Genomic DNA, 144,179 nt, shown 5'->3' with positions numbered 1-144,179 from the left:
ATGAATTTTGGACCCAATACACAAGCCTGGACATGATTTTGACTTCTGCAGCCTGCCAACTGGCACATAATATTTTAATAGCATTTTCATTATGATCTATTTAGCAAAGTATTTTTAATGGACCTGCCTTGATTTCCACAACACTGAATGCTCTTATATGACAGAAACTTTATTCACAAAAGGAAATGACATTTTAAAATAAGTTTAAAACCAACAACAAAAAACTCTCACCTTGAACTTAAATTCTTCACTCGTTTAACTAGCCCCTTATAGAGAAAAAGCTCTCAGTGAATGGACTTTCAATTCCATTTTGAAAAATAAATCAGAAAAGTGAAAGCAAACAATAATCTTCCTTTTGGCATAGAAATTGCTTGCTTTAAAACTGCATTACTTTCTCCTGCTTCGTTTTATAATTTTTTCCTCCTCTTTGCACCAACAGATAAACTCTTCATCTTTGTAAAAGAAAAGCAAATAATTTCTCTTTCACTTTCCAATTAGATTGTTCTATTTTCTTGTAACATATTTTCCAAGCCTGTTCAAACCTGACCACACATGTTTTTGTAATGTATTTTCAGTTATTATATAAAAACTTAGAAATTAGACCTGTCGCATTAAAATTAAATTAAAATTAATTATTTTTTCTATAGCACAAGAGCCAATTGAAGTATTCTAATAATGAACAAGACTATGGCTTTCTTATAACAACAATTCATTGATTTAGGTGTCCTGGTTTTGACACGTTGAAGGCTGAGCTACTTCAAAGACGTTCCCTGGGCATTATTATATTTTTATTCGTAGTGAATGGTATATTCATCCTAGTTCAACAAATTGTTTCCCAAATGCTCTTTTTTTTTTTTTCTTTTTTGCTGTAAATAACCTAGTGATGTCATTGTTGCTCTGTATGGCAAGGAGCAAGTATGGGACAAAAGCCACAAGTGTTATCTACTTTGGATATGCATCTAAGAATCTGGTCTGGACGCAATTATTTCTAGACCTCAGACTGGCCCGATGTCTTATGGGAAGAGTGTTTAGGATCTAAATCAGTGCATACATCCCATACTAATGGAAGCTGATAACATGCAGGAGGGAGAAAACACCTTGAATTGTTCGCAAGTAACTGCATAGTCTCTGCTGAAGCGAAGGTCACAGCAGCAACACGTGAACCCAGGAGTCACTTAGGAAGAGGGGGGACGCGGGCAGAGAGAGCACAGCGAAGCTTTGCCTGGGTACCAGCAGCTGTGCAACTCACAAACGGGGGTGGATTGGTGAGTGCCAGGGGGATCCCTAGGTGTGCTTCATTCCCAGTGTTCTTGAGCACTGCTGTGCACGTACCGAAACCCTGAGCTTGAAATAGGCACCTCTGGGCTCCACTGTAATTCCTGTTACGTACATGATTTGGACCTTTTTTTCCCCCCGTTGCTTTGCACTTCAATTTCTTTTATAAAAATGAACTTCAAATTTTGCCAGTCTTCTAGTTCAGATTACATATTTTTGGGTGCAGCAAGTGTCTCTCCCTGCATTTACAAGATGGCCTTTCACAGCACGCTCCTGCGATTTCAGCCTGCTTCTTCAGAGCCAGCAATGCAGGACATGTTGCCAAGGAGCAGCATCATTTCAGTGCCATCCCTGTGATCTTTTGTACTTGCTATTTCACAGAGGGGTTGCAGGAGAATCTCAGTCTCCTCTCTCGAAGACTATTCTAGTTTGTATTGCCACAGCGGAATAGTCAAAGGCTCAGAAGACTAATAAAATGGTTGAATATTGACAATTTTTTTCATGTAATAATTTGTAAGTCAACCCATAGGTGTTTAGCAGTTAGACATTACTGTAACCACCATCTTTATCTTCTCTCCTAGACCACCAAGTGAGATAAGAAGCAAATACAATTGTGGATCTTCAAGGCGCTCTCTACCCCTTTTCATGCATTGCCCCCACAGCCTTAAGGTCACGCTGATCTGCTCATAAAACACCCTTAATTGCCCTTAGGCGATTTGTTCTGTTGAAAATAATTGAGATAAGAATAACAGGAAATTGCTAGATATTGGCAATAAAGTCATTTATTGTAATTGATTGTATAGCATGCCTTATGTTATTATAAGGTTTAATAATCAGAAGCACGTAACTAAGTCATCTCTAGCTGTGGAGAACCATGAACAATATGCGCCATAAAAATTGGAGCAGCTGTAGTCATTGATGTTCTCTGATCTTCTAAATGCACACTGGAAATTGTATTATCCAAGATAACAGAAAGGGAAATGTCTTGTTTCAGAAATAGTATGAACATAATCAGATTTGTGAAACCAAATGATTTTAGTAATATGGGGTACTGTGCACTGAGAGCAGAGAAATGGTTTTATGAATTGTAATTCACTAGTCAGTAAATGGCAGAAAATAAACCACAGGGACTTTATCCTTCACTGTTAGTGTGATTGCTATTCTTGACAATTCAATATAAATTTAGATTTCTCAGGTGCCACATGTATGAAATATAAAATGAGGAGAATGCTTAACAGAGTAACTTCAGAGTAGCCAGTTGCTCTCAAGTTACATTGGAGGGAAGAACTGCATGGAAATAAATCAAGTCAGTGAAAGTCTGCTCTAAGCATCATGCCTTCCTTAATCAAGTCATTATATTCCCACACTGTTCATATGCGACTCCTTTTTTCTGAATCCTGATTTTGCCCTCAACCCTGGGCCAAGGGTGAAAACAGGTTAGATATTTTTCCTGCTTGAAAAAAAAAATAAAATAAAAATTTGCTGCATGTTAAGTTGAAAAGTTGCTCCTTTAAATCAAAGTATGCCCCTTACAGATGCTGCTGGGCTGTGCTGAGTCATACTACTCCAAACTATTTGTCTATCAACTATTTGTTCATTACAGAGGACCATAATAAATATGTCTGAAGTTATGGCTTTAAGGCATATCTAACATGCATTTTATGGGCTGAGCTGCCCAACGGGGACATTGATTTTGCCAAACCAGCAGGTTGCAAATTAGCTACCAGTTGGTGTGACAACGTACTTGGAGGTACAGAAGCAAACATCGGAGGTAACTTAATTTTGCCAACATAATTTCTGTTTGGAGTGTTTGTCTCTGCATTTTTGCTTCTAACTATTATTAAACTGTAAGTGCCCCCTCTCTCCAAGCACCACTTAATGCTGTTCCACATCACCAGTCCTCTCACATCTTTTTCCCATAACTTCCAGTCTGTCAGTACAGATAAGTTATCTCCTCTATTCCCTCCTCCTCTTTCTGTTGCGATACAGTTCCTTGCTTTCACCCGTGCCGCCCCTTGTGCTGAAAAGGAATTCCTCATCGATGCCCACAAAGTTACCTCAGTCATCTTCCTTCAGTTACCTTGCTGCTCCTTAAAACTCAAACTACAATCTGCAATACACTTGGTAGAAGTTACGCCTCAGATATGTTGGTGTGACTCCATATCACGCAAATAAAACGTGTCTCATTACTGCCTCTATTCCATGACTTTCTGGGGCACAGAAAATCTCTTTGTTCTACGTTTACAAAGCTCCTAACACAGTAAAGAGCTGGTCCTAACTGGTTTAAGTAGGCATTGTGGCAATTCAGATAATTAATAATAGAAATATGTTTACACAAATACTACATCTGTGATACAGTTGTACTAGAAAGAATCAGCTGCGTCTACCTAAAGTTACACCAGTCAGCCACAAAACCTTGGAACCCCACGCCTCGGGGTGGCTACAGATTATAACTTTAAAGATCAGGGGAAAAGACTAATACAGGAGAAAAAATCTCTCCTATATTGGAATACTCTCCTTCAAAGTAAGAGCTGATGGCTGATCGTAGGGGCAGGATGCAGGACAACGTAGGCTGTGAGGCTGCTCCCTGTATAATTGCATTCATGAGGAAAAAAAGCAAAAAAAAAAAAAGCAATGTGGACACTATTGAAGAGATGGCCCAGATATGCTCAGCTATGTTAAAAATATACCACTTAGCTCCTTATGTCAGTCTAGTTTTGTGACTATAGTTCTCATTTATTCCTTTTCAAACAAATACTAACTTTAATAAAACAGTGAGCTAAGGTTCATGCCATTGAACACCGTATTTTCCTTTCCCAAGGACACTCTTTATTTATAAGCCTTTGTTTGGATCCTTAAGTGCTTGGAAGATTAACAAGAAAAAAGTAGCAAAGCAACTCCTCCCCTGTATATTATTTATAAATATGTTAAAATACTTGCCATATTAGAAGATCTGAATTAATCTGAAGGTTTATATAGCAATAATTTTACATTAGGCTGTTAAAACATACTGTAAAAGACCTTTCAGATATAAAGATGCTAAAAGGATTTTTTTTTTTTTTTTAATTAAAGGATATTTAAAGATACTTTTGTATCATTCACAGGTAGAGAGACAATAAGTCTATTATTTATAACCTTGATATTCAATCAGACTCCCTCCAAGTTAGATGAGGTGAACAGACATAAAAAAATCAGATTCTGGAGTTTGAGCCAGAAATTGTAGCATATTTGTTTGTGCTCATGGCATTAAAAAAAAAAAAAAAAAAAAAAAAAAAGGAGGCATTTCTGCTGTGGCTAGCTGCTCCAGTCAAAACATTTACAAGGCTATTTAGCAAAGAACTTCTTGACTAAGGTGAAGTCTAATTTAGCGTATTTTACATTCCCATACCACCCTTCACAAATTTTCCCAATTCAGTAAGACTTCCTACTGAAGGATTTAACACAATTAATCCAGGGATTTGTGTTTCTGTCTAGGCAAATATTTTTAGCTACTTCTTACAAAGTTACTTTTGTGTTTAAAACTTAACTCCTATGAAAAATTGTCTTTGAGAAGATTATCTACTGGCTGAGAGACTCTTACCCTCCAGGTGCCAATGTTTCACTGGGCAAGCTTCCAAAGCAAGTTTTAAATTACATATTCCTCAACAAGTTCATTTATATGAAAGAACAGCTGGTGAGTAAAGAAGAGAGAGTTTAACAGAAGCAATGTGAAAATGTGTAAAAACTGGAAGCACACAAAACTGGAAACGCTTTGGTAAATGCCCCCACACCTCAAAGGGCCCTCTGTTTGGTAAAGAAACGAGTAGCTCCTCTCTTTAAGGTTTATCCATCAAAATGGAGTTTCTCTAGGCCCTACTCAAAAGTCAGTTCAGCTCACAATTTCAGCAGAAAAATGACCAGGCAGAAGCAGCAGGTGGTTTTCTGCTGAATTTGTCAGCTGGTTAAGCTGGGGCTAGCAGCTCAAGGGAAGGCTCAGGTCCACACAAAAGCATCTGGGTCTGTGCACGGGGAGAAGAGATCCTAGGGCACTTTGTGAAACCTCAGTCCAATCCAAACCCTGCTGAAGCTGACGCCACAGTCACAAAAAGCAGGTGCGGTAAATAGTGTGAATGCTTTTCAGCTACCCTTTATTAGTATTCTTAATCAAACACTTCTGTCAGTTGTGTTAGCAAATACATACCAATATGCCATGAAAACATTGGCCAAAAATGATACCTTACAACTACTAAGAAAGCCAAGTATTAACTTAAGTGTGAACAGTAAAAATTCACGCTCCTTTAGACGCAATGCAAAGTCTCCCTTTATTATGGTCTGTGGAAGTACTTTCACTTCTTACCATCATAAGAATTACCCGTAACGCGGCTTAGCGCGCTAAGGGTGCAATTACATGAAATAGCTGGTGCAAGTGGATCCAGCTGAAGAAGTTACCACATTAATTCTGCTATTGTAAGTGCGCAGACTGAGCAGCCCCGCCTCTGCTTTCTCCTGGAGCTGTGAAGCAATCAGTTTCTAAAGGCTGAGAGGATGGAGAAAGCAATTCTAGTCCAAAAGGGGATACTCTTTGGGTTTTTTCTTTTTTTTTTTTTTCAATTCTGGCTCAGCTCAGAGATTTTCTATCACTAGACAAAACTACAGGACAGTGAAATCCAGTGGAGAAGACTAGCTGCATGACTGAACAGTTCGTATCACCATGCCCCAATTACCTTCAGAGCAACCTGACTTTTCCCGTCACGGGATAACCGAGCAAGTCCCATCTAACGTTTAAGGAACAGCAGCCATCTCTAGAGACGGGTCAAAAACACACTTCAGACCTCCTCCCCCCAAAGCCCATTTGCTTCTCGGGCCACGTAAGACTTTCGGTGCCAGAAGCCCGTTCTGGGAGAACTGCGCCATCCTCACGCAGCTGGGAAGGTCCCGTCTCCAGCCGTGCCCTGCCCTGGTGCCCCCTGTTCGAGGGGCAGGTCACCCTTTGGGAAGGGACATTAAAAGCCAATCAGCATTCCTGGCTCGTTACTAACTTCATGGCAAGGGAAGAGGGCGGAGGTTGTCAACCTTAATTAAGGCCTGTTTTAAAAGCACTTTGCGTTCCTTCCCTGACATGCGCTTCACAAAAGCCAAGAGCTGTTGTTATTAACAACTCGCGATGTAAACACACTTGGCCTGATTTTCCTCCCGCTCACAATAGGCTTCACGCTTGTTTAAGTCTCGGTTGGGATGGAAGAAAGCAGGCTTTCTGCGGTCAGTGCACTGGGAGGCTCTGAGAGGTGGCGTACAAGAACCACCAGAAGAAAAGGCAGCAGGAATAAAATAAAAAATAAACATAAAAAAATTACATATCTTGGTTGAGTGCTCCCCTCCTTGAAGGCTGAGCATGGAATCAAAACACCACTGATTGTATAAAGCCTTTGCCCTGTGTGCTTCTTAGTCACTTGAGTGAAAAATCATCTTGTTCGGAAAATTATTTTTTCCACAAATGCTTTTTTTCCTTTTTAGTGTGTCAAACTGCTTATGATACAGCTAGAGCTACATCAAAGAGATTCTGCTGAGATGCTTTGATCAGAAAAAAAGCCAAAAAAAAAAAAAAGGACATGGCTCATCAGCTTGGGTCCTGAAACACTTTTCTGTAAAGCATTAAGATATTTGGAGAGAAAAAACACCACCACCAAACTCTATCAAATTCTAAAATCAGTCCCAGAGGTTATGAGCTTTAATGTTCTGCAAGTCACAGGAGGCCCTTTAGTTTGTCCTTGATCCTTTCAAGTAGCTGGAAATGAAAACATGGTGCAGAAGCTACGGCTTCAATTAGACATAATATCAAAAAAAAAAAAAAAAAGGTTGATAGCTCTTCCTTGCTAATGAGAAAACAACACAAGTGCTCTGGAAGAATGCCATCCCGCCCTGCTAGCTGACATCAATAGAGCAATCACACACATCTAAATATTATAAAAGTCAGGGTAACTCACAAACATATTTTGCACCTTTTTCCTCTCCTGACTGGCTCCTTCAGAGTTGAAGCTAGATATCTCCCTTTTGTTAGTTAAAGAAGTTTTTGATGTTCTCCTCTCATTTTTTTTAGCACATCAGAAAAATCAGTTAGGAAAGAACATGCTGGATTATTTTTTCTCTCTCTCTCCCCACCCACCCCCACCCCCTCTAATTTACAAATTACACCAAGGAACCAAACCAACTAATTCTGAAATCACTGTTATCCTGACTGGTAACATTGACATAATAGCAGAGAAAATGTGTCTCAACTTACACTGGACAGATAATATTTAGGAAAGGAGACATGTGAGGGAGCTTAAATATCGGTTTCAATCCTCATTCTGCTTAACATGGCTTGTTGTGTGTGTGCAGATATTTAGGACTGCATAAAGCTCCTGTGCCTTCACTTTTATGCTTTTCCATTTAAGTCAGTTTATTATTTGAAGAGCAGAGAAAGATAATGATAAAAAACCCAACCAAACAAACAACGAAAACCACCACAAAACAAAACACCACACAAAACAGACAAAACATAGAAGTGGAAAGGAAGATCCCAGGGTCCTTATTCAGATGGACCAGATTTGTCCTAGCAGTAAGCACTAATAGCTGGGAAGAAATAGTGTATTTGTCTGGAAGTAACTTTGCTTTAAGTTACTTTTAATTTAAATAATATATCAGTTACTGTGATATATTATTATTATTATTTGAAATATAATGTAAAATACATGGGATGCAATGATGCTTTCAAAGAGTAGCTCACCACCAGCATTTCCCACATCATTGTAGGGTCGAGTGCAATTTGATACAAGGTGGGAACCTGAGCTCAGCTCTTCATCATCGTCTTACATGTTGCTCAAAGATGAGATATGCCCTGAACGAGTCAGGTAGCACAGCCCAGCAGCAAGGCTTTGCTCCCGCAGCACCAGCTGACTTCTCTGGTGAGCAGAGAAGGAAGGGGGACAGCACAAAATGATCACCCTGAGGTCACCCAGTGACATCCCATTGACTTGTCACCTCCTCTGCCAGGCAGAGTGACCACTGTCATCATTAATCCCACTCAACTTGCTTCTGTGCTCTATTTTTTCCTTTTTTTTTTTTTTCATTGTGCTGAATTCAGAACTGAGATATTCTTCATTTTGTGGCATTGTGCAGCAAAACATTCAGCATCCTTCATGGCTTGCTATTTTAAAGGAGAATTTACCAGTGAGACAAAATACTGGCCATTTCCTCAAGTGAGGCTTAACTAAAATAAATAATCAAACACCTTTTCAGAACATTATATATTTCAACTCCTTCAAATGATTTGTTTTCAGAGTCTTTAGCACCATACACATTTTTTACAAGACGCCTAGCCGAGGTTGTTCACAGAATTGCATAGCTCTAGCTGCTGTAATGGAAAGTGTCAGGGAATTTTCCTAAACCCCTATTTTCAGTTTAGTTATGACTTTGCAAAACCCTAATCACTTTATGGATTTTGTGCCAAGGATGCAGGCTCCCTAGACCCTGTTAAAAATACCTTTGACAATTATTTGTTTGCAGGTAATTAGTAGTGCCTTGGCGGACCTTGACAGCTAAGATGTCTAAAAATCTTACTGAGTGTGTGGAGACCAGGCATAGTTCTTCCTGTTGAATAGCTTGTGCATGTAGTAAACAAAAAACAAACAAACAAAACCCCCCAAACAATCAAGCAGAGCATGCTTTAGCCCTTCACAACCCCTTAATCACAGAATGGTTTGGGTTGGAAGGAATCTTAAAGATCATCTAGTTCCAACCCCCCTGCCATGGGCAGGGACACCCTCCACTAGACCAGGTTGCCCAAAGCCCCATCCAGCCTGGCCTTGAACACTTCCTGGAAAGGGGGCATCCACAGCTTCTCTGGGCAACCTGTACCGCACCACCCTCATAATGAAGAATTTCTTCTGAATATCTAATCTAAATCTATCCTCCTTCAGCTTAAAGCCATTACCCCTTGTCATCTACACACCCTTGTAAAGAGTCCTGCTCCAGCTTTCTTGTAGGTGCCCTTGGAAGGCTGCAATAAGGTGGTCTCCCTAGAGCCTTCTCTTCTCCAGGCTGAACAACCCCAACTCTCTCAGCCTGTCTTCATAGGTGCTCCAGCCCTCTGATCACCTTTGTGGCCCTTCTCTGGACTGGCTCCAACAGCTCCATAATCTTCCTATGTTGGGGCCCCCAGACCTGGGTGCAGTACTCCAGGTGGGGTCTCACAAGAGCAGAGTAGATGTGGAGAATCACACCTGCCTCAGCCTGCTGGTCACACTTCTTTTGGTGCGGCCCAGGATATGGTTGGTCATGTTGAGCTTATCATCCACCAGCACCCCCAGTCCTCCTCAGGGCTGCTGCCAATCCATTCTCCACCCAGCCTGTAGTTGTGCTTGGGAATTCCCTGACCCACATGCAGGACCTTGCACCTGGCCTTGTTGAAACTTCATGAGGTTCACATGGGCCCACCTGTCAAGCCTGTCAAGGTCCCTCTGGACAACATCCTTTCCCTCCAGTGAGTTGACTTCACCACACAGCTTGGCGGCATCAGCAAACTTGCTGAGGGTGCACTCAATCCCACTGTCCATGTCGCTGACAAAGATGTTAAACAGCACCAGTCCCAATACCAACCCCTGAGGAACGCCACTCATCACTGGTCTCCAGTGAGGACCAGGGCTTATGAACTTGAGGCTGCTCCTGTCTGTCTACAGAGCGCCTCATCTGCTCAATCTTCCTGATGAAGCAGCCTGTAGCAGACCTCCACTGTAGTGTCTTCTGTCCCTGCCCTCCCTTTAATCCTGATCCATAAACTCTCAGTCAGTTCCTCATCCATCCCCAGGTGGAGCTCCATGCACTCCAGCTGGTCATTGACCTAGAGGGTGACACCCACTCCTCATCTCCCCAGCCTGTCCTTCCTAAAGAGCCTGTACCCTTCCATCCCAACACTCCAGCCCCAGGAGCCATCCCACCGCATCTCTGTGATGCCGATAAGATCACAGCCCTGCAGGCGCGTGCACATCTCTAACTCCCCTTGCTTATTCCCCATGCTACCTTTTGTAGGTGTGGGGTGGCTCTGGCAGGTCTCTCTGCCCCCCTGGCATTTCCTGGCCTCAGGAAAACCCCCTGTGCACCAAGACCTGCCGCTCGGCTGGGGGCCAGGCCGGCTCCAGAGCTGCTCCCCTTGGCAAGTGACCAATTAACGCGATTCCCAGAGTAGCGACGTTCCTGTGCAATTTGCAGACTTCTCTTTTTTCATACACAATGAAAAAGAAAGATAGGAAAACTGGTTCTGTGGAAACGTCTGCCCAGTTTGTAGCTTTCCAAGCACATTTATTCATCTTCATACCCTCCCCTGCTGCACCCCGTAGCGTAAGTGTAGCTCAGACTCAGAAACTCCACATTTTATAGCTAGAATAGCTGAAAACAGCATTTTCAGATGCTGAGACTTTGAAGAGGATGTCTTTTGCCTACAAAACTCAGGCCCTTATTTTGTACCAGCAAAACCAATTTAAATATTATTGGCATTTTCACCAACAAAGACCTAGCTTGCAGGTAGCCACCATAAACTTCTAGCGCTACAGATGTGCAGATCCGCTGAGCATTGCCACAATGAAGCTGCACGGAGAAAACGGGATACTTCCAAGCTTCCATCACTTCCAAAGTGTTGCTTATTTTAATTAAAAATAAAAAAAAAAATTATACTCCCCCAAACACATATCCCTTGTTTCTTATTCTTGTGCATCAAAACATTGTTTCCAATCAGTTATTTCAAAGTGTGTGGCCACCGTCGCTCTGATTCTGCTTGTTGGGAGGAACAATAACTGCGCAGCTATAGCGACTACTGGCAATGCTCTTTAGCTTATAAAAAGAAATGGAAACTAAATGGTAAGAAATCTTCTCTTATGGATAGCTGCTCTTTGAGGAGGGAACAGTTAATTTCAGATAGAATAACTGGAGCACCTCTGCTACGGGGGACCTTCCTTTTCATCACTGTATATGGCAGAAAAAGGGGACAAAAATTTGGGATTCTTTCCTAGGAAAAATGTTTAGAAAGCTTGCTTGAAATTGCACATTAACTTTTTACCCTTAAGGATAATATCACTACCATCTGTAAAATCTCTTCAGATATGCAGGTGAAAAATTCTGTAAATCAGTTTTATAAATACATCAGCTTTCAAAAGTAATTAACCCTCCTCCATCATTCTTTCTTTTCAGGGTTAGAAAAGTAATAAGATGTTTTAGTTACCCTCAAGCAAAGGTGTGGGGTTATGCTAGTGATATTCTCATGTTTTAATCTTGACCGCATCTTAGCAAACCTCAAAAAAATTTTAAAAAAGACTGAAAAGTAGGGAAGATGGCAGTCCCATGAAACCCTGGAGAGCTGCACATTCACAGCTCATACAGTATAAAAGGTAAGCTCAGAATGCCTTTGATTGAGTCTGCCCTTAATTATTGAAGAGCAAGGCAGTATGAATAAGGGAGAGGGAAGATGTGCTCAGATCTGCAGCGGTATTTATACCTCTCATATCTAAACAGGTCACAGTATGTTTAGTTTTTCAGGTCATTAATTAGATGGCAGAACTTACGGTTGACTCTGCAAAAGGCTTACTAGCAAAAGAGCTGGGCACACTAGTTTGCAAATGAGTTGTCAGCAGCTAAGCTAGCAAACTGTTTGGGGGGTTTTTTTGGCAATTCCACAGGGGAACTAACTGACTGACTTGATTAGGTGGTCTTCACTGCAGGATCGTAAGAAACACTAACGTAGCAAGAAACGATCAGCAACAACACAGGCACCCTCATCAAAAATGCTTTAATTAGAAGCAGTCACATAGTCTTTGAAAATTGTTCTGGATTTCGAAGAAAGCTCTAGAGCTAGATCGGAAACAAAATTTGATATTTATATACTTTTAAAGTTCAGGGAATTCAGATTTGAAGCCAGACACAGTCAGGTAGGTTAAGTATTTAAATGAAGCATGACCTTTTTTCTTCCCACAGTGCAACAGTGAAGAATAGGAGTTTTAACTGAACGAAGGGGAGACAATTCTCCTCCTCTTGAGTGAAATAGATGATATCGCATTTTATTTATATGTACATTACATTAGCATTTCATTTAATATTATCATTATGTAATGCACTGTATGTTTTTTATATATACTGCACTGTAAAAAAACCCAAAACTATTATAACATAGAAGGATTTAGCTAAAGTTTGCACCAAGTCAATTCGATGCGTAGTTCAAAATAAGCCTCCCTCCAGCAGATAAAAAGAAAACCCAAATAACTAACTGGAGTCCAGCTAAGAGAGATTAACCCTACCTGATAGGATAACTACAGGCCCAACAACCAGCAGTGTCTTTCCGAGAACTTTTCTCCCCTGCTTTCTTTCAGACTCTCTTATTTCTATGAAGAGCATCACAAGACTTATTTTTAATTCCTTACTCCAAAATACAGAGCAAGGCTTAAAAAAATTTCACTTTTTAGTAGGACTTCCATTTAAGATTATTGTTATTTTAGTCTCATTCACCGTTAGGTAAGCCTTGATCTAATTTTAGTAAATTGCTGCAAAACTGCTATCTCCAGACACATGCCTGGAAGGAAAGCCCCATGTTATGTCACAGATTCTTCTATGAGGTCCACAGCACATTAATGACCTTAGCTATCTTAACATACACAGTTTACTGCTACCAGAAACTTGCTCTTCATTTACAGTGCAACCTGCAGAAGTCCTTAGGGAACCCCATGAAACAGCAGTTGATTTACGTGACTTCCCCCACATCATTACAACATGCAACTGGTGAGGACATCTGCAGAAACACAAGTCACAGCTTATGATTTTGTAATGTACGCTGAGTTTTAGGGCAGGCTAAGTGAAATATTGCAACTGTGACAAAGATTTTTTTTTTTTATTAATTATTACTCAGATCTCAAAAGAACTCTAATTTCTAACACAGTGGGACGCTTGCATCTTGGGCAGTTTTTCATCTTCCTCTGAAATCTCACATGGACGGATTGTTGGACTTTTCGTATCTGTTTTCTAATTTTGTATCACAAACAGTGATCCAGAATACAATTTCCAAGACATGCAACTTTCACTAAGTAAACTTAAATTTTCAGAAATAAGCAGCTAAAAGTATACTTGCTTAAAATGATTTCTATCAAGAACTAAATCCTGTATCCAGGCTCCGTAGCACTGATTTAACAGGTTTTGATCATCTACCACTCCAAAAATGACTGCAATAATTTGATTTCTTTGCAAGGTGAAGAGACTGTTTCCTTATTTGAAGGGGGGAGGGCAGGGGGAAAGAGGGGATACTTATGAAATGTATCTCCAGGGCACACTGCTAGAACTCAAAATAATTTTTTAACAAATATAAAATATTATACTGGCTACTTGCAAAAGCCGACAGAAAAAACAAGTCATTCTTATCAAATTGTCGATAGTCATTCAAGAGTTATGTGCACAGTAATTAAATTTAAACTTCAAAGCTTGGAAAAAAAAACCCAAACCAACCCTGCATATCCTTGGAGAGTCCAGCTCTTAAGATTACCAACTATAAATATAAAAATAAAAACCAGAAGTTAAATTGTACTGCTTGTCCCTACAGCTAAATTAAAAGCAGAATCAAACGATGAATTAGTAAATCCCATGACATCAACATAAAGTCTCTGAGTTTAGTCAGAGATAATCATTAGGAGGCAGCAAATTAATTCACATCTCAATAGAAAGAGAAATATGTTTTTCAAACCTTTCCTTTTTTTTTTTTTAAATTGGTAGGGAAAATACCCCAAATCAACAAAAAGGAAAAAAAAAAAAAATCCATGCATAAAAACTCTCTTAACCTTTCTATAGAACCGTGTACGTTCTGGGTTTTATCCTTGATTAAAACAGACATGCCATACGTGCTCCAGAGAAAAGTACAAACACTCAGCTGAACTTCTAACTCTTTGGTTCAAAGGATAATATCTTGACATTAATCACTGAAATATAAAAGCAAAACCAGTCAACACTGAAAACCTATTGCCACTTTAGCATGATTTTCAGCTAAGACAAGTTTAGCTGGCTGAGACCAAACTACAGAAAGACACCTCTTTTTGCAGCTCCAGGTCAGTGTTGATGACTGAGATTCTTCAATGCTACAAGAGTAAACTAAATCCTGCTACCAATGACTGGGACACTGCCAGTTTGACGATAGGACTGTGAAAGCACCTTAAGGAGTAACGATCATTAAAACAGAAACAAAAATATTTCTAATGTTGTGTTGTTTGAAAACAGAATTTATTTTCTATTGTAAGATCTTTTATGTTGTTTCATATAAACTCAGGTTTTGCAGAGAGGGGCTTTAAGCATACTCTTAGCCTGGTTACATCCAGAAGCACTGGAAACATGATTCCACCACTACCGGACATCCAGGCTACCTTCCAGATCAAACAAGTGCTTACATATTTACATTATCATCCCCTGGTAGAGCGAGTTGAAGACTCAAAAAAGAAAAAGCAGGTTTGAACAACAGCTGTAGTTTTAGTGCCCTGACAGACAATTGGCAGTCAGAGAGATGAAAAGCCTCATTTTGTCCAGAGGGCAAGAACAGCACAGACAGAGGTGCTGGAAGCTTTCCGTGTTGTCCTACCCCTCAGAAAATAAAAAAATAAAATAAAATAAATAAATAAAAACCCCACAACCCACAAAACAATTTTGAACAAATCTGCATTGCTTATTAATTCCAATGGCTTCCAACTCCACCTTCTCCCCTCACCAATAGATCTTGAGCACCCAATACAACATCCCAAATAATAATAAACAATAATAATAATAAACTATCTTCCCTTTCCAAAGCACCACAGACAGTATTACATGAGGGAACAGTACTGCCCCTGAACACCAATGTCTTCGTCTTTTCTGTCTCGAGGATCTCCTCTTAGTTAAAAGTGACTGACTGAGCAAGGTAGACACAGGATTTACTGTTAATCACACCATTAAGAGAAATGGTGATGACTGTTTCAGAGGTATAAAATCTTTGCCTGAAACGTCTGGCATCTTCAAAATCACTGTACTATAAGACTCCCTTTTCCTGCACAACCCTTTGTTTTTAAAAATGGGCAAGCAAAGCTTTGATAAAAATAGCACAACAGTTAAATTTCTGTAATCGGTGTGCTGTATTTCAGTATTTCTGTATTCAGAAATATTTCATTGTTTCTAGAAACTGGCTCCAAGCAAGCTAAGGAGCACAGTAAGGTTTAACTGGCTATTTAGTCACTTGATTTGCCTGAGGATGTCATGTGAACAGAGTTGTTCTCTTTTCTAGCTCTAAGTAAAGCAGCTATAAATGAGATCTGGAGGCCAACCAAATTTAGAGGAGCCCAGATTTCACCCCGTAAAATATGACCAGGGTATCTATATTTTCACATCATTCAGGAACAACAGAATCAAGATTAGGTGAAAAGACAAGCAACCATTTTTAACCTTAGTTTAGGCTTCATTTTATCTCATCTGCAGCGGTAGGATGAAACGATCAGATACTTCTCCAGTTTGCGTGCCGCTCAAGCGTTCACACGCCGTTTCATTTTGAGGAAAGTGGGCGAATAAAGGTATGACTCACATACAAATGGACTGCCTCTTTTCAAGAGAGTCCCCTTCTGGTACTGGTTAACCTAAAGGTAGCTCCGAAGGAAGGTATAGATTTCTCAAAGGCATTGCCAGAAGCCCGATGTAAAGCTCAGAGATGTGAAAGATGTCTGGCACCTAATGACATTCGATCCACACAATCCATAAGGGATTTTATCAGCACTTTTGAATACCCAGAAATGTAGTATGTAACTGATCTCACGTTTAATTCCTACCAACTTGCCTGCCTAAGCTAATAAAAACAAAACTTGGAAGCCAGACTCAGCATTCCAGGACAGCAGCAAGCTGAGTAGGTTTGCAGGTTTTGTTTTCACTTGCAGTGAGTTTAACAGGATAATTACTCCAGAGTTTGAGAGAGTCACTGAGGTTTGGATGAAATTTTGCCAAGCTTTAGGTTATCCAAATAAAGAATAATTTGGTTATAGTTTAAAGAGTGAACAGACCAAAGAGGATGTTGTTTACTGGAAGCTTCAATAATTTCATTCTTTAATACCCGCTCTGCTATTGGTACAAACAGAACTACATAAAGCTACACTTACGGAGTCTGGCTGTTTGCTGCAAATCTAATGGTTCCTTCAAACCCTGGCCTGTTATCATATTGTTGCATTTTTCATATTAAACTACAATTACCCTCCTTCCGTGGTTCAGTTACATTAATTTCTAGTTAACATTAGTGTTTGTCTACAGCAGATACGCTTAGAACAGCCGTAGTTCCTTTCGGAGCTGTACTATTATTGAGACCATATGGCCATTATGCTGGTGTTGTTTCCTCTTTTGTCCTCTCCTCTTGACAAAATAATTTATCTTTAATGTGCTAACACTCTTCAGAGCTGGCCTGAACACTGGTTTATTTTTATCCCCCAAGATGCTAACGACCTCACAAATAATCGAAAGTCAAGGGAAAAGAGCGTGGGTGTTACAAAGGTAAAACTTTAACAACGTTCTCCACCCATCCCTCTCTCTTTCCTTCATTAATATCAAGATTACAGTACAGTTTGAAAATAAACAATGCAAACATGTTATATGTCTTACATGTTTGTCTGCTGCTATACTTCCACTTTTTAGTGCTATCGCATCGCCTGCTGCTTGGAATCACTAAGCAAGCCATTATCTCTCAGAGTTACCGATATCCAAAATTCAGTTTTTGTTGTTTAACCTGACCCTGTTGAAGGATTTGCCAAAAGGGTATGCAAATAATACGCAGGACTTAAATTCACTGAACTCCACAACTAAGCTCTATATGACCACAGTCTAAAAAATTTCACTGTCTGGTATGGGGGGGGTGGTATCAGCCCTGTGGATATCAGAGAGTTGAGGGTGGGGGTTTCCTCGGGTCTTCACTGCAGGAGGACAGGGTTAACCTACAGTTCCATTTCTTTACAGAGTGCAACTCTGCATCTCCTTTTTTAAACAGCCTTGGTTTAATTTTAAAGTCCTGTCTGCCAGTAGTTTGACTATGTATTATGGCTCATATATAAGTAATATATATTATATAAGAATAAGGAATTTGCATGAAGGAGGATTGTAGAACAAGACCAGCTGTCCAAAGTCTACAACAGGAAAAAACTCTCTGATCTTCTGAAATTAACAGGACAAGCATATACACAACTGTTAAAGTTCTAAATATTTTAAAAAGAATTTTATATTGCTGATAAAAAGCCTAGTTTAAGTCATCCTTGATGACATGCAGAAGAGATTTGGCATGTGATAGTGGCTCAGTGGTGCAGCCAAGCATCTTACATCTGCCCTGGAACAGTCCTCTCTGGAATGAGAGCACAGCACTGTGCCACAAGAAAAGCAAGGTGATGTTCATTGATTTTCCTGGTAAGAAAGAAGGGAGGAAAAGAGAACTAAAGAAAGAAGGGGGGGGGGGGGGGAAAGGCTTGTTTTATTGTTCAGCTAACATGATAAAGAATGTCATATGCCTCCTGCTGTTAGGATGCAGGGTCTTCCATCAAGGAGTTATCTGTGCTGTGGTCTTGCCAGAGTGATCTTGACATAAACCCCCCACTTCTCAGTTTTACTTCTGGGAAGAGCGACCTGGCAGCACAGACCATTCTTTCAACCCTTGGTCTGGTGCTTCTTCCAGTGCTTTCATAGACACATTTCAGTTCATATTTCATTCATACCAAATTTAATATTTCTTACAAATCTCTACAGCTAGAGATAAGAACGTGGTCAGACAATCAGCAAAGAGTGACCCCAGGAATATTTTGCACGTTGACCTAAGTTTGAAATGAACCAGTTGACAACACAGGCAAGCAATTCACAGCCTCTCCCAGTGCCGTCCCACAACTCACAGCTACCTCAGCTTGTGCCAGGGATGAAGGTGGATAAACTCAGTCACCCGTATGCCCAAGCAGACTATTTTGCACAGGGTAAGAGTCTGGTGGAGAGCTCTGCCTTGGGCTAGAGAGGGGCATTTGAAGCTCCCAAAGCAAAAGCAAACTACCGTGTAGTTGGCACAAGGAGAGCACGAGAGTGGAAGCAGGCTGAGGCAGGCTACAATAAAGAGAGGAAGGAGTGTCTATTCCTCTTGAACACAAAGAGGAAGATACTATAATCAAGCACACAAGCATCTGGCAGATGCAAACCAGAACCTAGCGATGCTTGCTTTTTAATCTATTTCTCTGCAGGAAGAGTAAATGAAACTTTTTAACTCTGTTTGCCCTCAGTACCTCAGCTGAGATCTCTGGGTGGCTGTTCAAAAGCCCTCAATTCCAGACACTAGGGTCTCCTGCACCCGGCTTTGTGGCCTATTACCATAGCGTGGCGACATCATCGTTAGGCAATCAGTTCAAAGCCAGGACAAGAGCCTTCGTGCAAACATGAATGGTGAGAATCTGAATGCTCAGAGTGAGAAGAGGAGGGAGAACAGCCTCTCCCAGAGTCATGCAAGACTGAACCAAGTGACTAAGTCAAACGCGGAAGAATGAAGCGATAAACAACAGTTGTTTGAGGGGAGGTTTTAAACACTAAACCTACACATTTGTTAATTAGGACTGAAAAGGCAGGCTTTCAGTGTTGGGTTTTTGGGGGGTTTTTTTTGTTTATTTGTTTTAAGAGCCAGAGTCACAAAACCACTTAATTTTTTAATTCTTTATGGTGATCTTCCCTGGATTGTTTCAGTAATGTTCCTATGTACACCCAAACCTAGTGCCACTTTTTTCAAAACCGTATTTAGCAATTCCCAATTAGACAAATTCACCTGACAGCCCTAAGTTTTGCTTTATTTAAAAAACAACCAATCAACTAAACACACACCAAAAAACCCACCACCCCCACCCCCAAATCCACAAAACAAAGCACACAAACAGAAACGCACAAATCAGACTGGGAATAATGAAATATTTTTAGGTATCATTCTTCATGCTGCATCAGTACAGATGAACTTGGATCAAAGACAAAAGAGAATAAAAAAGTAAGGGCCAAAAAGGGAACTTAAAGAAAAGCTAATTTACATGCGACTTCTCTTCCTTCTGTACTAAAATGTGAACTTATTTGACTCCTCTCCTGAAAGCCAGTTGCACACACTGATAATTGCTTTGTCCTTTAGTTTTATCTGGCAAAACCCCACATTCATTAAGTGACCTTCAGCTATAAACTTAACAAAGCATTTTTTCAGTGAATTATCAACATAAAAAACTTGAAGCTGTGTAATAGGCAACTCATCTGATGTTGCACAGCACATTTTCTTTCCTCCTATGCATTTGATTAACATCCTGCTCCTGCTTGATTTCTCTCTCTGCAGCATGGTTGCTGCTGGATTCCTTATCATCCTGATTACTTAATGACATTGGGACATTTCCTACAGCTCTCCAGGAATGCCACAACTGTAGGATGAATATTAACTTGGCATCATCAGTCATAATATTTTCTACAACAGGCATTGCTATCTTGACTCAAGTACAAGACACCCGCAGACCTAACAAAATCCTCACTTCTAGGTTGAGAGAACAGAAACAACGTGGTGTCTCAGAAAATACTATTTTCTTTAACTATGGAACAGTATAACTCCCTTCCTTGATTCCCCGTCTGGATTGGGTCCACTTCTGGACAAGCACCCTTCTGCTTGGCAGCCACAAGCAGGGACCTACAATCCCTCCAGTCCCAGACAGTCTTGATGGGAAGAAAAACAACAGCAAAACTCTCACCCATCATTTTTAAAGAAAAAAAAGAAAAGGGGAGAGGGGGGGAGGAGGGGACAGGGAATCAAAATAAAACACCAATAGTCAAGACAGCCCTTCAACCCTTTTCCAACATGGCCTGAACGCAATGCCCCTCTCAAGTAACCATGCTACCCTCCTCCCTTGTTTTAACTCACTCACCAGGCTTTGTCTGGATGCATCAGTCACCCTCTAAGGGAGTCACAAGTCCTCAGCCCACAACCATAGCTCACTACCCCTCCACAAGCCCTCCATGCAGCTTATTGACCCGAAAGACCTTACCAGCACAATCATATCCACCACCTGATATCATCTCCACCACCACAGCTGCCAAGCACAGAGAACAATAAGACCTCAACCACACCCTGCTGCAGGTGACAAAACCACTGTGTTTTACTAGAAGACTTAGATTAATCCTTTCAGTCTCAGAGCACTGGATTTTTGGAACTAGGCTATTTTTCAGAAGTAGCCTTACTCCTTAGGCTAGTACCCAGGGACCTCTCCCAGACTGGAGACTCTGGCTGCCAATCTCTGCTCCTAGAGTTGGTTTCCTCTCTATTGCCTTGGTTTACTTGGGCAGTGGGTTAGCAATAGGGCTCAGTTGTGTAGGACTAACTAGCTTGCACAAGAGATGCAGGGCTTTTGTCTTCTCAACTCCATAATTTGCCACGCACCACTTCAGTTTCAAGCAAAAGTAAAAGTCCTACCTTGATAGCCTGACCTGTTGCCCCGCAGTTCAGCTGCCCTTCAGGGATGCATGCACTCATCCTCTCCATCTAAAGAAATTCAGTCTCCCAGAGAGCTGCTGGGTAAGAGCTATTGAGTAAAAAGGAGCAGTAGCAAAACCCACTTCAGCCTTCTCTGCGCGTTAAAAGGTCCTGCTAAGTGCTTTGGGAGGAAAAAGCCTCAGTAGCACATTAGACCAAAGACTGGGAAGCAGCATGTCTCAGCATCCTCCGATAAATCTTGAACATAACGCTTGTCTTTATTTTCAGCATTTCCATTTCTTAAACTGCATCTAGACATGACGATTCAACGGGGACCTGAAGGAAACTGCAACTTAACTGTTAGCAAATTCTGGTGCTTTCTATCAGATAGAAAAAGAGAGCTCAATTGCTCCTCAGCCCCCCTGCCACATCCTTTGCATCATCAGCAGAGTCACATCCAGCCTAGCTAATTGTGGTCAAGCTGAGGGCACTAAACTTAGCCCCCCTCTGATGAGCTGAGAAATTTCCTTGGCCGCTTTGTTGCTCTAGGACCTCAATAATATGCATAGGGTTCTGGGTCCCTATCTGGGGACCGAATGCTGGAAAATTAGGTTCTGTATTGACTATTTTTAGGTACATAAATTCTTTATTGGACCTAAATCTCAGAGCTATACTGAATGAAGGCATCAATTATTAAGTATCACCTCAGTAATTAGGCTTTCATGTTAGCTGAAAAGCTTAGCATTCCCTCATTTGATCAGAGGTCTCTGTCTCTTCTTCTCATTTGCTGTCATTTCAGACATTTTTATGTCAAGCCTGATCTTTTAAACTTGAGGGCTTATGAATCAGAAGGAAAATGTTCTGTAATATAATAAAAGTGAGGGCTAGAAGTTATTCTAATGCATGTTAATTAACTCTGTACTTTATTCAAAAAAAAAGCCCAAACCAACAGTTGGTAGGCACTTTTACACATAGTAAGAATTCAGCTGCGTGTAGGTCACTCAAAAATGGGGTGAGACAAAATGGATCAATCCCATCACATAATGTTCCAGCCTTATCTCTTGTGCTTATGTCATCTCCATGTGATTTGCAAAGCAAAATTTAGACATATTGTGCCCTTTCCTTTATGGATCTTAGATGCGTAAGATTGCCTCAGAAAGTGTTCTTTTGGTATGGGTTTGGTTTTTGTGGGGTTTTTTTTCCTTTTAGGCAAGCAATACCATGACCTTTGTTTTCCTCTAGTGGCTTGAAGGCCATGACAAGATCTTCAGACAACCTGAGTAGTGACGGTGCAGAAGGATGAAGATGAAGCTGAGTTCCTCATCTTCATCCACTTCTTTTTCCTAGCTTGATTTATTAAAAAAACCCAAAAACCAACAACAAAAATCCAGTTGTACCTCATCTGTCAGCCCATCTTTCCTCCTCCATATGGAATAAACCAAGACTGATAAAAATGGGACAGGCACACCCTTGGGTGGAAAAAGCCTCTTCAGAAGGTTTGGCGGCTCTGCAGAATGGGGAGCATCCAAGGCACCATTGAGGTAGCTCTTCCCTCAGCTCCATGCAGCTCAGGACACATGCTGTCAAGCACACACACTAGCACTGGTTCAGAAAGCAAAATTGCTGAGCTGGCAAGTTACTGAACTCCAAGAAAATCTCCCAAAAGTTTAGATGACTTGAAGAGCCACAGCGATGTGACTAGTCTGCTTCCAGCATGAGTCCGTGTTTGTCACTCCAATACATAGGACGCATCTTTCCAGCGAAGGGCCAGCAGACGAGGTCTGAAGGGAACGCAGGTTGCACAGCTTAGGGCAGCCATAAGCAGCTCCAGCTCAGTGCACCTTGTCACCACAGGATCAGCTGTAAGATGCCCACAGCAGCTTGTTCCCCTTCTGCCACTCAGCTACACTGACAGCGAGCGGAGGTGGCTGCAGACCCCAACAGACCTGAAAGTGACTTGATTTTGTAGCTTCAAGTACTAAGATGAATGAACATTCAGGCATATTAGCAACATCATTACAGTTAATTGCACTTGTATTAAGCTCCCACTCACTGCATAAATTGCGCTTTTGCAAATACTAAGACTTCTGGTTGATGTAAAGCAAACCCTTTCCTGCAATGTCCTCGCTCTCTCACTAAAGACAGTGTTACCTTGTGGGTTATTGGAACAGAAGCAGTTGTGATATTTATATGCAAGGTTCAACTGTACAGGGAAATGAGAAGAAACTACAAGAAAATACTTCTGTTGTTTTTGTTGTTGTCCCTATTCAGAAACTAGACAAAAGCATAATTTCAAGAACAGGGTCAAAAAATGGTTGGAACGGCACTTTAACAACACACTTCATCCAAACTTTAGGTCTCCAGAGAGGGACACAGCGTTGCAATCATCTCTGCAAACATTGTATTCCTATTTTCTTGCCCAATCCTTCAGTTCCTTTGCGTAGAAACTACCCTCTTTTCCTCTGCTCCAGGAGGAGTTAGTCAAAGAGAGACAGAAATGAGACTATGGCCTGATATTCTGCCCAGATAGAAGGACATCCCTTTAATAGCCTTCTCATAGGAAGCAGAGTTATTTATGCTGCCTCTAGCGACAGTTAATTTGACATAAAAACCAGGACTCTGCCTCCTGGGCTTTTGATTCTTGGTAGCAGTACTCAAAGCAAAGCTCTCCTTTTATATTTTCTCTTGTGTATTTTTCATTTCATGTACCTGCCAGTGGACTCAGATTTTTCATGAGTCGCACCTCTGAAGCACTCCAGCAATCTGGCTACCTCATTTATCAAAGCAGCTTCACGTCTAGTGTTTTACTGTGATATGGCAACATAGCTTTTAGTAAATTAATAATTGCTGTCATCTCCCATGAAAGGGAATATGGAGGTAACCATTGTTGCAGCTTAAAGCGTAGGTCCAAAGTCTATTGCCCTTTATATGCTTTCCAAGAGTCTGTACTCTAAGGACTGCCTATTTTTTAGAAAAAATGTGACATTTAATGAGTACTGCTTTACAGCCCAAGACGATGAAGTTTCAGTGAGCCAGCAGTTCTTTTCTCTGCAGAAGGCCAGACCCCAAGTGGCTTTGATTTTACGTGCCTGTCACTGTAGTGTCCTGGTTTTCAGCTGGGATAGAGTTAATTTTCACCAGAAGCTGGGAGGGGACGCAGCCAGGACAGCTGACCCAACCTAGCCAAAGGGGTATTCCATACCATGTCATGCTCCGTATATAACGGGGGTGGCTGGGGACGAGGGGTGGCTTGTCAGGGACTGGTTGGGCATTGGGGGGCAAGCAATTGCATTGTGTATCACCTGCTTTGTATATTCTTTTGAGTTTTGTTGTTGTTTTCTTCTTCCTTTGCTGTCCCAGTAAACTGTCCTTATCCCAACCCGTGACTTTTACCTTTTTCTTCCGATTCTCTTCCTCATCCCACCAGGGTGAAAAAAGTGAGTGGTCCCGTGGTGCTTAGCTCTCGAGTGGCCCAACAGTTGTTTAGAGTGCTCCCAAATAACTGTGACAAACAAAATTAACATGCTATCTGTGGTCGCCACACTTTTCAATATGGTGACCCTATTTATTTATTACAGAGCCACAAATCATTCCCAGTAAATGGCATTGGTTAAGAATTCAAGCATCATCCTAATTTCACAAACACACAGCAATTTTTTAACATCCTAATTCAAAAAGATTTCTTCTGTGCACAATATTTTTTCCTTTCTTCAGAATCACTTTGCTAGATATCCAAGGTGATAAGTGAACCGCTGGTGGCCAAGATAACGAGGGAGTACAAGAAGTTCCTGGTAGTCTGCGTGATTGAGGTACTCAAGACAACTCGTTTTCCTTGCTACAAGAAAGAAATTAGGCATTTTCGTATCCAGCCCAGTGAAAAGATGCAACTGCTTGATCACGCCGTGAATCTGCATTACTAAAACCCCAACCAGCCATGAAAAGAGACCCTCACTGTACATAGCAGAGAGTACAGCAGGGAGCAAAGAGATGATCTGTGTCTCCAAAGGTTACAAGCACAGGACAAGAGGAAGTACGGGGATACAGACAGACGTGGAGTATTTCAGCAAAATGGAAACAAAATGAGTGACCACACCAAAGCTGGCACAAGAGTAGCCAAACAGTACTCTGCCTTTTTATCACAGCAAAAGAGAATTTCTTAGAGCGATTGAAGAAAAGGAGATTAAATAGTTGTAGAGTTTCCCTCAAGCACGTGTCTCTTGCACAGCTCCCAAGTAGCCCAGGTGGAGGAAAACACACTTGAGAACTTGGTGTAATCTCTGCAGCTGCCCCCAGACCCTTTCAGGTCAGTATCCCCCATCGTTCTCTTCTTCCAACTGGCTTCAAAGATCTTTTTGCTGCAAAATTACCAAACTGACAGGCAGACAAGCTGGAAGAGATAGGAAAACAGCTTTATTTTGGTTGCATGCAATTCCAACAGCTGTGTTAGGCACCGCAGGGAATGGCAGCCCATGGAGGTCTGCACACGATGAAGTTGTCCTCGTCATACATCGTGTCATGTCACAATCTCCACAGCAACATATTGTTTTCAAAAATTCTGTCATACTAATGGGGAAAACACTAACAGATGCCTAGTCCATCTTTACCATTTCTCGTGTCTGTTTTTTCACAAATAACCATTTCCTCCTGCACTGGAGATTGTTCTATTGATTTCTAATAGGACTAAAAATGTACAAACCAGAGGCATACAGCACATAAATTTGCTTCGATGAGTCAAAAAATCCATTAAAATATATGGAGTCATTTAACTATAGCCTACAGACATAAACGGAAACAAAACTAAAAGAAAGGAAGATATCCTGACTTTGTAGCTAGTTATGCATTTCTGTATTCTGTTTTTCTGTATGGAGTAACTGTAGTGAAAAGGATGAAGGGTTTGTGATATGCTCTGTAGTTAAGGGCTCTAGATATTCTCCTTTGCAATCCTTTACTCTTGTCTCAGTAGGCTCTGTTAAAGGACATTGAGTATGGAAGAACTTTATTGAGGTTAGCAGAGTTAAACTGATGTGCAAATGCAGCTAATGTGCTGACCATAAAAATTAATTTCGGTTCTAAACCTGGTTTCCATGGTCACCAACCAGGAGCAAGAATTTAGAGGAATTTTCTCTTTACTAATTTTCATGGAACTGTTTTCTTATATTTTCAGTCCACACCCAGAAACCACTTCTAGTGCTAATTTTGTACGAAAATCTTGCTCATTAGAAGACAGGCCAAGCTCAAAAGCAGCATGCAGCTGCGGTGATAAAAAACCCTCCCTGCAGCCTTTGCTCTGGCCCTGATGGAGCAAATAGAAATCCATTTTTTTCAAAACCCTTTCTCTACATAAAACAGTGTTTTAAGGGCTTCATATTGGAAAAACTGAATTTCACCTGTGGAGTGCCTGTTCCCAAAGGCTGCTCGTGTCCTACAAATGCCAAACCCATCTCTTCTTACTCCACCTGTGCAGTGCAAGTAAGAGAAAAAGTTCATTCCCTTTCAAGCTATCCCATCAGCATCAGTCAACTGGCACCCAGAATGGTGCAATACACTTATAGCTGGTGCACATTCAGAGCTTGCAAAAAGATTGCAAAAAAGCAAGAGTACACTGATAAAACGCAGGCTACACTCTGACTCTCTTCTGACAGTCTCTAAGGACACTGAGAAATGAAAAGGTCTTTGTGCCTGTACCACCTCCACTTTATAAAGCGCACAATAGTAGATGACATGTTACTCCCACTTTCACTTTTCACAGTGGAGCCTAATTTTTTTATCCTCCTTTTTGCTGCAAACCACTAAGGTATTCTCTATTAAAAAAAGGATTCAGACTTTGTGACTTTTCACTCTGTAGTTCAGAAGGGCTGAGGCTCCAGCTCCTGGGCTAATACTCCGGCCAACCATGCAATGCAGTGCCTTTAAGTCTGTAAAATTTCCTCTCTTCTGCTACAGAACAAGCAAAGGCAACAAATTCTTCTAAACGCTCTGTAAATTACAGAAAAGGATATGGTAAGTATGGCTGTGCTCGTTAAAGCAGAACCTCTCTTGATCACGTTTACCGCTGGATCTAGTGGCCTTGAATCAGGGATTGTCCACCGCAGCGATGCACTCTACCTTGTGAGGGCACATCCTATATTTGCCCCTTTCGGGCTCTTAACTTTAATACTCAGATATCCCTGTTGGGTTTAGCACTCAACTGTCAGGAAATTGGTAGAAAATATAGGGAAACTTTGGGCAAAACCATGATCTCGGAAAAAAAAAAAAACCAAACCCAACAACTTTAGGAATGGCTTTTCCATCACTCTAGTTTAGCATGCTTGAGTGCATGAATACTGAATACTATAATCTTTGGAGAAAATGCAAAATCCATACAAAACAACAAGATTTGTGACTGGTATAACAATCAGAATCAACAATATAGCAATGTATTCTCTCATGTTCCCATAAGAGAATTTTTAACAAATAGATTCAATATTTCTAGTCATCCAAAGTTAGTCTGTCTCCCCTGAGTCAAACAAGACTAAAATACATTTACGGTGAAAGATGTATCTCTTCAGCAAAACTTCTCAGACTTCCCTGTTTAATTTGAAGGATCAAATTAATAGCATGAGAAAAAAAAAAAAAAAAAGGAGCTATCACTAAACTACAATTTAAGAAGTCTTTTCAGGCTGTTGTTCATCTTCTGCAGAATATTGTTACTTATTGCTAATGACAAATAGTACATTCCCATCAGGATCTCTATTATATGCATATTATATGCCTTTCTCTAGAGGATGAAGATCTGGCTGCATATAATTAGTCTTGAGAATTAGCTAGAATTAACAATTGAGTTAATAAAGTAAATCCTTTTAAAGGAGTTTCTCACTGAGGACATTCATTTGCCAAAGTCAGACTAAAGATGTCTATATAAACACTCTTGTGACATTCCCAGAAAAAACAGTGCCCCTAGAGTGTTTAATGAATGCTACTAATAATAATTAGTAACATTGGAGACAGCACACAATGTATTATCCCAGTTCTAGTCCCAAAGAATGCCATTACCAGTAGCCTGGTCATAATGTATTAATTACAAACCATAGAGAGATTAGTTGCTTACTCTGTAAATATCCATCTACACCATCTAGACTAGAAAACCAGCTAAACATTTAGAAATAACTAAACCAGACAATAAATAATGAATTATTTATTGTATCACCAGTGTAGACAGACCGCTATAATTCATAAAAAGCTGTGAAATCCATTGGTTTTCTAAGATACTGATTTTAAATTGAGCTATATTGTCAAATCACTAAATTAATATGAAACAATAGTCAATGTACCAAAGTGGGGTTTTTAGTCAATTTAAGATTATACAACAATGTCGATATATACTGAAGGCACAAGCATATCTTGGTCCAGAATAAAAAGCTGTATAAGCTACTGTTATGTATAAAGGGTAAAATGATGTTCTATAATAAGTAATGTACCTGCTTATAAACTTATTCAACACATTCCTCTGAAAGTTTGTGAAAGCATGATAAGCCATGGCCTAAAATTGAAACATTCAAGTTTTCTGTGTATAATAAACCTATTACAATCAATTCTCACACAGGCTCTTTACAATTGCAACAATAATTCCACAAAGCAGACAATGCTTGCTCAAATGAAAGAGCTAGCGTTTTTAATATCTCTGTGTAGCTCAACAACTTTTTATTTCTAATAACAGTAAATCAACATCTTCTCTATTTTTCCCAAACGGAACACTTTGTTTGCAGTAAGTTTACATTGTTCATTTAAATCTGCAGGGCAATGCAAACAAAAAAATCTTACTCATGTTTCTTTGAGAAAATCATTACTTTAACTATGACAAATTCATGTAAAATATTTATTTTTCTTAATGTATAAAATCCTTTTCTTTCAAAGAGTACTGCAAGGTAGGAAAGAAAAGGTAATTACCACATAACTGTATGACAGCAATTTATTAGAAATATTACTGCTGTATTTCAACACTATATGTGGTTTCCCTGACAAGAAAATTTCCTTCCCAGGAAATAGAATTATATATATATATATATATATATGTAGACTTGTAATGAGGATGTAGGGTTGACTTTAATTAGAGCAGCCTTCCATTTCTTCTTCCACGGGGCATGCTGTATTCCTATTTGCAGACCATTGGTGTAGAAATAATGCTGGAGGAGCAAGAACTCAAAACAAACATACAGACCAGATTTTCTCCCATCTGCCATCCCGGTCTTATGGGTTTGCTTAGTGACCTAAGGAAGGTCCATTCCAGTTCAAGGGTGGTCCCGTTAGAGGCTCAGCACTTCTGTGGGTTCCTATGTTACTCTCCTGCTTTCTTCCTCTAATATATATATATATATATGTGTGTGTGTGTGTGTGTGTAAATATATTCAGGAAGAGGTGAAGAGAGGAAGGCACAGCTGGGATGTTCATGAGATTCAGTGAGCTTCTGGGTTTGACCCTTCCAGGCCATTTGCAGCTCAGACAGTAGCACCTCAAGGCTGCCTAAATATTGAGAAAAGGAGGCCAGGCAGCCTGGAGCTACAAAACATGGAGGGGATGCTAAAGTAAGCTCTTCCACTGGTACTACTCAAGCAAGAACGGAGCATGAAAAATTATCTGCGCCTCGATCGCCCTGCCTCTCATGCAAGGCTATCCAAAAATTGAGGCTTTGACCAACATAGACACTCTGGACACTTTACCAGATGTAGTACACCAGAGAATGCAAAAAGAGGCAGGATTATCATAGGCAACAGCAAACAATACAGATTATCTCTAGCTACTTCTTTAACATATTCCAGATTGTTTATTAATATAATGTTTCCTCTCGCATTGAGAAATAAATTATTTTATTAGATAGCACATATGCCTTTACACATTCTTACATGCTAGAACTTGTCTCCCATCCAAAAATGTTTGGCCACTGTCTTTTTTTATGGTATTTGATTGGCAGTACAAGAGAAAACAATGCTCTACCAAACTGAAATGCCACTTTCACACACTTGCTTAAGTAGCAAGTATCCTAATGGTCTGGAAATGTCTCCGTGTGTGTGAGAGGAAAGAGGTTACAAGTGGAATTTCATTAAGTCTAATTCATGCTTTTGTAGCTTTATATTTGGAAGCGAAAAGTGAGCTATGCAAGATTTCCAAAGGCAAGACAGACACGAATTTTTGTTCCTGTAAGAGCAGACTTTTATAATAAAAAGAAAAACCTTTATAGAGTCCAGCAAGTTTTATACATTCATTTAGATCACAAATGCTGTGGATGGCTATCACTGCATGTAGAGAGGGAGAAAAAGATCTTCCGACAACATTAATGGTACTAGACATATTTGGATCATGGTAACTCTACCTACTTATACCATCTGGACTTCTTCAGTTACTAAACTTACAAATAAAGGATTTTATTTGTTAACGCTTTGTTCCAAACATGCAAATCTAGTGTAATTTATTTTCATAAGGTAGGATAATTTAGATCTGATACAAAAGTGAAAAGAAACAGTATCTTTTATGTATAAATTAACAGGGGCTCTTTTCACAGAGGTCATATACAGAATGAAGGTAAATAAATGCTGAATAGATTTAACAAACGTCCATACTAATATCTCGAACATTGTCACAGGATCTCAAAACAACGTACGCTTTTCAGCAGATCCTGAGGTCACCGAAAGTTTCTTTGAAATGAAAGAAACCACACAGAAACTCACTTCCGTAGGTAGGTAAATGGAAACACCCTATTTAGAATGATCCGAGGGTTTAACCTAACGTATCACATCTCTGAGTGTCAAAGACAATAAACGTTAAACATTACCAGTCCCTTTCTGAAAATCAGATCCAAAAAGGCACTGGGACACATCCCACAAAAAATCAGAAGGGAACAGCGTAAGAAAACATTCCTCTTCACTTACCACCACACAGTTGTGGGCTACCATACTCCTGGCCAAGGCTTAATTAAAGAGGCCATTGCACAATACTCGCTGCGGAACCGGCTGCTCCAGCACGACAGGCTGCTGCCCTTGGAGCTGCTTGTCACCACTTCTGCAGAAGGTTACCACCAGCTCAGGGGAAGCGTCAGGGCAGCAGGTCAGAGCTCCCCGCACCTCCCTCGGTGCAAGGATGGAGCACTTGCCATCAGCTCTGTAGCACGGGGCAGGAGAAACTGCAGCCTGCCGAGTTGTTGAAATAAAATAGCAAGAAACACAACTTGAGGTACAGCAACCAAAGAGCATTCTTTTTAATATCAAGGGAAAAAAAAATAATTTCTGTGCTGGGTGAGTCAAGCCTTTATTGCTAAACCAGCTTAAATTAAAGCAGGTGGCAAACTGGTATATTCTGTAACCAATGAAAGCACGAAAATCAGTTTCACAAATTATTTCTTAGCATTCCAGTTGTAGCAAGCAGGAGATTCAGAAAAGCTTATTTTAATTAAAAACTTTATTTTTCATTACAATTCACAGTTTGTACATGGCAAGACGAACCCTCGCCATGTGGACATTCAGAACACTGTGCTGGGGAGACAAAGGTCTTTGTTATAAGAGCATTGCTCGGTGCTGTGTCGTGGAACTTCCTTAGTTTTAAAAGCGTACTCTCTGTAAATGTTAATTGACTGATATTTACACTGAATTGACTGAATTTACATATTAACTTATATTTATTAGAAAACAAGCTAAGCATCCAAAAAACATTAACATTCATATCTTGCATGTTATCTAATGGTCAGAGATGCTGTAAGATTTGCCACTTGAATCATGCCCAATCAGCAAAGTCCCATTCTTTTTTTAATTTACACAGAGCCTAAATTATTCTTTAAGGCCTGTTCTATTCATTTTATGTACAGCCAGCTTACAATAGACTAACATAAGAAAAAAAATGCAAAATTATCCATTCCACCCTGCATTTCTTCTGAATCTCATGTACACCTATAAGCAAAACAGAAGATACAAAATTAATGTGTTTTCTTAAAACCAACAAAGAAAACCCATAGTCTGGTTTAGATCTGCTTCTCGTCAGCCTATCCTGTCTGAACAATCATCGGTATTCAGATTGTGCTATTTATCAGCTCTTCTTCATGCCTGCACTTATATTCAGAGCCATCTCTATTTGAAATGTAGAAAGTCACAGTGATACCAGTTGCAACTGCATTCCCACGTTAGTCACAGCTCCGGCGCAGGCAGCCACCGTACAGTGTGACATTCAGGAAAGCGCTCCAGCAGGATTCCTGGGTAAAATATCATATGGCCTCTGGTGTGACTTGACCTAAAGAGGAAGTTAAGAATCCTTTTCATAGAGCAAATATCTGGCAGAAGGTTTAGGCTTATTAAAAAAAAAAAATCGCTGTATTTTTCTGCATTGTTCTCTGGACGTGGTTATTAGAATACAGCAATTAAAAGCCTCTCCTGCCTCTCCTCAACATAGTAATTTTTGTTTGCTCTTGTCATCTACCAAATAATTTAGTGATAGATAAGCTGCAGATTTTTTGGTACATCTGACACAGAGAAAAAGACAACTGCTGAACACTGCTTGAAAAAATAAGACCCGAACAGAGTCTGCAAATTCTACAAGTCAGTGTGAACGAGTATCAGCTGGACCTGAGAAAAACAAAATGCTTCTGGGGGAAATGTTTGCAACTTTTGAAACCGCAGTGCCTTTAAATTTAGAGCTAAGAACATCATTTGACGATTGTTGAGTTTTGGCATTCATTCATGCTGGTTGGTATCTTCATGACAGACACCTTTAAAACACCATCGTTTCAAGAAGAATGAAAGCTCAAACGAAATACACTTCTCATGCAAAAAAAACCCAAAACCCCAAAACAACCAACCAAACAAAAAAACCATACAGGAACTGTAGAGGTTCTGGTTCTTCAAAAGATAAGGCACTGACAAAAATTTCTTAGGTAAAAGGCTGCATAAGAATTTCTTGCCATTTACAAATGTGTTGTAGTCCAGAAATGGTCCATTCCTAGGCTCAGTAAGGTAGACCCTGAAATTTTAAGGACTGATCCCTCAAAGCTACATTGTTACCATAAACGAGTGTGATTCATTCTTGAGGCCGTATGGCACATTAGGAGAAGTGAAAAACAGTCTGGGCAGATAAAGGCAGAAGACATTGCTTGTTCCAGCATCTTTCGATAACAGAAGTGCCATTCATCTTTGTGTCTTTGAAGAGATGCGATGGTAACTCTGGACTGTAGTTTCTGTGGAGCTCATGCACACATATGAAATGCTATTAGCATCGATCATCGACAGGGCGGAGGAAAAAAAGGTAAATGGCTAGTCTAAGCCAAGAGCTTCTCAAAGACCGGGATCCAAAGTCATGGCTACTTAATGTTTTCAATAACAGCTATCTCTTCTGCTGCACAGTGTGGTGTCAAACCATTCATGTAAATGCTGTCCGTCTTTGTTAGAGCTGGCAAGATGTCCTTCTCACTGGTGAGATGGTTGACTGATAGGGTCCTCTTGCAGGGAGTCAGGTCTTGATTGTGGCTGACGGCAAGCTCTGCAGAGAGCTTCCTTTTGATAGAGGTAGCCCGCTGGAACTTGTCATAGATCTCCACGCTCAGGCGCCTTCGAGTTTCTTTGAACTCTGCAGTCACGTTGGCTGTCCACTCTGCAGCATGGGCTCTGAATTCCCCTACCTGTGGCAAAAATAAAGAAAAAAAAAAAAAAAGGAAGCATTATGGGGCTGAGGACTTCAGACACTGTTTAGGCTCAAGAGCCCAATGAGACTTTGGGCTATCAAAGAGCTGCTGCTGCCGCACAGATTTCTCCTACCGCAGGCTCACTCTTTTATTGGTAGCAACTAAACAAGAAGAAATGTTGCACTAGTAAGAGTTAACAATGATTCTGAAAACACAATAAACATCTTTTCTGCTAAATTTTCTTTAATTATAGGCAGTCAACAATAGAGCCCTGACAGCTGCACAGTACCCAGCTGGTCAGGGGATGCTGAAATCCCAGCAATCCAGGCTGTGCTATGTATTGTTACTAGGGTGCAGGGTTATTTATGAGCACTTTTACCATCTCTGGAAAGATCCCTGGGAGACTTGGCAAAGAACTTTCTAAATTTAGACAGAAAAGCTTTTTTTAAAGGAAAACGTCAGCTGCTTGTATTGTCTCTTTTTTGTGCTTGCCCAAACGTGGCACTAATACAGCAGCAGTTTCAGTCATGTCAGCAACGTGTCTGCTTACCACCCAGACCGCACCAAAATGATACACTAAAAAGCAGCATGAAGACAATTGCAGAGTGGGACTCCGGGAGCTGTTACGGATCACACCCAAAGGAAACGCAGCACACGGCTGCTGTGCAATTACCGTACAGCTGGAGGGGGTATTTCCCCTGCTATGTCCAGATCTCTGGTCAGGTTGGCTGCAAGGTGCTCATTTGTACCATTGCCACCATTTCGTGAATATGTGTGTGTGTGTGTGTGTGTGTATATATATATATATATATGTATCTCCCCTACTACATGCTCAGTTCCTGTGCTCTAACTCTATACGTGCTTATACTGACAGCCTTTATGGCAAAGGCTGATCCACTTCACTAAAAACTACCATCATTTTTACACCTTAAGATTTCTTTTCACCATTTCAGCGTTTCAGAAATAGGAAAGCTGGAGCACCCCATGAGCATAAGCTCTGAGAGTACAGCTGAGGAGGGGGAGGAAAGCAGCTGCTGGCACAGAATCCCAAATTATCCTTATTTTTCCTCAGATACAGCATGAGGTAGACTGAATAGTTCACTCATATAATAGTCTGAGCTGAACTATGGCCTTGTAATTTATACGCTATTTATAGTTTTGCTCTTGTATTTCAAACAGACCACTGTTACAATATCAAATAAGTTATATAGGTAATTAGAGGAGGCACCTTTTGAGGAGATTATCTCATTATAACTGCAAAGGAAACAGATTGTTACTCTTTAAACCTCTGTTTTGTAGGCAGTTTAATAGTTGGAAAGTATAGCACAGGGAAGATAAGACTGCTGATAAATATAACTCCAAAGCAAGGCATTTCAGAAGAATTAACCCACTTAAATAAATTAGTCTAATTGGTACTGCTCAGTGCAGAATTTCAATCATTGCCAAGCAAGCTTGGACTCTGTGAGCACAGAAATAAAAAAAAAAAATTAATGCAGAGAAATATGGGGGATAAGCCATCAGAGAAAAGTGGCCACGGGCTTATTCACGCTTTGCAGTGCAGTGGAAAACAGGAATATAACGAAGGTAAAAAATAATCAGCTCACCCAGGAGTGACAGGGTTTCAGGAAAACTTTCCCCCTCCAGAAACAAAACAAAAAGATCTCTTTACCCAGGGGTCATTTTATTACATTTGTCTCAGCTTCAGTGAATTACACAGATGACTAATGTGGACCCATTATGTGTATTTTCTAAAACAAGGATTATTATCTGTAATACACAGAGGACTTGCCCAGCTGAATGATTATTAGTATTTAAATTGTGCAATTAGGATCAGACACACTGCACTTCAGATCTGAAAATAATGAAATCTGTAATGCTGAAACATTTCACTTGCTACAATATTTTTAGTACAAGATTTGTAGTAAACAAGTAATAAAAATGATAAGCAGTATCAGTGCACACCCTGGGGCAGCTTTGTCCTTCTCCAAAGCTTTCCTAAAGGCAGGCTGCTCAGGTTCTGGAGCATGCTTCTGTCCAGGGCAACAAAGAGCCACTATACGGGCTCCTATTTTACCCTACACATTTGTACCCCTCACCGGCTGCGTAAGCATTCACCAGACCAGTTATTTTGCTCAGGCACACATCTCTGGCATTGCATATGGTCACCTTCAAGGGATGTTACTAGACTGGTAGCTTTAAAATTGCGTCTTGGCAGCTACAAGCATCTTGAACTGTCTCCCCGTGTGCTTTTTAACCTTCCCTTCACTAGTAGTTTCAGTTCCCACTTCCCTCATGCTTTCCCAGCAAAGAAAAACCAGCTGGCCACGCTTCTGATGAAAACAAGTTCATGTGACCCCAAGGACAGGCTCACAATTCCCTCACCAGCCCACCTCACCGCATGTTGGTGATGGACCTGTCTTGCACAGGGCAAGCTGCTGTATTTTAACTCTTGTGCATGTAAGTTATTCAGGAGAATTTTAAAATTGTAGTTGTTAGGATATCCGATCATTAAATTCTAATTAGATTTCTTTTGAGAAGCAAGTTTATGCAGCCAGCTGAAGAACATCATTAAATGTGCCTTTGGAGATGGGCTCATGTTCCAATTAAGGATGATGTGGAACATGAACGTGGTGGACTCAATTCTATCTTCCCATAGACCAGAGCTATGATGCTGCTTGGCACAATTTCAGTTTTATAGGAAAATCATCAAAAAAAAAATGAAAAATGCAGTGCTATTGCTAAGCAGAATTGAAATGCATTAGTAGTAAAACAGAGATAATTGGCACAGCATGAGAAACTAGAGGTTCAGTGCTGTGTGTGCCCCAAATTATTGCTTTCAGCCCCTAGCTTTTGTGTGAACTGAAATGCACTCAAAAATATTATCTCTTCAGAATAAAACTCTTAATTCCGTAGCACTTATGGACTCAAGCACAAAAGGTTATAGGAGAAGAAGTGTGCAGTTTTTAACTGCCAGTGTACATAAGCAACTTGCTCTTGTAATTTAATCCCTCCTTTATCCATAGGGACATTTCTGTATGTGTTCAGGTTCTTCGTGTCCTTAGGATATGACATTTTATCATACAGCTTTACAGTTCCTCTTCATCTAGGGGCCGACCGCCACAAAACGTCTTATGCAAAGTGATGGAAATGCCAGTTGCCTATGCTGCTCAAAAAAACCCCCAAACTTAACATATCTACCCACCGTAACAATTGTTTACTTTTTTCTCCAATTCACTTGCCTCATTACAGCACACAGGTCTGTAGACTCTGCAGCTGGCATAGTTGGGGGCAATGTGACACGAGGAAGAGGCTTCTTAGTCACAGTAATTATTGACAACTAAGTACTTCACATAAGGCCGAATGACACAAAATATTTCAAAAGTAGTAGGAAAAACGTCACAGTGATAGCACCTGACTCAGCCATACGATAAGCAGCACTAACCTGGTGATGCTGCTCACTCCTAACCTTCAGGGAATAGTAAAGGGGACACAGGTCCTACCCCAGCTTCAGGACTGACTTCCTCCACATCAAAATCCAAATTAGACTGCAAGGTGATAGACATAATTCACAAGAAGTATCAACTCTAACTTATTAACATTGTACTTTGAACATCAACAGCTAGTAACTTTATTGTGTATTTATGAAGAAATACTCAACTGCCTTATGAGGCCAGGGAAGAGAGGTCTCAATACCATATTTCTTGCAAATTTGTCAATGGTATACACAACTAAGTATTCCAGACAGCCCACGTCGCCACAAAAAACCAGATACTTTTCTACCAAATAAACAGCCAATTCCTTGCCCAGCACAGGCTGCCAGGCCTCCAGCTACCACTGCAGACGGGCCTGGATATCCCACACATTCTGCATCGTATCTGACAGCCCCACGGGCATGGCTCAAATACCAGGGGTCATCTCTAGTAGCATCTCTAAATGTCTATGTTAAGGTGTCTCTGTCTACCTGTGGTGGAAGTGTCACAATTACTTTATTGGGATATAACGAGGAATAGCCTCTGAACAATTTTGAAGTGTGTCTTTGAAGTGATTCCTGTCCAAGTCACTTTTGATTTATTGGGGGTTTGTCTGTTTTTAACTATACATTAAAAAAAAAAATACTGCTTGAACTTCCTGAATGACCAAACAGTTCCCAGGCTGTGCACATACATTATCACCAATATCATTTAAAGACAGACATACTGAATTTGACAGAGCTAGGAAAAAACATGGACATCGAGCAACCATTCCTTCACCTATTCCTGCCAAAACCCATCTAAATGAATAATGCCCTAAAACTGGCTCTCAGCCAATATCACTGACAAGACCAAAACTGTCTATTCATTTTCATCACCACGTTTTAGTTTTCTCACTGTCTAGCTGAGCTCCGCACTTGAATAGAGGCCAACAGCATAACCCAGAATGTATGTCCAAAGGGATGCTACTGCTAGAAGAAAAAAGAAAAAAAGTGAAGACACTGAAGCACCTGCTTCATTCTTCAGTACATTTACTCTAACTCCTTATACTTGTCAGGAGTTTGGGGATCTTTCTGGACACTCCGCTCACAACAGATAACCAAATAATTATACGAAGAAAACTGCCCACCACGCAGGAAGACCACTCATCCTATTAAGTGTGGTCTGGACTGCACACGCCATGTAGCCATAACCTTTGCATGGAGTAATCTGTACTTTGAATTAAGCCACATCTGTGGTCTAACAGAAAAAACACCAAGCCTAATTAAGCATGTCCTTTAAATAGACCAAAATGAATACACGCTTGTCTAACTTAACTTCGCCTTAGTTTTGCTCCTGTCGGGGAGAATCTTGAAAAATCTCAAGATTACAGTATGACCAGTTAATCTACTTCTACTGACAGAGTGGGAAGAAAGATATCCTGCTTAGATGGAACTCAGATATGACATGAAAGTTACGATATGCTTGGGAAGAGCTAAACCACTAAGTACCAAGTAGGAAAAAAATTTTCGTTTTCTTGCATAGCATATATAATGGTAATTTTTTTTTTTTTAAATAATGTGTGTAGCTTTTTATTTCATAGCTGTACTATATGTTGTTTCCCTTGGCATACAGGGCTCATACATTTTACAATGGCCATGTTACTGCAAGCCAAAAAAAATGAATTAAAAAGCAAGTAGATAAGCTGGAGATATCAATTAGACTGCATTTTAGGGGAAAAAGTGGCCCTCCTTACAGATATTCTTAACGGTCTAGATGTTCCTCAGTATATAAATTCTAACATTTATCCCTAATGCATTCTCCAAAGTTTCACAGCTTCATTTTTCCTTTCCAAAGCACTTTTTCTGTTACTTAAAAATAACACATCCAATTAACCTCTCCATGATACGCTACTCAGAGATAAAACTAGAAAGAGCATGTACATGTCACATTATCCAGGCAGCAGAGTACATAACATTTTGTCTCAGCTTTCAAGAAATTCATCCAGCATTTGCAGAAATTGTTCTCAAAGTCCCACTTAAATGAAATAAAAAAAAAAAAAAAGTAGGTACAGAGAGGGTTGATGGGTTTAACAATGCATTTGCTGGGTGGGTTGATTCCCTGCGTGGGTAGGAGGGTTTGTCTATCTGCCATCTCACTTTCCTGCAGTTCTGGGCAAGCACACACCACTTCTTCCCACCTGAGCTACTGCTGTCCGCAAATTTATGTTGACTACATCAGTTGTCTATAGGCTAGAGAAGACTGGAGTGCAGAAGTGAAAAAGACAAGTTTCACAGACATTTTTATTGAAGCCTGTGCATTTCCTGTATGCTAAGGGAATCTCATTTATAGTCCAACTAAATAAATTCCTGTCACAATTATCTGGTTTTTAATATTTCTGTAATTTTAGCATTAAGTATCCAAACTCCGTTGTGCTGTAATCTGTGGACAGGTATTTAGAGAAGACTGTGTTCTACTTGTGTTTAAAAGGTAAGCAGTAACAAAATGCAACACAGAAATACCACAGGCACTGATGAGATACCCATGCTGAGCTTTCCCAGGTGTTTGACTACTATTTCTAGTCCTCCATTCTGTCAGGACCTCAGCTCTGTAGCAGAGAGCTCTTCTACACCAGGTCTTTAAGGTCTTTAAGCTACCAGACTTTAATTTCAAAGTGAATGGCACAAATGAACCAGTACGTGATCTTTTTTGTTCCCCTGACTGCTATATATGTACCTCTTTCAGGCAAATATTAGAGGGGAAAAGATTCTATCTTGTGAAATTGCCATCTTCTGCAGTAACATTTAAATTACACAGACAGTTGTTGTATTTTTGTAGCCATGGTGGTCAGAAATGTTTTGGGAACAATGCTCTCCCACTGGAAATTGGATTATTCAGTCCTGTAATAAGTAATGTTTGTGAGTTCATTCTGGTGAGCAATGACTGTTTGGTTTCACCCACATAACTTCCATGAGCACATCTGATGCCTTGGATGAAATAAACCACATTCTCCAACGGGAATGCAGAGAGCCCATGAATTTTGATTATTTTTTTGTGGAAGAACATCTATGGTGGCAGCTGTGGGAATATGTTTTGTGGAGAAGTGACAGATGGCAGATGCAGAAATGGCCCTTTTGCTCTATCATGGTCTGATTCAACAAGATAAAAACAGGTAGCCTACAAAATAAAATAAAAAAAAATCATGTCTACAAAACCAGAACCAGATATACTAACAGTCACCATGCTTATTTTGTTTTACCTCTTTTTTCCCAGAAATATGAACACTCCTATGTTAGGTACCCCCTCAGAACTGCTATTGAATATTGCCCATCAGACACCAGTTTGCATAGAGCTGCATATGTCTGTGTGTCTCAATGCTGTACACAAGTTATTGGCCTGATTATCCCAGTCCCTAATGTTCTGCCTTATTAATAAACTTCCAAAGATAAAAAAAGATGCTGACATTTTCCTATCAAAATCAGCTGTTCTATTTAGTGGCTTCATCTACCTCAGAGAGCCATCCAACCCCTCTTTCCACCTGATGAGAGGGAATGACATCCACCTGAATTAACCACAAGAAACTATTTAGGTTTACATCTAGCTCTACCAGCTGAGCCTAAGGTGATTCAGGAGAACAGCATGTATTCTCTGTCTGCACGATACAGCCAATGACTTTGCTGCGGCCAGAAATAGCAAACGTTTTAAGAATCATACGAGAAGCGTAATGAAACCCGAGCCACAGGCAGTTGAAAGACTGTTTCAACTTTCTCCCACAGGAAAGAGACAACAACTGTTTCATAAACTCATTTGACTTTTTTTAGCTTATAAAGATATGCTAAAGAAAACAAAAAAGGACTTTTAATTTTGACCTGGTACTGAGTAAGGAATGGCTATTGTAACCACATGGTCAAGTTCCAGTAAAAACTATTTATTTCTTAACTTTCTATGTCAATATCTGGAGCGATTTTTGTGTGAAATATTAAAGCTCCGCTTCGGTTGTTCAACGCTAGTATTACAACTGCACTCATCCTTTGTAAAGGGAAGGATTCCATGTAGTTTCTTCAGCCCTTTTTATCCATGACTGCAAAGCAGTTTTCCTCACGGCCAACACAACTTCTTGAAGATGCAAGGTTATTCTGCTGAACTGGCTTTGTCTGGGGGCTCGTCCACAAGACTGCTACCAAATGCATACACACTCTGCATTACTAACACATTTTGCTGTCTTTTCCTAACAATATCCAAGCACTAAGATTAGCTTAAAGTTTTCAGGAATGTTAATCATGAAGATGTGGGCTGAAGAGATTCCAGATTAAATGTCGCTCTGTTAAATCACAGGTATATTTGTCACAGTAACCTGTAGGATCAATTACATCTCGCCTCCAAAAAAATCAAGATTTCCTAATGAAAACCATGATAATGTACTTTCGGGGAATCCTCACGGGTAATTAACTCCAAGAAATGCCACTGCTATAACTGAGCTCTCTTTAATCAATTTATCTTATTATGAAGTCACTTGCTCCAGTCTTATTTTTGCAAATTCAATAGCTCTCACCATCACTACCTGGGAAGGCATTTCCATCTCCCCTGAACCGTCCAGTCAACACGGCGAGGCAAGGGGGAGCGCTGTGGGAGAGCAGGACCAGGCGTAGGGGCTGGCAGGCGAGGTGCCGACAGTGCCCCCCGACCTTGGCAGGCACAGCGTGCCGTGCTGCTCCATGGACGTGCGTTTCGGCAGCATGCCTCTTGTAACCAGCGCCACACCAGCATCCATCGCTTCGGGACCTGGTACTTAATATGCAATAACAAAACAGCCGTGTCTCTCTCTGGCTTTCATTTGCCCGGCTAAGAGGCATGATATAAATATAAACAACGTAAATATATACCACACCAAAATGATAGTGGTGTAGATGTTACCTTTGCGTGCACTGAATCTGAAGTTAAGCAGGCATCACATGTCCAAAGTTATGAAGTAAGACATCTCAAAAAAAGTGTCAAAAACCATCAGCAGACCAGTTTTCTGGGACTCGCAGAACAACATGTTCTTTCATATTCATTATTACACATAATACTACAGTGTACTTGTAAAAGAGTGATCGATACAGAAACTCAGTATTACAGGCTGTTGCTAGGGCAGGACAAGAACACCACCAGGATGATTTATAATCTCTTGAGAAGGGGAGAGATAAAATTGCATTCAAATCCAGGTCAGCCATTTCTACCTTCTCCTTATGCCAATAGCACTCTTTATACATCTGAGACTCGGAGAGGTTATGGAGGAACTAGACTCCCATCTTTCATTTTTGAGGGGTTTTTTTTTTGTCCTGTCACTAGTCAAATTTGACTGGAGATCTATGGCTGTATTTAGTGTAGAAACATTTTATGTTTTTCCCCATCTCACAGAAATTATTAGAAACAATCACCTTTTTGAATGTGGCTATCCTTTCTCAAATATACTTTTCTGAACATCTTGGATGGACTGGAAAAACTTAATGCTAGGCAGACTTCTCTTCAGACGGCTCTTCTGCCATTTTTGTAGCTCTCTGCATTCTTTCTGAAGTTTAGACCACAGATCTAGGGACTGTTTTCTGGTATATACCTTTTAATAACATCTGCAGCAGTAACGCCACTTGCTTGCGCATCCTAGAATTGTCACTCCTATTAATCATTGCCTTGCAAAATGACTTCACATGCAATTGCTTTGCCATCATGACTGTCTTCCACACGTATTTCTGATTAAGTGCTTTCCAGGAACAGACTTCCATCAAGTCAGTCTGACCTACCCATTGACCTGGGTAGCCCACCAGGCTGAAGAGTTATTATCATCACCTTCATTTTTAAGTGAGCAGATTTTGTTTCTTAAAACAGCGACAGTCAGGTTAAGAGCTCACCACCACTGAAAGAACTTCTCCGTCCTCCTCCTTGGTCGCACAGCCTCCCTGAACAGCCTCTGAGGCCTATCTGTTTGCCTGGTATGGCAGTTCAACTCACTAAACCCTTGCAAAACTGTTTCTTACTTGGGTCCACTCATTTTTTCATCTTTTCATGGTTACAGCCTTCATTTAGGGTCCCTCCTTGGGGAATCTAAGAGATGGGTTCAAGTTCTCTTTAGGCTGGGACCCTTACGCTGGGTGAGCACCCTTAGCCTGAAGCTAGGAAAAATGAAAAGAAACCAAATATTATAGGGAGTGTGATAATCTCCATGGCATCATCATGACAAGGCTAATTCTGTTTTGACAGGCATGAGTGACAGCTCTGCCACTGATGCCAAAAAGATTAAACTGAATGATGATTCAGATGAGTCAAATTTGTTTATAAACATCAAAGACAACAATTGCCTCTTGAATTTCCACAAGAAGTGAATGTGCTATTTCTCATGAAATTTTAGGCTTGGTCTTGAAGTTTGATCCATATTGTTAAATTCAAAAGACAGACACCCAGCATGAAAAAGCACTTGTCCAAACTAGGCCAATGTTTAACATGAGTCAGTCACCTGGACTCTTGATATACAGCGAGGAGAATGGGCTCTTCCAGGATGCAATTCATCTCATATGGTAGATGCCTTAAAAAATTCACATGGATCATGCTAGAAACACTCATTTCCTTCCACTGACTATAACGGGAATGTAGATGGCTAGGTCAGATGTTGGTATCTACACTGGAGAGGAATCCCATCTTCATTGAATTGAAAGGAGTCTGGACTAGAGCTTAACAAAGAGAATATCATGAGGCCAAGGGACATAAGCATTTAATTTAAAAAAAAAAAAAAAAAGAATCTGAAATTTACAGCCCAAATGGCTAAGATTTTTGGTTCGGTAGGCATTTTTGCTGGAAACACTGAAATTCAGAAGCTGCTGCATACTGAAGTAAAAGAAAAATATGACAAAGGAGAAATTCCTGCTGAAATTTCACCTTTCAAAGCGACTAAAATGAGAAGACTTTAAAAGTGCTCTGAGTAATCAGAGTACAGAGAATAATGAAGAGGAGGGAGTTTAAGGCAAGGTAGTACAGCTGAAACTGAACTTCAGAGACAGATCGCCTACTTAAGACTACAGCACACAGCATGTTCCAGTGACTTTCTGACACTTCATCTATCTTACTGTACGAACTGCTTCCAGCAGCAAATCTATCCTTCTAAAACTCCCACTTCTGTCTCTACTTGTCTTTCACGTCCCTCCCCATTTGATGCCTTCAAAACTCTCAGGAGTTTTTCAGGAAACAAAAGCCACCTGAGCAACTGACAGACATTCTGGTTATCTGGATTTTAATATCAAAATACAGTATTATTGTGGATCAGCGCATAGCTGATCAGATTGGTTTTTGTCTCAGTTCAACTTGCACATGGCAAACGGTCCTGGTAGTATCCTGAAAAAAAAAATAGGTGTTTTGTTTTGTTGAAACAGTGAAATGCATTACTGCCACAAAGTCTTATGTAAACTGCTTTTAAGAACAATGCAACTGCATTAAGAAAAATGTGAACAGGACTACAGATATTAGGTAATAATTCATTATCAGCATGCTCACTTCCTGGAATGTGAAGGTTTCCTTTCACAATATACACCCTAAATATGCTATGATAAACTATTTTTTTTTTTTTACTTTAGACTACAGGAAAAGGCAAAAAGGTGCTGCCTATCAAAAGAGATATCAAATACCTTGGCTGATATACGGTTTTGGTTGTTGAGGGGAAGTAAAGAGAGGGGTTTTTCAACACTTGCAACCCCTCTGTCTTCATCCTGGACTCTGGTACAACTCACTAGACTTGGCTTGCTTGGTCTTAGACTCCTGAAACCAACACAACTGATCACTACTGAATGACCTGCTCACTCCCTAAAACATGGTAGGCTACTACTATTTTTTTCATGAAAGGTACAAATCCCACACAAAATCTTGTTTACTTGTAGGAGTTGATACCCATAGTGAGTAAGTTTCATGAAGGAAGATTGAAACAGTTTAATATATTTCCTAGGAATTATAAGACACTGACAGTTTTCAGGGTGCATTAATTATGGTCCTAAAGATTTTATCATAGCCTCTGTCTCCCAGTGGATTTCAGTATATAACATTGTTTCTAATTTTGAAGGCTACCTTTAGGTATAATGAGCTATTTCCCCAAGGACTGACCAAACGTTTCCTTAAAAGACAGTTAAAAAACCATACTGAGTAGAAATGAATGCAATGGAAAATCCTAGTTCGATTTGAACTCCACATAGTTTCCTCTGCTATAATCAGCATCCACAGAAGCTAGAACAGACCACTGTAAATTTAGCTCTAACTGATAAAACAGACAAGAAAATCAGAGTCTCCTCTGGCTTCTGCTGGCATAGAGGAGACGTGATGACTACATTTCCACTAAATTCCCTCAGCTTCTTCACTCAAATTTTCCTAGGCAGATAGTAAGAATGAGCTAAGAGCAGCAGTCTTTATCATAAAAAGCTACCTGTAAAGTGAATGTTCGTACAATGCAATGCTTCTGTTCAAACACAGCAAATCTTACAACAAAATGCAATATATTTATAACTTTCTTCCTACAAATTATCATTACGATAGAATACAGAAATAATTTTTCATATTTTCTAACTAGCGCACAACTTGTACTATGCCATAATTCAGTTCTCAAATTGGTTTATGTCATTTTTAAAACTGTAGCATTTTTAAACTGCTAAAACATTTTCTTTCTGTTATGAATTCTCAGACATGCCTGAGCAATGGCTTAAGAAGTTGGGGGGGAGATTTCTGAACATCAGAGATATGATTAATTGAACAAATGGTATCAATTATGTTATGTCTGTCTTTAGTCTAACCTAACACATGAAACACTCGTATACAGCAAAATCCTGAATACCTGCATCAGCCAAAAGAATTTGGATCTATCTGCAGAATGAGGTTTCCCTTTCTGTAGACAAAATGAATCTGCTTGTTTAGGCTACAAAGGTGAGAAAGAATGGAAAGATGAAATAGGACATACATTCCTGGTGCCTGAGAAAAGAAAGTTTGGCATAGCACTGTGCTGCATAACCTGGCAAATGGAGTTTTACTTGATAAAACTAGGAACGTATTTAATATGTTAAAGGAATCCATGAGTTTGTTCTATTCACGTTTCTTTAAATCTTTTCCAAAGTTAGTCTATATTGAAATAGCTTCAGTATAAAGGAAAAATAAGACATCATAAAATTCAAACATTCTTAATATATTATCATCATTATAATAATATTGATAATGAGTCGCTGTAAACAAGATTAGACCCTCAGGGTGCTACGTACAAGTATAGTCAAGATAGCATCTCATCCAGAGACCTTACTGGAAGGGTATGAGAAGAGCGAGATTAGAGACCAGATGAATTCTAGGAAGTAGTGTGAAGAACTAAACTGTCACCAGTGTCTGAGGAAATGCAACAAAACCAAGCCTGAACAAGGTATTTTTGCATAGTCCCAAGTCATAGTGCCTCAGCCGTATCGCTTTTTTTCCAAGAATCCAGAAACGAGGAACCCAGGGAAACTAAATGCCTTTTAGGAAATGCCCCAAGTTGAGAACAGTTCGACACTAGGGGAGCGCACAGGGGAAACACCACGCGTGCTTGCGAGCTCTTACTACTTCCATGTGCAGAGGGAAAAATGGGCTAGACCGACCTAATTCCAAAGTTCAAAATAACAAAAAAAAATCCCATGCAAGTTAATGGCATTTGAAATGATCTATTGGTTTCCCTGCAGCCAGTGTAAATCATGCAGGTTGGGTGTTAAAGACACCCTCAGTGCTTTTCCAGAAAACAAAATGGTGATCCTGCAAACTGTTGAACTTGCAAATGGGAACACTTGTGCGATACCCGCTGCTCCGTATCTGTGAAGGACACTAGTAAAGCTCATTGTGTGAGGAAAGTTATAAATATCCCTTCAAATTTACAGCACAGGAGAAAAAGATGATACTCTTCAAAAGAAACTGATCAAATAAACGTTGTCCTCTGCTTCAGAGTTAGGTGTTCATGAAACGCTTGGTGACAGCGTACTTACAGCAGAGCCGCCACAATGACGTCTCTAACTACAAGGAGCTATGAGCATCGCAAGGGCAACAAAGAGGGCTGCCCACCCCACGTGCCTCACAAGGTGGGCTTAATCCTGCCCAAGTGCCCAGCTCCCATCCTCCTGCCGGCTGTCACCATCACGGCTGCCCTCTAGTCAGAAAGCGGCAGGGACCCCGAGGGTCTGGAGGGAGTGAAGGTATCCAGGGGTACGCTGCCCCTTACAGCGAGGGCTTTGGGAAACCAAGGATTGCCCGGATTACATCCAGGCGTCGATGCCATGCCCTACAGCCAGGAAAACAATTCAAAACAATCTCAGTAGTAGGCTACTGCGCGGTAACCAGCATATTCACTCCATCAAAAAAAAAAATTAGAGCTTTTAATGTTTGAGTAACACAAATGAACTGATGTGCGCAGAGGAACTGAAGTTAAATTAGAGGGAAATAATACGTTGCTTAAAACAAAATGAATTTATTTCTCAAACTTCTAGTAAAACTTGAAGCGTGCTAGCTGCCAAAGGAAGTTTTATTTATCCTCTGACATTTTCAAAACGAGGACATTTTCTTAAATGATAAAATTTTAGGTAAAATATTGCAGCATCATTGGAATGATAAATACACATTGACAAATAAAAATATATCGGAACTGAAAGCAATGCATCTGACTACAAATAACTAGATATTACGGTAAAATACAACCAGGCATATTCAAATAATTAATTTCAATACCTTGCATGATATGAAACATTTATTCTCCTACCACTATAAAATTATCAAAGGTATTCGAATATAACTACTATAAGGACTACATTCTACTGTCTAGAATAATCCCTTTAGATAAGTTTTTCCTGTAAGTCAGGTGCAGATGTACATATACACTTATTTTAATAATACATTTAATCTAATTTTATATGCAGCCATGTAAAAATCACTGCATATTTGACCAGACTGCTACAAAGTTTGCTGCGGTTTGAGCCACAGCGTATACTTCATACATAAACAGCTTTGACCCATGCCCTAAGAGCAAAAGCAGCTATAAGCTCACCTGGCTTCTAATCAAAGCTTTTAAAAAGTAGTATTTCTTCCCCTTTCAAAGTGTTCTTACCTCTTCCTTTGTCTTTTTTGATATGACTCTTAGCCAGTCTCCAATCATGCTGAGGACAGCTGCAAAGTAAGCAAGCCCAACAAGGATCCAGAACCACACCACGGGCTTATAAAAATCTAGGTACTCAATATCTGATCCCCCTGAAAAAACAACACAGTTAAAATTAAAACAGACTTAACTATTAACTGCAAAACTGTTTTTAAATTAATATTTTTCCTAAAAAAAAAAGTTATGTTTCTTACAACTTCTTCTATTTTCTGACCCATGCAAAAATGCACAGCAAAACATTTTGTTGAATTTGAATAAACAGTGATCTAAACTCATCCACTCTTGAAAACACAATTTCGAGTATGCAGATGGTAGAGGGTGATTGCTAATCATTAATAATTAAAAATTAACACAAACAAATCAGTTTCTGATTTATCATTATTTAAGGTAGAGGTCATTGAGGATAGCTTGAATGAAAGGACTTCCCACCTGTTCCAAATAACAATGCTGTACCAAATTTTAAGTATTGCTCTGGAATACATAACATGTTCATATCCTGAGAAACCTGGTTTTGCAAGAACTTTGAAACACATCTCAATACTTACATGAATCCTTGAGCCCTAGTAAAGGAGAATAGCACCTGCATTAACAAACATTATCATCTCCATTTTGCAGAGGAGGAAATCAGGGTGCAGGGATGTGAGCTGAACTGATCGTACTCAAAAAAAGGTGGATAAAATAGATGTTAGCTGAAGGCAGCTTTTCTGAATCTGTAAGCACCAGTCGCTTCATTCCTTCCAGGGTTAAAGTAAAAAGGATAAATTTCAGAGCTGTCTGTAATAGAGCTTTCAGGTACAATACAGCTATAGAGAACAGATGCCTTATTTCCACACAAAAACAAAAGTTATGTTCATCCAGAGCTCTTGACAACACAAAATAACCCACATTTCACATCTCGCAGTACAATAAAACAGAAGCCTTAAACTTGCAATTCAGCTGTGTTACGACAAATAAAAATCAGGCTCCTAGTTTGGGTTGCTGCAAATAGAAGTTTGATGTGAGTATCTACCCACAATTGAAGAGACCCTACAGTAAAACCTTTTCAGGCATCTTAAAGTACTCTGTACAGGTACATAATGTGTTGCTTCATGTACCTGTATAATGAAGCAGTCAAAGGAAAATTGGCCCCAAAATATCAAGCACCTTGTTATAGAACAAGATTAGCTCTCATGAAGAGTAATGTTTTTTTTCCTAACTGTAATTATCTAATCATCACAGAGATTACATGCAAATAAAAGAATTTTACTGATGATTATCTTTGTATGGAAGCCCTCATAGACAGAAATTTTGTTATTCTCATGCCAATAAGCATTTTCATCAATAAAATTCATTGAGTTGTAGTGGTTTACTCAACTATCCAAGAGATGAATCCATATTGCAAAAATGGATATGCTTTGACACCTGCACAGTCACAAGTAAGGTAGAAGACAGGGTTCTGTCTGGAACAGAAGACAGCCAACCAAAGGGTTGAGTTTGTCACAGCCCAAGACAAACCAGATATCAGAAATGAAGCAATTTGTTAACATCATCCAGCTCACATCAATCCAGTGAAACGGGATTTTAGGGATTATTTGCCCAAAATTTATTGTCATTCAAAGGAATGGTTGATTACCACCATGCCTTTGCTCTGTCAGCAACTAGTAATGAACCATGCTCATTGGTTCACCTTCTTCTCCAGCTGTTCATACAATGCACAAGAAAGTATCATAAAGCATCCACTTAGCTGCTTTCTAGGTTTTGGTGTGTTAAGTTTATAAACTGAAACAGGACCCTAACTCTGCCAGTCTTCAGGGAGCAATTCCTTTGCAAGTTATACCTAATTTGTTTACAGCAAGGTTAATTAGCAGGGCAGGAGTCAGGACACATGCATAGTCAATCAAGAGTTTTCCTTACTGTCTGGCCAGGAGATGGCTCCATCTAGCCATGCCCAAAGGAGTTCAGCTTTCCTAAAGTTAGGAGTTCAGCTTTCCTAAAGTTAGAAAGGGACAGTCAACCACCCTCTAGGAAAAGGCTTAACAGCTCAAATCTTTATTGGCTGTTGAGTTTCTGAATTTCCAGGCCTCCTTGGGTGAAGTCTCAATTTAATGGAATACCAGGGAGAGAGAGACATACCTAAGGATGTTTGTCCTGAGAGAACTACTCTCCTGAGATGCTTAAACCTCAGAGTGCTACAATGCAGTTACCTGGGAAAGTCATCAAATACAATTTCACTGGTAGGAAAATATGATCAGAAGTCAACTGTACTGAATTTAAGTAAATGAAATTCATTTACTACTGATTTACAATTCACATAAATGGGTATGAGTACGCATAGATAAATATATTTGTACTGAAGTATACAAGATAATTCATCTAATGATTTTACTAGTAACATTGTAAAAAGCATACCAACATGATATATTTGCATGGATTTTTTCATAGCATAACTTCATAGCATAAACTTAATAATGCTATCATCTTTCTTTTGCAAAGCAGATCATTTTATTTAGCGCCTTAAGAAGCAAAATGCTGAGAAGGCAGAAGCTGAATTTTGTTGTTTGCTTGGCAAAACCAATTTTGTGGCCCAAGGGACAAACTTTTTTCCAACTTTGTTTGGCCTCTACCTGAAATAGGTTACAACCACAATAAAGAAGAAATATCTCCTCAACTGGAGTGTACTTACTCTTTAACTAGAAATCTCACTGCCATAATCTTTTACCAAGAGCAGCCATAGTACATTGCCAAGATGTTTGGTGGTAAAGATTTGATCTGAAGTCCATTAAAGTCTGTGAGAAATCAAGAGTTTTTCCATCCATCTTCATCACAGACTACTGTATTGCTGCTGCCACCATTCTTACATCTGCCCAACAACTTTTAAATCATTTGGGATTTTCAACACTTTGGAAGGCGTAGGTTGTTTTATGGCCCAAACACATATTCCTTACTGAGGTGAAAATCTCTGTGTTTCAGTGAAGGATGGCATTAGAGAAGGTTTCAGGGATGCATTAGGCCAGATTCTGGTTCTCAGGTAAGGGATCAGGCTTTCAAACATATGTATTTTTTATTTAATTACATAAACCAAGTACATTTCAAGTAAATAATTTTATTTATTGTTGCTGCTCTTTCCCCCATTCTTTTTACAGCTAACTGACTCAAAATAGAAACATGCAATCATTTCTGTAAAGTTATCTGGTTTTGTTTCCATTTTTGCTTCAAAAGTAGAAGCAGAGCATAGAAAGTTCTATTGGCGTTGAGTATCTTAATTTCATACCAGCACGGATTTCTGGGTTATTCAACAACTGGCCCTTCAAACCAGGAAATGTCTTTTTTTTTTTTTTTTTATCAGCAGCACAAATTATTCTGGGTATAGAAATGTGATTAAATCCAAACACAGCTTTAATTGCAGTACAATGAGTAGCTGTCCATCATCCCTACTGTGACAGACCTGATCAAGAGGCTTATCCAGAAACATCATTTGTCCCACTCCAAAGAAATATGGAGGTTCAGCCCTGCAGCTTGAAAGGAATTACCTCCGAGGACTGCAAAAAGGGACGGAGAAAGGCTAGGTGATGTGGAGACGTGGAAAAGCAGCGTGCTTGGGACAAGATAACATCGCGCTGTCTGTGAGAGAGAACGTAAGTAGGCTATACGAGTTACTTGATGCCGCTCAGTGGAAAATGGAAATCTACTTCAGAATACAAAGCACAGCTATAAAACACTCCTTACACGCTGTCCTATACAGAAATCAAGCAAGACACGGCATGCTGACTTAAGCTTAAAGCAGGCTGCATGGTTCACACCAGACAGCCCCTCTTATGGACGTGAAGTCCTGAGGATGGCAAAGAGCACTTCCAAATGCCAAGAAAAGGCACAACGCCTGCAGGAGAGCACGCAGCTCTCTTACGGGATGCTCGACATGCACCTCTCGCTCGGCATGACGGCAATTTCTTTCTGTAGAGGTCTTTCTGCTGCGTAAGTAATATCACATAAGTGAGAGCAGATCATCTTGGCTGCTCTGACACCAGGTGAAGCGTTCCAGCTCAGTGACATTAAAGGAGACTGAAATATCTCAGTACTTCACAGGCTGGGTCTCAGGCCAAGCAATACAGTGCAGACCCAGATATCTGTATTACAGTGGCAACACACCAAATTTAATTGCAGACCAAAACAGTAAAGCAGCAATAAGCTAAAAAAAAATAAAAAAAAATCAGAGCTCAAACAAGGAAAAAACCCAACAAAACCCAAACAAAGAAACCAAGAGAGTTAGACTACATTTTTAAAGTGAGACATGCAAAACTCCGATCTGTTGAATGGGACTGATCGCAGTGTAACCTTATATCATCATTATGCCACGCTGTGAAACAGACTACTGATGTGCTATTTATATTTCTGACCTCTACTTAATTCAGTCAAGTTTTGGGCATCTCATCTAATTTAGATTTGAAACCTTTTAGATTAACTCCCTTAGAAATATTTCACTATACCTTCCAATCTGCACTGCAGTTGAAGGATTTATCTGCACATATGAACACTGTCATGTTAGACATGTATATACACACATGTACCTCAGTGCTAACTTCAGTACCCAATAATATCTTTCATTATACTAAAAAAATGATGCATTTGGCATTAAAAGATCTTTTTCTTATCTCTTTCACAGAATATTCGTAATATTGGCTGGATTTTCTTCTTTCATGTTAAAGTCTATGGTTTCTCTTGAAAACATGAAAGGGGATGTTTGACTATGCCCTAATTTTCATAAGACAGCGCAGGCTGTAGTACAGTTTCTTTTTTTTGTGAAAAGCTACAATGATAAACTTGCTTCAGTTATAAAAAAATACTTATTTCCCTACAAAAATAAAAAGAAATTCAACCCCTCCAAAAACTAGAAAAACCAAACCATTTCATAAGACAGAGCAACATTAAGTTTGTTTTTTGGAACACCGTTCATATATTTTCTTGAACATGCACTACTCCTCGCATGCACCTTGAGCGATCAGTCTTATGTTTGCCTTAAGGCTTCTCTTGCTGGTGGAAATTGCAGCTGAAATTTCCATAGGCTCCAAACAGCAACCTAGATTCTGAGTGCAAATGGGACGTTTTGCCATCGTAGTTTCTGGGAACAAAGTACTTGGTCTCCAGTACAAGTGAGAAGAAACTTGTAGAAAAATTCTGGAGAACTCTACAAGAATTTCTAATATGACAATCTGCACTACAGCCTTTAACAGCATTACGTTCCTGAATCCCAAGTTCTTCTGGTGGCACCTTCTTGGCACAGCTATTCAGGAACACTCTCTCCTTCACCTACTAAGAGGTCTTCAGGGTTTCTCTTCAGCTCTTACCTGCGGCTGTGCCAGAAAGCAGCGAGTTCCATGTTAGCAAAAAATGACAGATATTGTAAGAAATGTTTCTTTTAACCCCTATACACCTGTTATCACAACCATGACATCTGTATGTAGGGCTTGCAAACTTATGGGTTTTTTCTTCTGGGATGACAGTTCCCAGGAAAAAAAGAAATTACCAGAATATTTGGAACTTTTCAAATATTTAGGAATTTTGCATTTTTGAGGGAGCTTTATGAGCCAAAACTGACACATAATCATGAAATATCCAGTGGCCCTCCAATATGCTACAAGAATTGCCAATTTTATTTGTATTGCTAAAAGACTTCATTTCACTATAATTGCAAATTAGAGTATCACTGCTCACCATTCTGCTTTAGATCGGACTGTAATTCTGAATGGAAGAAGGTGATTTTCAGTCTCAGTATTATTTAAGAAACATGCCTTTCTGGCCAGGAAAAAAAAAAATCAGAAAAAAGAAATTAATGCCAGCGTGAGCTTTTTTTCCAAATGCATTGCCATCTAGGCACTAAGCGGACTGAAGTGTCATTCTGCCTGCTGCATGCCTCACCATGACAAATCAGAACGGAGAACACCACGTTCTGGAGCCACAATTTCAGATGCAGTACTCATTCATTCTATCATGACAATCTCCCCTACATCCTTGTACAACATTACATGCCTTAACTCCACATGCTTGTTTTGCCCCTGTTTATGCGACTCAGCTTTCCTAAACTTCAAGGAGAGAGTGTTTTACATGAAGCCTATCACAAAAATATCAATGGCCCTTAGTGTCTGCGTGGTCATTATGACTCACCTAAAAGAAAAACATGCAAACCAGAAAAATCATAAAGACAACTTACTAATTCATTAGCATGCAAAAGATTCTACATACTTCCTCAAAATTAATAGAGAAGCCTAGCCCTTAAGACAAATTTTATCAGCTCTATTGAGAAGCTGCAATGTCAGTTGTCTTCAAATAGCTCGGGTTTTATGCACACTGAAGACTGTAAGCTTCCACAATGCAAACCACAGTCAATTAATACCTTACCTATTTTTCAGAATTTGTATTTAACTAGACAATTATGTACTGGAATGACAAGAAAACAAATGGATCTTTCTGAAAAATCCTACAAGTCATCTGCCATAAACTGAGTATTTTAGTCCACACAGAGATGATCATATCGTCAACTGAAAAATATTTTATCTGTGACGAAATATAGTTCAATGGCAATGTTAACCTCCCAGTTATGATGGAGATAGTCATCTAACCCTGTTCTCCTGAGCATCCTCTCTGGAAGTACAATTCTCACGCAGTGAAACTTTAAGTCAATAACATGTTACAGTACAAATGCAAGTGTTGTGGATGTTACTCTAAAAGAAAATAGAAAACATTCATGACATTTTTACATCATGCATTTACAGTGGAACTTTAAAATAAAAAAAAAAATATATATGAAGTGAACCATAAAAGACCATAAGCTATAGAACAATGTAATTCAAGGACATTCTGTAGAAAGGGAAAGTGTTTCCTGGTAAAATTAAAAAACAGACATGATGTAGGAACAAATGATGATATCAAGTGGTCTACAAATAGAAAAATTCATGGAAATTTATAATGAGAGCAATGATGAATGTACTCGGTGTTCTAGTTAGAGCCAAGTGGGCCATTTCACATAATGCTTTACAGTAAATATAACCAGGCCATTATATACTATTCTTTTTATTCCCTGACATACATGTATCCCTCAAGAATGAAAGTCTAAAACACCCAGACTCTTGGCTTGGAAACAGCATATTTTACTTAGTTCTAGTTAAAATCTGACCAGAATCACAAATTTCTGAAGACAAAATGGAAATAAAAACAATATGGGAAAGGAAAAGGGAAAGGGAGAAATCAGTGAGACACATTCAAAAGAAATATAGAAACATCACAAAAAACTACGTAAAAGTCCTAATAAATTTCATTCGCCATTTTACAGCCCAGTTCCATATAAGAATCTTTGGCAACTTCTCACTCGGCCTTCATTTTTTAAGCAGCTTGCATAACTTAGTGCCTTCAACACTAACTAAACTTCCCCCATTTTACCCAAATCATTTATGAATATGCCAAATAGTTTAGACACTTCAGATGTCTCTGTGAGACTTCACCAACCTCAAGAAACCCCACCGCCTTTGGCAGTGACAAGACCAGTCACATCCCTGCCATCAAAGCAAACTTAGGCAGGCCTGCAAGTCACTTGGAGGAGCTACCCAACCTGAGACCCTTACATTGGTGCACCTGGACTCCTGCAACAGCCGTGGCTACAGATGGGACACAGGAGGAGCCCATGCCATGTGGATGTCTACTAGAAAGGCTTCCCTCCAGCAGGGTAGCTCACTGACAGCGGCCCAGCTCTGCTGTCCTTCTCGAGTGCCTTTCTCAGCTACCTCTGCCTTAGAGTTCAGAGATGGGAGAGAGGCACCTCATGAAAGAGAAAGATGATGGTGCTGCATCAGGAGAAGCGTAAGATCAGGCAAATTTTGGACTCAGCAGAAAGCTCTGAATTTCTAATCCTCACCTCAACACATCACTGACTCAGACCAACACACTTCAACACAGACAACATATGCTTACTCAATCTTATTCTGAGAAGCGGCCTAACACCTCTAACACCTTGTCAAGATAAAATCTGATGCAGAGAACTGGACCAAGTATTTTTTAGCTCAGTTGGAAAAAGTTATTTGCAACCAATCCAATCCAAGTTAATAGAACCATAAAAGTTGGACACGTTATCTATGGGTTGTGCTAAACCTTCTCCTTACATTATAAAACACACACAAAGGCATACATAGCAAACAAAAGAAAGCGCAGAAGCAGGATCCAATAGTAACAGAGACATCTCAATGGCAGAAACGGAGCTCTGGAACAACACTTTGAAAGGAAGAGATGCACACAAAACCTATGTCATATAACTTCACAATGTGAGACATTTTAAGTGATTCCACCTGAAAAAATATTCAGCAGACTAAAATACTGTATTAATTCTTGAAATTCACTCAATCTGTAAGAACAAAAAAATCTACGTAAAAATTAAGTAAAACATCTTTTAACAGTGCAGGAGAAAAAAAATGAAGTATGCAGAGACAGAGACCATGCATTTTGTTGTCCCACCTCCTCTCTCTAGCCTGCCACATGGTCCAGGATGGGGGCTGGCCCCCTCACATGCAGAGACACAAGAATGATAAGGGGTAAAATTGGGAGAGGCACCACAACAGAGATGTGTCTGTCCCAAAACAATACAAAATGCAGAACATACATCACTGTGCAAAATATTTTAAGATTAGGAGTTACGAGAAAGTCTTACCTGCAACATAGTCACCAAATCCAATGGTAGTTAAAGTGATAACCACAAAGTAAATAGCATCTAGCGTGCTCCAGCCTTCTATGTGCTTGAATATAACTGCAGGAAGAGCAACAAACAGCACGCAGCCAAACAGTATGAATATTATTGTTGAAATTATGCGAATCTTTGTCTGACTCACATTCCATTTCTGGAAAGGGAAGGGGAAAGAGAGGAAACCCATCATTAATAGAACTGCACCACCATACATAAACACCTATCACCCACAGTGAGCGCTACGTTGCTCAAGAGGACAGCGCGTTATAATTCTCAAACACACAGGAAATCAAAGCAGGGGTTTATTTTGAAAGGGTTTTCAGAGCAAACATGACTACCCTAGGAAACATTTGCTAGCAGGAAATACAGAGGAGTGCTGGACTCTTCATTGCAGTCAGGTTTGTGATCTGGGCGAGTGGCATGTGTAGAATTCATTAACAGCTGATCATGCTGAAGTTCTGAATGGGGGCTAGATATTTGAGTGAGCTTCACGTAGTGCTTGCACCAGCAATGTCCCTACTTTTGTGCATCCATAAATAACTAAATAATAAAGGCGAATTTCAACAATACAGTTCTCTCTATTCAAGTAACTGGCTAAACAGAACCACAGAAATAAAGCTGGAAGGGACAGATCACCTCTTCCGAGTTTGCCTCAAGACAGAGACAACCCAACTAAGCCACTGCCGACACATTACTGGCCAGGCAATACGTGATCACGCTTGTCATGTTCTTGTCATCAGAAAGTTTTCCTAATGCTTAACTTCCACCTCATCTCCTTCAGTTTAAGTCTGCTATTTATGATCTTATGCAAGGCAAACAAAGAAACTGCCACTTTGCTCTTTCCAGCAAACTTTTACAGGGGTTTTCTTTCAGTCACGTATTCTTTAGACCAAATAATTTCTTTCAGTCTTTCTTCACCCATCCATTCTCATTGCTATCCCTTGGCTCCACCAACCAATCCACATTTCCTTAGGTGTTGTACTCAAAACTAGATATTAAAAAAAAAAAATCACAAAATAGAATGGAAGGATCCTTTCTTATGCTTTATCTATTTATTTACACTCCTATTTATACCTCTAATTATGATGTATACATTTTCACAGCAGTATGACATTAACCCATGTTATCTTACGAGCTGCTGGTGTTCTCAGAACATTTCTACAAAATTGCACCTAGACAACTGTTTCCTGACATGTAATTCCATATTTTATTATTCCTTCAAAGAGGACTTTGAACTTGTCCTTCTTGAATTGAGTCCTATATATTCAGGCTGCTTCTCAAAATTTTCAAGATCATTTTGAATTCTATTTCTGTCCAACTTTTAGTTCTCCCCATCCTGAGATAATCTGTAGATTTAATGAACAAAGTCCTTTGTCTGTTGTGTAAACTATTAATGAAATTTCATAGTAAGAAAGCTAGAACAGACCACTGCAAAGTCCCATTTGACATGCCCTGCCAGTCTGACAGTTTTCTTCTCAATACCATTTTCCATCCATCCAGAGCACGTTGGTTCAACTTAAAGCGAGCAAGGGATTGCACGAAATGGAAAACTTCTACAAAAGGAGACCAAAAATGAAATCAGACTGTTCATGATACATGTTTTCTTGTATTTAAGTTTAGTGCCAACGGAAACTATGATTTTACTTTTGTAAAGCAGCTTTTGTAACCCAAATCACAGTAGTAGTTTGGGTTATGGCAACATGAAATTCCCTGCTCTGACCCATCAGTGTCTCCCAGTTCTTGTGCAGAACGAGTAAACAGAACAAGGCAGTGTTCCAGACTGCAACGGATCAGTGTTTTCATTCAGATATTGCCAAAAGGGGGCAAGATGCTGCTTTTTATCTCGGGGCATTCTTGTTGTAGGGATACACCCATTAAGAAAAAAAGGAAAACCATTACCCCTATGAGCAACAGGCTAAGACACACACAAATTAGTCTCAAATCTTTTGTATTTTTAAGCAAAAAGTAAATTCAGTTATAAAAAACCAGAAAGGATAAAAATAAAATGTTCTTATGGAATATTCTTGCCTCTTTTAGACAAATCTCAGTTGAAATGGATGTTATGCACTAGTACCTTGTCTGGACTTGAACTGATGTTTTGCAGTCAAAAATACCTGCTTTCTCTTAAAAAGCTTTCAAGCCTGTATTTACCTATTGCAGGTGAGACTACTCAGCACAGCCCCAGTTTGCTTGGCTTCAAAAATAAAGCCATGGCAGACCCTTTCTATATAGAAAAGAATGTCCTGCACGCAAGATTAGGGCTTGCTGCAGAAAAATAATCCTTCTAACGCTTGCAGTGCTAAGATGTAAACAGCTACAAAGTCAGGCTGCTTACTAAGCATTCACTGGATACAACTTATTCTACACATCAAAAGACAAATGTTATTTCATAGCTGTTTTGAACATTAGTTAATAAACTTACAACATTTTATTAAAGGTTAGTAAAACACCTAAATAATTTTATTAAGATTCATTTTACCATTTCTTCTATGCTTCAAAAATCTCAGTAAATACATTTTTAATAACTGCATTAGTAAGATACAACCTTAATAATGTTTCTCTGTGTGAGATAGAGACTAAGTAAGTTAAGTAAATTAAGTTCCTCCACTAGAATTCAAGGCACTTGGTTGTTAAGGACTGGCTATGGCTGAACTTTATCAATATCTGCCCAAGCTTCTAGTTTGTTTGACAGATCTCTTCCTCTGCTGAAGCTGTGCCGCTTTGCATGCGCAATTAGAGATTGATAGCCCAAGAAAATGAAGGGCATGAACCTCTAGGCTGTGCTGAGCAGTTCAGAAGAAGACGTGGAAAATATCTTAAATTGCAGAACGCCTTGCAGCCCAGTGAGGAGACCACAAAGAGGAGTCCAACGTCAGGGAAGCAGCAAGAGGCTCTGTACCAGTCAGGCTGTCCTGCTTCTGTGAATGCCCAAAGCTTTAGTCACCTACAGACCTGTAAATCTGGAAATATAGGTGCCTACAGACTGTAAGCATTTCCTCAGGCACAATGGCAACTGAGTAGAGACTTTCAGAATTGCTATTTTAGACTCAGACACCAAACGTCTTCTGTGACTCAACTCAAAGCAGCAGCAATAATTTCCACATTTACCCCTACAGCTCCACTCTTCCATCTCTGAGTCACTGATTTCCTACCACAATCTATATGAAAACCTTTAAAGGTAAGCATCACAGCAAACTTAGGAGTATTATAAGGGCAAAGCAAAAATAAAATGGTTTTGATCTTGTTCCTCTTCCCAACCACAATTATTGTAGAAAATGTCGGGCTTCATCCAATTCTCAATTTGAAGTGTTCAATAACATGTCCAGACTTCGCAAAGTTTTTCCTACCTTTTGCTAAACATCTGGTTACAATGATGAGCTATACCCTGTTTTTCAGACTTTTCATTTCATTTGTTAACTTCAGAACAACGAGCAGCACGAAGAACAAACGAGGCAGCCAGCATACTCACAACAAAGGTATCTTCTACTTTGGCAATTCCTTTTCCAAAGATTGTCCCTAGTTGATCTCCAACACCAGCCAAGAGAAAACCAAACAGAGGAATTCCCAATAAGGCATAGATGATACAGAATATCTTTCCACCTTGTGTGCGTGGGGAGATGTTTCCAAAGCCTAAATTACAAACAACTTTAGATGTTTAAGATGTTACATATATTACATTACACATTTTAAAAGGACTGCAGGAACAGAACAGTAAAAAACAGGTCCTACTAGGTTAACCATATAACACAACAAAAAAAAAATCAAATGAAAGTATAGGTCACATAGTCCTCTCCGAGCTAAAATTAAACTGCTGCACAATTCACCAACATCTTTTATATTGCATGTGTACTGTGGAGAAGAAAAGTCTCTCTAAGAATTTTTTTTTTTTAATAAATGTCAGCATTTCTCATCTACTACATGTAGTTAATACCAAATGGTTAAGCTATGCCTTAGCCTGTACTCTCTGGAAATGTCTATTACTGGATTTGTAATTGGCAGGCTGCAGTACTTGTGAGCAAAATACAATCTTCCTTCAGATATGCTGTTTCAAAGTGAAGCAGCCTGGAAAAAAAAAAACAAACCCACACTTGAATGAGCAAACCAGGCGTTTCTAGCATACGTGAAACTGCTTAGAGTCTTCACTATCAAAGGCTTTTATTCTTTCACTGTTGCAAACAAAGCTTAGAGAAACAGTTTACAGTTCAGGGCTCTGTCCGTTCCAAAGTGGAAATCACTTTGCCTTCACTGGCTTGTGCAGAAGAGCACCCTGATATGCCTGTGACACCCCCACTGCTCCTGGCCCACTTAAAACAGAGTAACTGGAATACGAAGAGCATGGGCCCCAGCATCTGCAAAACGTCCCAGGATGCATCTCCAGGGTTGGTATTTTAATGATGTGGCCAAGGCCACCTAGGCAGAACCCTACGGACAAGTTTCATGAGCATCAGTCCTCAGTTGTAATTCAAAGGACTTTCTCATCCAAAGGATCACTCAATGTTTTGGGGGGGCAGTGGAGCACCTGTAGTAACACCCCAACATTTTTGACATTGTTTCACTTTTTAGTGCAATGTGCACTTTGAAGGAAAAAGACTTGTCTGGGGAAGAAAAAAAAAAAGAAAAGGTCTTTTGTCAGGAACCGGCATATTTTCCATGGAAAAAATAAACAAAAGTCTTTTTAAGAAAGCTGCCTTTTTTTGTAGGAAAAAATAGCTTGTAAATATAAAGCAAAATATTTTAGCAAGTAATTGAGAAATTTGTTTCTCGGTGTCTTATTTTAAAAAAATTCCTGTTTTCATGTGAAAAAGCTGACAGACAAATTTTATCAGCTCTATTGAAACCTTGCAATGTCAGTTTTCTTTTTAAAATAGCTTAATATTTATGCCTAATGATGACTGTAAGCTTCCATAATGCAAAACACATTTAATGAATAGCTTACCTATTTATCAGAATTTTTATTTAACTGTTTTGAGCATGTTGTTTTAACAAATATAGGGTTTTGTTGTGAAAACTTATCTTAATTTTTGGTTCTGCTCTCATGTAGGTAAACTACACCAAAGCTCTGATGTCAAAGCTACTTTTTCCTTTCAGTACACAGGCAAAGCTGCCCCTCAAGTTCATTAAAATAAAAAGAAATCGCATTGAGAATATATTTGACTCCTAGATATTTTGCCCTAATACCAGTTTCCAGACAGTAATTGTGCAAACAATAAGTGCAATGTTGATAAAGTTGTTATATTAAAAAAAAGTAAAAAAGTTGGTATTAAAATTTTCCCCAAATCATGACTAATAAACCCTGTCAAACTAAAGTAAAATGACAAAATTACAGGAAATATCATCAGCTACAGGTTGTGGAGTCCTCCAACTTTGTAAATTTTCCCTGCACTAATATAATGAAAAAAAAAGTCTGTCTCGGGCAAGTGAAATAAAGTCACGGCACCTTTAATCCAACCTCGTATCCTTCCCTAACCCAGAGCCAGGGCTAAAATTACTGATTATTATAATTCAGGAAACTTCAGCTCCGCTGAGTTCACTCTGTCCCTTCATGCACCAAGCAGAAAAGACTCTTGAGTTTTAAAATGAAATTAGCTCATCACCGACCAAGAAGGGACAAGCAGACCTAAGCCACTCGGTTTTCGGAGGCCTGCCTGTTTATGCGTCAACAGGAGCTTGAACAGTTGCCAGGCTGTAATTCCTGTGGAGTCTTAATGCCTTTCAGAATCAGGGGTCTGGATACACCAGATTTATAAAACTTGTACTGGGGGATTTGGAAATAGCCTTTTTTTTTTTTTTTTTTTTAAGAGCTGTATTCACTTGCTCTACAAAAGTGGTGTCTCGTAATGGTGACACAATACCAGCCCAGCGAAGCACATGCCAAGCAGGCAGTTTTGCTTGGTTAGCTTCATAAAGCAAACTGGCATTCTCTGTGCATCCCACAGCTATTACAGAGACAACTGCTGCTGCGGCGTTCTTCTCATCTGCTGCTAATCAGCCTGAGGACACGAAGTTCACGTTCAGCTCTATGTATTCTCCTCCCTAAATCAGAGTCACGTCTTGCTCGAGAAAAGGATGCTGCTTCATTTGACTTCTACCCTCACAAATTGTTGCTTTTCTTCTTGAAAAACGACAAGTGCTTTTCTTCCTTAAAGGACAAAAAGGTCTTGTATTACTAATTATACTTTTTAAAAATCTCACATATTGCTGGATAAGATAATACCCCAACGGGCAGTAGTTTCTCCCTGTCCAGATGCTCACTGCACATAATACAAACCTTGGTGCACTCATGATAGGACATGTGCTTTAGTGAAATGGTCTACCAAGGGGTGTCCATCACCTATTAATCATATTTCCTACAGTCTCATGTTTCGTAACAGTCGGCTGCTGTACACCACAGCCTACTTCATGAGTTACACAAGTTGTGCTTACATCCTACTCTCTGTTTCTCCAGTGAAAAGCTAATCCATTATTTATGCAATGGGAGAGAAAATGTATTTATATTTTATATGGTTGATGTAATTCCTGAGGGTTTTCTCTCAGAAAAGTGTTATTCCTTTCTTTAAGGGGGGGGGGGAAATCAAATCAGAAGAATCCTGCTGCTAGGTAAGACCAAAGGAAAACTTTGTTTTGGGCACTGCGCTCAGAGGAGCGCACAGCCACAGCAACGCCACCACATATCCCTGCGTACCCCACAGCTCTCCTCCGTACGCCGGGCAGGAACGCCCGGCACCGCTGCAGCAGCTCCCTGGCGCAGTGTTGTCGCTTTGGAGTTCCCACTTCTGCTCCAGAGTCCGGCGTAAAGGCTATCTACAACCGTCTTGCTCACCGAGAAACCTGGGAGAATCAGCCCCATCACACCACACGCTCTGCCCCCGCTTCCTCCCAACTGTTTACCTAGAGGGCACGGGGACGGCACACCCTGTAATCCGACCAGCAGCCTCAGGACCTCGGTCGCCCTTCACGCCTTCAGTCTCTTCCTCTGGTTCTACTAAGTAGGTAGCTCCTAGAACCAGCTGGGTCCCCATTAAAACCATTACACTTGCTTTTCAACCTGGAAATAAACTAAGCACTTGATTTAAACTTGCTAAATTTATCAGAAAGTTTCCCTCAAAGAGCTTTTAACCAACGCTGCCTGCGGTGAACGGTACGGAGTACAAAATTTAACTTGCAGAATGGGGTCGGTTTCACCCAAGATAATGTCAGTACCATTTTCAGACTGTCCTTCCCCAATGCACCCCCCTCACCTCGCTTTCATAACCAGGAGCGCGATTTGCCTCCCAATTTCACCAAACCCCTTTCATGTCCTGCTAAATGTTTAGCGTGCTTTTAATGCCCAAAGGACTTTGTGCATTTGGAATACATTGCCTCCGACAAGCAGCTGTGGACAAGAAATGCTTTTTAGAAGTAGCTTCCAGTAACCTCTGAGCGAATTAAGAATAAAAAGCCATTGTAAATAGATTGCAACTAATTGCTCCATTCAACAAAATAACGTATTCCATGGTTTCAACTCCAAAACCTTTAAAGCCTCCAAGATTCAAAGAGAACCTCAGTCCCTTTGGTTAGCTAGAGAGAGAAGCAAGGGTATACTAAATAGAAAGAAAAAAAAACCAAGAGACTTTATAGGAATTTTTTTTTTCATGTCCCCATTTTTGACATATTTCTTTGAGGATGAAAATGTCTAACTTCTTCATCTGAAATAGATTTGCTATTAAATAGGAATTAGTAACTTTGATAACTACAAATATATTACTACTTTTGAGCAAAAAAAATGTTTGAAGTTTCAATATCTAGTTGGTTTCCCCTCCCATGACAACAATAGATTATACTGCAAATATAGAAAAGTTTGAAATGGTAGAGATTCTCATACAATTGAGAAGACACACTTTTTCCAAATGAGAAGCAAAACTGGCTTTGCGTTCAAGCCTTCATAAAAAGGAAGAAAAAAAACCAAACAACAACCCACAACTGATTTCTGTTTTAAGTAGAGAAAAAGATCCCTTTGCTTTCTAGTTAACCGCTATCTCAGTCTTTCAGAAAGCTCTTTTAGATCCACATTCTCAAAGCCCGGCTAGAAGAACACAGCCTCCAAATGAATATATTTTCACAGAAAATTCCTAGACAAAGCAGGGCATCTACTGAAGCTAGATGGCTGCAATTAAGTATTTCTCATGTGAGAGATTATAGGTGCTTTCGAGAGTTCTAAGACTAGATTTTACTTGCAAAATTGACTGGAAAAGAGTGTCACCACTTATGATTCATTTATATCAAATAGCTCATGTGGGATTGAAAGGTTTGAAATGTTTTCTTTCCAAACAAGAAAATGTAAATTCAAACACCAGTAAATGTTTTCTCACTGTTTTTGACATACCTCAGATTACACAAGACATCATTCAGCAGGTAGCAAACAAAGTGAAAATTATACTGAAATAATATCATATATTTTGAGATACGAGAAACTACTCTCAGCTGTAGGTTTGGATATGTGGGCAATTGACGAACCAGTTCAATACTGAGAGATTAACAACTTGGTGAACGCGCACACCCTTAATTACACAAAAGCGGATTACAGAAACTTGATCCTGCGAAGACTGCATAGACTCAGAGGAAAGGCTGAGCTCCTGGATGCTGAATCCCACGAGGCCAGAGCCAGGTGAACCGGCTGCCGTGCCCTCGTCTTCAGCCACCGGCCACCGCGCGCGACTCCCGGCGGTATCGCCGTAGGTTCACATCCACCCTGACTATGCAGCTCAATTGCAGGGATTACCTTTTTCAAAGGGCATACATGTGTTTTGATACTGAATGTCAAATTGATTTTAAGAGATCAAAAGATATTTTCTCAAGGCCCCGAGGAGCTACCTGATGAAATCTTTATGAAAGGTACCTCACTGAATTTCTAGTAGCTAAGAAAGATGCTCTTCCCCTTTGGATTGCCATTTGGGCCGAGGAGACTAGCATTTAAATACAGGCCCGCCCATCAGTGCCAAGGCAAAGATATGCACTTATTCATAGATGAGATATCCCTTTTAGCATAAATAATGGTTTGGACATCATCATTAAACAAAAAGGCAGTGCATGTACCCATACTGGCTACGTGGAAATCTCTGCGTACACTGCAGAAATACTAGAACTTGCATATTCGTGTTCACTGTGTGGAAACATTCGCATTTTTACACTGACTCCCTTTCCTTTCCTCTTCTTAACTCTGTCCCACACTCCAAAGTTTGAGATACTTGCGTATACTTGTGTCATATACATTTACAAATAAATACTTCATGGGGTTTTATGGCTTTGGTTAGTAATACTCTAAGAGCATTTTCAGTCATCCATGTGACTTGCCTCCCAACATTGTTAAGTAGGTAGACAATTCCTATTCCCCTTTTTACAAATAGGTACCTGAACGGAGGGAAAAGTCCAAAATTCTCTGTATTGTTTAGGTCTAACTCACGCCAGATCCGTGGCTGAGGACTATGCAATCACATTACATTGACCCTTAACTAGGGAAAGTTCAGCATCTAAAGTCCTCAGAGAACCTCAGTCAAGCTTCTTCGAGGCCACACAGAGATCTGTTCTGAATACTTATAAAAATCTATGGACTCCCCATCTTTCAGGGCATACGCACATACACATATGTTCCTGAACACAGTGCAAGAGAATTTGAAGGCTGAACAAGGAGAAAGACTATTTGCAAATCTGAATACGCAGATGAATCGAATATGAATATCCTTGCAGTGGAAGCACAGTATTTCTGTGTCACATACATACATAAATTCTTTCAGACTCTGTATCTCACAGCCATTGCTCACACGCTGTTGCCTGTGGATCCCATTATGGGCATGCAGCTAATGCTCCTCCTCCAAGTTAGTTCTACAATTTAAAAGTTAAATGCTTTTCTGTCCGTGCAATTGATGAAACTGCCACAGGACTCTTGCTGGAGGAAGTGCCTTGTGCAGTAACAAAGAGGTGAAGGTGCCTCTGTTTTAAACTGCGCTCTGCTATGAAACTGAAAATTTCTGCTTTGAAAATTCCTGCTTTACAGAAGTTAGGCATAATTTCTCTACTAGTCACTATAGTTTCCAGAAGCCAATTCTCTTACCAGTTTTAGTGAATGATTTGGGAATGATGTTGTCACAAAGTATTGCTATTTACTTAACACCACTGCTCAGCACAGCACTCCCTTTGGTATTATCTGGATTCCAAGCTACAAAATTCTGACTTTTAGCACCAATACACAATTTTGTCACAGAAATGTCAACATACTTTTTTGAAGTTTACAAAGTTCTGGCTCAAGCCTGAAAAGAGATATTTTATATAAAAAACCCCTCTCAATTATCATAAGATAGAACTTCTCTTTTTCAACTATGAATAATAACAGGAAAACCTAGACTGACATTAATAAAATGTGTAATATTCAAGAATTGACAAGACAGAGGCTGATCTCCTTTCAGTGGTTTCTTTTCATCTGTTCTGTGGGAGCAGTAATCAAATCAATAAAACTTCTTTTAAAAGAACAGGCTATAAATATTCATAGAAAATAAGTTTCCTTCAAGTCAAAGTGCTGTGCTGGAGAGGTGAAGGAGCACTGTAAGGAAAGTCTCTGTATGGATACAGAAGCCCTTGTAGTATTTAATTACTCACATTCAGTTGCTAAGGCAATTTCTCAAGGAACTGGGTAATAATTGTTAAAAGGCTTTTAAAAGCTTCAGCATCAATTCAGATAGCTCTGCCTCCCAGTACAGGTTCTTCATTTCATTCAGCTGTCACTTTGCCCAGTGAAGAGCATCTACTTCTCATCAGTAGTAGGACTTCTGTCCCTTTTACAGTTATTTCTTTTTTGTTGTTATTGCTTGCATTTATTTTACCTCTAATTCCTATTCTAGCAAATTTGAATCAGCTCCAAAACCCAAAAACTCCCATTTGCTTTTTTTTTTTTTCCTCTAAGTGAGATTGCTCCATGGGAGCAAGACGCCTGGCTAACACAGCTAGCAAAGACATCACGGTACCTTAAAGTAAAAAGCTTCGTGATATTGTCAACTACTATCTTTTACTACCCACATTCTTATCAAGTGTAAATACGTATCAAATGTGACAAAGTGACACTCGTTCTGCACCAAACCCATGAAAAATATCAAATACATCGATACAGGTGATCCACAGAAAAACAAGAATTGTGAATTTTAGATGTACTGACAAAAACAATCTATGAGCAATTTTTCGTAGAATCATAGAATGGTTTGGGTTGGAAGGGACTTCAGAGATCATCTAGTTCCAACCTCCCTGCTGTGGGCAGGGACACCCTCCACTAGACCACGTTGCCCAAAGCCCCATCCAACCTGGCCTTGAACACTTCCAGGGAGGGGACGTCCACAACTCCTCTGGGCAACAGGCTGATACTGTGACTTTAATGGAGATCCAGAATAATTTTTTCTAGAGTTTGGTGGCTTTCTTTCAATACCTTTCCTTTTTGTTCCCTATAAGTAATTGAAGAAACAGGTTTGCTTTTTGTTTACAAATAAAGCAATTCTTAGTGCTGGGTAGAGCAAGCTCTTGTTGGCCTCTCCATCCCACATACAAAGCGATGCACATGCTTTCCAGCAGAGTTAAACCATACCCTGCCTGTACATGTTTCTGTCTTCCCTACAAATAATAAACTGTAGCAAAAGTGTTAGCAAATTAAGGACTATGGCAGACTTACAGCAACAGATAAGACAGGAACAGCTCAAGTATGTCAAGTCCCCAGTGCTTGCCCTTTCTCTCAAGGAGCACTGCTATTCCCGAGGCGAGGACATCCACTTTCTCATGAAACGTGTTCTGTGCCAGCACAGGTATTCTGTAAGCGCACCCTGGTTTCAGTGAAGTCACAGATTTAAAACAAGAACCAAAAATCCCATAATTCTACAATCAGTAGACTCGGACCTCAGATCCTGTTAAGGTGATACAACTGGCCAAAATGAATGCAGGTACCCTGACCTAGTAGGTAAGCTACAATTTTCTTTGTGGCTTTTAACTTTTCTTCAGGCACCCTATTTCACCTTAAGAGACCTTTCATCAGGTCAGTGTTCAACAATGCAAATATTTTGCCTCATCAGGTTTTTTCCCCGGTATGTCCTGTACCTATTCTTGCTTATAAGCTACACATACACAGCCCACACATCCAGATCAGTTACCTTGAACCAGAGATAAGCACAGAAATTCTGGGGAAGAAACAGCAGTCCAGGGGAGATGGGAAGGCAAGGAGGCTGCCAGGAAAAAGAACCTCCTTCTTTGCACGTATTTATCGAACTACGCAATTGTTTAATCTTAGTAAGGTGGGTAGGAAGGAGGGCTCTTCAAAAGAATGTACGTGTGTGTGTGTATATATAGATATACGCGTGCACACAAACACATTATTTTGCACATAATGTCAAATAGCTGAGCATTTTATTACTAAAATTGCCTCTTGACGCAGTTAGTCCTAACATATACCAGTATATTAAACAGAATTTCCGCAAAAGACTTAAGGTAAAAAAACCAAAACACCCCACTACCAAGTTTCTAAAAGAAAAACTCGGAAGATTTTTATTCATAGTATTATCTTCAAGAAGAAAATGAGAGAGCTTTCTGTCAGTGGGGCTCACCATCAAGTGTCTGAACATGTGAGGTCGTTCTCCTATTTCTCACTTTTTTTTTTCCTGGAGCAATCTTTACAATTATGACTAACGTAGAAATTTAAACACAGAAGAAAACGAACCACCATGCATAAATAACTTCTACTGACTTTACATTTTGGGTTCTAGCTACTTAGGTGTTACACTCCTGATTCAGCAAAGCAAGTTAACATGCATTTAAAAATGTTTAAATTTATCTCTGTTCAGGTAACATTTAAATACCTGGAGGCATACTCATTCTGTCAGCATATACACCTGCAAAGATGAACAAACACATACACTTTGTCAAATGAAATTCTTAACAGATTTTTCAATTGATTTTCAACACTGTCATGATGTGGCAGAAATCAATCCTGGAAATCATGCTGTCAGCAGCTCTTTAATTTCCCAGAATTTCACACTATATATCAAAAAAATCTTTTGTTATAAAGTCATTATCCAAGCAATTGAAGAAAGTGCAATTACAAGACTGCAAAAATATTTAAAATCCTTCAAAGGAGCAAGAATTAAATTTCTGCTTCCAGAGTTTTCAGTTTTTAGTGACTTAAAACTATGCAGGTGTGTGGGTTTTTCCTCTGCAGTGCGAGTGCTTCAGCAGAAGGCCGTGGAAGGTGAGCACTCGGTGGCTCACCAGCATCCTGCCAGCCCTCAGTACAACTCTATGTCTTCGCCCAAGCCACTTGCTGAGCTATCGCTCTGGAGATTCTCATTTGATTTTCTGGCAAAGAGAGCAGCCTAAAGATAGGCATCTAGAGAAAATAATAAAGATAAGTTTCTCATAAGAGTTTGTGATTCCAACCAAAAATTCCTAACAGAGCAGTAATTGAATATACAACTGTCTCTGTGCGTGCTGTAAAGCCATTAAAAAGATTACTGTCAGGCAATGCAAAATAAATTCCAAAGTTTGTGCTTTAAGCACACTGAAATATTTTGGGTTTACATGCCCAGCTTGCTTTTGAAAGAAGCCAGTGTGATTCACAGTAGACAGGAGTTTCAGCAAGTAGCAAAATCATGAGCAATCATTGCCTTCGTACCTTACTTTTAAATACACAGGCTATGAATTTTCTTTTACAAAGAGGAATCTTTTGGAAATCTCTGATCACCTCACCTGCACATAGAAAAATAATTCAAAATGGGACAAAATACTTCATGAGACAGAGAATATGGCTTTCAGCTAATGGTCTTAAGTTTATATAATTTTGCATTTCAGTTCACAGGGGGAAAAATACTAAAACAAATATATATAAAAATTAGCCATGTGTAAAGATACGTCTCAAACATTATTTCACTTCTACCCTCCAAAGCCCTGAGCTGGAACATGAATAGCTAAGTTAGCTTAGACTAAGCCATCTGACTCTACAAACACAGCTCTGAGTCTTGCTTGGACTATGGGATACGTATAGTCTCCTGAACTCAGGTGTGACATACAGTCTCAGTTAGACCAAGCACACCAACTAAGAGTAAAAAAAAAAAAATATGTATTTATTAAACAAAGGGAAAATCAAAAGGAAAATAACTTGAGAATTTGACATCTAAAAGCTTAGATCACCAGCTCAAACACTTAGTGCTCCTCTCCATCGTGGCTGTGAGGCACAAGGCACGACCTGTCTCTTGCCTGGCGTGCCCAAAAGGTATTCCCCAACCTTGGATCCTTGTGGAGACTGTCAGCCTGCTGCCCCATTTAAATCTAAACTGCCTGAGGGCATTTCACACCCTGCACGGCCAAGCCCTTTGGTTTCTCCATCCTTTAGTGTCTGACAGCCCACATGAAAGCAAACCATGACCTGAAGCAAACAATACCAGAAGCAAACAAGTGCGGGCTTGCATCACCACTGCCAAACAGTAAAACGGAGTCAGGAAAGGAAAGAGCATCACCTTTGGAGAGTGCTTATTGGTGTCTTTCAATATAAATAAAAGTTTTAGGTTTAATGGATTCCTGTTTGATCTCGTTCCTACTCTGAACAAACATCTTCACTCGTATGCCAGTTTTAAAACACAGAAGTATCAATTTACTTTTTTTTTCCTCCATCTCCCCTTTAAGTGTCAGTACATCTTGTAAGAGCAACTGCTCCCTTTTCATCAACAGCACAATCTCTTTGAACTGAAAGACAAGGAAAACCTTTTCCTGAACAAAATAGTATTGTTTCTCTTCCCATAAAACATGAAAGCATATAGAGACAGGAACAGCACAGCAGTTATGCAAGCTAAGGACAGTAAATCTTAATGACTTTTAAATAGGACTATTCCTGCTATGAGAAGACAACAATTACGTTAAAGTATACCCCATGCCCTTATTCAACCTGAAAAACTAAAGGAGTAAGATGGAGGTAAGAAGAGTATATGATCTTAATAGTATTTTAGCAGATAGCATACATTGATATTAATTTTTCTATCGTTATTATAGCATTCTGAAATGCATTGCAGAAGAGAACATGTGTTAATTAGCCACACTAAAGGTCACTACTACTCCATTACTACCAAAAATAAGCAAACAGTAGCTCAGACTAATCCTTAATTATAGGAAAAGTTTCATCAATGTTTTAGCTGCTGTGAATTGCGTACCAGTCACTCCAACTGGACATAGCAAATATGCATGGAATTTAAAATTCCCTAGGCTACATTTTCAGCAAAAATCCTGTATAGAGAAATAAATCTGCACTCATTTTCTTAAAATGCATTTTACTCTTTCACACAGAAAATATTTGCCAGAAAACTTAGGTGGTTGGTTTTGGCTTTTTTATAAATATTCTACAGCAATGTTCATAAACTGCCTTTGAAGATCTGAACTGGTGTTAAGTTGAAGCATGTTTCTATTCCTTTGGGTTTTTAAGACACTTATGACATTTACATATGCAGCTTTGGTTCACACAAATATTTACTAAGTTGTTGTTTGCAAGCATTTCCATCCTGAACAGGTATTTGTTCTTATTTCACATACCATCCTGATGGGACAATGTGAAAACCCAGACAATAGGAGTCTAGGTTAGTACAAGAGTATTACTCATCATACTTTCATCTACCCCCTCCAAAGGTTTCCATTTATATGATCCTGAAAAACAAAACAAACAAAAAAAAAAAATCACACAAACATAACCAAGACTGCCTATGTTGAAGGGTTTATAAGAAGCCAAATGCTACAAGTTACTTTCAATTTTTTTTGGCAAATAACAACAGCTAATTTTGCAGAAGCCTACATAACAATCACAAACAGAGAAAACAAAAGATAAAAATGTACACTTTCCCCAATCCATATTACTTTCTTTACATTCAGCTTGAACAAGGAAATTAGAGTAGCTAGTTTGTGTCCAAATATGTAAACAATACCTTGTCTCCTATTCAATATAAATGGAGTTATCACAGAAAGATTACTACTCAAAACATTTTGTAACTCCAGCTGCTTTTGCTTACAGCATCTCATTTTTCTCGAACAACCAGAATGGAACCTAACTGCGACAATAACTGGGAAAACAGTGAATGTTTTAAAAAAATCCCACTCAAAGCCTAAATTAATTTGTTTACACTGCAATTGTCTGATTCTACTGGACACTAGTCATTCAAGAGAACACCACAGTCCTCTGATTATAACAATTAATTTTGCAGCAAGTAATTAAGCTATCATAAACTAAAGCCCAATGATTTTTATCTTGCTTTAGCCAGGACTTCTTTTCTGGGACCAGAACTATTTGTAAGAGCAATCTGCGTCAGTTTGGTATCTCACAGCTTCATCTGTCGACACAGAAGTGGAAAACAAATTGTTTGTTGCCATTTGGATTTTTCAGCACAGCTCTGTACTCTTGGTAGAACAAGAACCATTGAATGAATTCTTTATGTTTACACACGAACAGACCACGGATAGATGACGGATAGATGAAAGTTAAATTATCATATGCCTGTTCACATGCGCAAGGACTCAGTGGGACTCATTACTGAAAGAAAGGAATCAAAAGTGATCATGTACAAGTGTTACGGTATTTATCATCTGGCGGTTTAATTTTTTCCACACAAAAAAATATCTTTAGGCTCTCAACTGGCAACTAAGACACTAACGAAATCCCTACTGCATCCCAGGTGTTAAAGTTGAAGTCAAAAGAACTTATGCACCACGTTTTTTTCCCCCACAAATAAGGCCACAAAATTAACTGCATGTGTTTCTGTGGTCCAACATACATTAGCTCCAATCAAAAGGATGAAACTCAGGGACTTGAGTTTTCCATACTATAGCTCCTGAAATCAATCTAAAGTAGTACTTTAGTATTTAGAGCATAACAAAAGTGTATTGCCACCGTGCAAAAAAGGGGAACATGCCATACAGCAAGAATTATAAGTGAATGACTAGCAATAAAGCTCTTCCAGATGGGACTGTTGGCAATTTAGGTTACTTGGTAGCTAAATACTACAGCACTACATATATTAAAATTATGACTAATCAGACTAGAAATATTTTCCTAAACAAGTCTACGTTAATTTAATTTACACTTAGTTCTACAGTTCAGAAGGGTCGAAATAGATAAAATGTTTTGAACTGAAAGAAATGCTTAATGAATGCCTACAGATGAAATTTATTCTCAAAATAAATGCTGTTCCCAAATGCATTCTTCTACTAGAATAAAACGGTTATATATGCATTCTAGAGGAAGACACAGAAGTAGAGCTGAATGATCCAAAACTGTTTCTAACTGGAATAGCCATTATAAAAATAAGTAGACATAGGACTCACATGCAGCCACACACAGGAAACACAGAGAATATAGAAGGATTCTACATACTATTATCCTGTTCCTTCCATGTCTTCAATTATATTCATGTAACATGCACACACACAAAAATTAACTAGATGCAACAGATGTGCCTTTCCTTCTTGTTCTTCAGTTCAAGACAATTGCTCCAGACATTAGCTCATACTAAACCAAAGTGCTCCAGAAATACAGTAACAGTTATTTTTATGAATGCATATTGGTATATTTAAGTAAAGAAGAAATGCCCATCCAAAAGAGATATTAAGACTATCCTTTGAACACTTCTGCCTTCAATATCCACACATACAGGTTAGAAATACACGCAGACAATAATGAAAATAGACCAAATCATGAGTTTGCATACAAAGAGCCAGTCTCATATCTCAAAGTGAAAAAGAGGAATCAGATTTTAAAAATCAGAATCCTCAACATGAGTACGCAGCCCTCAGAAGAACATGTACCAGACACAGAGTTTTGAAAGTGAACTTTCAGGTTATCTATTCGGATGAGATGCTTAAGTACTTGGACATCATATGATGTTGATCATGAAACATATGAATCACATTCCTTATCTTGAGAAGATTTTTGCCAGATAAAAATGCAAACTAGCTACAAGAACAGTATAACGATCTTCCACAGTTATCTCTAGAAAAATAATCTACCTTTGAGATTAAGTATATTTTCAGATGTGTATTGACAAAAAAAAAGAAAGTTAGAACCATTTCAACTATACATTGAACCATCTCAAAACAGGCAATGCCCCTCCTAAATTCTTCTCCAGGCAAAGAGTATACTGTGAACTGGCAATACTACTACAGAGAGAGTAACTGGCTCTATATACCACAACTCTTTCCCTGCACATCTTAAGAAAATCTACTGCATGTGACTAAGCCACTTGATGCTACCTCTTCTGTCCTGAACAACAGCCTCCAGATGCTCATTTCCATACATCAGTAGAACTGGGGGGAAAAAAAGATAAATCTGATGTTTGCAGTGCAGAATACAGTCTGCGTTTCACAGAAGCTGGCGTACAGCTTTTCGGTGCAGCCCTCTTTGGCTGAAAGTTCCGTTGTGTGCCTCAGCTGTGTCATACAACCCTGCACTCAAACTCTTGGTAAACACTACGGAGTCCTAACAAACACCTAGTGCTCAACTAGTCTTTCCTACAGCACTGATACCATAATTTTGATGAACTGAGTATCTAGAAACTACCATACAAACTGAACACTCAGTTGAACAGTTTAGGTTAGCAAATACAGGATTCCACATAAAAATATCCTCAAAACCAGAAGTTTGAATGAAGAATGGCAGCATTCAGCCAACAAAAAAATTAATTTATTTTCATATTTGACATCAGTATTTTAGGATGCAGACCTGCTTGTACCAATGGTGGAAGACTAAGGGAAACTGGGCAAGTGATGTAATAGTGAAAGAAGTTCAAATCAAATTTTTAAGACTGGACAAAAAATTTGTATATTTCTCAAAGTCGCTAATATTTCCCTTTTACCATCTCACTCATTTTAACCCCTACCACTCTAAGGTGATTTGAGAATAAATATCTCCTTGCAAAATTATTGTCATACATATGAAAAATTCAGATATATACCCTGGCCTTTGGACCATATAATTAATAATAATAAAATTAATTAAGAATATAAATTATAATGTAACCTCTTCCTGGAAGAGCTCCCCAATGAAGAAAATCAGCTATTTAAAATTCATCATGTTGCTCATGCACAAAAAGAAAATCAGACACATTGCTAACTCCGCTCTTCTTCGGGGAAGCCACGTAAGTACGTCCTTTTTTTCCCCCACTAAACAGGCACAAAGGATAGGCCTGGTCGCTCCACCATCCCCTGCTTTTACTATCCACGTAACTGCTTCTGGCTTCGGCTACCACTGCCCCTGTGTTGCTTGTTATCTTCTAACACGAAGGAGGAAACCGCATCTTTTAGCCAAGTGACATGAGATGTCCCTGCTGAGGAGGCTTGAAACCAGGGAGAATGTGAACAGCAGACAGAAAGAGGCAGAAGGTTTTTTTTCCACCCACAGTTACTGAATTAGCTCTCTTTTATTTGCTCCCACACTCCTTTCACAACACCCCCTTCAGGAAGGTTAAACTCTTGAGTCCCACAGAATTTAGCTCCATTAAAACCTCTCTGACCAGAAATCAGACTAGGACCCAGAACCCAGCCGGGGGCTCTGACCGCAGTACCAATCCTCTGCAAAGTTCCCAAGACAGTATCTTATAAAAGCTCCAAATATTTAGTTTTTCTACCATAGACCTACATAAGCTAGAACCCTGCTCAGGGCTCCAAAAATTCCTGAGAAATCCCTTAGAGATGTTACATAAAACTGCACCATTCTCAAAGGGACTGATAATACGCATCCAAGATCACTCCTGTGATCGCTCAGACAGACAAGTTTACCTGTCAGTCAAGAGCTTCACAAAGAACAAAACTGCAGAGCAGAGAGTGCTGCGGACCCCCTCTCACCAGGCGGGGAAGTACCAGGGCAAAGAGGAGAGGACCAAAGGCATCACCACAAGCTATTGGGTCACGCAGCCTTGGTGCAGCCATTTGGCTGTGAAACCATCTGTTACCCCAGTTCAGACTGGAACTGCAGACACCAGAGGTTTTAAATCAATGTCTACTTATATACTGGTTGAGGGGGATCATTTGTATCTTTGCATCCCTGAGACAAATACATTCAATAAATAAAATAGTATTTTAATACTATTTTTTCCAATATATTTAAATTACTTTGTATTAATACTACCAAAGAGTGCCTCACAGGAAGCACAAAATGTCATGACTACAGAAAGCCTTCAGAAACACCTCTACCACAGATCAAAAACAGAAGAGTGGAAAACTCTGGGGTTAGACATCACTGAACTCACAAATACTGAACCCAGCTGTAACACCAGGCACGTCATGTCTTCTCCAAGCTTCAAAATCATCCCCTTTCCACAAGAGTTCTCCAAGGTCCTGACCCACGGAGAACCTCCTCGTGCTCCTCAAGTCAGGCACACGCACAGGTGTTTGCAGGCTCAGGACCTAGCATTTGAACTACACCGCATGTCACACACCCGTTATTTTTAAATGTTAGTGGCTGGATATGATTCCATCTGACTCGTGTAGATTTACCAGCCATATGCATCAATACTGTCAAATCTGCTTTTAATTTCCCTAGAAATTTCTTTGCGATTTAGTATTTAGCTAGCATTAATAACAGTGCCATATGCAATATATTATGTGGCAGATCTATTGCTACGGGCTCTCAACTGGACTAGCCCAAAAACTGAGTTGTTAACTGCTTTGTGATAAAAAGAAGCAGCTCCAACAGTGCCACTTGCTGTCTCAAAGCCCCTTCCTCATTCAGACGCAAGCTGCAGCCTTCCCTGGCAATATGTTCTGTTAGCTCTGTGGTTATTTTTCTGTGAGTTCAGAGGGAGGACAGATGGAAAAGGAGAGAAGAGAGGTGAGTGTAGATGAACCTGAGATGAAAAGGACATTAGAAAAAGACGGGGAGAGGAAGAGAGTGCACTGGAGAAAGCAGCCAGCACAGGATGGAGAACGCCCACTCAGGCTTCCAGACAACTCAGAGGAACATCCCAGCTTTGATGCTTATGGTAGGTGTCTCCTCTTTACAGTTTCTCCAAAGGCCATATGCCAGGGAGACGCATAACATCCCCAAAGCCAGAACACACTTTGTACTCTTCTGTGTTCAGTGGTCGCTCATCAAAAAGCATTCACCATCCCAGCTGCTTTTTCAGCTTCTCCTGCTATGATTTTTTGGTGTTAGTTAATAAGCAGATCTCTGTGGCAGCATTTTCACAGAGGACTGCGGTTAAAGTTTCCATCCTGCCTCTACGTGACTACTTAATACTTTCGACACTTCATTCCTCTATCCCATCATTAGAGACAGGTGCTTTAAGTAGGTCACAAAAATTTATCTTTTGAAAAATCCTGAACTTTCTGGATGAGCATGACAATGAAGCAGTTCTATCTTTACATCCAGCACATGAACCATCTTACAATTCCAGGAGCGCACGGCCAGCCAGTGACAAGCTGCCATGATGTACATACTGCCCTTCTGAAACACAGCACAGCACGTATCCTCAGCAAAGGCATACTGCTCACTGTTCCATGCATCCTGGCTGGCAGGGAACTCACACATGCCCAAGACTGGCAGGCCACTTTCATGATGGATAATGTTATATATTCATATATATGCACATGCATTCGCACATCTGTCAAACGCAGGGTTCACAAAGCACAACGGTGTAAAGCTACCCACTCAAGCATCACGGGTTGGTTTCTCTCAAAGTCAAATACAAAACTTCTTAATGCTAATGAGAGCTGAATATGGGTCCCGTCCTACCAATCTTTGGTTTATTGCTAGTTCTAGGGGAAAGTCCTCATGCTTCTTTCTTTGATTCCCACCTCTGTTGCCCTATCATGGCTGCAGAGCACAGGACAGGACTTGTTCAGCCAGCCAGAACCTGGAGAAGGGATGTCTCTAATGTGGAAGCCAACATAATACAAATTATTTTCTTGATTCACAAATAATTTTGACTGCTTCATTACCATTATGAATCGTATCTCTAAATTCATTTATTCTAAACCTAATCTCTTATTTTCAGCATATTACGGAAAGAATTATTATTTCTAATTAGTCCCTATGTTACCAATCAGAGAAATATTAGACAGCCACTAAGGTTGAGGTGCTCTAAATATCACATATAAAACATGGTGGGGGGGAAAAAAGGATAAACGGGTAGCACAGATGGGTCTTTACACTTCCACTGTCAATGCTGTACTTTATATTTGTATGATGACCCAGCAGCATATCATTATGGAAATATCATTTTAAAAATTAAGTGAGAATAATAAACATTTTTAAATGTTTTACTATGAGAGTGGAAACATGAGTCTCGATATCTGCAAGATGGTTCAAACATTTCATAGAGAGGCCTAATAGTAGTTCTTTTAGAATCAGGATGGTAGAAGAACATAAGTGGGATAAAATGATGGAGAAGTGAAATGTCCTTGCGTAGAGTATCTGATACACAAAATACTGTTGTTTTTCTAATCGTGAGAGAGGCCTTCCTCAGCTATGCCCAAAAAGCTTATCTGTTCTTCCAGCTGTTTTGAGTGGCTCTGGTAAAAGACAGTGCCTTTTTCTACAAATCATACCTCTCCTTACAAAGAAGTAATAGCCCATTATTGAATTCTAGTCGTGTTATAGTAATTTTTCCCCATCCTAAAATGCTGTGGTTTTATCAATATGTAGTAAGACTTGCTCATAAAAGAAGAAATCCCTACAAAATACATTCTTCCAAACTTTTAACAGATTACCAAGAAATAGTGATCATACCCTACTACAATCTGCTCCTTCATACAACCATTTCCAAGTTTATGAACTGCCTTCACTAGTGTCATCTGAGAATTATTTTAAAGATATTTAAAATTGATTTTAAATTTATTTTTTAAATTCCCAACTTCTTTCCTGTATCTCTACTTCCTTATTGTTGTTATTGATCACCAATGGTGGTTTTTAACTCTGTAAATCTCTCTAGTGTACAGGAACGAATATTTGCCATACTACATTATCATGTAGGTTCATCAAGCTCAGTACCACTGGGGGCAATTGCCAGGGCTGGTTACTTCAAAGGGTGACAGAACATGCTATAACTAACATAGCTCTCTTCTTATTGTGCTCCTCTGCTTGAAGGAACTGTACTCCTGCCTTCTCTATGCATCAGTATTTCAATAAAACAAAAAAGCTGAACTTAAGATATCAAATGATCATTTCTGTTATAAGCTCTAATACATGAAGCTCCAAGACTAGATATCCACCATCTGCAGTTCCTGCAACTCCACCCTTTAAAATGGAGCACGATACTTGGTCTCTGCCGCACACTCATGTTCCTTCATACCAAAAAAATCTACTGCACAAAGTCCCAGACAAATTGACACTGTACACTTGGACACGGAATTCAGGCTTCTCACCCCACCAGTGAAGCACTCCATGCAAACATTTCTCTCCTGCAAATAAGTCAGTGAAAATAAAGAGAAAGAAGGAAACATTGGTATCTTACCCTCTACGCTAACCCGAAGTCAACTGGTTCAGGAGAAGGATACAATTTTATTTTTTTTTCCTTTTTATGCCAGACCTACCAAAACCTCTATCGATAATACAGCAGCTTCAGAGGCAGCTATGAATCTATGTATTTAACAAGACATCTAGCAATGAAGTCTTTAATTCTTGCATTTTAGCATCTTCACTGTTATCTAACACTATTTTGAGATTAATATGCTACTAGTAGCAACTGCTCAGTTATAACACATTTGCATTTCTGATAGCACTGACTCATTTCTTCTCTAATTACTGCTGCAGAACCACGCTGGTTACCACTCCTTTTACCCAAGCGTAGTTTGAAGATTGCAAAATAAAAACACAGAGCAAGGAGTACAGAATAATGACTTCTCTAAGTCTTCACTGACCTATATGTGGACAAAAGGAACTATGAGTTTAGTTGAACAATCAAATCCATAGTTCATATTTGTCTGTAGACATGAAAATTCTGAACAATTTAACAGCAATGACTAATTAGCAGTCAAAAGTTCAGACAAGAGCATGCAATGCTTGCAAGTACAGATTTAAAAGCTATTAATACATTTTTCATCCTAGTAAATAAGAACCTGTCATAAGTCATTACAAATTTATAGATGTCTCTTCACACACATGATCTACAAACCATCTCACAGCAAAATGAGGTATTTCAGGCAAATGCAAACCTAAATTACATTTTTATGTAGCCTAAGAAAATATCACTTTAGGGCTCAGCTGAAGCTCAATAAATCCCATAATGACACATACAAAAATTAAAAATTTCTAAGTCTTGATGATCTATAATGGAACAGTGAATCAGGTAATGGATTCTTGTTCTGGTAAGCACATTTTCTCTGGTCAGTTCTTAACCAGACAGTAGACAGACATATGGTCAGATACGTTCCCCTTTTCTCAGGCCGTTGAATCACACTTTCCAATTACACTGTCCAAAATGTGGAGCAAGGTTTACAACCCCTAATACATCTCCCTTCACATCCACCGTCCTTTCTTATATCAGGCAAAGAATAAAGCAAGTCAGAGAGCAAAAGTTTCTCTGCCTTCACCAGGAGCACTGCCCTAACACTTCCTGAATTCCAGCAAGTGTATTTTCCTGCACCCATTTCTCCAAGCAGCCACCATGGTTGTTTATCAAGCCTGAATGCTGGTTTTTTGCTTTTCTGTGAAGTTCAGCAAGCTGTGGTGCAACAAAAGCATGAATTGGTACCTCCAGGTCAGTTTGAAGAGGAGAAAAGGTTTAACCCAGCAACAATGCTGGCAGATTTCTAAAAGAATTTGGTGACATCAAATGTGTTTCAGCATATTTATGTCCAAATCTAAGACTACATTCAGACTGCCAACATGACTTTAGAGTGAATGCCAACAATATATAATCAAAGATCTTTTTAAGCCATTAAAATTAGCGAAGTTATTTCCTATAGAGCATCTTACCTATTTAAAGGCCAAAGTTGGAGGCTCTAATAGCCTCTGACACTACTTTATCTTATTTCATTAAAAGATTATAGAATAAAAGATCCACCACTACATTGAAAAACATTGCAGTCTTTTTAAGTTAGTCTGTTGTGTGGGTTTTTTTAAAGAGTATTCAAAATTACATCAAACCAGATTATGTAAAGTAGAAGTAACACAGATCCTTAATCTGAGAGAACTTCGATGCAGGAATTTTGTTGTTGTTGTCGTTGCAGAGCTAGGGAAAAAAAAATATCAGTTTTAACTACATATTTCAGATATCTCCCTAACACGTCATCAGTTAAACTGAGCAATACAGACACTTGGGATAATTAAAGAATCATAGAATCATTTAGGTTGGAAAAGATCTTTAAGATCACAGAGTCCAACCATTAACCTAGCACTACCAAGTCCACCACTAAACCATGTCCCTAAGCACCACATCTACATGTAAATACCTCCAGCATGGTGACTCAACCACTTCCCTGGACAGCTTGTTCCAATGATTGACAACCCTTTCGGTGAAGAAATTTTTCCTAATACCCAATCTAAACCTCCCCTGGTGCAACTTGAGGCCATTTCCTCTTGTCCTATTGCTTGTTACTTGGGAGAAGAGACCAACACCCACCTGGCTACAACATCCTTTCAGGGAGTTGTAGAGATCGTGAACTTGATCAAGTTGTTACCATTATGACCGAAAATAAATGCCTCAAAGTGTTTGCAATCTAAATAAACAAGACAGACAAAATACCACAGCAAAGAGATCAGAACAGGGGATGGCGAGCACCACGCTGGTTCCACAATCATTGGTTTGCTGTAATGCATCACACAGCAAAAAGCCTTGAAGATCTGAGAACCAAGATCATCCATGTTTTCCCTAAAAACTGTTTTATGCCACACTACGCAAAGAATGCAGGTAAACCGAGCAAGTCATTACTACTATATGATCCGATGATACAATTTCAGAATTAAAGTCCGCAAAAATTACTGGTGAACAAATAATCTTTACTATGGCTAATCTTGGCAGTTGAAGAGCTAGAAAAGACATATTCTGAATTTGGACAAGAACAGCAACTGTAGACAAGAGGAGGGAATAACCTTCCTATACAGTCTCTTCAGATGGTGAAAGTTTTCACAGGTTAACAAAATGCTAATGTATAATAAAAGTGATCTGATCCTTCAAATATTTATCTTTGCCAAAAAGAAAACTCTCCTGAACTAAAATAAGTTGTACAACTAACCCCAGTGACAGAGAAGTGTTTATTTGTTAGCCCCACAAGTAGCAAGCATCATCAATTCATTCCTGAGAAGTATTTAATTCAGATTCTATGCCTGGAGAAAGGAAGCAAGATGAAAAATCTGTACAGCAAGAGGTGATGACAGCAAGGAAGCAATTATGCAGAAATTGGAGTTGGAGTCTGGCTATCCGAAGCAAGAGAGGACTCAAGAGCGATGTACCCAGTTCTTCCATTTGGTTACAATTTCAAGCATCTGTCAGAATGTCATAAGAATAAGAAACACCACTACCATTTTCAAATAATGTCATCCTTAACCTGATAGAGTCTTAACAGGGGATACCAGAAGGATACCAGAACTTAAACATACGTTTTATAGAAAAGAATAAAAAGTTCCGTGGAATGAAAAAAATGTAGTTACATTCAAAGCATTAAAAAAGACACCTTTGCCTTGATGGATTTTGTAAAGCGTTTGAATTCTCAAGATCAGAATCCTTCTTCCAACTCAGACTGCTTGATACTTTCCACCTGTTCATCTAAATATTAAATTAATACTTCCATACCCACAGCATCTGAGTGTACTGAATTACTGATTTCAGGTGGACAACTGATTTAGAGTAAAGATCCCTGCTGGTAAGGGAGACTACCTGGGACCACAATTACCATCACATTCGTGTCTGCCAAGTCAGGCTTGAATTTAGAGATACTGTTGCTATGAAACATTCACAGTAAAGATGTCCATATGAAGTAATGTCTTTTCTTTAATTATACTTGGCTTTCTCTAGGCCCTGGTTACCAGTCCAGCCAAACACATCAGAATCCCACACAAGTGCAGAAAAGGGAGAAAAGCACATCTCTAGTGAAGCCACAACAGTAAAACTCTACAGATTTGTCCCTACAGAACCAAAAACTTAGATGCCAATCTCTTATTAACATCAAAGGGTACTTCTAACCACTTCTCTTAAAAAATAAATATCAATCTGAGACTGCCTTAGCTAGAATACAATGACTTTCAGAAAGTAAATTAACTAGAAGGAAAAAGATGTTATTCTTCCTGATCCTGCCACGCAAGTCCAAACTAAGATTTTAACCATTAGTACTCGACATAAGAATACCTTGAGAAAGAGAGCAACTCATCGTATGTTTTACAGGCTAATAGTTGTACTACCACACATACCTATTTGCTTTCAGCTAGTATGTAGCAGACAATTGTCCTTCCTTTAGGTTACATCCCTTTTTATTTTTTCTTCACACCTCGAAAAGCATCTAACTATTCATTGGTGAAACTCAGCATGACCAGGAAAGGGTAGATAATGCATATATTTTCTGCAATGCCACCGTGAGTCATTTTACCACCTATCTTACTACTAACTTGAAAGTAACAGGTGTCTTTTCTAAATGTCTGCTCCTCCCAAAGGAAAAACTGAAGTCATCAGAATATAACGATTACACTTGCATTAGCAGTTCAAATCAGCTTTTATTGCTTTTTATCCTCTTCATCTTAAGCACTGTATATGCAGATTATACACGTTACTGCAGACATAAACTTGTACTCCTGAAAAATATGTATTTCTAACCCACACTGAGACGTGAGCTAGAACTTTGCTTGCAGTCATATCGACTGATGCAGCTCTTGCAAAAATGATGACACCAGAGGGTGAGATTTTCCAAAGCACCAGAGAATTCAATACAGGAAAAAAAAAAAAAAAGTCACTGAAAAAAGTTAATGGATTTTGTTAATTTTCCCTTTGCCTGTATTTCTACCCAGCTTCCCTTTTGGTTTTTCAGGGCTTTTTATGGAACCAAGCTGCTGGCAATAATGAGAAATCTATAAAATACAGAGAGCTCTCAGTGTATAAAAAAGAAACACTTTTATAAAATGCTAATGGATATTCTCGTGTGCCGTAGTGATATTTTAATGTTATTTCACTCTATAATGCTGGTGGCACAACACATCAGATTATTTACTGGCACTTCAAGAAACCTTTAAGCCCTTTTAAGCTATCAGTATAACTTCCTTTCTATATTCTTTGGGGGAGGAAAAAAAAAAAGGTAGTCATCTTTCAAATAGCACCGAAATAGAATCCATCAGGTTTCTAATTCCAGCTGTCAGGGAAGAGTAAACAGCCCAGTTTACATGCTAACATTTGAGTGGATAGCGGGCAAAGAGTCTATCCTGGCCAACTAAGCCTTTTCTCCAGCCGATCCCAGATGTCCAATTCAGTGCAGCACTGGAATATCGAAGCCCAGCTGTTCTCCATCGGCACTGGTCCCTGCCCTGCTCCCACCAGCCAGAGTGCCAAGGGGCACTCCTGGGACTTGCGAGCAGACAAACAGTTGATGTGTGCATCGAGCAAAGCTTCAATACAACACAAGCAATCTTCTCCAGATCTTACTTTCCAGGAAGAAAAACCACCTCATTCTACATTCAGGTCAACGTCATAAGCAAACAGAGTGGGATTTACATTAGGCAGGTTCTCACCTGGTATAAAGCAACGCACTATTTGCCTAGGTTTGACAAACTGCTCAACAGGAGATCTTCAAGTCTTCAGAACCCAGAGCTTGTTCTAAAAGCACCTAAAAAGTGCCTTACTTTCTAAAACAGTCAGCAGGAACTCTAGCTGAGATGGTCAGCTCCACTTGTAAAGAAGATTACAGCCCAACAAAACAAAAAAAATCTGGCATTGATTATAGCTGCCATTCCCTTTTTAAAAGCTGGTCTTGTTTAGCAGCTCAACTACACAGTAAGTGCAAACAGCTGTGAATAAAGCAGCACATAATGTAAACAGCTTAAAATGGTCAAAGGGGAGCTTACCAACAGATTAGCCTGATGGTGCCTACAGGTGCCTTTATTTGGACCTCTAAACCCTACACACTAAGTGACTCCAATTTTGTTACTTCTTGTTTAGTAGAAACAAAGCACAAAACATTCACTTTTTCCTGTATTTTCTACAATCCTGTGCCTCTGCTTGCTTATAGGATTTGAGGTTCTCATGGTTGGTTGCACCGCTCCTGATGCAATTAGGAAAATAAACAAAAAGGGAAGCAGGAGATAATTTCATTCATCCTAGCATTCTGCGAGCAGTCTAACCATATTCAGCAACTCTTCCTGGCAGCCTCTCCTTTATTGATCACAACAAGCTTTCGTAGCCTGGAAATTAAAAAGGGACATGATCAGAAACCCTATACTGATCAGCTGGTGATGAGAAATCTGAATGAAGAAAACAAAATGCAGTTCCATTAGCACACCAGCATTAACAGAGTAAGCTGTGAAAATTTCAGTGCTCATTTGCAGTGTAAATTGGGGACTGTGTCACAACTGACGAATTGACATTTTCACTCCACGGCAAGACTTCAGCAGAACTGCCGTAAGCGTAGTCTGCTGTTCAGGAAGTTACAGAAGGTACAAACGAGTGATGGAAAGCTGTATACCTGGGAATTTGTTTTAACACAACTTTTTGCTGGTTTTGAGGAAAAGGAAGATTAAAAGGTCAGAACGCACAAGCACATCAAACTGCAAAAACAGAACGTCTTTCTCCTTGCTTTGCAAGGTCCAACAACAAACAGACACCACACCAAAATTAAACCGTTAGTGCTGCCTAGAAGGAAGCTTATCAATGAAATTAAAAAGGCTATTTTGACAAAAACAGTTTGTAATGAAATCACAGCAATGTTGAAAAACATTCCAGGTGGTCAGAAAAAATATTGCAGAATATAAACATAGTTGGAAACTCGGTGTTACAAGAAAATGCAGCACCGGGCGGTGCTCTGAATCAATATTAAAAGATTAGTGTAAAAAAGATTAGTTCAAAAAAGATAAGAAAAGTGATATGAAATGTCACTGATGCCACCACCTTCCCTAAAGAAACAGCATCCCTTTATACTATCCATTCCCAAGTTTCTTGTCCAGAATTCAGAACTTAGCAGGTCAACAAAAGTTCCCTTGTACATTCACGTTACTAAGAGACTACATCACACTAAGCTTTTCTGATATAGCTAATAATTTAAAATAACAATATCATCAGAAATATGAGATCCTTTCTGTTATGAATATGGCTCACAGAACCCACAAGTGCTTGCAATTTACCATATACCTGCACGTCAGATACCTACGTATCAAAAAGGGGCTGGTAGAAAAGCACTTCTCCGTTTAATTAAAGCTGTGTATCATCCCATAAACTTTCACTTCTTCAATTTCAGAGCCACCCTTAGCATTGTTGAGTGTTCTGGCACATGCAGGAAAAAAAAAGTGGTCCTTTCCCTCTCTTAGTCTCAGTTGTTTTGGTCAGTGAGGCTCAATTTCTTTTCTCTGATTTGCTCGTTCGATTTAATTCAATTTTTCTGATATACAAGCCCTCAATGTCTCTAACCGAGCTCTTCATCTAATATCATTTCCTTTCAGCTCTTCACCACGGTCCTTCCTCCACCACTGCTCCAAGTTGCCTAGCTCCCAGCAGTCTTATCCTAATTATTACTTCTGACCCTTGTACCGTCCAAGTGTTATTTCCTCAGCATTCGGGTCAGATAAGCCCTCTTTCTCGCTGCCTGAACAAATGCAGGAGAAAATTGAGGGCATAGTGGTAATACAGTCTCTACTCACTGTTCCTGGGAGAAATAATTACAGAGGAAATCTTGTTTAGTCGCTACTGTCCTGGGAGAGAGTATGCTCAGTTCAGATGAAATATTTGGAGAATTTTGTTGCCAAATCCTAACAGGTCTCCCCAGAGCACGAGTGAATCGCTATTTGTCAACAGCCGATAACCGGGTCAAATTCAGACACTTTTTCACAGGAGCAACAAAAGAAGCAAAGGAGAAAAATTAGAATGGAACAAAGACAGACTAAAAAGCTATTTTAGCTCTAACATCGTCTATTAAGAACGGCAGCACAGGGATGGGAAGGTAAGCACGACGCTGATCTAGAGGAAAGATAGAATTCTGAAGATATCTCAGGGGAATTTTTTTTTAAACAAAATAGTTCTTTCCGTTGACGTCTTATCAGATGAGATATACATATTTAACGCAGTCTGAGACTCGATACGACATCACAGTAACACAGCAGGAGTTTTCAGTGGAGCCCTCTGCAGAGTACGAGGTGGAAGGAGCATTTCCACCTCAGTCCCCAGGAACCCCTCAAGCATGTCTCTCGCCACCCCATTTCCACACACCAGGAATCTTAACCACTTCTTCTCTGCATTGCTCTGCAGCTGGCCTTACCAACTGGTTATACGGAGCTTTGCCACACACACGTACTCCTGCTAGAAGCTAGATGGAATCTGGACACACACATCCAGGCTGCTGGTGGAGGATAAGGTCCATGACCCTGCCTTAATAAAACTTCACCTGTTGCTTTGGAAAGGGAACCAAAGAAGATTATTTTGTGTTGAGGAGCCTTGAAAGAAACCGCTCCTCAGAAGCCATACACCGCAATGTCCCCCATGTAGTCAAGTTCATTTAAGTCATAGTCTCAACTGCAGATTTGAATACTGATACGATGGAGAGAATCACATATCAGAATATTTTTCAGGTAAATGTATTTTATATTTTTTACTTTTAGGAGTTTTTCACCAACTCCTTCCTCTGTCACCTCAATGTTTGCACTTCATTCTCTCTTCCTTGCTGCCTCTCTCTTCCCTTTCAAGCACACAAACAGGTATCCCAGAAAACACAGAAACAGAAATCCAAGCGTTTATATCGTGAAAAGCAAATTGGAGTAATGTTTTCAAATGAAATTTTTATGCTCATCCTCGATAGCTCTGTTTCTTCTTTGATGACACAAAGGAAAAAAAAGATAACCGTTCTAACATAAGTACATTATGCATCTTTTCTGAACTAATGGAACAAATTTTTCAACATAATTTGCAACTTTTTATCTTTATGATTATCCGATGTAACATGTAACACATTTGATTATCAGCAATATTTGTCTTTTTATAACATCAAACATATTTTGTATATTTTACTTATCAACACATTATTCTGTTACTTTGTATTTCAAAAATGCCGTGAAATGGTGCCAGAAGGGACAGATTTAGCAGCAGGATTTTATTATTGTTTCAAATCGACAAGCAATGTAATAAGGCCTTTTAAAATACCCTGCCTTCACAACAAAAGCTTGTGTCCAGGCAGTAGGAAAATGTCAGAAAGAAGTATTTCTTACAATGAAATTGCATTTGAAGCTACATAACTAATTGCAAATCTAAAAGTGACAAATCAAGTTCAGATTTCTAGTCCAAAATATTAATCTTTTTTTCAGAATCTTAGCTGCCCGCTATTCACAACTGTTCCCTAAAAGGTAAATATTTATGATTTGTTTCGTTTTGTTTTTTTAAAATAATTCACATTCCTTTGCACTCTTTAGTAACGGTTGCTAGGCTTTTGGACCAAAACCATAACCATATTACTACAGCTAGCTACATGAAGGTAAGTGAAAGACTTTAGTCATGAGAGATCTTCTCAAGAGCTTCAGTTTCCAGTGCATATGAGAAGTTTGGGTTCAAAAATCAAGAGCTGGTGGAAAAAAGTGGGAAAGGACAAAAAGAAATGAGGTGTTCTTCCTTTTTTGATATGTAGACACAGTTATTAGCAACCGTTGGCTATTGGCATCAGTATGGCTGCAAAGTGTGCTCCAGCGCCAAGGTACCAATGGGGCTCTGTGAGCTCACCCCCGGGCAGACACGGCTCTGTTTGAAAGGACGTGCTCTGGCAAACCACAGCCACCACTGCGGTTGCTGGCACCCCCGGCACGCTCACAACCGCTGTTCAAGATACTCCCACCTTCCAGGGGTCTGAGTAAGTGCCCTTTGCACTGTATGTCTACTTGCAGTGCTTGAAAAAGTCATTATAGACTGGCTGGAATAACAGCAGAAATAATACAGCTATTTTAGATGAAGATCCGTAGGAGTCTAGTAGAGGTTTTCACGATACGGTCTCAAATATTACAGTTGACACTACATTTTTTATGTGCTGAGACAGCAGTCATGTGGGAAAACGACCGCTAAGCTCATGGCCTTGGCATGTCTACTTTGTTTTTCCATTTTTCTAGATACAGGTCTCAAGCTTGCAGCAACAAACGTCTCCTTTCCTGCCCTGCTGCCAATGTAAGACTTTCTCAGGCCCTAAAATACAAGTTGTTTGGGGGAAAGCGGGGTGTGCACAGGTTGTGTCTAACGCCTATTTCTGAGTTAAGCTACCTATTGAAGGAAATGATATAGAGGATAAAAAAACATGCCCAGCGCTAGCAACGAGCTCTAAGAATAACAAGAGGTGACATAAAGATTATTTTTCCCTATTCCTCGGCACTATCTCCAGCTTTGTGATTGAGTTACCATTTTTTCTGGCTCCTCTTCTCAACTCTCTTTTTTTCCTTTTCTTTGGACATGAGGTCTTAGAACAGGACTGACTGGATAATGACATTTTCAGGTAGAAAAATAGACTATCTTTTGTGCTTTGCAGCATGCACAGTATCCCTGGGAACAATGCAACAATATTTTTCATAGAAAATTTTTGCGTTCCCATTTCCTCATGTTCCCCATGTTTCCCTTTGACGTTCTAGAAACAAAACCACACGTGAGAACACCTAACTAAGCAAGCCAAACCTATAATCAGCAAGCTCCCTTCCTGAAACAAGTTTGATGCTGTCGCACAGTAGTATCTGCAAAGTGAAAAAAGGAAGGGGGAAAAAAGGGGGGGGGGGGGAAGGAAAAAAAAATCTACAAAGGAACTTTTCTAAATAAAGTCTCGTGAAACTGTTTGACCCTGACCTCTCAACTAAATGCACTTCTTAGGAAAGATCTAGTAGCAGTATGACAGATTACGTTCTATTAAAACTGAGTTCATTGATCTTATAACATGCACTGTAACATTTACTGGATAACATGAAAGATTATAAGAGAATAAAAAAACTCTGTTAAATAAACATCAAGCCATGCCTTCTCTAGTGCCACCTCTGGTTTTGTTAGCTGGCTTTGAAGCTCAACAGATTTACATGTCCCCCTCACCGAGCCTTTCAGCAGCGTGCAGGAGACCCAGAAGTGTAAGAAACTACAGATGGGTCTGGACTGCTGCCAACAGCCACCAAAATACACGGTCAATATTCTTCACTTAAATGTTCATCGCTACTGTGACACAATAGTAACAGGAACTGTAATACAATAACTTATTGCTTAGGGAAATGCTAAAGGCTTTATTTATTATCCCCTCTCCCCAGGAACCAAATACTTGTGGGATGCAAGTGCTACTGTCATTAAAGAAAGGTTTGGGAAACACTATCGATAAATAAACTCTTGGTTCCATTTGAATTTCTTGGATTCTGAGATATCACCAGGAGGAGTGTGGGCTAAATGATAAGGTAAAATTATAGTAATAAAGGGTTTGGAAAGCTAGAGAATCTGCTGCAACACTGGAAAGCTATCATTTTCTCTGAATGTTAGTAATCCTTTTTTCTTCTTTTCAAGTACTTCTTAAGGTATACAGTCTAAAGGACATAATATTTATAAATTTTATTCATATTTATAAAATCACATTTAAAAATTGCTTCTGTAAAGTTGCTATATGAATTTATAAGGTCCTATCTTTGTCCATAGAGAATATCCGTAGTGTTTGGCTGAAACCTATGGCAACTCTCTGGAGATGCTCATAAACCACATTTTTAGCCTCTTGAGAAATTAAAATACCAAGTCACATGATAACCACATGCCTCCGAATTGGAAGGAATGCCTTCATTTTCAAAAGGCTACTCACATATGAAAAGATATTGTTCTGAACACAAAATCACTTGATGGCACATAATCGTGCAAAGAATAAGAGAGCGCACACCCAACTGTCACGCTCGTCACCACGTTCCTGGGAAAGTCACAGTTCCGAGGGCTTTTGATGACAGCTCCACCTGCTGTCACGCTGCAAGCCCTGTGAACCATCGGGAGGATGGCGCACAGCAGCGCGACAACGCCAACCACGCTACCGCTCTCGTGTAAGCGTGCTGTCCTGAGGTCTGAAGAAACACAGCACAAACCTGCAACTGACTGGGAGCTTCCCGTCAGAAAGGGTCTCTGAAGAAAAACAGTTACTCCAAAGCTGAAATATTTTATGGGAGATTTTTTTCCCTAGAGTTTCTCAGGTTGCTATCACAAAACCTGAAATAAACATTTACAGTTGCCTAGTCTGACCTGATTCTGACTACTCTGGTTTGCAGAAATGACCTGAAATATTAATTTTTCAATGTATTTCCTATTGGGTTATCTTGCCTCTTGGGGACAGCGGAGCTGAGGCCTGGATGCCTCTGCAGATCCCCCTCTCTCCTCCAAGCAGGACTCACGCCTGTTTTGGTAGAATCAGGTCAATAAATCAAATCAGGAAACATCTTGATTTAGAAAAGTCTTAGTTTTACTTGGAAACAAAATGGTGAAACAAAATGGCCCACTGCTTTAAAATAATTTTTGAATCACATAATTCCTTGAACACTTTTCATACGTTGACTTTTATCCTTATTGGGAACTGAAACAAATATTAAGCACTTCCTCCAGGACCATGGAGACTTACTTATGACATGAAGCTTGGTGCTGTCCAAAGAGGATAATGTAAGACTGATCGTAAAGCTATCCTTTCAAGGTTCTTGCTTTTCTTTGTTATAATCTGTTAAAATTACACCTCTTAATACTTGTTATTACCTTGTGGACCTGCTGCTATAAAATCACTGAGTTTGTTACTAAACTCAGGGAGGTAAGAGTTTCGCTCTGTTTGCACTAAACCTGTGCTTCAGTTACTCTGGGTGTGGAAAAATATTACACATAGACACAATATTTATACATATATATAGACATGTACATACTCAAACACGCAAAAACCACAGTACTCATGCACTTCTACATAAAGAAAGAGCAAAGGTAAATACATCACTTGAACACAATTTGCATATAAATATCACTTAGAGGTAATTATTGTAACAACGCTGCAATTCCTTATCCATTACTCTCACAATGTAGGTCTTAAATTTTTTCTCATTTGATTTCTTCAAATTTCCAGCCACCTTTGTGGATGCCCTTTCTATGATCTGTGAGCTACGCTACGTCTTTGAACTGTATACCATGTGCGCTCTGTTGCAAGGGAAGCCAAAGGGAAGATGCTGAAAGATCAAACGCTGCTGCTGTTCACACCCGCTCAGAGGGACAGTGGCTCTCAAATGCAGAAGGGATCCAGAAAACTCCCTGGGCTTGTAAGCACGGATAAATCACTCTGCAGCTTTGGACTTCTCTGAATGCAACAGAAGCCTCAAAGAAAGCTTTTGAACGTAAATCTGACTGTCAATACAACACTCATAACTGATTAAATTAAGCTGAACTGAATCTTTACCATGTTCTCATCTTTTTTTCAGAATTTAGAAAAAGCAACAATATAGAACGGGATTATACAGACCTGAAATTCCATACATCTCACTCAAGGTTTAATGCATGTGTGCTTTAAATTCTGGCCTATTTAACACATGATTACACAGTTGACCAAATTCCCCTAAGAAAATGTTTCCACAACCTCTTCTTGTCACCTTGCAGAAATATACAGCAACATTTTTCTTCTACAGAAGAATCATTTTCTCAGCTAGGAATCCTTACAGACAGCTATAATTTCTGCCCCTGCAGCTAAAACGTAACTCTCTACTTTAAACGAGAAGATTTGGAAGATTTACCATTAACAAATATATGCACACACTGGAAATCAAAAGACTTTCAGCTGATTTACTATAAAAAGATAAGAAGCTGTGTCCTACCTATGGTGGTAATAACAGTGCCAGCAAAGAAGAAGGAACTTCCCAAGTCCCAGTGACTGATCTGAGTAGATGTGTTTCCTAAAGGTATGATTCCTGCATTTATTGCTGCCACTACTTGCTGCAAGTTTAAAAAGATTTTCGTCAATAGTCATGAAACAATGATATTAACATACATTACACAGTAAATTGATTAATTCACTTGTTTAATCCAAGCAATAAACCAGAAAAAGATCAGTGTTGCTCTGCTCGAGTTTTATCGTTCAGTCAGGCTACAATTTAATCTTCAGCAGACACCCCGAGCACTTCAGCATGCAGCAGAGCTGTAAACTCCAGACTATTAAGGGGACAGTAACAGCATCACGTTAGCTGGATGGCAAACATAATTATTTTTACTGTTGCAACTATTTGGTGAAGAAAAATATGCATTAGACAAAGATTTACAATGAGAATTTCCCCAAATATTCCTCTATTGAGTTAGGCAAGGAAATGTACTTCTTAAAACACAGTCATTTTGAAACGCCAAGAAAAAAAATGCCCATGCATTATTTTGGATCAAATGAACTCCAATTAATTAAAACACTTTTGTAGAACAGATAATTCAATAATTAAAGATTATCAATTACACATCTGGTTATAAAACTTTCACTGTATTAACAAAAAATTCAGAGTCAAATATCAAACGTGTATCTCTCAGTTTATCCAACTATACACTTCATAAATGTCGTTCTTGAAAAATTTGGTTCCAGCAGCTAAAATGAACAAGCTTGCCACTAGTGACATTTTCATCGTCTCGAGAAATATGAAACATTTCCTATTTCAGCAGTCACCTACTGTAAATGCTTATCACAAAAAGTACTCCTGTTTAGTTATATCTCTACTACAGATATAAACCAGTGTTTGAGTTAAACAGTACACATCAAGAAAAAGTACTTTTAAACTTGCAATAAATATTTCAAGGAATTTAAGTTATCATTTCATTCTGAAACTTTAAAACAGGTCTTATTTCATAATCACGATCCTCATAATAATAATTGGTGTTTAACAAAAGAACAACAAAGGAAGCAATACTGCAAAGCTAAAATTAACATTTTTAACTAACTAATAGTTTCTGCTTGGCCAGTTGTCCAACAATGATTGTGCACATAAAGATATTCAGCAACAGGGCAGACCAGAATGGGTTTCCGTGTGGGCAGTCTGTTGCAGAGGAACAGTGTTGTGCAGTAGCAGTATTTTTTTCAGTCCCAAAATACATTGATAATTTGCAAATGAAAACATTTTTATTTTGAAAGAATGCCCATGGAAGTCAGTTGATCTGGACAAAAACGACAAAATACCAACGCTGGATTAACCAGGCCATCGATTTTTCATGATGGGATCTCAACTTAAATCCACCGTGTCCAGTTTGCCATTTTCAAAGCTCAGATGCACAAAGTAGCCATTTTAAAGTCCACGGCTGCACCTCCGCAGCCACAGGGATCTTGCTGGCACACCTAAGCCATTTTCAGCATCCAGGGCTGTCAACAGAAAGCCAGCTGGGGTATCTTTACATAGACTTACACCCTTTTATCTTCTATACCTTCAACTGGTTTAACTTTTTTTTTTTTTAAACACCAGAAAGGCAGACATCAAAGATGTGGAATTTTCAATCCTACTGAGGAAAAAGCAAGCACGGGCCAAAAGGAAGAGGAAGAGAGTTTAATTTTCCTTTGGCTTGGAAGAATAGAAGCTTCTTCTACGGTTGTACATCACATACAACTTGGCAACAGTAAATACAGCGGCACTGACACTGGCAGGTATTTACATTACTGTTGGAAGGCACACGTCAGATTAAGCAGCATGTAAAAACCATCCCTTGTATTGATTTTATCATTTAGGCAATACAGACATTCCTTTAACTTATAAACCCCAGTGCGCTGCACTACAAAGCCTACCGAATACATTCTGAGTACCGTTTCATTTCAGTGGACTAAGAACTTTCATCACAAGTCCCTGTACCTGCAAATGGGAACATGCTCTCCAGTGAGGATGTCACATGGTAAAGCACTGGATCGATATAGTTTTATGGGACCGTTCATGTTTTATTACAGTTTATTGTACTGGATGAATGCGGTACCCAGAGCGACGGACCTGTTTAGGCAGTCTAGCAAGACTGAATTTTATACAGACCCAGATGTAAAATGTTTTCAGACATTTGCATCATCACTACGTATTTTTGAAACCATACTACCTCAACGTCTTTTATAGGAAAGGTGTGCCAATCTAAACTGCTCAAAAATCCATTACAGCTATGCATTTCCTAACTGCACCATACTGTACCTACAGACTTCCAGGAAAGATGATACAACTTAACCCAAAACTACTCTGTTGGGCCAGACTTCACAAAACACAACAGATGGCTACAAAAAACAATTAGCCGCTATTATTACATCTCTGATTTTAGCCAACTGTTAATTGGGAAAAAAATCAGGGCAAGCGATGCTTTCTTTTCCTACATGCCCCCAGCTTCTGACTAAGCACGGTTTCGGGCACTTTCTGAGTGGGAGGCTGCATCTGCATCATGGTGTTCAGATTGGTTTGGGTGGATCAATTCACCATGAATTTATCTAACTTCTTTGGGAGCTCGCTCGTATTTTGGGAGCCAAGTCATTCTGTGGCAGTAAGTTCTGCAATTTACTTGTGGATCATTTATAAAGCATTTCCCTGGTGAGATTTTTATGTGCTTCAAAGTAATTTTATAAGTTCTTATGTTATGAGAAACACTTGAATAGCAATTTCTTATTTGTCTCCTTCTAGAAATTAATGATCTTATTGACCCATCAGCTGCCTCTATTTTCCAAATTAAAGACTCTTTCTTATTAAATAATATATTTACCCATTTAAATAAATCTGTTGAATACTGTAAATAAATATTTTTTATTGCCAGTATTTCTCATTGACTTTCTTTGTACCTTTACTGATTTACCTCATCGATTGTTTTAAACATAGTTTTAGTCATAAAGGGTCAGATGATCCCTTCTTCATCACCGGGTTATTAAGTTTCCAAACTATTATGCTTCCTCCTGCACTGCTCTCATGCTTGGGAGGAGCCAGCCTTAAATACTGACCAAGCTGCTGCGTTATATTCCGTCAGAGTCTTCTGTAAGAGTCTTCCTTACTAACAAGGATGGCACTTAGGTAAGGTTGCTGGTTTGCTGAGGTCAATACTGCAGATTTTTTGGGAGAGGTAACTGCGTTTTCAGTTCTTTGGATCAGAGGACATCTTTTCTTCTTAGTTTGGTCAGTGCCTACGAGCAGATCCTCATCTAAGACTATTCCCAAGCATAATTTTAAAAGAAAAAAAATATATAGCATAACTACTAACATGTACATTTCAGGGCACTAATTTCAGGGTAGCGTCTTCTTTCTGACTAACATCCACCACAAAAACCTACCTGGAATATTGGATACTAACATTTCCATAGCCCGGAATAAAAACGCAGACTCATGCAGCTGGTTTCCGATAACTTCACTAAGGGCCAGGATCTCACCCTGTGTTCAAATACCACGCTGTTCATTGTCAGGGCTGTTAGATTCAATTTTCTCTGCCACTTTATTCTTGGTTTTCACCTTTTTTTCCTGACTGATGCCTTACTACTAGAGCAAACACAGCCGCTTCATTTGTCACAAGTTTGGCATGTTATTCTTTCCTTCCTTCCTTCCTAACTTCTGACACCTGAGCCCTTCAGCTTATCCTCAGTTATACAATAGCGATAGTGACTCTGTGCATTTTGAATCTCAAAATAGTTAGAATCATGACAACTCTATATGATCTGTACATTTATCATATGTTGCAGCCTGTAAACACTTTGTGTGATCTTAACGTGTGAATTTCTTGACTTTTAAAAAATTACAGTATTAAAGTTTACTAGACTGCTTCAGTGGCAAATTATCTAGTTTTTCTTGGGTTTATTCCATACACAAACTAAATTCTGACTTAAAAACCAGTTGTTTCACTTCAGCACTACAGAACCAGTCGACATTAAAATAGGGATGTCGACAGCTTCAATTCTGAAACTATGTAGATTAATTTACTTCCAGCACATTTGTCTGCCAGTTGTTTCATATGAGATGACGGAGGACTGAGCAGAGGAGGGGTCACCAGCACATGGCACCCAATGGTGCACCTCTGGTTACCGTCAAAGTAATAGGTTTTTCACCATTCGCTCTTCTTTAATTGTCTTTATAATGGTGGAAACGTGGGCTTTTTTGATAGTAGAAAGAACTGAGATAAAATTTTCAAATATCTAAAAATTTTAGGAACTTAATTTCCATTTTTAAAGTTCTGTGGATTCTTAGGCTAGCTCTGTACCATATCTTAGGACAGGCCTGAGTTGTGCCTGAGTACAAGTCCTAACTTGCACTACCTCCAAGCAGATAGACCCGTACTCAGGAATAAACTTTAGGAGAGTATCAGAGAAGAGAGGCAGAGACACTTGAGTCCAGCGTGGCTAGGCCAGGCATGACTTGCCTTGCTTTCAGAAGCAGGACCTGAGCTCCACAGACACATAAGCATTGCATTCAGGCTGCACTTTTTTGCTTGAAAGCAGAACGCTGGGAAAAGGAGAGTGACAATATAAAATCTCATTTTAATTGAATGTCAGCTTTTCATTTCCTATATAATTTAGAAATACTTTCTGGTAAATACATTGCGCAGTTTTGTATTATCGCATCCCTGCGTTCACGCAGTTATCTGTCCGTAGAGGCCACGCTGAGCTACCCTTGCAGATTAAGACACAGAATTTTGCAACTTTTTTCTGTCAAAACAAGAGATAACACGGCCTTTCAAACAGCACAGTCATTTTGTGAAAACAGAAGACAATTCTCCTAGGTCAGGGACTTCAACCTCTGGTCCTCTGACCCTGCAAGGAGTCAATGGAGATGACTGACAAAAGCCAGCCCGTTGGCGGTAGAGCTACATGCAGTGAGAAGGGGTCTGCAGCACCACAGGAGCCACGCAGGGGGTTATCAGCTGCGAAGGCTAGCCTCTCGTTGTCCACCGCTGTCTCACACAGGGATCGGGCAGAAATGAGTATGTGTTGAGCCAGTCGCCCTAACAGTCATCTCCGTGTTCCACACCAGGTTCTTAACACGTGCTTTTCTACCATCCTCCAGTCCCTTCACTTTTATGAAATGATGTAACACAACGCTTCATTACTCTCAGCTTTTCTATCCAAAGATTAAAATAGAAGCACCTTAAATTATGCTTCTGATAAAACATAGACCATGCAGTCTTTCGTCACCCAGCTGGTCAGGAGTTTGCTTGTGCTTCCTGGCAGTCATTTAACAAGCAACGTCAAAAAGTCAGATATGCCTCAAAGTTTCTGGAAACTCATTTCTCAGCCTGGATTTCCTCCTTCGCTGTCCTGCTGCCATTTGACAAGAGCACTCTCTCACTCTCCGGCATAACGATAAATCTCATATGGCCCAGCTACTGCATGAGTCCTGCGTTTTTATTTCAGCTTTGGTTTACAAAAAGAATGGAAATGCTAGTTCTTTGTTCAGAGGCACGCTAGGATGCTTTTAACACTTAGCAAACAACTCTCCAGCCTCCAAAAGCACATGCTTTTGAGCCTTGCTGTTGAAAGAGATTGCAAGGATGTTTGCATTATAATCCTGTGACTCCATGTTTTTCTTTTTAGTTTGTATAACACATGACTGTAATCTGCACTGGAGACTAGTACCCAACACGCCAAAGAATTAAAGAACTCTTTTCACCCTGTGTTCACAATCTACTTGAACTAAAAACATGTAGAAACATATTGAAATACATTTCTATTTCTAAATATGCATTACGAACAGATTATGTATATAAATTTTGTGTGTGTGCATACATATATATGTACACATACATGGTCAGGGAAGAGGGATTTTCTTCGCTTCTTGAGATTAAAGACGAAGAATTATGCAGACAGCTGCTCAGCAAAACTGACTTACTAATGAGTCATATCTGCCACCCTGTCTAAGACAAAAGCTGTCATTCGGATGCAGTCAAGCTAGCTAGGTTCTAGGTCCTATAAACCTGTTCATCTGAAGTAAATGTATCCTTTAAGAGCCCCAACACCAGAGGCAGCAAAAAAAGTTAGAAACCAACCTGCCTGAACAAAGAAGTGACAAGGGCAGTTAGGATGCATTTATTATCCTCCCCAAAATCTGCATTGCTCTTATGCTCATGAAGGATAAGGACTGTGTGCTTAAAAAAATTCCTTTTGGTTTAACCACCATGTAGAAAATAACTGCAGAAAAGGGAGCTGTCCTGTCACTGAAGGGAACCCTCCCAGGCAACAGAAAGTTTGGCAAAAAATTCCTTCCCTCCAGGAGCTAAGCGCAGAGCCAGAAGAGGGGATCGGGCTGTAAGAGGAGAGCAGGAACTGGAGCAACCCCAAGTGAGGAGCCAGGGGCTGCTGCAGCCCATCCGGACTCGACCACGGCAGGTGGGTATCTGTGCGGAGGACAGGTCTGGGTAAGGTTATGATCAAAGGTCTTTCACAGAGATCTTTTATTTAATAATTATTCCTCTGATCTGGGGATACAGGGAGAATTTGGGGGGCTTTACTGTGGAAGGAGACAATAGCTTCTGAATGTTTATTTCTGACAAGAGTGAAGCAGGAAGCAAATACGGGGGTGAAAACTAGACTTACAGACTCAGTGAGAGGAAAAGAGAAACAGGACGTCACTGCACCAGTTAGGACTACCTGGATATGTAAAGTTAAGAACACACACGCTTGAGCGCTTTGATGGGCAGACACCTTACTAAGGACAGACATACGCAGAAGGTAACACCACAAACTACAGCTCCTGCACTTCACGTTTTAACTACTTTAAAAGTCATTCATTTCATGTTGCCTTGAAAACACCAGCAGGCAGCTCTGCTATTGGTATTTGCGATTTGTCACAAGCTTCGTGTCTGACATGCAGACAGTACACTGAAAACTTGATGCAACGGTACTTTGGATCCCCAGATAAATAAATAAAATATGCTGCAGCATCAATCTCTTTTTTGCTGGTCTATCAATCTTTTCAAGGCTTTAAGGTTTACAAAGCATGAACACCTGCTGCTTCCAGGATAGGATCCAGACATAGGATGATTCCTGCTTTCTTTTGGAGAAGCTGGAAGGAATTTCAAAAGGGAGAGACTAAGAACATTTAGGGTTTAAACTGGTACATTAAATCTCCCTCCGAAAGTTCCTACTTAGAGGACCTGTAAGCTACAGCTCACAGAACTGAGAATGTCTATAAATGCTGTGATTCAAAGAGTTAACAAAATCTGATTCAAGCTTAATAGGCTAACCTAATAAATTTTAAATTTCTTTAAATAAATTTCAGATTTGTCTGAAAACAAGATCTTTGCATGTCTGTGATTTATTAACTCAAAAAAAAATGATGCAGCAAGCTCAAATACCTTCTAATCTCTGGAAGAGAAAGAAGGATTTACACTTCTTTATTTTAACAGGTTTCTACATAAGCAGAGAGCTTGTGGCTTAAGGAGCTTATCTGGTTGAAATAACATATTCCTGAGGACGCGGCCAAATTAATTTCTTGGGGCTACAATGCAAGTTGTAAAAAAAAAAAAAACCATAAAAAAGATACAAAAACAGCTACTGGTGGAGGTGCGACTTAATGTAGCTAGCTACCTTGAACTATAAAAATGAAGCCACAGAAAACAAGTATTTTAAAGTAAAATATTTTTAGAAGAAATTCATCACATAAGAAACCATGATGACATTCTGGTGATGCCAGCTTGATGAAAGAAACACTGCTCCCATGTCATTTGTAACTGTGTCAGACTTTCCTCAAGAGAGAGAAAGAGAAAACCACATTTTTCCTCAAGGGAGATAAAAAGAAAACACATTTTGGTCTCATTCACAGTCTAAGAGATGAATGGAAAGAAAAGGGAGAACGCAGCTGACGCAGATGTAAGATGAAAACAAGCATGGGACGTGACTGCGGACCCCAGCATGGAGAGCTGTTCTCCTCATGTTAACCACAAGCCCTCGCAGAACCCAAGGAGATCAACTTGTGGGATCAAGGTCAATTCAGCTAATCTTGGTGGTTCATTAATTCTTTTGTTTTCTTTTGTTTTGTTTTGTTTTGTTTTGTTTTGTTTTGTTTTAAATGCAAGCACACTTTTGTGGGCATTCGGTTTTCAGAAGGATCCACATACCATGAAAGGGGTTGGACTTAAAACTCTACAAGCGTCCTTTATTGCTGAAACAGCTTGGTGCAGCACTCTGAAAACTTGTTCAGATTTCAAAATGAAGGCTTTATAAGACAAAAATTACCACTTGGAACACATTCAAAGATTGTGCTGTTTAGTGTGATATTATTTTTTCCACTTGTTAGAGTTTTCAGAATAAATATATTTGAAGGATGTTTCTGCTAAAGGAACCAAAATGAGGTATGTTCTGTTATTAAGTTTCAGTGTACCTTTACTTGAAAACTCTTTATTAAGTTACAGAATGAACTCATTAAGAAAACTGAAGTAATTCACACCAGCTTGCTGGGACACTCTAGATATTTAAAATATTATAGCTGAAATTTCTCTTCTTTCCAATTTTTGTATGCAAAAATAATACATTAGACAATGATGCTTGGGGATCAAAATGATTTTTTTTTCATTTTGGTTTATAAAGGTCAACACTAAAACAACTGCTGAGCAACACATAATTAGGTGATATTTACATAAAAAACTCTTCTCTTTTTTTTTTAATCAGCTTTCTCTTTGGCAGAGAGACAAGTATTTGTCTCTCATTGCCAAGACATCCCACAATACCCAATACTGGTCACATCCTTACCTCCATGAGTTCTGGGGGACCGAAAGCAAATTCCTTTCCCCCCTGTAGAGGAATGAAGTGTATGAAACCACAATAATGGCAATTCTGCTAAGCTGTTGCCTATCATATTCAATGAGGCTCACCTGTCCCCAGAGACAAACTCTTGACCCCAAGAGATGCCATGAAGGTATATGCGAGTATTTGATGGCTGCGCAGCCCTGCAGGAGGACATGCGTGCAACCTGAACACCGGCAATGTAACCTAAGGTCTCTTTGCATTTGCTGCTATGCGCAGGTGCATAAATACAGCAGGAGGATTTTTCTAAGTACTTGGCAATACACTTTGTGCATCTGAGTTTGGAAAACATCTTGAACATTTCTAGCAGCAAGCTTACTATAGGGAACAGTCAATACCCTAAAAGCGAACTAGAACTAGATTGAAATAATTAGAGATACAAGTTCTCTAATTAGAGAATTTTTTTCATTTTAATGCTTATTGTTATTTGCATGTGTATAGCTGGATTATTCCCAGGTTTTTATCAGCTTCTGCCCACAAAAAGCTCAGTGGTGGGGAAAAAAACCTGTTCCATGCAAGAGGTAAAAAGTCCCTAGCGTAAATGGACATCAGGGTAATATATTTTGTCACATATATATAAAATCCACACAGTCTGAACTACATTTACTCTTTTATGCTGTTACCTGGCCGTTACCTTGCATTGCATGGCAGGGTCAAGTTGAGAGCAGGCATGGACAGAGAAACCAAAACACCATCCATGATAAATTGTCAAGAGTTCCTCTTCCAAAAGAAGGAATAGTAGCAAAGTGGCCACATCCCTTTCTACAGCTTTATAATGTATTAGATATTATCTATAACCTTCACCAAACCAATACTTTCTCATCTGTTAATAACTGAGATCCTTTCAAGACTTTCCAACTGAAATTTTAAAACCCAAAGTTTAGCATCAGACCATGCACAGCTTGCTGGGCTGGTGTATCCTGATTAGATTCACCAAGGTAGTGCTTGTATATTCACAAGCTTCCTGGGATAGTTCTTTAGTTGTAGATTTAGATATACCACCACCGATTGCTGTGCACTGCTCACCTCAGCACTCCTGCGTACAGCACACAGTGATCCACTTACTATCGTTGTTAATACTGGCTTCAGGCTACAGCAAAAGGAGTTGAAATTGTCGGGGAAAAAATGGCCTCTCGGGTGTGCAGATATGCTCTGCGTCACTTTTGCACATTTTAAGTATGGTACTAAATAGAAGTGCTCAAGAAATATCAAAAAAAAATGATGTATCTGGAAGCAGGTCTCAGGGTGATATGTTGCTGCTGTTCATTGCAGGTATATTTTATTATAGTGAGGCAACAAGTACCTGCAGTGGTTTAGACTGAAAAAGATTTGCAACACTGGACCATGGAAGTCAGAGATGGAGAAGGTCATGAAGACCACTTCTTTCTCAACATACGACCAATGCTGCTGGACCGGGCTGAAAAGTTATGAGGAAAACCCAGGTCATTTTTCTGAGGCAGCTGAGGCTACTTGGCTGTCACCATCAGAGCACTCTATTTCATTAACTTTGCACATTTTCTGTGCTGTGTAGCAGCTCTCCATTGCCCCATGTTTCACACGTGTATAAAATATATAAAGTCTATAAAAGTATAATTCTCACTGAGTACACCTAGAGGAGCCACACAATCAATGTGAAAATACAGTTTCAGGAATTTGAAACCCAGGGAATAAAGCTGTGTGTGCTGAAAAGTTGGCAACAGTATATATTGTTGTGCCAGGAAGGTTTTCGGTGATCGGTGAGATAAAATACGGCTGGAGAAGATAGGAAGAGAAAATTCCCTATCCTGTGTGCATTTATAGAAGCGCACAACTCTGTGTTGTAATTGGCTCTGTGGCAAAGGGAAGGTTTTAGCAAAGGTGATGGAAACTAGATGGTCCCTGGGTGCTAGCAAACTGGACTTTCATGCCACTCGTACAATCTTTTTTAGCTGAATTTGTGCCCTCAAACTAGTGTCCCTAATTTGCTCACCTGACTGAGCCACTACACACTGTACTGTCGGTTAGCAGTCTTGGACTAGTTAAGCCTGCTTCAGAGTAAGGATTAAATGGCAGATTAGAAGTTGTGAAGACTGAAAAAGCCTGGCATGGTAAGCACCTTGAGCAATGACTAGCGCGAACCAGAGCCAAACCAGTTTCTGGAATCCCAGAACACTAAGTTCAAAAGGAAAAGTTTATAATGAGTTTCATTATAGTTTGACTCAAAGTAAATACTTGATTAAAGAAGACATTACAGTCTGTAAGCTCTGTAATTTTCTTCACGCACACTAATAATTCCAGCTTCCTACTACACCAGTACATATTAATTTTCAGTTTTATAGCTTTCAGTGAATTCTTAAATATCATTTACTTTTTCCTCACACAGACTATTTATTTTTATTCATACAGACATGCAACGAAAACTGAAGAAACACTGCTTTATACTGTAATAGCAGTCAGACATAAACCCAGAGAGACAAAATGTATTCCAGTAATTTAGCTTTGGAGACAAAGTGGTAAGTAGGGAAGAAATATGACCCCATGGTTAGGGTAGCAGCCTAGACTTGGAAAAATGGATTTGAGACTCTGCTTTACCTCTGAGTTCCTATTTTACTTTGGGAAAGCCACTTAATTCCTGACCTTTAAATGCCTTGATGTAATTTGTTATCACTTATTCTGCATAAAGAAAGGCACCCAAATGCACTCGTAGGACCAGGCCCCCTATGCCTCCGCTCTCTTCCTACAAAAGGAGCGTAACAGCACAGTCCTACCTCCACTTCGTGGTGTTCTTCTTCGCAGAGAAGCAGAAGGGAACAAGGAGAAATTAAGTTTTCCATTTAGCCCAACAACAAGCAGAGCAAACTCTTTCCAAAACCATCTCCCATCCACGTGCTGCAGGAGGCTGTGTCACCCCTTCCCCCCACGCTTCACAAGCCTGCGTCTTTCTGGTCACGCCAAGATTGCTAGCGAAGATGGGAGCTAATGCAGATCTGTGCTCTGATCATTTTACCGAAACTGTCATTTATTTTACACAGAATATCAAATGGGCATTGAATGCTGATGAAGTGGGGTTTTTATTACCAATCTGTGCTTCTCAGTAGGGAATCATAAATGCTAAAATATGTAAGTACTCCAGAGCAAATTTCAACAGTTTTTGCCTTAAGGACAATCTCATAGATGATGTAAGATAATATTGCTTCAAAATTTCTATTTTTATCTTCAGGAGTACAGGATCTGACTTAAAAATTTCATATGGGGATATTTATACTACCTGCAAGAGATTGTTTTAGTCAAAATGTGCGCGTGTATTTCTCTGAAAGATTATCTCACATTCCGTTTGTAAAACACTGAAACATAATTATTACACAGCATCGAAATTCATATCGACAGCAGCTCTTCAGGCATGCCTAGTCAGGACACACCGCGATAGGAACTGCCTGACAGTCATTTAAAGGGTGGCACTTTTGGAACACATTTTAGCAACAAGGCAGGGGAGAAATCACAAAATACAAGACATTTTCACAGTTTGCCTTTAAAATTCAGAAGTAGTGTGCCATAAAAATAACTTGATACATCAGAGCTCTGCATTTAAAACAGAAAAAAAAAGCCAGGTGTCCATGCTGATGCTCAAGGGAGATTGGTCTGGAGAGGTAAAATCAAGTTCTAAACTCCCAGCCAGATCTGCTGTCAGAAACCACCTCCAGAAAGCAAGCTTTGCTGCCCGTGCAACTGGCACACTCCAGAGCTTGTGCTAGCCAGGGCCTGGATGCCCGCCACCCTCTCCTGCTCTCCGGTGTCCCATCTCAGGCTCTGCAGACCCAGATGGCCCCATGCTACTGTTAATGATGGGGGTCAGTCCTTGCCAACTCTTGGCTGTTCACTCCAGCCTCCCATTTCACGGTCTCATCACCAGAACTGACATTATTTGGCAGCCCCTTGCTGTTCCCTGCAGTGCCACTGGATATTCGTAAGAACATAGGAAGGTGGGATTTAAGTTGGAGAGGGCCTCATGAGGCTCTGGATGTAGCTCTGTGCTACTGCAAATAAGTATTTCCTACGGTTCTGAGGCAGGTGACCTGCAAGAGTAAAGTCATGTTAGTAGGAACACACCGATGAACATCAGTTGTGGATGTGCCTTAAAGAAGCAGAGAAAATTGAGATTTAAGATCAAAATAGCAAGTCCATGGTACTTTCCTCTATTTAAAACAAAATCAATAAAAAGAAACATACAGCTGGAAGGAAGGCTAGCTTGATACAATCACGGTAAATTAGAAGTCCTTTGAGGAAATGGACGCTGTATTTTCTTCCTCAGAATTAGGCGTTTCAAATATTGACAGACCTAGTAAGGCACAATCAATATATCAATTCCTTAGTGAACTATTAATTATATATATCGCTGATGAATAATCATTTAATTAGCATAACGGGAGACTTCAGTGAAAAGGCTGTCTACCAAGCGTACTGGACCTAAAAATAGCAATAGCTTTTCAACCAGGAGGCTTTGCATGAAAAAGCTATTGCTCAGCTTCTGGTCTTAACACACGTTACATCGCTCAGCCAATACAGAGCTTTGCTAATAAAGTTTCTCCCCTGTATCACGGCAGTGCTGCCATATACAATTTGTTCCTCTAAGGCATGGTGGCAAGGGTTTGGTATGGATTACCTGAATCAGTTCATCAAGCTCTGTTGCATTCACACAGGAATGCTGAGATACAAACGTCTGCTTCTGAATCACAATGGTGGTTTTCTGGGAGGTCTCATGAGGCTGCTCCAGGGCTTTAAATACTGTTGCTCCAATTATTAAATACACGACTACCACCAGAAATATTGTCGAGACTGTCTTCCATTTCATAACATTAATAGCCGAATCACTTTCCTCCCGTGAAGAGAGCACGGTAGGCTTGGTGGAAAATGATAATCTTGGTTTGGAGTTCTGAGTGGCCGATTTGGGATCCAGCAAGTCAGGTGCCGCCACTGGCAAAACAGAAAAAGAAAGTTAATTTTTACAGCGCCGCTCAGATTTCGTTAACTGAACTTCTTGCCAAGAGATTACAGAAATGCTGTTGCTTCCAACTGGAATTCTTAAACTGCTGAATCTTTCACATAAAACCCCATGCCACGTTACAAGGAAGCTTCCGCTCTGAGTAGTATTACCCACTTTACACACGTTTGCAACATTTTCTGTATGCGTCTGTCCCCTTCTGATATTCGCTCATTTCATAAACGCAGATTTCCCCTACGCTCCTGCATTTAAATTAGTATAAGGTGGTATTTTGCTGCAGAGATCCTTCACATCCGCTGCTCTCCTAAGCACTGCTAAGCAGCTTTCCAGCTGTGTTGTACCTCGGCATTACAGAGGTAGCAGAAAAATACAAATCCTTCTTCCTCTCACCTATTTTGTCCTGCACTCCGACAAATGCTCTCTGACAACAGTTGCATGATCACTTCCGAACTCCACGGACACAACCATAAAAACAATACGTTGCTCATCATACCAGTTTTAAAACGTTAATTGCGTATTGATTACACCTTTCAGAAAATACCAGTAAAACATATGTGTACTTACTGGAAAAGTCACCCATTTGTTAAGGCGTGTATTTTTATTTACAGCTCCAAAAACCCACCGGGTTAGAAAAAGAGCACCTGAGTGTGTTATCAAGTATCTCGGTAACTCATGTGACTACCGGCAACTACACTGGCACTAAAAAAAAAATCCACCACATCAAGCGCAGGTAAAGATCTCCCGTGGGAAGATGGCCACAGCAGTTGACCGCAGAAGCTGTATTTAAATTGTTTTAAACTACAAGTACATTGTGAACGGCCGCGACACCGCTTCCAGCCGCCGGTGGGAAAAGCCCGGATCCAAATCCAGAGGAAAGTCTCCCTCCGGACGGCGGAGGGGGGACGCGTCCCCAGCAGGGCTGCCGGTGGCGGTGGCACTCGGCAGGCTCACCCCCCCCTCCCCGGGCACCCCCCGGGCTCCGCCACACACCTCGGCGCCGGGAGAAGGGGCCAGGAGGGAGAGAGGCAGCCCCTAGCCCTCGCCGAGCGGGGACCCCGGGGCACCCCGCACACCCCGCGGGCTGGGCGCCGCGCACCCCACGCACGCCGCGGTCCCGCCTCCCACTCCCGGTCCCGCCGCCCCGGCCCCCGCCCCGCGGGCACCGGGGGGACGGCCGCGCTCCCCCCGCGCCCCGCACCTTGGCGGGGGGAGCCCGCTCCCCGCCGCCTTCCCCTCTCCCGTCGCAGCCCCCGCGACCCTCCGAGCCGCCACGGATGGGGCCGGAGGCCGCGGCGCTCCCGGCGGGGACCGCTCCCCTCCCGGCCGGCCCCGCCGAGCTCGCCGCCCGCCCGCCCGGGGCAGCGCGGACCCGCCGCGGCCGCTGGCGGTGAACAAAGGAGCGGGCACCGGGCACCGCCGCTTCGCCGCGGGCACCGCCGCCCCCCTCCGCGCGGCCGGTGCAATGCGCCGGGGGATGCCCGCCGCCTCCGAGGGGAGCAGCCCCGGTGCGGCGGGCAGCGACGGGCGAACCCCGAGCCGCCGCCGGGGATGCTCCGCGTCGGGGAGCGGCGCGGGGGCGAGGCGGCCGGCGGCGGGGCCGGGGCGCGGCGCGGGGCCGGGAAGGGAAGGGAAGAAAGGGAAGGCAGCCAGGCGAGGTACAAAGGGGGCCCGGGCCGCCGCGGAGCGGGGAGCATCCGGGGGTCCCCCCCGCGCCCGGGAGCGGGGGAAGCAGGGGCGCATGCAGCATCCGCAGGGCTGGGAGCGGGGAGGCACGCCATTGTGCTCGTACTCACTTCTTATTTACCGACCCGGTGCCCTCTCCTCGCTCCACGGGCAGGCATTTTTTCAGGGCTTGGGTAGATACAGTTAGAGCGAATTAAAAAATAAAAGAAATTGTAAAAAAAAAAAAAAAAAAAAAGGAAGGAGCAGACCGAGAGGAAGAGGCTGATGGATGGGTCTGGAGGAGAGGGAGCGGCAGGGGCGGGCGGGTTGGCAGCGCGGATCCCGCCGGCTCCCCCCGGCCCCGGGGCGTGCGAGGTGCCTCACGTCGCGCATCGCGCATCGCACATCGCGGAGAGTGTGTGTGTGCGCGCGTGTGTGTGTGTGTGTGTGCGCGCGTGCTCCGGTGCGCGGGGCGTGCGGAGCAGCCCGAGCCCGGCGATGCCTTTTGTGGGGCGGCGGGCACCCGCGCCGCGGGTTGTCCCCCCCGCCCCTCCGCACCCCGTTCCGCGCCCCCCCGCCAGCGCTGGGGAGGGGTGGGGGGGTGGCAGCACCACGCCGCTCCCCGCTGCTCCCGGCCCCGGCCCGCCGGGGGGTGCGCGCTCCTCCGCGCAGGCAGCCCGGCGGGGCGGCGGGCAGATGCTGCAGGGGCGCAGGGGAAAAAATGGAGGGGGAAAGCGGGGGGAGGCAGAAAGGTAGCTGCGGAGACCAAGGTCTCGCCTGGAAACGAGCGAGGAGACAGGCGGGAGGGAGAAGGCACCGGCTACCCCCGCCAGCAAGGCAGGACCTGCCGGCGGTCCCCGCTCCAGCCCCAAACGCGACCGCCTCGCCAGAGCCTCTCCGTGAACTTTTGAACTAGAGGAAATGTCACGGCAAGCAGGAGCGGGGGGACAAGCGGGGAGACCCCGGCCCTCGCCGGGAGCGGCGGGGGGCTGCGGAGCAAGGCGGCTCCGTCCTTCCCGGCTTGGCCTGAATTTTAACCCGTGCGCTTTGCAGCCCGGTGTTTTGCTGCAAGGAGTTAACTAGGTGGGATCTGGGAGTCAGGGATGGTAGCTGCTCTCCTATCGCACGCACCGCCAGCGTACTGCCTCCTTCCATTTTAGTCTGATAGATACATCAGAAATGCTGCTTCAGCTGTGGTTTCTGCGACTAAAAAGGCTGAAATTATTCTTGTTATCTTTGCCACGAGCTAACTCCCCCATTTCCCGGTCATCTATCACCTGTGACATTATCCATGGGTCAGTTGTTCACCCTGAGGTGATGAACATCTACACTTGCCTAAAAGGCAGAAGAGGATTTACCAAGAGGATCCAAAAACTGCTGCCACAACCACTCTCTAAAAAGTCTCTGCAAACACATTAAAAAATTACTCACCGTAACAAATGGGTATAGGTCACAAGCATTTAAAGCCAGAGGCTGTATCTGTAAAATGGCCAAAGTCAGTCATACACTGGGTGTTTAATGGGCTATAATCCTGCTCAAATCAGCAGCACCATCAGCAAACACTTTAGAAGTCACTTATTTTAACACTTCTCCGTATCAATGTGACATAATACAAATGAGTGTAATATTGCGTTCCTTAGGACTCCAATTTCAGCAACATCAATCACGCCAATCTTCCCTAGTGTGTTCACACATCTCCATGCGATGCAGCATAGGGCTGGAAGCTGCGTCTGCTATTTCAGTTTGAGCTGTAGCTCGTCGTTCCCCATTGCCATGAACCAGCAAAGCAGTTGTCGAGTAACAAGAGCCGTTGGGCCCAATCCAACAAACCCTTTTGCAAGTAGAGCTTCAGTCATACGGTCAACTTCATCGACACAGTCCCAATCCTCGAGCAACTGAAGTGAAATACCCACTCCTGTCTACTGATGCTCCCTTGCTCAAGGGATTCTTGAAGATGAAAGATTTTCACACCTGGATCTTTTTTATACCAAAAAAAAATCATTATTTTTTCCCCTTTCTCCCCAAAAGATTTCTTAACCATCAGCCTATGTGAACACTATCTGTTCCTATCTCACAGAAAAGAATAATTTCCCAGGATTTCTTCCAACATCCTATGGGAAAACAGGCATGAAAATTGTCCTCCATATTGACCTGTGTGTCTATGAAATATCATGGAAAATAGTACTACATTAGTACTACTTTAGCAATCTAAGTATTTGGAATAAGATTTTGTTTTTCCTTGAGTGGAGGAATTATTATTAAAAGCTGAAAAAGGGTCAGACTTATTGCTTACAGTTTGAAACCAGTGGGAAGCCTCCCAGTAGCTTCAGGAGGGTTTGGATCAGGCCTTAAATTCAGGCACTCCACCCACCGGGCAGACACCATTCTGAGATCCACTCCAGGAATGACTGCGTTGGTGCCTTAACTTTAATAGCTGAGGAGCTGTCTCTGTGAAAGCAATTATTTCCATTAATTGCCTAGTAAATATCTCCAATACCTACTTTCAGTTGGCTGATACTTTCCACCTATTCTGATCCCAGATGCAGTGCTCAGCTGGAGCTTATCGCGTACTTAAAGTGGACTTGAGCTGTGCTTTCTCATTTCTACTACAGATACAAATGCTCCACATACGGTAGGTGCCTTTAATGACAGGCATCTTCCAGTCCAGCAAGAAAACCAGTAATTCTTATTGTGGTGTACAACAAAAAACGTTGTGTGTAGCAGCTCCTATTTTCTGGAGGCCTTATATAGCACCAGCATTTATTCTGTGGAGTCGTGCCCTCCAATATTGTTTTTGTAATGTACACCACACATTGTTTGAATATTGTGTGTGACTATTTTGCCCTCAATTTTGGAACTGACATTCAACCAGTTGGAAGCATCAGGCCTGAGCTTTACTAAACAAACACACTCAAATGCAGCGTAGCACTGAGAAAACATACCACCAACCAACACGGACAAGATTAAGCAGTAAAAGGGGCTACAACACAGAGCTCCAACCTTGCAAGCAAATGGCCTTGCTACTGAGCCAGAGAGATTTGTCTGAACAAACTAAAAAAAAAAAAAAAGGCCCATAAGATTAAGTATATGCAGGTTTGTGTATTTCGCGCTAACATGAGAAAGACTCACAAAGTACAGGACTGTCAAATGCTGTCTAAAAATGTATTGGCATGAGTTTGGTATGGCCACATTACTCACAGACGGTGGCTGCTGGAAGCTGCTCAACTCTTTGAAATGTTAAAAGTAGGCTCAGCCGAGAGACACAGGCATGCAGCATGCAGAGGAAGTCAAAGTTGCGTGATAAACATAGCAATCACATATTCGTACAAATAACAGCTGTAGATGATCTAAACATAGCCTTGGTAGGACAGGAGCACGCTTGTAAGGAAATAGTTATTCCAGAAAAATATCACCCTAGAAAGACCAATTTGAAAAGCGCACATAAAAAGTTCCATTATCTGTCGCTAACACTTTCTCTTCCTCCTCCCAGTTGCAGGAGCCATCCCCTCCCTGGCAGGCCATGAGGAGCTCTTGCTTTGTACCCGGAGCAAGGGGCTCCTGCTAACCCCCCACCTCTGGGCGCAGTAAATGCTTTTCTCCTTTAACCAGCTGCGTAACAGGAGGCACCACAGGTTCCAGCCTTCTTCACTCTGATTTAGCTGCCAAGGATTTCTGCGTTCCCAAGGGACTGCTATGGCAAGGCTTCCAGTGAGGGCACTTCCCTCGCTTACTTCAAGAGACTATTCATATGGGCACCTATTTAATTAGCCGCAGGGGAGCCACACCTTTGATCAAACGGTGTATTGCCATAGGCTTCAGGCCCTGCTGTGGACACAGCATCTTCCTCTCTAAAGGAAACGACACTTCCTCGTGACATGAGAGCGGGAAACCTCTGCCGCTCTTCAGAATGGGCCAAACCATACACGCAGTAAAAGTCAGGGATAAACCTTTGCTACTGCTTTTATTACAACAGAGCTCAGCAGAAATACTACTGGACTTATTTAGTAAGTTAATTTTAGGGCTCATTTTACTTATTCAGTGGGACTTACAAATGACTTGTCTCTCGACTTCTTTGGAGACATTAAAAGATCTCTGTCAGTTCTTTATGGATAATTATGACATTAAGGCCATGCCATGTTACTGTATTCTGCCATTAAACCATTAGTCATATCCTGTGATGGGAATTTACACTAAACGAGAAACTAATGGCATACAGCCTGCTTCTCCTTTGAGCAGATGAGAAGACAGACTGTGTGCTTTGCATGGCAGTAAGGACACAGGGCTGCTCCCAGTGACCACGCTGAGACCTCACCCTCCCAGCCTACCACCACCGTTAGGAGGCCAAAGAGAAGGCAACGGGCAGGAGACACTTGCAGCTAAGTGATGCTCAGCCCTCATCTGCCTCTGAAAATGGTAAAGCCTTAAAGCAGTCCCATTTAAAAATAGTTTTAATTCACATTTTAAATGAGTTAAGCATATATGGTGCAACTAGAATACGTATTAATGAGTTTTACCTCACTAGCAAGCTATTACATCTACCATGAGTCTTACAGTGTGACGAATTATTTGTTCAACAGAAAAGCCATTGTTTCTCACCTCATCAATCACTAGAAAAACTGTTTACATGTGCCCATCTATTTTCATATAGCTCAGTTGTCAGTTTTAATTAGGTTCTAATTCTTTCCATCACTAGTAATTCTTATCTATTTATCCACGTGCAGCAAGTGGGAAGTTGTTTTAGAACCCATAAAGTATTTGCTGTTGTAATTAATATTGTGAATGTGTATTTTTCTTTACTGGCTTGCAAATCTCCCAGTGGGTTTCCTCCCTGCCTGTGTTGTGTTACCAGACCTAATGGGATTTATTTGTCACATGTTCTGCCACTGTTTTTTCATATTTGCTTTCACAAATCTGTTCTGCTTGGACAGCTTCAGAAGCAACAATTATAACTAAATTTTCAATGCCATTCTCATCAATGATAAATGTGAATTGCTATATGTCACCTTGCTTATGGATTATTCATGCACAGGAAAAACTTACTACTACTTTGAATTACTGATCTCCTTGAGGGAAAGCTAGTGGTGCTTTGGGATGATTACAAAATGTTTTTCTGTAATCATCAAAATGTTCTACAAAATTGCTGCTTTGTAATTTGTTTTTCATTTTTGCTAGTTGTGGTCTCTTCAAAATAGGAGACTGACAATGGGAATATCTAGATTTTATATCTGGCTGTCCACACCCATTAGTACCAATCATGCAACTGTCCTCGTAGATTTTCATGGCTCTACTGGATGACTTATGAGATGGAAACCTAATCTCTGTATTGTCTTTGCAGGCTGGAAACAAGTTTGGAGTATTTTAAAAGAAAAAGAACATACATATAAGACGGCACACATCAGGCCTGACAAGAGAATGGCCAACGATTGTGCTGATTCTAAAGATAGTTCTCCTCAAGTAAGTAAGCAAGTGCTTACTCCTAAACTGTATCTTGAGGAGCTGAGGATTTGATTTTTATATTTGTGAAGTACTACATCCACATTTTAGGGAACTCTGGAAATACTGACACAGACCTATGGCACAACAATCTGTAAATAAAATAAAATACAGACAGAGGACACTGGAAATCACCTAAAATAGCATTAGTGCTTTTCTTGTAGAGCAATCCACAAATAAAATTTGGAAGAAACAAAACAAATCAGACAAAGACAAGAGAAGAGAAAATAGCCCAGGCAATACTAAATAAGTATCGTGCAGGGATAATGAAAGAACTTGCTAGCAGAAATAAAGAATACAAATGAGGAGATGAAAAAGGAGAACATTAAGTATCATCTATGTTTTAAAACCACCAGACTTAGTCTACAAGGCAGTAGCCATAAGAGAAAGTGCAATGAAATCTATGAATTATTTTCAAATGTCCACAGGAGACTCCGTTTTCTGGCAGTCTCTGCGTGTGCAGTTGCATAGAGATACATCTGGAAAAGATGCTACAAATTTTTTATAGAAAGACAGCATTTGGTAGTCTTTTTTTTTTTTTTTTTAATTCAATAGCTTGTTCTAAGGATAGACCTCTTATTTTATCTCTTCTCAATTATTTTCTAATTTTCTCCTCCCCCCATGCCAGGCACAGACTCACAAATCACACTGTGAAACTAAGCTGTACGCCAATGCTAATGTCAAAATATGGCAGTTGTAAGTAATGGTTAGTTAATTTAAAGAGGTATAGAGCTTCAACTTTTAAAACTCTGAGCAAAAAAAGTATCTTCCAGATTTACGCTTAAGTGCCTAAGCAGATGTGAAGAGGTAATTTCATATCACATTAAAAGTTTGACTTTGAAAATCAGGGCATCACAACTTCACGGCTTTATCTGCAAAGGATCACCTGCCCTTTCCAGTGACCAAATCTTTCCGCTGTGATAAAGATGCCACTAGCAACATGTAGACAGAAAGCTGGGTGAACAGAGCCCAGTTCTCATAAGGTGCTTGGCCAGCAAGAAGCATAAATTGCTGCCATTCAGATGCATGGTGCATTGGCATTGCTCAGCACTTGCATCCTTGGACGCTCTTCCCTCTATTTTCTTTAAAGCGTAGACCTTGAAATTCTGGGCTTGGTGGTTTACTCTTGGGCTGGCAGCTATGGGCTGTGTTGGCAGGACAATGAGCTAAAGGTTCGTATTTGTTCTTTCAGCTTGAAAGGATCTGCAAATCTCTCTTTACGTTTTTGCTAGAAATAAGGTCTTTCGGTTGTGTCGTCCCACTGATGTTGAGCATGCAAGGAAGTTGATTCACTGTTTTGTACAGTTTCCTGGTTTATTTTCAGTTGTTAGAGGGAACATTAAAAGCTGGTCTCCAGTTCCAAGGAAAATGTAGGTACATAATATAGGGGAAGACTGGCCCACGTTTTCCTCTCTGCATAGCAAATAAAACCATACCCCAGAGGTAAATACCCCAGGCACCAAATAGAACCAGATGCACATAGGACTGTGACTGGTGAGAAAGTTACCTTATATGACCCCTTCACATAAAACAGCTAAAATTAATATTATGAAATTTCCATGACATTTTAGCAGCCTGGACATGAAGGCTGTTCTATTTCTAAAATCCTCAACATCTTACTATTTTTATAATCACTTGCCCAAAAAGATCACTTGCCCTATTGCATAAATGGGCAAAGTAAGATTGTAAAAAATTCATTATGCTAGTGTAGAAGGTATTCTTCAATAAAGAATATTATTTTTCTGAATTATTTGTATTGGCAAGAGATATAGCATAAGTGACCCCTGTAACAATTTATGTAAATTTTCTGTGATTTTTTTTTTTGTTAAAAGTGGGAATATACCAATTTAAGAAACATGATTGCTAAGAAAAGTTAATAGAAAAGCCATAAAGAAACCAATTCCTGAAATTATTGCTTTCCTAGCTTTTCACATTCTCTCTCAGAACAACTTCGGATATTAAGGGGATTACTACTTGAAAAATTTACTTAAGGCATTATCCAGTAAGAATATCTCAATGGAAGAAATACAACAAAAGCAGAGAGTAAGGAAGCCTCAGGCTGAACATTTGTACCACATTCTTGGGGACTCATTGGCAATTTCTTTCTTTATTTTGGAGGGAAGAGATGATGATTTTTCTTACTCATAAAAATTGCCTAGAATATTTAGGAAAGTCAGCTATGATCACAATATTGTAACTAGTAAAGTAGACTTGTGGGAAAAATATTCCTTATTCCCAATTTACAGGGAGTAGGTACTGCATCCTGCTAGCAAATCTACAGAAATATGTGTAATCCAGATGCGAAGGACTGTGGATATGCCTGTACATCGCAGCAGAACCCCGCACAAGGAGCTGTGTGGGAATTCGGAGCAAGCTGCTGCATGCATAAGATTGTGAAGCATAAGACAGAAATATTGCCAGGTCCTGAAGGTGGGGCAGGTACGGCCTTCACAGCAGCACATTCAAACTAGTAAGTCCGACCTCTCAGCATGGCAAACTGGCGCAAATACAGTGGCATGTCTGTGTTGCCTCCAGTTCTGGATTTGTCTCTATGTCAGCTACTTTGGGTTTTTCTATATCATTGTGCAGGGGGCAGACATGGCATCCGACTTGGACAGAGGCACCTGTATGCAAAATTGTGATCCCAAAAAAGCTATTTCCTTTCGTTTCTGTGTGGCTCGGTTTTCACCACTGGTGTTCTTTAGCAAGCTTTCTGCTTCTGGACACAAATACACTTCCCACCATGCTGCTCAACACTAATGGCATTCTTATGCCCAATTGATCCAGAAAATAAGACTTCCTTACTTATCTCCTCAGGGGAGTTTATTTAGTAGGCTTTTCTGGAAGGCTAGCAGAATAAACTTCATGTAATATGTAGGGATGGTTATCACTTTCTTTTAAAACATAAATAAAAGAAATGGCTCCACCAGATTTTATGCAATAGTGCAATGATTGGAAGACTCTCTCAGGATATGGGGAAAAAGGGCAATTATTTCTTGTGCATAAAGGAATTTAAATCCACATCTTTCACCTTCCTGGAGAGAGCCTATCACTAGGAGTCCCCCAGTTCCAGCAAGCCGTGCTTAGAGATCACCGATCCTAATACATTGCTGGACTCAAGTGCGCTGCTCTGTGATTGTGTCTGGTCTCTAGGAAGCATTACTGAACTGTGTTTCTCGTTCTCACTTGCATATGTGTGCAAAATAAGGTTTACACTTGAATGTTATAAATACTAATATACTTACATGGGTGCTTAGAAAGTATAACCTCCCTTGCCATCAGCAGAAAGAATTTTACTGAGAACAGGTAAATGACCTGTTTAGCCTCAGGGCAGGTACTGAGCTTGCCATTATGTTTTGTCTTCCTATTGCATAAAGGGTTTCCTCAGACTTCCAGGTGAGCCTCCACTGTCACAGAAGGGCACTCCAAAGGCATTTTGATAGAGCAAAGACTAACCTCTGGCAGGCAAGATGCAAGACAACTGGATCCCAGCACCAGAGGGCTCCCAATTATTTTGGAAATTATTTTGGCTTAAGTGCCTACTACCTACAAGAGAAAGACAAAATTGCCTTGAAGCCTAACTAGAATGAGATGTAGCTACAATATATTTTACTGTTTCATTTCTCATACCTCTCTCCAAAAATAGTCACTGATTTTTTTTTTAATCTTAACATTTTAATATAATAAATTAATTTTATTTTTGACTGAAAGCTAGTTAGAGCAAAACCAGATTTCAGGATGGCTGACAAACCTTAAGCAGCCATCTCCTCAGTATGTGACAAATCCTTCAGTGTATGTCAGTCTATTCTTACAGACCCAAGCACCCCAATTATCTCCTCTGGCTTGCACAATTCAGTCTGCTTACTGGAAAAAACAGACTCCAGATAGGAGATTAGTCCCCCACTACCAATGTTAATCAGAACTTACACAGCAGGTATCAGGGTAATAAGGAGATGGCATGAGATTCAAGGGACCTCCTTAGATTTATGACAATCCCATAATCCAGCAGGCATTAAAGAACTCTAATGTAATTCCGGTTCTTCCTATAGAATTCAGGAAAATGTGGGAAAAGGACAGAGGGAGAAAGAGAGAAACATTCCTACCTTAGTGATTATGTATTCACTTGGCAGAGGAAGACATGAGTTCCTGCTCCAAGGACTCTTTATGCATTTTAACCAATGACAGTTTCAATGAAAAATCCAAGTACAGAAACAAATTACATCTGATCACTTCTACAGATATTTATCACTGATGGTCATCATCAATCTTAGTCAGCAAATACTACACTGACACCACCTCCCTTCAAATTCTTTACCAAGTTTACTTGTTTGGCATGCAAGAAGACAAACCATCAAGGATGCTGCAACACGCAGAAAATTCCTGCTAACTCAGTTCAAACAGAGTAATTAACAGAATTAATCAATTTCAACTGAATAAGATCAAAGAAATCTCCCATCACTTGAGTGTTTAGAATAACTCAAGGAAGATTAATTTCTATCCCAGTGTTCTCTTGATCCCAATAGGTTGTTGATGACAGAAGAGTAGAAAGAAATCTTTTTATCATCAATCACTTTTCATTATTACTTGAATACCCGCTGTGTACAAGGATCCACACATCCCTCTATTTTTAGACAAGAAAGCAGCCTGTCAATAACTGCTGAACTACTGGCCATTCAAAATGACCACTTAGGGAAGAACATACACACAATAGCCTCTGTGTAGAATATATAACAGAAAGCTGTATGTGGAAGAACACAACTTATAGTTAAAGTGTCACATCTAGCCGTGTTTCTTTTAAAGTAAATAACCTTAGAGCCGTATATAACAATTAGTGACAGACTAACAGCAACACATCCTTCAATATACCACTTGCACAGTTCAGATAGCTATACATCTGTATTATCTACACACGCTGCATTTATACACCAGCTATAAGCTCTAATTATTACTATAATATTAAAAATTATATTCGTATATTGCAAGCAGATTATAATAATGAAATAAATACCAGTAGCTTAATGAACTTGTTTAAACACTCCTCTAATGCAACAAAGATAGAGCTATCACTTAGCTGAACAGGCTACTGGCATTCAAATGTGTGCATTTCTGACCTGCAGCATGGGGCTCCCTATCTTACCATGAATTTTCCCTGAGGTCCCTGACTACAAACATGCTGACATACAAGATGCTTCAGTAGTAAAGTCTGTACCTTTATGTTCCTTAGACTCGTATTCATTTAATGCTACAGAATTTATAATGTCAAGCTGGAGGCTGGAGGGTCTCCAGTTTGTGAAAGGAATTACGTGGTCTAGCTGCCCGCAGTAACGGAGGACAAGGGTGGGTGACAGAGTCTTTCCTCCAGTCCAGGTTCACGTCTCCTCAGTTACTGCATATTGGAGCAATCCCACTGATTTAGATTACATCACTGTAAATAAAGTCAGCCAAGCTTTGGTCATTAACTCTTGTGATTTCACCTCAGCTCTTATGGACTGTGGGCTTAGTCAATACAGTGATTTAAAAGTCACCATACTTTGCACTGATGCATCTAGCTTTAGTCACCTTTCAAACACAGCTGACGCAGACCAAAGTTAGAACCTGAGTTCCCTATATAACATATGGGGAAAGGTAATCACCGACGAGAGGACCTCACAACGGTCTTCCAGGAACTGCTATCAACTAGCCACTGGGCAACACTACAGAAAGTGTACTAAACCTTGTTGAGCTCTGGGATTTAAATCTCTCGAGGGAGAATCTGTCCACAACTCAGATTCCAGATGTTGTTATGGTGGGCTTTTTAAAGGACTTGACAAGGATGGGGTAAAAAGTGAGAAGGGAGGAAGGAAAGGGAGAGAACAAAGAGCTAAAAGGCACCACGCGGTGCAGCTCAGTAGCTGAAAGCATCCACCCAAGAGACAGGAGAGGAGATCTGGGCTCACATCTTCTACCTCCCTGTGAATGCTTTAACCAGCAAGCCATTGGGTGGAGTATTCTTAATCCCCAAATATGTAGCTGCTTATGATTTTGGCAATAAAGCGTTTACTATTGGCACCCGTGTCCTAACAGGCCAGAACCGAACACTTTTATTCCATTTTTATGCACACCTTATGCAGGCAAATTCCCATCGACTTCAAAGGAAGCCTGAAAACTTACAGGCATTCAGTTCTCACATTATCTATGGCTCTGTCTATATTTATGTTCCCATGCATGCCTTGGCACGCCCCAGGGTCCTGCTCCACAGAGCGTTCAGACCAACGCCCGGCTACAACATGCCATGGCTATGCTCAGGCTCTGGGCTTCAGCTTTCCTTGGCATGGGAACTGGGTCTGAGAGGTGCGGGGACAAGGGAATGGTGCGTGCCTGGGTTTTGCCACAGTACAGCAGTGGCTTTCAGCCTGCTTCTGCTTCTGAGCCCAAGGAAATGGGAAGGACTCCCATGGACCATGATACAGAAGTAGCCTACCTGCTTAAGAAGTTTCCATGGGCATTGAGCAGAGCACAGCTCTCAGAAAATACTAACTGCAGGAAGGCACAAAGGGCAAACGCTAAAAAAAGTGTACCTGAAAAAACTGCGGAGCTCGGTTTTGGATAAAGTGGAACTATGATAGAAACCCACTTACCCATTGTATTCAAAATCAGCGTAGGAACCAAGCCAAAACACAGTCACCCATTAATTTAGAATGCATGGCATGCCAATTATTCAAAGTGGCTTATTCCTTTAGTCCTTACCATAATTTTTCTCTATAGTACAGACTGCTAAGTCTAGCTAGGTAAGATGTGTGTATTGGCCTCATTACAATAGCATATATATGTTAAACATTGTGAAGTGCTCTTTATTTCATTAATTCTTTGAGGTGGAAAAGTGCTGTTATGTCCATTTTTATCAAAGGGACCTAGAAAACAGTGACTTAACAACATAGGGAGTTCCCTGCGGACAAGAAATTTTTAACAGGTTGCGATTTAGTTCTTTGTGTACTCAGTTCCAAATGTGCTCTGAGAGAACTGGGCCATTTTTCTCCTTTGTAATAGACATTTGTTTCTAAAATCTCCAAAACATATAATGGATATCATGATCATAGAAAGAAAGTTTATTTAATCATGTGCATATGTTTAACAACTCCTGATCTTTTTTCTACATTTTCCTTAGTGTTCTCTTTCCACTGTAATGACTGTTTTAATTTTCTTTTTTCTTTGTGAAATTTACCTTATAATTTTTTCTTTGCTGTCTATATCTTAATTTAGTTTGGGGGTTTTTTTAATCTGTTTTTCTTTCTACCTCCAAGTGCTTCTGGCCTTCTAGCTTATACATTCTCCCTGTGAGACAAAGTACTGCACACATTTCCAGCTACTGTCTCCCTCAATAATAAGTAAAATTCTATGTTTTCAACAGACTGCTTTGCAATTATATTTAGTTTGTATACAGCTATTACAGAACTGGGTTTGTCACTGCACAATCTGGGCTTTTTTGTTTGTATTCAAATTGACTTAAGATTTCATGTTGACCTGGGTATCAATATCCAATTTATAAGCAACAACAATTCCATTCATGTTCAAGGGGGCATTTCAGTCATCTCAAATAGTTCTCTATCTGAGCAATTTCCACAGAACAATCTTCTTCACTGTGCAGAACACTTATACTTAATTTCCTCCTAGGTACAGCTTCCCACAGGTAGGTTTTTTCCTTGCCAAAACAGTAGCTCTATCGAAGGCCAAGCATTGTTTAGTTCCCCATTTTTTTCCTTCAAGTGTAAACTTTCATATTACTTCTTGCAAATTCGCTCCACGTGAGAATTGAACTGTTGAAGTTTTTTTTTCACTTTGTCAATCCTTTTTTTTTTTTAATAAGACTTGTTTGTCAGCCCAATCTACTGTGCCATCACCTCTTTTCTTTCTAAAACTTGCATTCTCATCCAAGACTGTTCTGCAGCCTGGCAAACTAACACAGCTGCTTCTAAACTTGAGTCGGAATCTCATACAATGTTTCTCTCTCAATTTTGGTGTCTCTACTGCAATCTGATCTCAAATTAGGATCCCATAAACATGAAAAAAGGCATGAGGGTTTTTTTACAAATATTAAATAAATTTCTCTTTTGGGTATTTCACATGCAATTAATCCTCTCAGAATTTCATTCCTTCAAAGAGTGTGACTCTCTTGACTTTTTTTAGCACAGACTGGTAATTAGACTGCTCTTTTTTAATTGTAGGTTATTAAATAATATCCACTGACTCTGGCCTGAGGTTAGTGGAAAAAAGAGTAGCTAGCTTTTGCCCACCTTTCTCTTTAGAAACTCTTCTTTTTGGAGAGGCAAAATTCTCCTTTAATCCCTCTGCCTGATGCATTTCTTGAGAACCCTAGATGCAGTTCTTAGCTGCTATTCCAGGTCCTTCATCCCTCACATTTTCTTCTACTTTTCTGACACTGAATGCATGTGTCTTTTTCCGTCTCTTCTTCCAATACCATAGAGTGCTCTTGGTGGTAATTAATGCAAGTGCCCAGGTTGGATCTTGTAACTGTGATGAATCTAATTGCGATGGGCAAACTGACGAGTATCTATCAGGTATATGCAACTGGAGCTTGTGAGGGAGGGAAGCTGATCCTTCTCTTCATCTTCCTCTTGCTGTAGATCTGTTCTGGTTCAAAGCAATACATTGCACTGGGAGTGTTACATTTCTGCCTAAGACTATTCAGGGTCCAATTATCCTTAAATCCTTGCTTCAACCTGAGTCTAAAATAAGATTTGTGGCCATAGGAAGGAGATTCTTATGAGCAGTAGGTCTCCTATAAGTGAATGGGGAGAGTTAGCACTTTCTGACAGGAACCCAAAGTGGCCAGCCCCTGAGCAGAAAGCCACCAAACATCACACATGTGGGGTACTGATTCTTTCAGACCCACCTACCTGTGGGCCAGTGCATTCTCGTTCGTGATCCTGGTGTTACCACTGTATGAATACAAAGAAGTGCCACGTAATAAGCTGGGCCCTTCTAGTCTGCTTTAACCAGATTTGTTAGAAGTTCTGTTAAATCCACCATCTTGTTTATACGGATTATTTTTGCTGGTATCAACAATACATAGGAGGTGGGATTTGGTGAAACATCACTGGGAAAAGTGCACTTTGTTCTAGTCATTGGTGCTTCATAAAATTTAACCCAAAGAGGAGCAGAAAAGACTTCTAGATGGATTGTGTCAGAGGAAACTGGAAGAGATCGGCTCACTTATTCTGGCAAAATGAAGGCTGAGAAGATATCTGATTGCTGTGTGTAGATCAATCAAAAAGACTTTTTTGAGCTAATGGATCATGCTGGCACAAAAAAAAACCCCAAACCATTCTGTGAATAAGTTTTGGCTGGAAATCACAAAAAGCATGAGAAGAGCCAGCTTCTGGAACAAACTCACAATAGAGAAAATGAGAACAAAAACCTAATGTTGTAAAATAGAGGGCTGGTCAATTTATAGAAAAGATTTATCTGACATGCTGCCTGCAAAAACAGGAGATTGGCCTCAGAGGCTCAGGGGAGAGATGGTCAATCTTTCTGACCCCATAAGCCACATTCTCCAGTCTTCACAAAACCACATAGACTTCAGAGAGCTGTGGGGAGAGTGGATAGCTCAGCAAGTCCCAGATCTTTTACTGTTCCCTTGAGGATTTGGGCTGGATGGCCTCTGCATCCCAGACGAAGTCATGCCCATTGCCTCATGTTCCCCACAGCCTCCAGACCAATGCAGCCCACTGCCACATGAGCGCTGCAACCCCAGCACGGGAGTTCATTTGGTGTGCAGCTGAAAAAGCCCAAGACCTTCGTCCCAAACCCTTTCATTCACACACTGAGATGTAACATTCTTCCAACCCACAGCTCTCAGGTACCAGGAGGTCACTTTTCCAGACTAAGGAGAAGAAAAAAATCATCTGGAAGAATGTCCTTTGAATAAGATAATTTTTTTAAGAAATTGTTCTCTGTTCTCTTGTATTTTTAGCAACAGTAGGACTAAGAACCACAGTAGAAATTAAACATTTTAATGCTAAGTTATCATCATCAGGGTGAAACACTGTACTGATAACTTGAGAAGGTTTGAGATTTAAGAGGCAATAACAGTGTCCTGAACTGCATGTTCTACCAAAGCCAAAACACTTGCAGCAAGTAAGTGTCAAAGCCAAGGATATGTGCCGTTTATTAATAGAAGATGAATCTATTGCTGAGTTAAGAAGTAGCCTCAAGTTACTAATATAATCAAAAAATGTGATTAAATATTAAGATGAATGAAAAAATTTAAATTGTGAGCTGTCAAAGTGCCAAGTAAATAATTTAAAGACAGATTTAAAAAGCAGTGGGAACACCCTTTTTCTGCTTTTTTCTACTTCATATTACTACCCTTTCTTACCCTTTCTAATATAATCCTCACACTCTACTCTGATATTTGCATAGGTTGGCAAGGTTACTTTCCCCTGCAATATACTTCTGTTTATAATATGTGTTTGGAAATTGCAGAAGAGGGTGTGCTTGTGAAATAGAAAAATGTCACAGTGCATAGGAGGACAGCCCTTTCTGGGGCAGTCACAGGGAACAAAATATGTGTTTGTCGATAAAGCTAGGAAAATGAATCAGAAGAGTGGGCATGGGCTGACTGCGGGTTGTTCGGTTATCTAAATGTTTTCTTTTCAGGATTTTTCCATCTCCACTTTCTCTACTGTTAAGAGTTATTCTTCTTACTTTGGCTAAATAAAAACCTTTCCTTGTTCCATCTAAAGGGTATCAGAGGTTGATATGACTTATTTGCTGCTGAGGAGGATCTCAGAAGCCAGGCAATTGCTGAAGCTAAACTAAGGCGGCAGTGTGTGCACTGACTGCACAGGTAGTCAGAAGCTGGATCTTCCCACACGTGTGAATGCCCTCTTCCACATACTGTGAGAATTAAAACTTTTTAAAACAATTTTTTTTTTCTTGTTAAGAACTAAGTAAAAGTCCCTCACACATTCCACAAAAGCAACTAAACCGTAGGTCAGGACCCTCACCTGGAATATGGAAGAGTCAAGAGACTGTATTAATCTGCTTGATCCAGCACCTTAACTTGCCTGGCAGTATCAAGTAGTCGCGTTACTGTGTCCACGGTGGAGCTGAAATGCAGGTTCCCATGGGAAGTTTCAGTTAGATCGTGCTTTCCTGTGAGCAAAGGTTTTCTCCTTGAAGAACTAGCATCTGTCATCAAAGAAATTTTATTACACCTCAAAAAAATTTCTCACCATCTCCAATTCATGGTAGCAAAGAGTAGCAATACAGCTTTGTCCCTGCTGTACCACATGTGCATTCCTGCTGTCTAGTTCTGTCTACCATCTAGCTGGATGAAGGCATTAGTCTTTCATGAATGTCGTACATCCCTATTACTATATGCTAACTCTGCAGTGATGCAAATAGACACTCATAGCTAGAGTTCAGGGTGTAATTACATCCATGCACAAAAGCTGTGCATGGCTAAGGCACTATGCAGTGTTAAATAAACTCAGTAAAAGTTCCCACCCCATCATTTTTCCCATAAATTATGGGAAACAGAGCTCTGACGCACACTTCAATGTTAGTTTAAAATGAAAAGTGCACAGTGCCCAATGGATCGGTAAATACATTTTGGAGAAGCCAGCATAGAGTTTCCCAGACAAATGCCTACCAAGTTGGAGAATTTCGAAAGGATGGTTGGGAGTTGAGTAGAGAAGACAGTACACTGCCCCCCATTCTTATCTCTGAGGGTTGCCAACCTGTGCCAGCTCTGCTTAAGAGCTGATGATTTTCTGTCTACAGAAAATCTCTGTCTACGGAGGTCTGTCATTACAGGCTGCCTTACAGCACGCTCTCAAGTCATACAGCTGGAGGCATCCACAGTTCTGCCATCACTGTCCCCTTGCAGTCTGGTCTCCCCATACCTTTAAATATACTTGAGTTTTTGCAAAGAAGCTGTTCTGCATCTACAGCTAAAAACAGGATTTCTGCAGTGTTTGTGGTTTACTAGAAATCCCAAATACTTTTGCAAAGCCTGTTGATAAATGTGTTTCCTGTGTATAGCTGCATTTTTCTTTCCTGTCATTACATCTCTGTTGAGAGACATTTTATATCCACCAGTTTTCAATTTGATCTTTTAAGTCACCCTATTCCACAGATTCGCACTTGTGTTAAGCACGTTTGCATTGTGAAGACGATGTTCTCTTCTTTGCATAAGTGCTCAGTTATCTATGGAAGCAATAGCACCTGTAACGTATAGAAAACTTCTGTACAGAATTTCATTCCTCATCTGCATGCCTTCTTTTTACCACACAATAGCAGTCTGGGAGAGTTCTTCATGGTGGTGTCCCCTTCTGCTGGATACTTAGCTCAGTTGAATAGAAACCTGAAGTGGATCCTTGAATATAAGTATCCCGGCCTCCTTCCAGTCTGAGGACAGGATGAATGGAATGAAGCATGATTAAAAATTTCTATTTTGCAAGGTCAGTAACATGGTTTCTTCTCTGTGAGGATTTTACTTGTGCTAAAACAGTTTTTTCTCCTTGTGTTCGTAAAGGATAGGCTTTTCAGATGCAGGTTTTATATATATTGTATATTTTAAAAGAATACCAGTATATCATTGCTACCAATTCCTTGTTCATTAAATTAATCTTTTCTTACCCTTGGTAAAAAGGCACGGGTTATATATAATCTTTTGGATTTGTTAATATCAGGTTGCATTTATGTAGCAAGAGAACCAAGATTCTTGCAGCAACATTAGGTAGCTAAAGAAAACATTCCCAAAACGCTTGCTATACAGGCAAATAGCAACACAGTTCACATGCAGCACCCAGGCAACAAAGAAGAAAAACTGTCTAGTTAATAGTCTGCAGTGAAACATTGGTTTCACTCAATTTCGTTATTGATTTCAATGGAGTTTTACATTTAATTTTACCTTTGTATCATACACTTTGGTAAAAGCAAGAATTCTGTGCCACCTTGAGGAGGACAAGTACTGTTACTTTCTACTTTGGGTCACAGACTGTGAGCTGGCCATTTCGCAGTACGTCACGGAACCACCATAATGCCATTGCTGTCACATTAGGACATAATTGCCACAGTCTCAAAAGGGACTCAACTCCAAGCAGCACGTACAAAGAACAAGGGAAGCTGTAGCGTGCAGCATCTCCTGAGTGTCTTGCCTCTCTGTGTTTGCTGACAGTATGAAGAAAGATGATCATGGCACAGAAGACAGATGGTGAAGCATAGCTCATATTCTGAAATACCGACTACAGTGGCGCTGAGCTACGTCAGTAGAGCTCTTCAGCGAGGCCCTTCTCTGCCATTTTCTTGCAACTGTTCTGTTCATAGGAAATTGCATTCCAGAGGTCATCAAATCCAAGCAGCAGTGACTCATACATTAATAGGATTTTACTTTCAGTCTCCTACAGTTTATTCTTTACATGGGTTTTCCAAATTAAAGCAAAAGTATGATGACGCCTATCACTTTGAAGCGTGTTATTTCTCCATATACATCAGCAACAGGGGCTATATGTCTTTCCACTTCAGTCCCAGGCCAGATTATTTCTGCAACTGTGTTTTTTATACTCTTCTTGACCAATGGTTTTCAAAAGTCCTTATAATTACAATAACATTTGAAAGTAGTTGATGTCTCATCTGAAGCACTGTAATATTCTAAAAAAGAACTCAAGAAAACTTTAGAAACCTTTTCCTACAGGAATTGGTAGTGGATATCATTTCACTATTTGATTTTGTTCTTTGTAATAGCCAAGGTTATACTGGAGGTAACACACCTTTAAAAAAAGTATATACGAGTTCATTGTGATTTTCAAAATGTTGCACTCAGCTCCAATGTTTGATTTCTGCCTGCCTGGACTTCTTCAGAAGCAAACGCTTATTTGTGTGAGAGAGCAGACTACGTACACCAGGCTGAGCCAGCAACATGTGCACATTACAGGTGGACCTTGCTGATCTGCTTCCCTTTTTACAGGAGAGTTGGACAGAAGCAGTTTGGGCAGCACTGGTACTGTGATAGTCAAATACAGTCTCTTAACCAGGTGTTCAAGGCTCTGCTTTCTCCATGTGAGAGGAACAATGGGGCTGAAGGCAGGTCTCTTCTGGTATGTGTGTAGGTTAGCATGTGTGGCCAGCAGCTGCCATGGCCTCTTTGACTTATTCCAAAAAGGGGCTGAAGATTCAACTCTCAGAGGTATTGAGGCTGCACAACCTCAAGCCATGTGTGCATAGATGGGGATGTGATCTGAGCCTCTGTCTTCCATGTGACAAAACTCACTTGCACAACCTCTGGTACAGCCTCTGCATCCCTCCCACCACTTCTAGTATGGTGGTAACGTCTCTGAAGCTATCCACATTAACCAAGGAATGGGGGCAGAACAGGACTTTGAAGAGATCCTGCAGCAACCTCTTAAGAATCCTTTGGGGGTGAAGTTACAAGTCTGAGAAAACAGAGCATGGTGTCAGCACTTTCTTTAGCATTCTACTAACTTTCCTGTGTGTACGTAAGTGCACACAATACACTAAGTTGTTTTGTGAGTATATATAAAGCAAATGGTAGGTGGGAAAATTGAAAGATCTATTTGAGGGAATAATGGCAATATTAGCAAGGTAAAATCATTATGTAGGCACGTCTCCCACTGAGGAGTTTTTGTTTTCTACACTTTTTTTGTGAAGAGTGGGAAAAAATAAAAGAGGTACTAGATGCAGCAGAGAAAATCCAAACAAATGCCGTTACCTCAACCAAGCAAGAACCCAGCACACATCTAAAGGCAAGTCAATGGGAATTTTGCCTTATTCATCAGTGCTACAGTCCCAGGCACCCTTAATGATAATGTTCTTTATTTAATAAATTATACCACAATTCATAAGTTGTTTATCTCTGGTCATATAATGTGGTTTCTATTTAAATTTATGTGGTTTTATCAGTTCGCAAGAGATTTGACCTTTCACTTGCCTTTCTCTATTACCTACCAACACATTTTTAGACAGTGATACATTTCTGGTTTGGAACATGATGAAAATGAAAACCAAACAACAAAACAGCAGGCATTTCTCAGCAGCATAAAGGATAATAAAACTGGAGATTCTGTGATTACTGTGCAACTCGATGAGTTTTCAAATGAACAGTTCAGCAACTACCACTCCATCATTCAAGTGACTGCTAAGAAAGATTTTTTTTCTGGTATTAACAGACTCTCAATTTATAATATGATACAGCATATATTACTCCAAATCTTTGAGGGAGAGAATGAGTCAAAATAATTTTTCTCCTCAATAAGCTACGCATAATATTTTTAGTACAATCATATGAAATGAAAATAATTTTTTTCAGCTTTGGTGCAAGGTTTGGTCCATGTTAAATAATGTTAAATAAATACAGAAATAAACAACATATTTTGGCTTAGAACATAGGGATGGCAGGTTTTCTTCTGTTTGTCAATCAATTCTGAACAGATTGCCATGCCTGTATTGAATCCCACTGATGTTATATATGGAAAATTATATACTTATCAGGTGGCAGGAAAAAGTGAGGTTACAAGCTCCCTTAAGTTGCTTTCTAGTTGATCTATCTGTGTCCAATATATTGTTCCAGTACAACAGCTCCTAAAACTACTAATTCATTTTGTGGAAAAAATGTTATTCTCTGGGCTTCTCTTCCCACCACATATCATCAGTAAAAAGCATTATATTATAATCTTAGTCATGATCCCATAGTAAATGAAATAGTTTCCTAATTAAGTTTATGTATTTTGAAGTAATGATTTTGCTGTCAAGCTTTTAAATAAGTGACTGTTCTAACTTGTAAAGAATCCAAGACTAAGAAAAAAAAAAATCCAGATCAAAAGAGATATTAGGATATATTTATATTTTGAGCTTTTAAATTTATATGCAGGTTGAAAATTAAAAAGAAGTGATGACTTCTTTGTTACATGTAACCAGCAACAGGCATTCTTCATATAACATGGGCCAGAATAATATTTAAATAACTAATATGGGATATACTGGTCTCCCTGAACATCCCCTGAAGTAAGACTGTAGGTGACACTATCAGCCTTTAATTTGACCCCAAAATCGAACTTGTAGTTTTTGGTGACTATCGTTTTACTGCTATATATTTAATTTCCAGCAATCACAATTTGTTTGTCTATTAATCTCAAGAATAAATAATCCATAGTAATGAAAACAACCTTTCATTCTTCACGATAGTTCATTGTTAACATATTTCAGATACTTTTTTCATTCAGAGAAAAAGTGATGTTCATGGATCTATCAATGTATTAAATCACTTGTTTAAAATCATAACAGTACCTTTAAAATATCTCCATTTTTACCCAAAACAGGCAGAGCACATGAACCAGCCTCACATGCAGGCACGTCTCCTGTTCAGTCCTTCCCACACTGGAGTGTCACCAGCCCTGTGGCCTCTCACTTGTACAAACCCCTACATAGACGATGCATTTCTAGAGCACAGTTTCTTGCCTGCCAGAAGCAGAATTTCAAGGTAGATTCTTGTCGTTGTTGCTTGTTTGCAAATCCATTTCTTAAGCCGGAATCAAAGATGTGGCTCCAAAGTTAAAACTAGAAAGCAGCCTAGAAGTGCTACTTTGTGGCCGCTGGCCACGTGCAAAGTTAACTGGTACAGAAGGACTATTCGTCCAGGAAAAGAATGAAGCTCTGCAATTTTAGTTTCAATTTAAGAAGAAAGGAGCGCTCCATCTAGTTCAATATCTACTGTGCACCCTAGACAGGGGAGAAAATGCCTTCCTTTTTGCACTAGTTAAAGTATGTTAGATATTATGGAGAAAAGAAACAATGTTGGTTTTCTTTTAAAAAACATCCTTATTCTCTTTCTACTTCTTTTTTTAACTAGAACTTTGCAAAATTTGATGCTTCAAGCTCAATAGTTGGCAATTTAATGTTTTTTGCTGTTTCATGTGGGTTTGTGCATCCCGAGTTTTGCTTTTAATTTCATGTTTTTCTGAAATAAATGTAGTAGTTAAAATGGATTTCAGCTTAAAACATTATAGACTGGCAAAGGAATTTTGCTTTTAGGCCTAAAACCAGCATGTCTTTATAGAACTGAGAGTGCAGATTCTTGCAGAATGTGTGTAAAGTGTATTTTAGAGAGCAATTTTAAAAATCTTTCTCAGCATTTCATAACACAGAATACACGAGTCTTTTTTAAAAAATAAAATAAAAAACACCAGTTACTTAGTTAAGTATCCCTGCAACGCAATGCACTTATTTCAAGAATTAAAAGACATCATAGTCTTTCTTTTGGAGGGCTGATTTCACTAAGAAAGAAAAAACCTTACTGTAAATATTGCTCTGTAAAATATTCGGCGTTTCAGCAAAAGGATTAAAGTAACAATCCAGATCTTAATCTATCACAATTCTCTCTTATTTTACTGAAGCGGGGGTTGCTTTAGTCTAGGCACAGAAAGGACTTCAATTCTTTGAAGCGTACAAGGATGGAAAGCTGCAGAGCTGTACTGAGGTCAGTTTGATCTAGTTTGACCAAGGTGAGAGTTAAACAGCTCTCTGCAGGAAGCTCTATCGCCAGGCACCCTCTTTCTGACAACGGGGTCTCTCTTGCCTGGATTAGAACTTAGATCTTTTCTTCCCCAGTCCATACAGGCTGAGCACTAAATGTCACAGCCTCATGGATGATAGCTCTCAGCCATTCACCTTCCCTTGGTCCCACCACTAGAACGCCTTGCTTTGACACTGTATCCTTGCACAGCTGCAGAGCAGCATTCCATCTATGACAGTTACAGTAATTTACAGAGAACATAACATCTACTTAATCCACTAAGCACTAGTCATGCTATTTCAAAGAATAAACAGTGACCAAAGCAAGCTGATCTCCATCGCCTTCCAAAACACTAGGAACAGAAGCTGAACACTGAAGATAGACTCATGTTCTGCAACTTTTGTCACTGATTTTGATTTAGAAGAATGGTGTTGCAACAATGCTTCAGAAAAACTCAAAGTCATGGCTATTTTTACTCAGTGCTTATTCAGAAAAATCACACTGGACACTTTTGCCCAGTTTGGATTGCTGGTATCGACAGGAACCAGAACCTGCCCAAACTTTATGGGTTAGATTAGTCAAAAGTGTGTGGACAGAACCATTATGAAAAGAATTTTTAGATCCTGGCCTAAACTCCTGGGGATGTGAAGGAGGAGGTAGAAAAAAAAAAAAACAGCAAACTTGTGCTAGACCACTGTGGAATCCTGGACTACAGCATATTTCACTGTTAACCTGCATTTTATCTTTACAGGAAACACTGCATGAATAAAATTGTCCCTCTCCCAGCCCACTCTGACCTCCCTTTAGAAAGATGTGCTCTCTTTGAGTAACTCAAAAATCAGGCATGGACAACTCTATGCATTTACCGTAGTGTTTCACGTAGGAAGTATTTTCTCAAAACATGAAATTGCTAAAAAGTGGTCATGACTACTTTAAATCACGCATTTTTTTCCTCTACACCAGTGAAAAATTAAGAAGGATGTAATAAATAAAACAGTGGAAGGAGGTCAAAAAGGTATTTGCCTTCATGTTATTTTGTGGTTTACCACATCATACCAAAGAACTGAGCGTTGTACCATGTTGAATTTTATACAAATTTGCCTGCCAGCATAGAGCAGTTCCTTTCTCTTCCAGAAGTGGATGTAGGAAATAAATCCTCTCTTTTATTTACAGATTAATTAATATGGGAAGTGGTTATACATACAAGAAAATTTAACTAACATCTATTTTATCTGTCAATCACATTAAAATAAAAGTATGAAAAATCTACTTAATCTCAACATGATGCCTCAACTTCTCAAACATGCTTTATCAGTACTGCTTATCTTTTTGACTTCATTCTTTAAAGGGATTAGGAATTATTTTTTTTTTTTTTTTTGCTATTATCTTTTTCAAACTCTGTCTCATTATCTTCTCCCAGACAATTTTCAGCTTTCCCCTGTTCCTGCACTTGGTATACTTCCAAATTTAAAATCTCGACCACAGTAGAATTCTCACCAATGGCCAGGAGAAACACAAAGCAGACATATGAAGTGTACATAAATCTAAATAATCTCTACAAACTAAGTCCTTACAGCTGTAGTGGGCTGACAAATGCCTGGCTATATTTATTGATGCAGCTCCTTAACTAATCTAGAAAACTATAAAGTTTGAAGACCGATGGAATAATGGAACAGAGGCAACAAGAATAAAACGTCATTCATTTGGCTGGAGCATGATCTAGTATGTACCAAAAATATTTGCAAGGCAAACAGTTAGTCAAACTGTCAAACAGTTCTGGGACAGCCTTCTACTTTTTCTCCTCTGCTTTCAAACATAATACCTATTTCTAAGGCATTCAGAAATACCAGAAATATTTTCTCTTTTCCATTCTCTTAACAGACTTTAATCTCACCTTCTCCAGTAACCTCAATAAATAAGTTGAGGTGCTGTTTGTGCTATTAGGCTTTTTATGATATTTCCTTATTTCTGCTCTTAGTTCACCTGTCTCATTTTACATGATGGCTTTTCTGGCAACACCTGTCTTGCAAATACTGAAACAGCAACAATAACCCTAAAGACATACAGATTAAGTGTGTATTAGGCACAAACTTCAAAGCAAATCACATCTGATCTTGTTGGCTTTTTTGCATTATGTTTTGTTTTTCTTATGAAAAAGGTTTTGTGCTACAGCCCATAACTAATATTTACCTCCACCTTTTATATGTGGTGCACCAACTCTCTTTTGAGATGTACTCTAATGTACCCTTCAGATTTTATGCCACAGAGAGATCCAGAAAAGTATTGTGTCCTACTAATCCAAGCCCCTATATGAAACTTCCATTTCAGAGAAGACAGAGTTGCTACTTCCTTCACTTTTCTTTTGAAAAGTACTTTTTGTTTTTAAATATTAAGTTGGTGTAATTTCACCCAATAGACAGCAAATAACTGAAGTTATATTCACACATTCTATTAAATGCAGATTGCATAATATAGCATGATTGTTCTGTTCTATTATGCTTCATTACTAGGTTGAAAATTACTGACACTGTACATTTTTCTTTTTAGTATTCTATCATTTTAAAATATGAGTACACTGTAGGTTACTCTATGTAGTAAATAATCTAAAAACATTTCCCGCCTGGCACTCTGCTAACAGGGAGCAACACCGTCCTTCCCAGGTGGTCCTGTGGCCTTACTTAAATTCTAGTTAGGTAATTGCATTCTGCCTGCCTGAGGTCTCCTTTAGACTTTGCAAATGTATTCTTCATTTGTCATGAGTTTGCAGTGGTGCCGCAGGCTATGGAACAGCTGCACTTGGGTGCTACAGCAGTCTTGGTACCTCAGTATAACTTACCTCAGCTGTTTTCTATACTCTTTAGAATCATGGGATAAAAAATGACAGGAAATAACTTGGTGATGGTGGTGTTTGTTTTCAGTATTTAAAAATATATGCTTGAGTTTATCAGCTTCCTAAAGATTCCTAAGTAGTCTTCCTAACTACTCATTCCTCGAGCTGTAATGCTAAGGGTTGGCAGGTTATCTAACGACTCTGACATTGCTTCAGAGAGCAATGTCAAACTAATTCTAGAGAAAAGTATGTAATCACTGATACTCTGAGAGAGCAGAGAAGGAAAAAAAGTAAACCAAGGAGAAATTACCATAGGCTGGGCTTTTCAATCAGTAATTCCAGCCTGAACATTCACATCCATGGTACATACCTTGAAGAAGTAAGAGTATAAGATAAAGGATTTTGTTAATTCAAGGAAAAGTGGTCCTTCAATAAAAAGGGTTAAGTATTTTGGAAGGCAACATTTCAGCATAATTGAGCATTCAAAATAAAGACAGTTTCTAGTTCATTTTCAGAAATGTTGAACCGTAGACAGTGATCCAAAGGACACACATAACTCTGCAAACAACAGAACTGCATCAAAGAATAAAATTCCATTCCATGGCACTAAAGGTTCCGTGACGAAGGTGATGAGTTGTTTATCCCCAGTCCAACACAATTACTCAAGATTATGTTTACCCTTATGCTCAGTGAGGGCTACAGACAACCAAGCAGGAGGAGAAAATTCCTGCTCACAGACAAAAAACACTCATACATCCCATTGGAAGGTAGCAGATATTTTCTAAAGTCTTTAAAAAAAAAAAAAAGACAATAAAACAGAACAAAAAAATACACAAAAGCAAAGGAAATATTGTAACCCCAGAACAGCTCCTTTTGTGGTGCCTCAAAATAGTCATCTCTAATTCAGAAATCTATAGTGCAAGTACCTAGTCTGATAGAGATTTACAAACAGATTTTCCTCTTTCATGCAGTCTAAGCACTACAGCATTAATTTTTTCTCTCTCAGATTTTGGCTAGGGTTTTCCTCAGGGCCTAAGAAAACTTTCCAGTCAAAACTTACATACCTGCTGATAATTCCCAAATAAAAACACAAGGACCTCACATATCTGACTACAGTAGGGACTACTCACAATAATATGCTTAAGGGAAAACATGTTTTAAGTGTGGTGTTTGGGTTTGTTTTTTTTATACGGATCAATCTATTCAACAGTTTCTTAATCTCCAAGCTCCAAATTAATCATCACATTTTTATATGTAAATAAATATGCGCAGTATTTAAGAGATATTTGTGATCAGATCAAAGTTCAGGATATCTCCAAATTCCCAAATAAAGTATCCCCAGTAATAACATACTGGTACTGACGCACTGTAACTGATAACTGATGCAATTTGCCTAAATTATGCCATTCAGATATAGCTCATCTTCAGTACATACATAAGTGTTGTGTCTAAACAGACCTTACTACAAAGTCAAGATTTCAAAAGAAAGGCCATTAACTAAAATAAGACACCTTTATTTAGAACAGACACATATGTCATTGAGGCATTTTTTTTTTCTGATTTAATTATTAATCAATTAATCTAATTCTACATTCTAGTCCACCATCTCAAGTTATGAAAACTGATTAAAAACTGTAAAGTTTAACTAAATTAAGTATTTGTCTATAGTAGTTGTACTTACAGTAAAAATTATGTCTTGCTTGTGGGTTCCTCATTTGGTGATGTAATAATCAGAAGTCACCATGCTTTTGTTCTAAGATAAAGCATTTCCTATATCGCTGTCTTTAAGGAGTCTTCTGAACAAGTCATTTCGTCATAACATATTCTCTTCCGAAGTACACGTATGTTCTCTCTCTGTATTTCCTGTCCAAAATACTCAATGTACACATAAAAGTAAACTAGTGAGTTACTAATTATGATACATGGCATTTATATCATATTTTACATTTTCATAGTACTTTACAAAGGGCAGCTGATTGAACTACTTAGGAAGTGCTTAGAAACCTGAACCAAAATTACCCAGAGTCCTTTAAAAGATTGAATAATTGTATCTGAAATGTTCCAGAAGGTTTTAAAAGACCACAGCTTCTTTACTATAAATGAATAGATCAAAATCAGTGTTCCCATTATTTTTCCCTTTCTTAAGCATCCTTCACATGAAACATGCATATGCAGCGTGCAGTCTAATTGCCACTGAAAGATCCCCGGTATGTTTTAGAGAGTCAGGTGTGCCTCAAAACAATTTTCTCCATTGTTTAAAGCAGGAAGACTTACATTGCTACAATTTCTTTTTTAATTTATGAGTTTTCTAAGTAGCAGTCACAAAACAGACTTTTAAGAATCTTTTCTCAACTGTATCAATAGTTATTTATTAGGACAAGGGAGAAGGGAATAGCATAATCTTTACAGGGTTTGATTTTATTTTCTGTAACTTTTTTTAGTAATTTAATTCTTCCTGTCTCCCTCATTCACCCTTCCTGCCCATGGGCTGCAGTATTATGATTATCTCAATTATAAATTTTGAAAAAGGACCCTGCTTTACTTAGTTCCCTACCTTCAGTTGCACACAGATTTGCCAAATTCAGACGTCAGTAATTTGAGGCATACTACTTATATTTTTACTGCATTCCTCAAAAAAAAAAAAGGCATAGAAAATCATATCACATAGGAACCTTACACAGAAAATCTGGTCTCTTAGTCATAATATTTGGGAAAATGTAATTGTCACAACAGTCACTTGAAAAAGTTGACAAAGAATACTATTTTAAGTAATGTGGCAATATGGCACTCATATAAGCTTATTCTTAAATTTCTGATATACCATTTTAAATATTTGAATATATGGGGGGGGATTAAGAGAATGAATGTGACTATCTATCTCTCTTAAACATTCTGCAATCCACTTGTAAATATATCCATTCACAAACAAAGAAATATTGTCTTCAATAAAAGAAAGTCTGGCTTGACCCTTAGGACTTTTACTTGTAGCCAAACAGTTGTGGATTCTTGATTTCTAATCCACTACTTATAATCCCAGGTTTTTTATGACCAATAGATGAACTCCTCTAGACAAAAAGAAAACAATCTGAAACACACTGTTTCTGAAGGCCATGTTACAGAGAACTCATTCCCGCTCTTACTCAATTAAAAAAGAACTTTTTCTCATCAGTAATCTGGGCCCAACCTCTGGAAAAAGGCCCATATGCGATAGCACTAAAGCAGTTACAGTGCTTGTGGCCAGTCATATGATGTCATTTCTTAAGATTTTCATAGAAACTCTTAATATGGAAATGTGCAATATGTGAGTCCCGGTGACAGATAGTTCAATGGTTTCACATACCTAACTTTCACAACTTTCCAGCAGAAGCTCTACAATAGTTAATATTTTACTTAAAGCCCTGTTGTCTGAAGTCAGGCAAATATTTTAGAACACTACATTTTTTTCCTTGGATTTCTTGGTCTTTTGTTTCCAGTGAAGAGCTGTAAATATGAGTTGTAGTTGAAAAGACCAAATAGAATAAGATCATAGGAGTATTTTTTATTAACTTTATACTTACCAAGAACCTGACAGCTATGATGAAGATGCAGATGCAAATTAAAGGAAAATCTGCCTTGCAGCAAGACTTAGCTATGTATTATTTTTTTAATAAGTCACTAGTGCAAGGAGTTCTTTAAATTAGAGAATGTGTTTTATTTTTGTGCATTTTAAGTACAGAATCCCAGCTACTCTGTAAGCAACTGCTTACAGTAACAGTTCTGATAGACAATGCTCCTCTGCTCGCATTTAATGTGAAGTGATACAGATCTTTTGATCCAGCTTTCTATCTCGCTGTGAAAACAAATATGTAAATGCTGCCACCTAAGAGCCAACAAAAATCAATCCCGCAGAAAACCAAGTCTCAGAAATTTTAGGTCAAAACTAAGTAAGAAGTTCTTAGAACTATAAGAAGCATCAAAGATGGTCAAAGCAATCCTGACAATGCGAGCTGAAAGCATAAATTATCAAGAAAGATTTTCCACATACCACACGTTTCTGCTCTAATTCTGTTTTGATTGCTTGGCTTTTTTCTACAGGCAAAAACATTTTCCTGGTGTGCATGTCTACAAAAACACTTTCAGATGATCAATTCTCTTTATTTAGGCCATTTTTGATCATTTGGTTATTACACAAGCACACAAATTGCCTGTTCTTGTTTCCCATTTCTGTAAGTTGTGTAATTAATTTCTGTGAGCAATTGCCACAACTCTGTAAATCTAGTGTGCCTGCACTTGGGTACTGACAATAATTACGAATGTATGAAATTAATTCACTTAATATGAGTCAGTTAATGAAGATCTTCGAGTGTAAATCCAGAGTGGGGGAACAGTCAGACTCTATGAATCAGAGACTAATTAACAGGTTTTCTTGGAACTCCTAGAGGAATAGGAACTCTGCTGGATTGTCCCCTGAGAATTAGGGCAGATCAAATTATCTTTTCTTTGATAAAATAATACAAATCTCATTTGTAGTCCAAGATTATGCAGCTATGACTCTGATATGTCTCTCACCATCTTCAACCTGTAATCATTTGAATTTTCTAGAAACTGGAAACAACATTACAGCGAGTAGATCTTACATTAATTTTCATTTTGTTCTCACTGTTTATTTCCTTCCTTTCTTTTTCCTACCCTCTTCTCTCCAACCCTGTCTCCAAAAATGTTTTTTCAGGATCTTTTTAGTTTCTGCTGTAGAATATATTTATATCGGGTGGCCCAGCAGATCTTCGTGTCAGATAGGGCAATTTTAGATTAAAAAAAATAGTAATAATAACTTCCATAAGTTTATCTGCTTTATGAAATGGTTTGGGCATATTTTTTTGCTTAATTCCATATTTTGACTATTTACCTTTAGGTTTTTTCCTGTGTTGATTGCAATTTGCAGTTGTGAATATATTCCCCAAAAAGCCCAAATTATTCATTTCAATAGAGTTCAAGAATGCTTTTAAACCCTCAAAATAGCTTTACTTTTTCCTCCTTTTCCATCAAAAATTCCATTAATCAATTCCAAGTTTCTCTTTTTGATGGTATTTTAGAGCATGAAAATACAGTTAATTTTGAATGGTGTACCACAAACACATCTCTCACTCACATGCAATGCATATGCATAGTAACCTATGCTTTTGAGCACAGTAGCAATGTATGCCTTGAAATAAACCCCAGAAGCATTTTCCCTAAGATATCAGAGAAAATTATACTGAGCTATACTAGCTGATAGAAGACAACAGAAGAAAACTTTCAAAGTTTCAAATGCTTTTTTGGGTTTTCTACCATCAGACATAAACCTGTTGACATTTTGTAACAAATAAAGCAAATTACTCAAACTGCCCTTCTCTGAGAAGGTAATAAAAGAGTTTCCTGTTTACAAAGTTCAACAAAGTTCAGATGCTTGTCTCACACCTAAGGCATGGAAAGCTACCAAAAAAGACAAGCAGGAAACACTTGCTTGTCCTTTTTCACATCACAAGACAATTAACACCGGCCAGTTACTATAAATGCTAGGCTAAAGACATCCACTTACTTCCTCATCTGGAGTAACTGGCCTCAGTTCCCAGTATCTGAGAAAATGGGCCAACTCCAAACGTGGCCCAGGTTCAAAGCCAGTGCAGAAGGACAAAGGTGCCTCAAGGGCAGGGGTGGTTGCCCATGTAGGCTGAGAGCTCCCGCGGGCTCGGCACCCAAGCACATGGCAAAGTTGCTCCCTCAACATTTCATCCTACGAGCACTTAGTCCCTTCCAGAGGGGGAAAAAAAAACATTATTCAGTCCTCAACATCTTCCTAAAGCCTCTCTCACTTGTACCGGAAGGTATGTCCTTTGCCTGCTTCAACACAAACAGGTGAGTTTCAGCCATTGCTGGAGTTGGTTTTAACGAAATTGTCTGTCTGTCCTGAAACAGAGTGAGGAGTGCTCACACACTGCCTTACAGTGAATCAGCTTTTAGTCAGCTGTTGTTTGCTACCTCTTATCTTTTAGCTATCAGTTCTCACATCAGACAATTCCTGAAAATAGTCCTATAGGTAGGCTGTGAACTTGCTAATCCATGAAATGTAGAGGCAAATTTAGCATTTCAGTACACAAGCCCTAAATGAACTTGGATAAATAAGCCAGTAGTGCACTCTCTGACTGAATCTGTGGCTGTCTGTATTTAAACACCAAATGTTTTCCTTATTTAGATAAAGACATCAAGTCCCTTGCCCTGTGAAGCTGTAACTTTCCTAGAAATATAATGTATTATATATTCATACCAGATATGCCACTTATAGGGATAAAGAAAAAGTACACAACTGAAAGAGTGACATCATTATGTCATTAGCAAATATTCAAATTAAGCATTTTTCTCATAAAACATTATCAGATTAATTCCATTCCTTTTGAAATCAAAGGGGAAAACAGCACTTTGGAGAATTCCCACATGCAGCTCTTAAGAAATATAAACTATTTTTCTAAATAAAAATTTGTCTCCTTTCAAAGGCATAGGAATCCTATCTAACCAATCCTCTGTATTCTTTACAGGTTCCATAATGCCTCTCTGTTCAATCTCATATCATTTTACCGAAGTAATAGTGACTCTATTCTATTCTACAGATACAAATACTTGGGCAAAATAAGGTACCTTAACTGTGCCAGAACTGGAAGAATTAGGGATAAAACTGTTCCTGCTCTATATTTCAGTCCCCGAATTACACATCAATTACAGAAAAGTCATTCAATGCCTGCAAAATGTTGATACGATTGGAAAATAAAAGTTTGAATATATGTACCTTCAACAGCATCACAGGCATAACCATACTAGTGGCACCATTGATTTCAGGTATAATCACACTATTTGAGCTGGTGATTCTGTTTTCATCTAAGAAATGGGGGGGGGGGGAACAAAACACAAAACAAAAAAAAACCCCACCACCCAAACCAGATCCACAGGAATTGAATTGTGGACTTTTGATGCAAAATTATGTTTTTAAAGGCATAGACATCTATGTACACATGTTAGCACAAGAAGTATTGTTACACAATAGGAACATCATACTACACCGACACACAACCACAGCTACAGTGAAAGTAAAAAGTGATGAACTCAAAACTGAAGAGAAAATGCTTTTCACTCAGTGTGACAAGAATTTACAAGATGAAAATGAATTTAGACATTTATGTGACTATTTTTTTCTGTAGAACAATATCCAGAATTATGTACTTGTTATAAAAGATGCAGAAGAAATTAAATAATTTGTAGAAATTCTTAATAAAATTTCTCTTTGCTAATATTTAAGATGAGGACTCATATAAAAAGTGTGATAAAGCCTCAGGACTAAGGATGAATATGAAGAAATAGCTCAATAATGCAATAACAGTCAGAAAGGCTAAGAAGCAAAATGAGTTTTAAAAGCAATGATTGTAAAAAAAAAGGCAACCAAGAAAAGGTTCTATTAATACTTCAAAATTAAGTGAAAAATAAAGGAAAGTACAGATTCATTACTTCACAAGGGAAAAAGCAAACAACAGATGACTCAGAGAAGGTTGAAGCCTAAGGTAATAAGGTAGACCAGGCAATTAACATAGTTTCAGTTTTAACACAGCCTTACCTTGCTAAGCTGGAGTTCCCCCCAAGAATAAGACGCCCCATGTCTCCATGGAAAATGTACGTAACTGTGAGGTAACTATATTGGCAGTCACAAAGCTGGTGTTAAAATAACCATTATGCTATAGCCATAAAAAGGTCTGGGAAGGAAAAGTGAACCATTACAGCCATTTTACAGGGAACTGTGTGGCATACAGATGTATTTGGGTTTTAGGGGAAAGGATAGGAGTATGACAACAACTTGTGTTTCTAAGAAAAGCACTCTCATCTTGAATGATATTGCATCAGTCTTAGAAATGGCCTCTTAGCCAACAGTTAGGGGAAGGAATGAGTGTTCACAAAGCCAGCTGCCAATTTGGAGGAGAGAACGGAGCATGAAAAGGGAGAAATTTGGGACACCAACAATCCCATTCTGTCCTGTTTTAGTTTGGCACAGCAGCTTTCAGCTATTTACTGCATTCGTTTTTTCTTATAAGATTGTCCTCCTCCAAAGCACACAGAAACAGCCTTTCCTTAAGCAGCTGATCTCTTCATACATGCTTGCAAACTGCCAACTTCAGCCTAGCCAAGGACAGATTTTAAGAGCTGGATGCTGTTCCTCCTGGATGAACAGTATCAGATGGATGCTGTCTGCAGCTAGATCTGCAGTAACTCGCTGTGCCCAACAGGTCTGTAGAGACAGGATTAATTTGAAGACTGTGAGACTGTATCACTGGAGAAAGACAGCATAACTCGATATCCCTAGCATGAAAAGGAGAGTTATTTACTGTCACTTTTCAGAAAACTACTAGAACTTTTTTCAGTTATACAAGAGCACACTTGAGTTTTAGAAAATATGGGTGCTTTTGTATACTTGAGGCAGATGGACAGCTGCTGTGTCTTAGAAAAACACAGGGCTGCATGTTAGAAAAACAATATCCCATAAGTTAATATTTAAATATTTATATATCAAATAGGTGACACCAGACACTCAAACATCTTGCACATGTTGTTCACATTAGATTGAGCTGTTTTGCTTGATGAGGGGAATGTGACATTAGGAAATGATAATGAGCCTTTCTGGTGAGTCTGACTGCCATCCGGGTAGCATCTCTGGAGCAAGACTGGCTTCAGAAGTTGCTCACATCCCCACCACCCACTAAGCATTTCTGCCATAAGGCTCAAATCTACATTGGTATCATAGAGGGGTGAGAAATCTTACCCACAAACATCAGCACATAAGTGAGTTGAACGAAGGGCTAGTCTAATAGTTACATTTCACTTTTGGTGCTGCTGGGCAGTACATTCCAGAAGGTGAGCGTGCTGTGAACATCTCTGACTGCCTTCACCTGAAGGAAGGCAAAAGCTCCGTAGTCCTTTGGAAAGACCAAAACTAGTGGCTCTTTCAGTAACGGTATTTAGAAAATCCAAGCCTGCAAGTTGCCTGTTATTAAATATAATGATTATATTAATGGACAGCCATTACAAATGTACCTCAGCCTTTCTAAGGATTTCATAAGCATGAGGAACAAAATTATTTCTATTTCCCA

At 39.8% G+C, this 144,179-nt stretch overlaps 1 protein-coding gene across 2 annotated transcripts; it reads right to left on the bottom strand.

Annotated features, from left to right (window-relative positions):
* Positions 1-31,077: 31,077 nt before the first annotated feature.
* On the bottom strand, positions 31,078-142,794 carry KCNK2 (potassium two pore domain channel subfamily K member 2). Of its 2 annotated transcripts, XM_054822546.1 has the most exons (8): positions 142,655-142,794; positions 136,718-136,911; positions 107,180-107,490; positions 93,656-93,773; positions 60,173-60,333; positions 56,671-56,857; positions 47,955-48,094; positions 31,078-33,386 (listed from the first exon to the last, which is right to left on the bottom strand). In XM_054822546.1, the coding sequence occupies exons 2-8, from the start codon at positions 136,749-136,751 to the stop codon at positions 33,069-33,071; spliced, it is 1,269 nt and encodes a 422-aa protein (XP_054678521.1). In that variant the 5' UTR covers positions 136,752-136,911; positions 142,655-142,794; the 3' UTR covers positions 31,078-33,068. The 2 variants fall into 2 exon arrangements, with proteins under 2 accessions (XP_054678521.1, XP_054678522.1); XM_054822547.1 differs by lacking the exons at positions 136,718-136,911; positions 142,655-142,794 and adding an exon at positions 109,312-109,689.
* Between the last annotated feature and the right edge of the window lie 1,385 nt (positions 142,795-144,179).

This window comes from Grus americana, chromosome 3 (genome assembly GCF_028858705.1).
Source record: "Grus americana isolate bGruAme1 chromosome 3, bGruAme1.mat, whole genome shotgun sequence".
NCBI lineage: Eukaryota > Metazoa > Chordata > Aves > Gruiformes > Gruidae > Grus > Grus americana.
This window is presented reverse-complemented; position numbering and strand designations above follow the sequence as displayed.

Coding starts and splice junctions, on each gene's coding strand:
- KCNK2 (XM_054822546.1), bottom strand. CDS start 136,751: ATGAGGAACCCACAAGCAAGACATAATTTTTACT. Junction 56,858..60,172: donor AAGTAGAAGATACCTTTGTT/GTGAGTATGCTG, acceptor TTCCCTTTCCAG/AAATGGAATGTGAGTCAGAC. Junction 33,387..47,954: donor CAAAAAAGACAAAGGAAGAG/GTAAGAACACTT, acceptor TTTTTGCCACAG/GTAGGGGAATTCAGAGCCCA.